The sequence below is a fragment of the Pseudoliparis swirei genome, chromosome 20 (genome assembly GCF_029220125.1).
Source record: "Pseudoliparis swirei isolate HS2019 ecotype Mariana Trench chromosome 20, NWPU_hadal_v1, whole genome shotgun sequence".
NCBI classification, from domain to species: domain Eukaryota; kingdom Metazoa; phylum Chordata; class Actinopteri; order Perciformes; family Liparidae; genus Pseudoliparis; species Pseudoliparis swirei.
This window is the reverse complement of record NC_079407.1, coordinates 20,484,764-20,607,719: the sequence shown is the minus strand read 5'-3', so window position 1 is coordinate 20,607,719 and position 122,956 is coordinate 20,484,764. Positions and strand designations below refer to the sequence as shown.

General features: G+C 41.9%; 8 protein-coding genes across 15 annotated transcripts; 4 read left to right on the top strand and 4 right to left on the bottom strand.

Moving 5' to 3' along the window:
* The first annotated feature begins 9,049 nt into the window (after positions 1-9,049).
* Positions 9,050-28,475, top strand: LOC130211104 (SH2B adapter protein 2). Of its 2 annotated transcripts, XM_056441728.1 has the most exons (10): positions 9,050-9,195; positions 17,139-18,117; positions 20,982-21,083; positions 21,273-21,364; positions 21,693-21,793; positions 21,886-22,047; positions 22,150-22,346; positions 23,079-23,253; positions 24,520-24,881; positions 25,000-28,475. In XM_056441728.1, the coding sequence occupies exons 2-9, from the start codon at positions 17,170-17,172 to the stop codon at positions 24,852-24,854; spliced, it is 2,112 nt and encodes a 703-aa protein (XP_056297703.1). In that variant the 5' UTR covers positions 9,050-9,195; positions 17,139-17,169; the 3' UTR covers positions 24,855-24,881; positions 25,000-28,475. The 2 variants fall into 2 exon arrangements, with proteins under 2 accessions (XP_056297703.1, XP_056297702.1); XM_056441727.1 differs by having other exon boundaries at positions 24,520-28,475.
* A 1,327-nt stretch (positions 28,476-29,802) lies between these two features.
* Positions 29,803-31,675, bottom strand: LOC130210323 (uncharacterized). The gene has a single exon (XM_056440440.1). The coding sequence runs from the start codon at positions 31,063-31,065 to the stop codon at positions 29,971-29,973; it is 1,095 nt and encodes a 364-aa protein (XP_056296415.1). The 5' UTR covers positions 31,066-31,675; the 3' UTR covers positions 29,803-29,970.
* Positions 31,676-31,815: 140 nt separating this feature from the next.
* Positions 31,816-36,293, top strand: bud23 (BUD23 rRNA methyltransferase and ribosome maturation factor). The gene is made up of 12 exons (XM_056440446.1): positions 31,816-31,956; positions 32,206-32,243; positions 32,539-32,634; positions 33,068-33,150; positions 33,678-33,774; positions 33,878-33,974; positions 34,057-34,107; positions 34,188-34,273; positions 34,639-34,684; positions 34,771-34,826; positions 35,606-35,695; positions 35,851-36,293. Exons 1-12 carry the CDS (start codon positions 31,909-31,911, stop codon positions 35,903-35,905), a joined length of 843 nt encoding a protein of 280 aa, XP_056296421.1. The 5' UTR covers positions 31,816-31,908; the 3' UTR covers positions 35,906-36,293.
* Positions 36,294-40,405: 4,112 nt separating this feature from the next.
* On the top strand, positions 40,406-95,886 carry stx1a (syntaxin 1A (brain)). Of its 6 annotated transcripts, none has more exons than XM_056440443.1 (10): positions 40,406-40,776; positions 52,910-52,987; positions 60,665-60,764; positions 76,411-76,485; positions 78,547-78,620; positions 78,951-79,059; positions 90,333-90,406; positions 90,489-90,623; positions 92,656-92,766; positions 94,617-95,886. In XM_056440443.1, the coding sequence occupies exons 1-10, from the start codon at positions 40,747-40,749 to the stop codon at positions 94,692-94,694; spliced, it is 864 nt and encodes a 287-aa protein (XP_056296418.1). In that variant the 5' UTR covers positions 40,406-40,746; the 3' UTR covers positions 94,695-95,886. The 6 variants fall into 6 exon arrangements, 5 of the variants coding, with proteins under 5 accessions (XP_056296418.1, XP_056296419.1, XP_056296417.1 ...); XM_056440444.1 differs by lacking the exon at positions 92,656-92,766 and adding an exon at positions 92,353-92,463; XM_056440442.1 differs by lacking the exon at positions 92,656-92,766 and adding an exon at positions 92,353-92,463 and having other exon boundaries at positions 93,816-95,886.
* Positions 73,231-74,011, bottom strand: LOC130210335 (gamma-crystallin M3-like). Its single transcript, XM_056440472.1, has 3 exons — positions 73,982-74,011; positions 73,618-73,857; positions 73,231-73,506 (listed from the first exon to the last, which is right to left on the bottom strand). Exons 1-3 carry the CDS (start codon positions 74,009-74,011, stop codon positions 73,231-73,233), a joined length of 546 nt encoding a protein of 181 aa, XP_056296447.1.
* Positions 95,887-98,627: 2,741 nt separating the features above from the next.
* LOC130210600 (caspase a-like) lies at positions 98,628-102,951 on the bottom strand. The gene is made up of 8 exons (XM_056441041.1): positions 102,769-102,951; positions 101,501-101,782; positions 101,287-101,375; positions 100,449-100,625; positions 100,107-100,350; positions 99,834-99,977; positions 99,570-99,679; positions 98,628-99,450 (listed from the first exon to the last, which is right to left on the bottom strand). The coding sequence occupies exons 1-8, from the start codon at positions 102,773-102,775 to the stop codon at positions 99,346-99,348; spliced, it is 1,158 nt and encodes a 385-aa protein (XP_056297016.1). The 5' UTR covers positions 102,776-102,951; the 3' UTR covers positions 98,628-99,345.
* Positions 102,952-104,762: 1,811 nt separating this feature from the next.
* Positions 104,763-109,124, bottom strand: LOC130210609 (caspase a-like). 2 transcript variants are annotated; one of them, XM_056441059.1, is made up of 8 exons: positions 108,921-109,124; positions 107,650-107,934; positions 107,436-107,524; positions 106,596-106,772; positions 106,254-106,497; positions 105,981-106,124; positions 105,717-105,826; positions 104,763-105,597 (listed from the first exon to the last, which is right to left on the bottom strand). In XM_056441059.1, exons 1-8 carry the CDS (start codon positions 108,925-108,927, stop codon positions 105,493-105,495), a joined length of 1,161 nt encoding a protein of 386 aa, XP_056297034.1. In that variant the 5' UTR covers positions 108,928-109,124; the 3' UTR covers positions 104,763-105,492. The 2 variants fall into 2 exon arrangements, with proteins under 2 accessions (XP_056297034.1, XP_056297035.1); XM_056441060.1 differs by lacking the exon at positions 108,921-109,124 and adding an exon at positions 108,521-108,609.
* Positions 109,125-116,446: 7,322 nt separating this feature from the next.
* On the top strand, positions 116,447-122,675 carry LOC130210594 (rab5 GDP/GTP exchange factor-like). Its single transcript, XM_056441030.1, has 9 exons — positions 116,447-116,536; positions 116,973-117,164; positions 117,753-117,920; positions 118,355-118,532; positions 119,154-119,235; positions 119,719-119,851; positions 119,996-120,087; positions 120,209-120,465; positions 121,786-122,675. Exons 2-9 carry the CDS (start codon positions 116,992-116,994, stop codon positions 122,215-122,217), a joined length of 1,515 nt encoding a protein of 504 aa, XP_056297005.1. The 5' UTR covers positions 116,447-116,536; positions 116,973-116,991; the 3' UTR covers positions 122,218-122,675.
* Positions 122,676-122,956: the final 281 nt, after the last annotated feature.

Here is a 122,956-nt window from a genome sequence, read left to right as displayed (position 1 = left end):
TTTTCTAAAAGCTTTCTGCAACAGCCGGCTGGAGGAATTCTGTTTTCGGGGTGTTGTCTTACACCGGCCGTACATCATGTCTCGTTTCACGTGAACATGATGACACAAATGTACATTCGATATCAGGGACTGATTTAGAATTTGGTGGTCAAAGGTCACTGACCTCCAAAATGAACTCATGACATCGTATGCTAATCATAACCAGTTCCCACACCTGTCCCATCAGATCAAATGCAGGGATCTATTGAACAGACATAAACTGCAACTTTCCCCGGTTGGCAGAGACATGCGGCCGCGAGGTGGGAAAGATCGTTCAGGAAACTGCTGGCCCCTTTTTATTAAAGTGTCGAGTTAAAAGCCATTTTCACAGGTGTCTTCAGTTGGAATGAATGAGCTGAGAGAGACGGACAGGCTGGGAGTCACACACACACACACACACACACACACATGAAGGTGCCATAGAAGAACCGTTTCTGGATCCACAAAGAACCTTTCAAACCAGGGTTCTTTAAAGAACCATTTCCTTCAAGATTTCTTCAAAGAACCTATAAAGGTGTCTGGAAGAACCTTCAGAAAATGGATATTTAAGGCATCATTTCTGGTTCCACAAAGAACCTTTCAAACCGGGGTTCTTTGAAGAACCTTTTCCTTAAATAGTTTTTTAAGGAACGGTATGGCAATGGTTCTTCACCTTTTAAAGAACCATTATTATTAACCATCTGTGTGCAGTTAAGGCACCATTAGTTTTAGTCTTTGCTTGGGATTTCTTTTACAATAAGACAGTTTTCACAGGAAAGGTGAACAGCTGGAACACGAGGAAGACGTCGGCTCTGAAACACTGAAGACGAGATGAGCGTTGACTGGAGGCTGCCTGCCTTAGAGCCTGAAGTAGACTCCATCTTTCATGAGAAGCCTCCTTTCAAAGATCACCTCAGCTCACAGCCATTAAAGAGTAACGCGACACACACACACACACCCTCCTTCACTTTGCCCTCTAGCTTAAGCCCCCTTTTGCTTATCAATCAGAGCAGGCTGAGCTATCTCGGCACAATTACAGCCTCATTCTTCCGCCTGGAGCCGCATTCACCTTCAACCCCAAACCTTGGATTCACACACCTATTTATTTTTCCTTTTTTATTTTTTTTACTTCATCTCTCCCTTCACCTTTCTCCATCTGTCTTTCCCTCACATCTGCTTGGCTTCCCCAGCTGTCTATCAACAGAGCCATAAATATGAACAACCTCCATCTGTGGAATAACAAAGGTCTTAAGTAAGCCTAATGGCATTGCGGTTATTTTTTACTGCAGTGCACGTTTCACTTCACGTGGACTGATCTTTGGATGGAGAGCTATCATTAACTTGATTAGTCAGCTTTTTTCTTTTTTTGCACGGTCATCTTTATTTTGAGAGCGACGTCATCCTACAAACGACCTGTTCTGTAGGAGCGTGAACAGAAGATAATGGATTATTCCAAAGTTTCTTTCACAGTTTTTTTAATTTCCATTACGGGCTCAGCAGAGGGCAGTAAAGTAAAGCTTTATTACAAATATCAATTATTTAGCTGACTGTATTCCTCTGTCTGCTTGCGACTTTTTTCTGCATCGCTTTATCTGTTTTACCTATTGTGTTTATTTCATGGCGTTTAGCATTTACACTACCGTTCAAAAGTTTGGGATCACCCAGACAATTTCGTGTCTTCCATGAAAAATCACACTTTTATTTATCAAATGAATATAAAATATAGTCAAGACATTGACAAGGTGATAAATAATGATTAATATTTGAAATATTAATTTTGTTCGACAAACTTCAAGCTCAAAGGAAGGCCAGTTGTATAGCTTATATCACCAGCATAACTGTTTTCAGCTGTGCTAACATAATTGCACGGGTTTTATAATCAGACATTAGTCTTCTAAGGCGATTAGCAAACACAATGTACCATTAGAACACTGGAGTGATAGTTGATGGAAATGTGCCTCTATACACCTCTGGAGATATTTCATTAGAAACCAGACGTTTCCACCTAGAATAGTCATTTACCACATTAACAATGTAGAGAGTGTATTTCTGATTAATTTAATGTTATCTTTATTGAAAAAAACTGCTTTTCTTTGAAAAATAAAGTCATTTCTAAGTGATCCCAAACTTTTGAACGGTAGTGTACATTCTTTAACATTTAGTGTTTGCTGTGGTCTCTCAGCATCAGCTGGGAAACCATCGACCCCAATGACGGCTTAAGGTGGAAGTAAGTCGTTTTTTCACAGGGGCAGTACAATATTCTTTGAAGGCTATAGATTTTCTTTATCAAAAAAAGACGTCCAACACAACCTAAAACTACAAAAATATATTTTGTTTTTTTTATTGGGTGCTGACGCTGCTTTCATCATTAATACGATCATTAAAACTATAATGTACGGAACAGTTGGCAAAGTGGTTTTATAAACTTAATGTTCTTTAAACACTTTAAAGGTCTAACAGTTTGGTTCATAAGGTCAAATAAAACTAATGATGGAGCCGCTTCATGTGACCACCAGAGAACAGCCGACCATCTTCTTTTACAATGATTACCCCGAGAGAAGCAGTGAATTCCACCGAAGAATATTTGGCATCCTTTGCTTCGTTTAACGATTATTGTGAGTGGATTTTTCAGTTTGCGCAGTTTTAAGGAGCTGCAGATAAATTATTGTGAGTGGAGTTTTGTAAACACTTCACATAAACCCAGAGTCATATTTATTCTCCCAGACATCTCTCCATTCAGAGGCGTCCTCTCCATTTATTTCTCTGAGGCTGTGAAAATCTCATTCATAGACACGTGTGTGTCTCTGTGTGTGTCTCTGTGTGTGTGTGTGTGTGTGTGTGTTTCATTCTATTTTGGATAAATCATTCTCATAATCCCCTCTGTTCCCTTTCTCCGTTTCATCCTTCCCACTGTCCGCATGCAGTCTCTTTACCTTCATCCCCCTCCCCCCATGGGCGTTGCTATGGAAACAGGCCTCCTCTGTCAGGCGGCTCCATGCTGAATGCTCCCCTGCGCTCTGATTCGCTCTGACATCGTCTGGCTGAATCACTCGGCCACGTGATCCCGCATCAGCGTCTGGATGCTGAATATGAATGATGACCCCCCCCCCCCCCTCCTGGATTCCCCGTGAACGTTCATCTATCAGCTTGATGCTTAATGACTAATTCATTTTAATAGAACGGCTTATAAACAACACATTATTTCAGTTTGGAGCCTCGGAGAAAATACAACATTTTCATAAGCGCTCTATCAGTCGACCCAACGTTTTAAGTACATGTTTCTATTCCTCGTGTTGTAGATTGTTCACAAGAGAACAAACGAACAAAAGGAATATATATATATACTTGTTCGTGCGTCGCTGCAGGACTTCTAGAAAATGCCATTTCATTATTTTGTGCACTTGCAATGGTTTATGGCCATCTTGTCCCTTTCATCATGTACACGCTCAGGGTGAATACTCAATGAACGTTGGGTTCCAATAAGGCCAGAGGAACACACCCAGTAAGTAAAAGTAGCAAAACCACAATGTAGAAATATGAATTATTATAATAATTTAAAATGATGCATTTACTTCAGTGAAAGTTCAGAAATATTAACATAAAATTGTACTTGAGCTATCAAAAGTACTCTTTCTGCAGTAAAATGTCCCCTGATATCTAATAATAAAGTGTCAATGTGTAACATACTTATAAATGTTGTCCCTTTTTACTTAATTCGCAGTTGGGGTATTAATCTAAAACACTATGATATTTGATAAAATCTCATTTAGTTTGTAAAATGTTAACCTGGTAACTGTCGCTGTGAGAGAAGAGTCCTTCCCTCTGTGGATGGAGTCGTGCAGTCTAGATCAGTGGTTCCCAAATGAGGGTCTGTGTCCCCCTGGGGGTACGTGAAGGCCCTCTGGGGAGGGTCTGTGTCCCCCTGGGGGTACGTGAAGGCCCTCTGGGGGGGTTCTTGAGATTTTTTTTTCGAAATATATTTTAAAAAGCCTTTAAAAAATAGTTATTTCATAAATATTCAAAACAATATAAGTGTAAGTTCATAAACTGAATTGTATATATTATATATTACATGCAAAATGCTGCATATTCTATCTTTTTTTCAACCCAAAATGCTTTGCACTGGTCAGGGGTTACTCGCTTGAAAAAAACCTTTGTGGGTGGGGTACATCTCTGAAGAAAGCCGGTCTAGAAAGTGTATTTCCGCGGCTACCTGAGTCGATGTATTGATCTTCGGCCTCTCGTGTTTCCTGATGCACAACAAAGTGCTCGTGTGGTTTCCCTCCAGCTCAGGAGCAGCTGACGTGCTCTCCTTCCTGCTCGTGGCGACGCTTCTTGCCTCATCGCCGACCAGCTCGGCGGGAGGAACACGAGCTCAGGTTCAGTGTGACGCAGATCACACACACACACACACACACACGCCCGGACACCGGGTCACCGTCGGGTCATCTGAGGATGCTCGGGGCCTCGTCGCCTCGGTCGCCAGTGGAGCGTTTGTGTGACTCAACTGGCCGACCGACACTTTGTGCGTGAAGACATTTAACTGGGACACACACACACACACACACACACACACACACACACACACACGTATGCAAACAGGAAAAACATGGCTGGTGTTTGTTAATCAGCGAGACTCCAGCCTGAGGACTCGCAGTTTGATGGACGAAAGCAGGAGTGCTACATCAAGTGCCCGAGTGCCCAAGTGCCCATGGGCCCCACACACCCTCAGGCCACAACAACCCCCGGTTCAGTGCCTCTTTCTCGTAATCGCATGAATCTGATTTCTTCTCTTACAGGGTTTCTGTGTCCAGATATAGTTTAAAGATTCAAGATATTTAGTTTTTCTCCCATTGGACGTGCTTGATATCTTATATTGTGTCAAAACATACTTATTAATGTTGTCTCTTTTTCTTCATTTGCGGTAGGGGTTGATCTATAACCGTATCATATTTGATCAAAGCTAATTATTTAGTAAAATCTTACCTTTTCAAGATTCAACATATGTTATTGTCTTATGTACAGTTACTCCCGAGGTCCTCCTTCCACACAGTATGACAATAACTCAAAATTGAAGGCAATAATATAATTTAAATTAAGAATACTAATAGAGGGTAAGAGAATAGCATAAGAAAATATAGAATTAAGAGCTCAATTACTTCAGTTTATAATGCGTTTATTCAAATATCGATTGCCGCAATGTCAATAGAATGATGGGCTGTTGGTGCACTTAACATCCAGCGGCTTGTAGGTGACATAAAGCGATGAGTTATAACAACACGCTCTCCTGGAACCTCACAGAGAGCTAAACTGCTTTGTTTAGGAAAAATATTTCCTCAGGGAACACCGTCGCATTTTAAAACCCATAATGAATGTGAATTGAAACTAAAATAGGCTTTTTGGTTAGGCTTATAGTAACCGATCAGTTTGCTTACACACAATTATATTGATTATGTAACGTATAAGTATAAGACATTCAACTTTAATAAGTCTCCTCCTGTGAGGGCTGTCTTTTGAGTTTGTTGAGAAACATATACATAAGACGGGAAACAACATGTTTTAGGAGACCACAAAAACAACGTTTATTATTTATTTTTTTAGATTACTTTGTAATGTAAATAAAGTATTTTTACTGTTGAAAGCAAAGATTTTAAAAAAGAAACAAGAAACACAGCCCAGCGTTAAAGAACTGAAGAGGATTTCTCCTTTCGGTCCGAGTCCACGCTCGGCCCCATTTCCAAAAGATAAATGTTTAATCAAGAAGGCGGTGAGGGAGCAGACATCCCTCATGCATCATGGACTCAGTACTTCCTGTCAGGACCACTTTGTTCTCTTCCTTTTTTCACATCGCTGAGCCTATAAATTCTTCCTTTTTTATGTCTCCTTCTCTGGCAGATCATTCAGCATGTTTTCCACGAAGCTTCAGGTTACAACATTTAAAAGCTTCCAATCATCAACTGACCATTCACATGTTTCTTTAAACACAAGAAGAAGTTTCTCCCATGTTGAGTAGAAAGGCAAGTTGAGCTGTCTGTCCCTCAGTCGTGTGTCTTCCTGTCCAGGAGACGGCGAGGGACAGTTTCTTATTAAAGCCCGCTGACACATTGATCCTCAAACTGCCTCCGGAGGCCGAGCTCCATCTCAACCACTTCAGATGCTTTCACAGGAAATCGGCTCAAAAGCGTCTCTTATTTTCCCCTCCTTCGTCTCTCCGGCTGCCTCACCCCTCTAAAGTCTATATGAGGTTTGTATTTGAACTCCTGATCGATGGCTCCCGCCGAGGAGGCCGTGCTCTTTCTGTGCAGTGTGACGTCATGGCTTCGAGCCGTGTGTCCGCACACGGGGGAATAGCAAGTTTCTCTGAAGGACTGACGACGGGGACCTTTAGGGGGGAGAAGGGACAATGTGACGAGTTGCATGGCTGAACAAAAAGGGATTTAGATGTGGAAATGAAGGGTCGAAAAAGCAGAGGTGATGTGTGAGGTTGTAGAGCCCCTCCCCCTCCCCCCCCCCCCCCCCAAGGCTCCCGTTAATTCCTCCTTCCGGCAGGAAGTGTGTGAGGATCAATAAGAATCGAGGGTCTCTGGAGACGGGCTCGGTGAGAGAGCCCTCGGACCGCCCGGGTCTCTTTTGGTTTCATGAAGCAGCTCCTCACACACACACACACACACACACACACACACACACACACACACACACACACACACACACACACACACACACACACACACACACACACACACACTGATGATAACAAACAATAGTGGCTGCTCCTCTTGACTTGTTGAAAAGGTTTAAATGGGCCACCGGGAAAATGTACGAGTATTTGACAGTTCTTGTAAATTATTTATCAATATTTCACTAAACTGGTATCTTCTTTTTTTTTTATCGTCAGAGCACATTCATCAGACGTTTATGGGACCTCTGGTTTGAAGATGATCCCTTTTTACATCTGAGAGTTTGGGAATCCCTGAACTGCTTCTTGGTCATAAAACTGGCAACATTTGAAGCTTTAGTTTCATAAGTTCTCCAAACTGCTCATCATTACATCCGTGAAACACTCCGATGAGATGCTCCTCCTCTCCCACACGGCACCCGTCTGTGGTTCTGGTTTTAGTCCTTGACCCCACCAGAGTCAGTCCTCTCAAAGTGGATTAGTGGTGAAGGTGTTCTAGAGTCAGGGGGGGAAGGGAGGGGAGGGGGGGGGGGGGGTCTCATTAGGCCAAACAACAAGTAGCCTATACGCTGATGCTTTCAGTAATGCAGAATGCTAGTGAGAAACAACATGGGCTTCATTCATCGTGTGTGTGTGTGTGTGTGTGTGTGATAATTTAGACTATAATGTACAGAGGTGGATAACAGTTTACAAAGTGGTTTTATAAACTTAATGTTCTTTAAACAATTTAAAGGTCTAACAGTTTGATTGTGTTTGATCGCTTCATGTGACCACCAGAGAACAGCCGACCATCTTCCTTTACCATGATTACCCCGAGAGAAGCAGTGAATCCCACCAAATAATATTTGGCATCTTTTGCTTCAAAAGTGACGATTATTATGATTATTGTGAGTGAATTTTTCAGTTTGTGCAGTTTTTAAGTGGAGCTGCAGATACATCCGTGTGAGAGTGGAGTTATGTAAACACTTCACATAAATCTTGCTCTCACTAGGCAAGAATCATAAGTTCTCCTCCCAGACATCTCTCCATTCAGAGGCGTCCTCTTCATTCATTTCTCTGTGGCTGTGAACATCTCCTTCTTTGTATTCATAGACACAACACACCATTCAGGGGGGTTCTTATTTTTGGCGCTATAGCTCAGACCTGTGTGTGCGTGCGCGTGCGCGTGTGCGTGTGTGAGGCGGTTACATGTTTTATGTCTTACATTCACTTATTAGATTACTAATGCAAAGTCTCTCTCTCTCTCTCTCTCTCTCTCTCTCTCTCATTGTGGCAGATATGGCAACAATAAAAGGGCGTGGCTCCCTTCAAGGGCAGTGATCAGCGCGGCTGATGAGTAGCGGAGATCTGTGAAGCACACACACGCCGAAGGAAGCTTCGGTCAACAGACACACAGAACATGACGAGTGTTTGAGTGAGCCTTCAAAATAAAAGCCCCGTTAAAAATAAATCAAGAATCTAAGAGTCATCGCCTACATTTCGAATTTGTTAAATTAATTCCTAATATATGATCTGCTTTAGTTGATATTAATGATAACCTAATAATAATAACTTGACTTTTGAAAACTGAATAATCTGACAGAAAAAGCAGCAAAAGCAAGAGAGCTCAATAGTGAGGCCCAACAGAGCAAGATCAACTACGGTAAGAGTTAAACCCTAGGAATAAAAAGTTATTATACAATAATATTGTACTTCAATAGTGTAAAAAACATTAACACATTTACAAGTAATATATCTTTATTATTAGTTAATAATAATATATCTAATAAAATATTATCTTATCTTTAAGGTAAACACTAAAAGACACCCTTTTTATTATGTGACATCCCTCAAATCTTATAATTATGGCAAAAAGGAAGGTAATGCGTTTGTTACAGGTCCCATAGTTCAGTATTTAAAGGAACCAATAAGAAAGAGTCATAAAATCTCAGGAATGTAATTTGGTACTAATCATGCAGAAACTATCTTTAATGAACAGCCAATAAGCTGAACATGCTCAAATATAAAAATAGAGATATCTCGAATTCAACAACTTTGGATCATAACACGTCCAATTCTAAATGACTAATGTCATGATATTTACTTTGGTTTAAAAGTTGAGTTGAGTTAAAACCATCAAGCTGCCTGAACAATATTGTGTAGTTATCTCTAGAAAATGATCAGGAAATTAAACTGTTGCGCAACAACGAGAGAGCCTCAGTAACCGAACTGCAATTAAATGACCTATCGCTTACTTTATTCTGAAAGTGTAAACCGGAAGTATCATGTACCTCTGATTGTCTCTAGCTTGTTGCTGGTCTGCGCACAAGCAGAGCAAAGGTAGGCTACAGCCGCACAGTGCGCGGAGCGGAGAGATGGAGGGAGAGCCGGCCGGCTGTCAGCGCGCATGAACCGGGGAGGAGAAGGTCCGCTGCAGAGGGGATAACCGCCTTGTTTCATGCCGAGTAGAACGCATCCTCACGGCGACACCGGCAGCGGCATGAACCCCGGCCGACATTGAGGTGAGAGCCGCGGCTGCTTGTTATTATTTCTTCTTTTAACGCGTCTGGATGAGCGTGACATTTTAGTATGATTAGACATTTCCTGCAGAGCCTTTTTCATGTGCAAGGTGGCCTCTAGAGAAAGAGGAAAGAGTAACAACAACACTGTACAGCTCCAAGGAGAGGAGGAGGAGAGGAGGAGGAGAGGAGGAGAGGAGGAGAGGAGGAGGCTGCTGTGTGTGTTGGTGCTAAACCCGGTTCATCCTCGCGCACAGCCGCCCCCCCCCCCCCCCCCCCGCGGTGAATCCTGCGTAGAGAATCGGCGTTTGTGATGGCAGCGAACAAGTGCATTGTGGGGGCGCGCTGTGCGTGAGCGCGCATCCTCCGTGGACGAGGCTGCTCGGGCTTGAAGAGGGTCGCGGTGTAAAAGGGGCTTTTCCGGTAATCCTTTGAATAGCCTTGAGGGAGTCACGGTAAGTCGCCGGGCGGCTCAGGGGCTGCTGTGAGCGGGTCTGATGGGACGTGTCGGCCCGCTTGAGACGATCCACTATCCGCGGTCCGTGACTCCGCGCGCAGACTCCCATTCAGCTCCTGCTCTCCGGACCCGGAGCTGTCAGCCATTCAGAGGCCCGATGCCCATTCATGAAGTCCATTACGCAGCAGCAGCACCCCCCCCCCCCCTTTTTTTTTTGATTTGTGACCTAATGGAAGGGAGTGGTTTGCAATACACCCAAGGGCCCGTGCTGAAACAATCAATTAATCACATTAATCAAACCATAGGGATGACAGTTGGACCTAAATAAACTGTTTGAAGATGTCAACTTGGGCTCTGAGAACTTGTGAGGGGCATTTTTCAATGATTTCTGCCATTTTGGAGACCAAACAACTAATCATAAAAATGATTAACAGATAAATGAATGCATTATTTTTCATTGCAGCCCTCCATATTTCAATTAATTTCAAATAGCAAGTAAACAAACAATGAATTCACATCTAAAACCGTCTTTATATTATATAAATTCCGAGAATGTAAGAAAAAAATAATTAACATGACAATCCAGAGCTGGTCAACAAAATCCAACACATACGATGCCACAAAGTGAAAAAGTCCTGTTACATATCGTCATAACATCCACCATCAATTTAGACTATCAGGCTGTTTTTTTGCGTCAGCATCACTGAATTAAGAAACATTCAAACCCATCTGTTCCAGTAACCGACACACGGGATGCTCACACAGGCCCGTGGTCATCTGTGAAATTAGTTAGACTCGGTGGGTGAGAGACAGGAAATGTCAGTCGGTGGCGGAATGCGCGTCTCCCACGCGCTCCGTCCTTTATCACCGGCTGCCATATGGATGCCTGAGCTCACTCAATATTTACGTTGTCGCTGCTTGCCAGAGAAACGAGGAGAGGGAGAGCGAGGAGAGACTGCCGTGACAGAGGACATGTTAATTCATCTGTTTATCTCTGCATGATGAGGCTCTGCTACTTATATTATGAAGTGGTGAAAAACCCACGAGAAAAGTGGTCAGTTTGTTTGTGTCTCCATGTTCTCATTACGTCTGGTTTATTATCACTGGCTGCATCTGTCTGCGTCTGCATACAGACACGCAGGCGCACACACAGCTTGATGCAGCCGGGTGTATCAGTGTCTTCTTTAGGAGTGTCCGCCTTTCATAATGAAGACACTCCTGTGTTGCTTCAGGACTGATTCAAACTCTCCAGGCAACATTCAGGTCCATGAGTTTATCAGGGTTCAGGTCAAAGGTCACTCAGGTCTGCTCTGAAGTGAGCAGATCTAAACTAAGTAAAAGAAAAGGGGTTTATCACTGCTGACCCCGACTTCTGCACTTCCTCCTCTACTGCCATGTCTGATCTCCTTCTTCACACCCTTACTCTGTCCGCCACTTCTATCTTGTGTCTCTTCCTCCTTACACTTTCACCATTTGTCCAGCGTTAAAGCTGGTTTACGGTTTCCTTCCACACACGCACACGCAGGCCCAGTACTCAGGAGCTCGAGTAACCTTTCATATCCATACTATGCTTTAGTTTTGGTGAATAACTCAACAGTAATACACTAATAACACTCACTCTGGGTTTTCTAAGTGGTGGATGAGTGCATTTATCAGAGGTTTTTCTTCACAGCTTCTCATTCACACACACTCATACAGCGATGACAGTGAGCTTCCCTGTAAGGTGCTTGGTAAAAAATAACCTATTAATGCGTCGGTGCTATATCTGCAGATATATTAATTAATAATGTATCTACTGATCATTTTCTTTTTGAATTAAAGATATTATTATATTATATTATAAGAGACACAGAAACAGCAGCAAATCCTCCCGACTGCTAGAAGCTGGAAGTGTTTGGTCCGTTTCGTTGTGATTCAGCAAAAAATGCCAAATATTTTCTGTTCTATGTTTTTTCAAATGTGAGCATTTGCGGTTTTTTCTGCTTAAAGCTGCTTTTGTCTCCTGGTAAAGAGAATATCTTTGGTTTTTGGACTGTTTTTTTGTATGTATCACCACACCCATCAGCCCTAATGACCAAAGTTGTTGCAAACAGTTCTGCAGTTAACAACGTTTTTTATTATCAATTAATCCAGTCGGCACAATTTCAAATTACTTGTTTTTTCTGATCAATATTAAAACATTTGGAAATATTCGATTGAGAATGATATAGAATAGAGGGGAAAAACTGAATCATTTATTTAAAATGGCTTAATTGATTATCAAAATGTGTTTTTTGACAAACTAACAATTGATTATTGGACTAATAACTCCATTCATTTATTTATTATAAATGCATGTAGAAAAGGGTTGTGTTGCTGTTCATATGATATATCTTATATCCCTGAATGTCGTCAATCTATAGCTGCTGCGATATTGACATCTTATGTAATAACACGACGGAGATGTTGTGCACGTACATAGCTGTACGAGACTGTGCTGCTGTGGAGCAGGCTAATCTGAGAAAACATGGCAGGACCCAAACCCCCCGGGGGCGGGAGCACAACACCACCAATCAGTGAGGGCGTGCTGCCGGCATGAAGCTGCTCTCAGCGCCGCGTGTGTTTGGATGTCGGAGTCTGTTCAACTCCATGTACCGTGTTTATGTGGCTGTGAGTGCACGGAGGTATGTGTACACACAGCTTTAAAAACACAACTCCGTGTTCATCCGTTATGCTTAGCGTCTTCATCGTTCCCTCAGTAGCTCGACACCCACAACACCACGGCGTTCATCAGGCATATGGCATATGGCTCCACGCAGTTCTGTCCTGTGAGGGCCCCGCAAAGTACATGAAGTGAGCGTGTCTTTAAGATGTGTTTCGCAGGCTGCAGTTGATGGCGTCTCCCTCTCCTCCACAGTCAGTTTACTGTTACAGACAGAACTCCCAGCCATCTGACAGAGATATCAGCCGTGCTCCCCTGGGTGCAGAAGTAGCAGGAGGAGGAAGAGGAGGAGGAGGGGGTACAGTGGTGGGAGATTTTTTAACAACGGATAAGGAAGAGATACAGGAGATAGGGGGGGGGGGGGGGGGGCTTGTGAACCCTGAAGGATGGAGGTGAACATTGTTAGACTCTCCTCAGTCCTGTTTTTTCTTCTACTTCAGATCCATCAATGGAGCTAAACAGAAGTCATGGGGATCTGAGAGTCCACTTGGTGCCTCCGCTTCCCCTCGTCCTATGTGTCTCCCCTTGTCTCCTCCACCTCCACACACTCACTGATTGTTTTAGCAGCTGGCCTGTGTAGAAAAACATGCCCGCCTCCAGTGTGTGTGTGTGTGTGGGGGGGGGGGGGGGGGGGGTGTTTAGATCCTTTACTAAAGGAAAAGTACAAAAACGACAATGTAAAAGTAAAAGGCCATCAACCAAAATCCTACTGAGATAAATGTAAAGTATCAAGAATGACCTGCGTGCACTTAAAGAAGCTATAGTGGATTTATTTTTATAATAATGATAATATGCTTAACACGATGCAACAGACAGACACAGTTATAGAGGAGCATTTTGCAGCCAAAGACAAGTATCCCTTGGACCAAAAACAGGGCGAAAAAGAGAGTAAATATAGAAACACAACTTAAAATGAATGGTAGTGTTGCTTTGGAACATCTGGGCGTGTAAATAAGCAGCTAAGTCAATAAGTTAAACCTGTAAACTTAAAGAATGACTTAACATCTGTATGAAAAGCAGCCGTCTGCTGCCCCCTCTGGCTGAACGTTTCCCCGCATCACTGGGAGACCGGTGTGGTAACCACACCCAACAGTGGAAGTGGCTGTTGAACAATTGTTATTTGAGTGAATATAAAGAGTAAAAGTATAATGTCCGCTGTGACTGATGGATAACTACGGATGACATTGTTAGATTGTAATATTGATGCATAAATGTGTGTGCAGCACTTTGCTGCAGTAACTGGTCCTAAAGAGTCACAATATGAATCTCTTCAGTTTCATCTTTGCATTTGTATAATACATTGAGTACTTTTACTTCATTTGAGAATCTAAAAGTCATTTAAATCAAACAAAAAGATAACATTGGAGAGGAGAAGTCACTTTGCTGAAACAACTCATATACATCACGCAACAAGTACTGTAAAACTGGACTCAAGTACAATACAGTGAGTTAATGTACTTTCCACCGCGGCCCCTTGCTGTGTTACTGCTGTGTGCTTTGCAGTGTGTCATGTTTGTCTGCTGAGCCTCAGAAAACCTGAGTGCTGTCCGCTTCCTCCAGCGTCTCGTGGCTTAAGTTTCATGCTGACTCGGTGTGCGTGTGTGCGTGTGTGTATGTGTGTGTGAGTGTGAGTGGGTCGGGATGAGTGAGGCCTACAGTCCTTAAGAGAGGCACATCCTCATCTTTGCAGAAGGACAGGAGTGTTGAGAAAGGAACCTCACTGTGTGTTGTTGTGCTTCTGCTGAAGGAGTGGAACGTTGGCCCAGTGAAGGTTCCTAAATAGTTGAATGGGTATCGACTTCCTCGCAGCAGCACATCATGTAGTGGATACCTTATTTACTCCCTTCCTAATTGATTCTTATTACAAACTTGCTGTATAAACTCAGCTGCTATCTCCGATCTGACTCGGTGTGAGTCACCACAGGAAGTCCCTCCTGGACTTCAGCAGCTGAAGAACACCAGAGAGGCTGAATCAGTGCTCAGTTCATTTTATTTTTAGAATACAAAGCAATGCAAATAAAAACGCTGATCTGGCTTCATCAAGACAGAAGGACCAAACACCAGCTGGCGCACGTATAAAACCAACGTATATATAATATGATTGATTGATTGATTGATTGATTGATTGATTGATATATTTATTTGTCGTTTGCCAGAGTACAGGTACAAAAGCATCGATATATATATATATTGTGTACATGTGATTCAGATGCGGGCCATGGTCCTCCCCTTAGCCCCCACTTTCCCTCTCATCACTCTCGTCCATCATGGAGACTCGGCCCAGCCGGGTCTTCTCAAGGTTATTTCACAACATACTTGTGTATAAAAGACTTGTGTCACTCTTTGTTTCATTGAAGCCATTTGACATAATCAAAAAAAGTAAATTTTATTTCTCATTAATGTTCACTCAGCTCCCCATCTTGACAAAAAAAACCAGAAATGTAGAAATTTTAGCAAATGTATTAAAAAATAAAAACTGAAATGTCACATGTATAACAATGCTCTCTATGGTTCACAGTCTAGTTTACAAATCTGGTGTAACTTGAATGGATGAATGTTTGATGGATGCTTTAAAATAAATGCCATGAATATAGTTACTATTACAGCTTAACTTTAGCGATGATCACATTTTTCCTTTGTTCTCTCTCTCTCTCTCTCTCTCTCTCTCTCATCATCACACGTTCAGACTTCTTGTCTCGTTCTATTTGCTTCACGCGTCTCTGAACCTGTCCAGATGGATTTCTGTCACCGGGCGACAGGTTATAAAAGTGCTGGCATCTCGGGACCTTTGGCTGGGATTCTGCCCTGGTGGCAGAACATGAGAGAAAACAACAACAACAACAACAACAACAACACAATACTGTTGTGCCTCCAATCAAAACAGCTTAGTTTTAGACCTACGACCACCCACTTCTGCACAGTAGATACAACACGCCTAATGCCCACAGTATTGGCCCTTCAGATTCCTCTGGGACCTCCACGCAGTTCTTTTGCTGTTCTTTTCATAATTATTCTCTCATCCCACCCTTTGCTTTCCTTTCTAGTGTCTGTATCCGTCTTTCAAAGAGTCGTGACTCCTGTGCACTTCCCCTCATCATGACCCTCTCTCTGAGCTGGCGTGTTGTTTCTTTCAGATCTGTGGGAGAATGAAAGAGCGAGATCGGCTTGTAGTTAAATGTGTGTGTCGAGGCTTCATTTTGTTTTTTGCGCTAATCCTTTATGAAAAGTCGACCCACAAGGATGAGTTTGGAAAAGGACAAATAAGCTGCATGCAGGAGAAAAAAAACAGGGATCCTTACCGTGCACATGTATGCATGTATGTGTGATTTGTTTTCTGCAGAAAGCAAACATGTGAGTGAACATGTGCGTGCAGTGAAGCATCAGCCCCTCTGAGAATAAGCTTTCACAGCTTGGGGAGTGTCTGCCAATACCGTGCACATGCCTCCCACTCAGACGATTTGCTTTGATCTGCGTCATTTCCAATGACAATAATAATCAAACCAACGTGTGTTTGATTGTACGATGCTGTGTTAGTCACTGACGTGTTGAGGTGGAGGGAGAGAAGGAAGAGCGGGGTGGAAACTGGCTTTGGATGTTGCTGCTGGCACATTGGGGGTAACACCAGATTGAAGAGCGTTATCAGTGATGTGATGTGGTTTGGCACCGTTCGGGCCACAGAGGGGAGGCAGCACCGAGGTCTGAGTCACACACACACACACACACACACACCACAAACACAAACACCACACACATACATGCATGCTGGGGAACAGAGGAATGTAAGGATGAGTGGACGAGATATCTTAAGAAATGTATTACTCATTATATAGAAAAACAGCAGTAAGTGAGATTGATGGGCCTTAACGAGGAGCTGCTCGCCGCATAACTCAGACGATCTGAGCGCTTGTCAAACATTCAACTGGTAACGGATTGAGACTCGAGCTTTCTGGAGGATTTCTCTTTGATCTCTTGTCACATTGCATCTGTTGATGATCTGTTTACAACCTTCAATGACATGTCCATCCTGTGTATAATCTTCATCTTCACAGATTCTGGACTCTTTGTGCTTGTTGTCACCAGGGCCTTAGTTACCACTGAGGTCAATGAGGTCATGCTTTAAAACATTTTAGGATCATTTGAGGGTTTTAGAGACCAGGAGGGAGTTTATAGTCTCTATAGGCTGATTTCAATGTTTTTTTGGCAGACCAATATGAGATTCATTATTTTTTAGTGTGCCGAGCAAATGTTCACATATCTTCAATTAAAAAATATATTTCTTCTGTTTCTTTATGGGTTGAGAAAATGATCCAAACCAAATGCAACTTAATTGTCACAAAGTTGAAAACAAGCTTGTTTTTCTACGCTCAGTAATTGGAGATTCATGTTTGTCACATGACCAAGACTGATCAATGAACTAAATTAATATGATGATCAAAAAATAGGTTCCATCCATTTTTCTTGGCATAAAGGACTTGACATCAGCGTTTTTAAAATCCTGGCTGCTATCACTTTAAAAGATGTTGAATTGCACAACATGTGGGAATATAGAAAATCAGAGACATTTTGTATTGATAAACAAATGTCACAGAAAATCTGCAAAGAAGAATCCATCTTTTATATCAAGATGTAGATATCATAAGGACAGACAGACACACGCTGGCTCAGCAGTCTGCTTCATTCACACATCTTCTAGCCAGGAGTCACACACACACACACACACACACACACACACACACGCTGCAGTCTTTTCCGCCACAATAACACCGTGTTCCTCTTCCTCCTCTCCAGCCTCTCCTCGTCGGGTTGCCATGGCCCAGTGATGAACGGAGCGGCGGTGCCCGGTAGCCCGGAGCTCTCCTCCTCGTGTCCGCTGCCAGACTGGCGAGAGTTCTGTGAGCTCCACGCTCGAGCCTCCGCTGCAGACTTTGCTGACAAGTTCCAGCGCTTCCTTTTGGAGAATCCGTGCTACGACTCGCCCGGCGCCGATGCCAGCTTCTCGCAGCACTTTGCCCAACACTTCCTTGAGTGCTTCTCGGCAGCGCTGACCCAGGCCCGGGAGAACCCGCCGTCCTCGCCGGGGGAGGACGGCTCCAACGCGGCTCCCAAGTACAGCATCGTTCCCTTCCTGGGAATCCAGGGCTGCACGCTGTCCTACGGTCACGACTTTTACCAGAGACGCAAGGACGCCGGGGCTTCAAGTGAATCCCTGGATAGCATGGACAGTGGAGGGGGAGGGATAGATGGGGGAGGCACTGCCTCCCGAGGCCCCCAGTCAACCCACAAGGTGTCTGCTTTGGGACAGTCGCGCAGCTCCGAGGACGTGTCAGTCAGCCACCCCAAGGCTCGCTTCAAGAAGGGCTTCTCCCTGAGGAACATGAGCCTCTGTGTGGTGGACGGGGTGAAGGAAATGTGGCACAGGCGGGCCTCCCCTGAACCCGACGGTCCCTCTGGAGCAAGAAGGGCGAACGGGGGAGGGGTGGGTGGAGGAGGAGGAGGAGTCGTCGTCGTCGTAGGAGGGGGAGGGGGAGGAGGGGAGGCTGCAGGGGGGGAGAAATGGTCCCAAAAGCTGCGGCTCCCCAGGGGTTCCCAGGGCCACAAGGCTGAGATGCTGGAGATCCAGAGGGAGGGAGCGCTGAGATACATGGTGGCCGACGACACCAACTGCATGGGCGCTGCACAGTGGCAGAAGTGCCGCCTGCTGCTGAGGAAGACGAAGAGGGAGGATGGCGGTGAGAGGTTCCTGCTGGAGTTCTACGTACCACCCAAGGTATACACACACACACACACACACACACACACAGGAGGAGAATCAGGATGAACAAAGAATTAATTATTCAACCCAACTCTTTTCTCACAGTTCTTATTGTGGTGGGTTGTAAAAGCATTTATTCAGACCACTGAAAAATGGTCTTAAAATCTTTTTTCTCATCTGAGCCACTATCACGATGCAGTGAGTAACTCGATTGGTCAAGCCACTGTTTATAGGCAGGGGGATAAGTGCATATTTAACTCTTCATGTCTAATTATGGATGGGACTTAAAGATTGTGTAAAACAAATTTGCAATATGTTAATAATTCATGAAAATTATGATTATTTGCAGCCCTGCGTCCATCACAGACATAAACGTAGCCTGATGATTTAACCCCTGTGACCCTAAGTGAAGCCCGAGCACTCACTTGAATGCACACTTCACATTTTTCTATATGGGATTTCCAGATCACTGCCCCTGACCTTAGGAAGGCCATCAGGCTGTGCAGCTGAGTGTGTGTAAATCGGCCGCTGTCCTTTGATCATGGCTGGTGGTGATGTGGCGATAAGCCTGTGGAGAGGGCGAGAGAGGGGAAGGACAGGTGGGAGGCAAGTGTGTGTGAGGGGGGGAGGCGAAGGAGAGAACCGGAGACTGTGAGAACGAGAGAGCGGGAGGAAGCTGGTACATTGATTTCTGTAAGAGGCAGCAGATTGCAAAGATTCCCTTTCATGTGCAAAAAAAATTAATATTGATTGGCTCCTTGTCGTTGGCAAACTGTCTGCAGTGACAAACTAAAAATAGAATCCCAAATAGTTCTTCGGAGTCACTCAAAAACTCACTGCCAAACTCAGAGCGAGCCACAGGGGGAAGATGTAGCTTCGTCGTGTTATGTTCTATTAACTTCTACACGTGGGGACATTATTATCGGCTGAGATTAGGAGGAACTTCCGAGCCGCGGTTGCAGCTGAAGTGACACATTAATTAAACGCACACATTTCGACAGGCTGGCTTGTTTTATCACTGCCGTCTTATTCGGGTCCTACAAATCCTAACGGTGCAGAGTCAACAGTGTCGGAAAGATAAACTGACTTTTTTTTTGTCACTTCAATTTTGTATTCATTTAGACATATTAATATAAAACAAATACAAAAATGTCAGACATGAACATACAAATATATATACACCTATATATACATACATACACACATACACACTCATGCACACACAAAACAGAACACAATGATATATATATATACATATACATACATTCATAAAAAACACACATACGTACGCCAAAAAACACAAAGTAAACAACAGAACAACAGATTTGTCCAGTTTTTGAGAAAGCTGCACTAATCAATATTTTTATATCAACAATAAATCAAATGATATGTGTAATGTCATAGCGCTGAAGAGACACATGAAGAGACCAAGAACACACCTTAAAGTGTGTGAATATTGGATTTACGTCAGATTAATTATAATATTACTGTGTCCACGCAACATTTACCAAATACCTAAACGACAACATAATCATAATCTGTTTGTTATTATTTAGAAAATATGGTGTTTAATTTGTTGTATTACATTTCCGTAGATCAACCCTCAAAAGAAAGCCTGACCACACTAACTACACACTTGTTTCCTGTGAGGCCGTGAGAGCGGTGGGGTGGAGCACATACAGTCATTTGCTCTGGTTAAACTGGTTTGCACCATCTTAACATTGCAACAGACAGTTCCCACTGAGACTGGACTTGTGCTAGAGAAGCACAGGAAATGGTCAAATGGTTTGATACAGGAAGTGGTTTCTGACATCTGATCCAGAGAAAGGAATTGTGGGTGTGGATGGCGGCCAACTGCACAAGCAGATAGAGATGAGAGCCGTGCTGCTCCAGACAGATCAGCTGATAAGCCTCTGCCTCTTCTGACTCTCACACACACACACACACACACACACACACACACACACACACACACACACACACACACACACACACACACACACACACACACACACACACACACACACACACACACACACACACACACACACACACACACACACACACACAGAGCTCACTATCTCAAACTCGCTGGATATGTCAAGATTACAGTCGGGATCCAGCCCTCTGCAGAGGGCACATTGAGGCCCGGATGTTTTCTTGTAATCTGTCTTATGTTTGTTGAAATCAGTCCGCGTGATTAATCGCTGAGCAGAGGAACAAAGTGAGAAATACGAGACGGCATAAAAACTGAGGGCGTGCAGTAATTTTTGCACATTGTGCAATCTTTTGGAAACTCTTCCCTTTTAATGTTCCTGTGCATTATTATATTTGAGTTATTGAAGGCAGGGGAAGCAGTTCATTGCTGTTATATGTTGTATAATAGATTCAGACGTTATTGTTTAAACAGCTTCTACTTTTACATGTGGTGCAGTTGCCTCCTGCAGGATGTAATAAAGGATTTAATTTAACTTTGGACCATTCATAATGACATTACATAGGATATTACACAGGAGGATAAAGACAGCACCACAGATGGAGTGATGCACATTCTGTTTAGTTTTTTTGAGCCGGCATTTAAAAAGATTGTTACATGTGCTTCTTGGTCCACTGAGATATGAAGGCAGACATTTAAACCAGTGGCCTCCAACACTGTTTGTTTGTGACCCTTTCAAACCCCTAAAATATATACAATCTTAACTATTTCCAGATAAAATTCCATGACTTACTAAGCGATCACGGATGTGGTTTCATCCGATTCAACCACGCAGATTCAAAATGAACATGCGGGAGCAGCAGAAGTGCTGCACTTGTTGTTGTTTATGGTTAAGCTTAAATGTGAGCTTTTTATTTTGTTTATGTTTGCACGTTTACTTTAGTCCTCAAAGCCCAAAGTGAGCATCCCTCTGTCCGCCACCGTGGAGGTGAGGACCACCATGCCGCTGGAGATGCCTGACAAGGATAACACGTTTGTTCTGAAGGTAACAACTGCAACCATTTTACCACCACATCAACACAAGTGCACCTGCCTCAGTTTCAGATATGACTCTCTACAAAAACAGGTTGTTTGCCCTCGCCGAGTTAGGACAGGGTGTTCCCTGTTCTGTGCTCTGATGGGGTCCTTTGCATGGAGCTCAGTGTGTGATCGCCGTGTTTGGCTGCTTCCACAGGTGGAAAATGGGGGAGAGTACATCCTGGAAACCATCGACTCGCTGCAGAAAAACTCCTGGGTTGCTGACATCCACGACTGCATAGAACCTGGGTAAACCGCCAGATAAATATTTGCTGTTGGCTGCAGATTGAGAGACGAGAGGGGAAGGGTGGATGGGGAAAGGGGAAACACACACAGTCATTAATCATCAAATTAGTGGACTTTCTGACAGGTTCCTTTCACACAAACATGGCGAGCTTGCACCGCTGACATTCCTCCTCAGTTTCCTGGGGCATTGGAGCTCAGGACGTAAACAGAAAGAGTATTTGTGTCCTTGTTTGTAAGATGTGGATGTGTGTTGGGTCTCCGTGAGGTTTGTTTGCACACGTGTGTGCGTGTACGCTCTTGCGGTTCTCCTGACCTGCCTGCATGTTTGCAGTGACAGCGGTGATGACATCGAGCTGGCGTCGTGTCCTCATGGTCAGGCCTCCAAAGACTGCTCCATGGTGGCCTCTTGTAGCTGTGAGCTGCTGTCTGAGGGTCAGCGAAGACTCTTTGCACTTGCTTTATACCATTTGAATATTTCGATCCACGTGAATTTGTTAAAAATCCGAAAAATAAAATGTGCGTAGGTGTGTATCGTGCTCCGGAGAGGTCGTGTCCGACAGCGGCGGAGCATTACAGCGCCCCCTCGGTCCGTTGCAGGGAACCCCCCTTCACCCAGCACCCGTCCCACCTGCCTTTAGAGCGCTTCCTGCAGTCCCCCGAGGCCCAGGGCTCCAACTCCTCTGCAGGTAACCACACAAACATTGACACTTTTCTCAAGTAATATTGAAGCGTATGCAAACACTAAAGAGAAGAAGGCGACAGAGAACATTGGTTTGTTTTTGACTCAGCTGAAGGAGCGAAAGAGTCCGATGGCGACGCCAGCCTGGCCGTGTACCCGTGGTTCCACGGTACGCTGTCCCGCGTGCGCGCGGCTCAGTTGGTGCTTGCAGGTGGAGCCAGGAGCCACGGGCTCTTTGTGATCCGGCAGAGCGAGACTCGGCTCGGCGAGTTCGTCCTCACCTTCAACTTTCAGGGCAAAGCTAAGGTGAGACAATTAAAGAGAGGAGAAATCCTATTATCACGTGATTGAGTTATTGGTTTTGTTCTTTGTAAATGCTTGGGCAGTTGTTTTCAGGTTATGTATTTCATTTAGTTTTTAAGATATAGGAGACAAGAGACATTTTCATTTTGCTTATTTTGTCTGAACCGCAGTCAAACAATTCAAACTAATGTTCGTATGTAAAATCGAGTAAATTTTGAGATTTGAGAAGCTGAAACCAGAATTTTTGTTTTTGCTATACAAACTTAAAACAATTGTCATTGGTGAATTTAGTGAATGAACTTAACTCAGAAGACATTTATCCCTCCTCCCATAGGCAGTGTAACGCCCTCACTCTTTGTTCTCATGACATTTTGGGTTGCAGCCACTCCAGCTCACCGGATCTCTTGTTATCACTGGCCCTGGAAAAGATGCAGTAATGTCAACATTGTGTGGTCTCTTATGTAACACGATCCCTGCACATCACATCCTGCTCGCCGGCAGTGTCGAGGAAGTGTCAGCTGCCTCCTCTTCCTCTGGTGTCAGCCTTGTCCTTCTGTCGCGAGACGCCTTTTAGATAATGTCCTCCTGACCTCTGTCCTGGTCCGTCTGTTCCAGGCGTTCACTTTGTCTTTTGTTTTTATCTTTCCCTACCCTCCCTCTCTCTCTCTCTCTTACCACCCTTCTCTCCCCCAACGCCAATGTCCTATCTGCCCCTCCTTCCTTTTCTTCTCACAGCATTTGCGTTTGTCAATGAACGAGAACGGGCAGTGCCACGTCCACCACTTGTGGTTCCACACCGTGTCGGACATGTTGAGACACTTCCACGCCCACCCCATCCCCCTCGAATCTGGAGGCTCTGCTGACATCACATTACGCTCCTATGTACAAGTGCAGCGAAGCTCCACGACAGGTACACAGCAACATATCGGGAAACCGCTCTGACACGCCACTGTACGCTTTAAACCTGTCACAACGACTGGAGAGTTGACCAGTTGATGTCAAGACACTGTAAGGGGGTTCTTTTTCACATGTAAAGGCCTAATATTTGTCAATAAAGGTGAATTACTGCACAGTTTCTTATATCCTGACTAGATGCTTAATTCGAATTAAAGTCAGGTGTGCTGGAAAGGTCAAACCATTGAGACTTAAGTTAGGGTCCCTGAAAACACACAATATAGGTGTTTTATTTTATTTCAATGCATTTTGTCTGATTAGACCTCTGTTCAGGTTGCCGGGTGGAGCTACGTGTGAAATGACCTGAGGAGTTTGCTGCAGCTGCATAATTGGAGAGATTAGGTTCCAGGGTAATTCATCTTTTTCATGGAAGACATTTTCACAGTTGGAGAACAACAGGTGTAAATAATACAATAAGAGATGAATTCAATGTAGCTGCTTGGTTTCAGGGATCTGGTATTGTGCACTGCTGGCTCACTGTCACTGCCTTCCAACTACTACACATAAATATGTGCACTAAAATATCCCATTCGACGACAAGGCAATTTAAGTATGCTCAGACAGATTCCTAATTTATATTGTTTTGTTTTATTTTCCAATGAGTTTCTGATTACTACAGAGAATTAGATAATATATCAATTAGAGAGAATTGAGCATTTTTAAAAGATTTTAAAAGACATGAGAATGATCCGATCTCATATTTTACATGTTTCAAAGAAAACGTAGGCTTGATCATTGTTCCTCAAACCCAAAGGGTAATGGAGGGAAGATGAGCTGTACTCACACTGCTCCTGCCCTCTGCGCTCCTGGCACGCCATGAATGCCCCCCTGTACAGGAGAGTGAGGGGGCCATTATACCGCAGGAGTTTTGCATGCAGGCCGAGACTCCGGCCCCAACCCGCCCTGGTGGTCACAAAGAGGTCCCCTGTTTCCTCCAACGCTGGACCGACACACACTCATGCACTCACCCCCATACACATAGTTACATAGAGCGAGGGTTTGATTCAGGGCGTGAAAAGCTTCACTGATACACTGGTCAGGCGAGTCTTTGCCACCAGTGTTGTCGGTGTTATTGCCCATTTAAGGAGGCCCGCGCTGTCTCTATTTACCTGTTGCTCTGTGAAGGAGTCTTTTGCTCTCAGGTGTAAACCAACCATTATTAGCAGCACAGATTCATCTATTCTGTCTTCTATTTCTTTCTCCATCCCACAATCTGCTACAGATGTGACTGTGCCTCCAGTCCTCACCCCACCCAGGGATGCAGGCTGCTGGACAGATTCAGCCCAGCCGGCACTCCACCCTCCTGGGATCACAGTGCCTGCAGGGCCCCCTCCTGATGCCCCGCTATCCTCCAGCACCTCCTCCTCACCCACCGCTCTTCCCTCCCTCTCCCGCAGTGACCCAGGTACTGGAGGAGGAGTAGGAGGAGGGTTACAGAGCCGGAGCAACAGCTCTGAGCGCCTGCTGGAGGCCTCTAGTGGCGGATCCGACGACTACCACGACGCTGACGGGACTCGCAGGGCTCGGGCAGTGGAGAACCAGTACTCTTTCTACTGAGCGGCCCGGGCCAGGGCAGCATCGGAGGTGACATGCGACGCTCTGCTGATGATTAAAAAAAAATGGTCCAAACCATTGGATCGTCCGTTGTTTTGTTTGTTGGTTTTTCTTTCATGGCAGTTTCCTGTTTCTCTGATTTGAGAAGGGAGGTGAGATCATGGCGAGCGGTGTGTCCACGCGGATGAATCCATCAGGCGCCGCAGCTTTGTTTTCAAACTCGGTTGTTAAGAATGTGAGCGAGCAGAGAAACCGAAGGCCACAGTCAGAAACGGACGTGTAGAAAATGCAGCGGGGAAGATGAGTAGGCGGAGAAAGCAAGAGGAAGTCGTCCAGTGGGGTCATATGGCTTTGATTCATCTCTTCTGACCACTTCCCTTACCCACAGTTCCCTGGGAGCAGAGTCACCACCCCGCTGAAGGATTGAGAGTTTGAAATGACCCTGAAGAAACAGTCCCTCCCCTCCGAGATCCTCTGAGCTCCAGAGAGCATCTCATTAATGTTTGTAGAGCTGCTTTGAGTCTGTCCCGGATATCCTCACTGTCCCTGCAGGGTTCCCCACAAAGCCCTGCTCTGGGTCTCTGCTCCAACATGGGTGTGTTAGCGTTAGTTTTTCTCAAACGGGGGACAGACGAAAGGGCCTCAGTGCCTGACAAGTACCGTGGACTCGAATGGACTGTTGCCCATAGCGACAAGGAGGATGGTGTTAACATCTTGCGTAATCACAAAGGCCCAAAAAGTGAATGCAAGTGATAACTTTGCCGTCATTTTCTGCTTGAAACACACTAAACATGGATATCTCTGCATCCTGACTTGTTTTTGTTCTCACAGTTATTGCCGGCTGCAACATACACAGGTGTTCATATGTTGTGTTAGAAATCAGTTCTAAAGTGTTGAAATGGAGGATGAACACACGTCAAAGTCAAAGTCAGTTTTATTTGTCAATTTTCCATATGTGCAAACATACAGAAGATCGAAATTGCGTTCAGTCTGCATGAATATGGCAGGGTGGCTCCCATTTCGCTGTCATAGCGGGTTATTTCTATGAGTGTGTGGTGGTGTAATAGAGTCCAAATATTTTTCGATGATCGGTGTGCTGCAGTAGTGTTTCTAAAACGTGGTTTTCGAGGTCCCTCCTTCTGGTGCTGGTTCTGTATTCAAGCTTATCATATCAATAACCTATAGATTACATATGCTGTAGTTCACTCTGAAGTAATGCCTTGAAGATATTAGTATACCAAATCCAGCATTAAGGCTGTCGGAGGGACGGAGGACTTGTGTTTTAGAAAGGTGGCAGTATTGTGTCCTGTTTGTGTGGACTGGAACGACAGGCAGTGAGCTAAAGTGAACTAGATGGCCATGCTTGAATGAGAAGATGTGAATTTGTTGCGTTTAAGCTTTGTAAGTTAATAATTACAAAACAAGAATCAATTTCATGAGATACTGTAAAAATGTACATCATGATCTTAGACATTCGTTATACCACAAAACAGCAGTCAAAATATCTTCTTAAAGTTACAGAGTAGTCTTTGTAGCTTCACTTTTACTGTCCAGGTAGCGTCCTTCTCATCAGTGGTCTTCCCAAAGTGTCAAACTTTTATTTTAATTAAAGCACATTTATTTTGTATAGCCCAAAATCACAAATCACATGTTTGCCCCAGAGGGCTTTACAAACTGTAAAAATACACAATCTGTTCACATACACAATCTGTACACATACACAAACTACACGTACACAATATGTACACATAAACCATCTGTACACATACACACACACACTCTGTACACATACACTCTGTACACATACACAATCTACACACACACACTCTGTACACATACACAATCAACACATACACAATCTGTACACATACACAATCTGTTCACATACACAATCTGTACACATACACAATCTGTACACATACACTCTGTACACATACACAATCTACACACACACACTCTGTACACATACACTCTGTACACATACACAATCTACACACACACACTCTGTACACATACACAATCAACACATACACAATCTGTACACATACACAATCTGTACACATACACAAACTACACGTACACAATATGTACACATAAACCATCTGTACACATACACACACACACTCTGTACACATACACTCTGTACACATACACAATCTGTACACATACACAATCTGTTCACATACACAATCTGTACACATACACAATCTGTACACATACACAAACTACACGTACACAATATGTACACATACACACTCTGTACACATACACAAACTACACGTACACAATATGTACACATACACACTCTGTACACATACACAATCTGTTCACATACACAATCTGTACACATACACAATCTGTTCACATACACAATCTGTACACATACACAATCTGTACACATACACAAACTACACGTACACAATATGTACACATACACAATATGTACACATACACAATCTGTACACATACACAATCTGTTCACATACACAATCTGTACACATACACAATCTGTACACATACACAATTTGTACACATACACAAACTACACGTACACACTCTGTACACATACACAATCTGTTCACATACACAATCTGTACACATACACAATCTTCACATACACAATCTGTACACATACACAATCTGTATACATACACAATATGTACACATACACAATCTGTACATACACAATATGTACACATACACAATCTGTACACATACACAATCTGTATACATACACAATCTGTACACATACACAATCTGTATACATACACAAACTGTACACATACACACTGTACAAATACACAAACTGGACACATACACAATCTGTACACATACACAATGTATACATACACAATCTGTACACGTACACAATCTGTACAAATACACAAACTGTACAAATACACAAACTGTACACATACACACTCTGTACAACTACACAAACTGTACACGTACACAATCTGTACACGTACACAATCTGTACACATACACACTCTGTACAAATACACAAACTGTACACATACACAATCTGTACACATACACAATCTGTCCCGGAGCCTCACGTCGGAACAGGGAAAACTCCCCCAAAAAACTTTTGCGGGGAGAAAAAGGGACGAAAGCTCAAAGCATGGCAGACGTTCCTGAATACATGAACAGAAGACACTTTTCAGCAACCGTATTTTAAACATATGCAACACTTTTGTTAGATTATAATAAACATATCAAGAGTCGAGGTCTGTCTTTTCAAGCGTGGCCATTTAGCTATAAATAAATAAAACATTTTAGTCAGTCGAGGAGCGGACGGAGCAGTTCATGTGCCAATTTGAATCCTATTTTTGAAACATATTTATTCCTTAACCATAAATAAACTGTAAATTACATTTTTTCCTATTGAGTCTTATTTATGTACTATTGATTGATTCTTCTTGATGAAACCGCCTCAGTGGAACGCGCCTGATGCAAGAGCCCATATCACAGATTGCTCATGCCTCCATTTTATTTTCTTAACACTTCTTAAAGCTACATTTTCTGTTGTCTGACTAAGTTTTGAAGAGTCTGTGCAATTGTGTACAAAGTGATGTACTTGACATACTACTTTATATTTCTGTGAATAAAATGTGAACAAACTATTGCACATTTTCTGCAATTATTCACAATCTGTGGGTTCAGCCTGACGTGTTGGTGATTAAAGGCTCAGAAAGGTCCAAGAGATAAAAATAATTCTAAATAAGTCGACCATTTAATTTGGGAAAACACACTGTCGAGATAATTCGTCTCAACTCTATTTATTCATCTGCATTAAGAACAGAAGTATGAAATCAGACGTCGTGTGTGGTTTTCTTTAGTTTCCGTTTATACTAGATACACATCTGTCTTTGTTCCCTTATGGAAACACACTTCAAGTTGTAATATGTTCAGTGTCAGTTCATAAATGTGAGACAGCTAGTGAACCAGATCAAAAGAGCAGTTTTACTTTTGATGTACTTCAGTCACTTTAAAGACTGAGAACTTCCCCTCAGACTTTTTGATGTTTGTAATAAGTAGCAGCTTGAGGGAAATAAACCGACATCCAGTCAACCGCAGCAGCTCTCTGCGGGCTGAGACTCCCAGAACATTCACGGAGCCCCTCAGGCCTCCAGCGGAAGCCCAGATTAATCTGATCTGTAGGTACAGATGCCCTCTAGGGGTCACATCTTATATCGTTGCAAAAAGAAAACATGCTGGGTCATTTCAACTGCTTATTTACTATGATTACTGACAAATTTATCACATATTTGTTTGATATTTGCTTCCAGTTTCCCTCACACCAAAGTCACCACAATGTGGCATTGTGTATGTGCACATATACACCTGGAATAAGGCGTATAAAAGTGTATTACTTAGTTTCCTAATAATCTTGTAATTGCACACTTTAAAGTGATTTTTGACATAACATCCAGAGTAATTGTGCGTTTATTCAACATATCACGTCTAATGTAGTGATCCTTGTGCAGTATTTGGATGGAGAATTGGGTTTGTTGTTTGGCTTCAGACACTGTATACTTACAGGGAGTAAATAAATAAACACATGACGTCACAACTGGTTGAACAATTGTTTATGATCGAAAAATAAAACTGAACCTGCAAATATGTTTCAGGTTTGTTCATCAGAATCAGAATCAGTTTTCGGAAGAACGCATGTCTCCAGGAGGTGTTGAAGATGTCGGTGAACACGGAGACAGCTGGTCAGCACAGTGCTTCAGGGTTCTGCTTATTAAAGTGCATACTTGACCAGATAAACATGATGTCACTCTGAAACGCATTTTATAATAAATTAAATGTCAAATGTCACCATTCATGGGGGTGGAGAGAGGATTCATGGAGGAGCTAAATGCTCAAACATCCAGCGATGAGGTTTTCAGATGAAAGTTTGATTGTAAGTACACACACACTTCATGAATGACACGCCTATCTGTGGCCTTTAAAAGATAACACAGTTATCCGGTGTTTGTTTATTCCTCCTGCAGCTCACCAAACACAATAATGTTCAACTGTCAGAAACTGTGCAACACTTGCAAACAAGTCTGAGGTAGCCCCCCTGCCGCTCACCCCGAGTCCTCACATGCAACCCCAGGTTGCTGCTTCAAGACTCGCAGACATTGACCAAAAGTAAGCCTGCCATCGTCATCAGCATCGCCACAGTCATCTTCATTATTTTCCCCTGCGTCCATTTGCTCATATGCTCCTGTTGCTCCTGCATGCGCTGCTTCCTGGCTTTCATGTCCCTCTCCCTCTGCAGCTGCTCCCCGTAGTGAGCCTGATAAAAGGCGTCAAAATCAAACATGATCTTCTCCCCAGCTTTGGAGGACCGCCTGGCTCGGTAGTGCTGCTGCTGCTGAGGGGAGCCTGTGGTCTCTTTGGAGGCCGGGCTTTGAACGTGTGACCGGCTCAGAACACCTTGGTCGTACTTCTTCCTCAGGATGTCGTTGCCCAGCACCGCGTAGGCCTCGCTGATCTCAAAGAAGTGCTGGGTGGCCGCATCGCCCCCAGGGTTCTTGTCAGGGTGGTAGACGAAGGACTGCTTGTAGTAGGCCGACTTGATCTGGGACTGTGTGGCATTGGGGGACACTTTGAGGGTGTCGTAATAGGACGTCCTACTTCTGTACAGCAGAGGAACATGTTTGGAGCTGCCGTTGCTGTAACCTCGACTGGAGGCGTGCAGGGTATCGGGATGCACCTCCGGACGCCTCCGTCTCCTTGACGCCTGCTTCGCCAGAATATAGACGACAGTGCAGAAAGCTCGCAAATTCGGAGGGGACCTGAAGGTGTCACGGTGGATGGAAACAGCTCCTCTGGTCCAGGGTGTCATCCGGCCAGGCAGCAGCTTCTCCTGGAGCAGAGGCTGCAGTCTTGCTGAGGCACTCAGGGCTGCTGTGTGAACTCGTCTGATAAAACGGGACGAGTCCAGCTCCCAAGAAGTGGCAGAGGGTAAAGTCGCATTCTCCCGTTTACATTCACTTCCTGTCAGGTTCACCGAGTAGCATTGAGTTGCTCTGCTTCTCCGGTGAACTTCACGTTGATCCCGGGTTGATTCGTTTTTTAACCGACTGTCACTGAGAGTGCAGGCAACCAGCAGAGAACCGGGACTTTCTCCGGTGCACACCGGTCGACTTCGGCTGTTTCTGAGAGTGGACAGCCGGTAAGCACCGGTGCCCAGCCTCTGACCTACCTCAGCCATTTTACCGACAACGGGTCGGCGAGGAGGCGGGACTAACGATGCAGCATCCGGTCAGGTCACGTCACTCAAGGATGAACCAATAGGAATCAATGTTTACAGGAAGTAAATATCACACCCGACCAATTGGACCAATCATCTTACAGAAAACTATAAACTGTTATGTAGCTATTGGATAAGGTACTATTATTCAATGACAACATTTTAAGATCTATTTTCTGGTTTAAAAAAAAAAAATCGTTATAGGCTTAGGTTTAAATTGGATTGAAAGGTATATCTAGTAATAATTGCCATGGACACTCTTTTAAACATCTTTTAATTTGATTATTCCAAGTCTTCTGGGAAATATTGTATGGATGATTTGGTTTCAAACAAAGAACTAATTATTTTCAATACGAATATACATATTTTTTAAGGCCATGCGGAACAAAGAGTTCAAGTGACATTAACCTAAATAATGTGTAATTTAATGTAGCTTTTTAAATAATTGAGTGTTTCAGGCATGTAATTCACTTATTTATTTATTTACATTTAAAATTCAAGAACACGTGATTTATATTAGAAGAATATGCGTTTATGCATTAAAATAATGTGTTAATCATATCTTACATTTATTGAATACGTATCTATATGGGTGGCCACGCGGTGGCGATATAAGTCTCTCTTTTAGCTGTGTTGCTTTTTTTAAACTCAACGAAGAAGTAATTCTTACGTCGCGTGTGTTTGACGTCATCAGTCTTCACGTGTGGACCGTGGGCTATCACAACATCTAGGTTAGCTGGTTTATGAACGGGTATTGCACATTTTCCTTCGTCTTCAGACAACGACCCACACAACAAGACAACCATGACCTCCAACTGTCGACGGCCTGAGCACGCAGGTCCTCCAGATGTGGTCAGTGACGCGGTTTATTGTATTATAGTCTTGTTGCTAAGCTAACGGGAGCAGCAACAGCAGCTTGCATCTGGGTCTTTAAATATGTAATAACACAAATAATTACGATCTTGTAATTATCTCTAGTTTTTTTTGTTCCTCATATATTGAATAACCTGTGCTAGTATTAATTAAGAGGGACCACAGTGGAGTCACAACTGTTTTATTGAAGTATTGGTTAACTAATCTGATGTGATTTCATCCCCGCAGTACTACAATGAAGTCGAGGCAAAGAAATACTCTCAGAAGTGAGTGTGTGTGTGTGTGTGTGTGTGTGTGTGTGTGAATAACTTCCTTCCTGTCACTGTGGTCTCTGTTTGTTGGTGAAAAGCTTCCCCTGTGTTTCAGTACGTTTTTTACCCCCAATAATGTCGAGCTGCTCAGTGTATTTTGAAATATCACACGAAATGTAGTGTGTCGGCTACAAATGGAGCCATACAGAATCCCCTGTCTGATTCTACAGACTTGCCTTAGAGCGTTGCTTCAGTTATGTGGCTTTCCTTTGCCAGAAGCCTCTGAAATCTCTTTTTTGTTGCTTCACAGCTCTCGAATGATTGAGATCCAGACCCAGATGTCAGAGAGAGCTTTAGAGCTTTTAAACCTGCCGGAGGGACGGCCATGTTTCCTGCTGGATGTGGGGTGAGGGAGTGACACTGACTGTTTACATGTAGCAACACATTTCACCTGATTGTAGCAATACTTTGAAAGAAATTATATAATATTTAAATGTTAAGCTTCCCATCAATACGGTCATAGAAAGACGAGGCATGGTCGTGAAAGGATATACATTGTGTATTATTAAGACATGTTTATGTATATTTACACATAACTCCGTCTTCTCGATATGTACTTCCACATTCTGAATGTACTCGAATTTGTAGATGAAAAAATTTACTTCTTTAAGTAGAGCACCTTTGCATAATCTGCAACTTTATAGAAACATGGAGTTTTAGATGAAGTCAGTTGGAGTGAGAGATGTAATAGCGATGTGTGATTTCTACATAACGCACTGTACGATCCAGAATAATACCGTAATCTAGTGTATTTTTGACATCTGTCTTCTGTTTCTCAGGTGCGGCTCTGGTCTCAGTGGAGACTACCTGTCTGAGGAGGGACACTTTTGGGTTGGGCTCGACATCAGCACCGCAATGCTGGGTTAGTTTGACACTGATGCATTTAAACAGGAAGCAAGAGCTGAATGAAGTTCCAATAAAATGTTGGTTGTGTTACTAATTTAATAACATTTAAACGGTGTGTTTTCGTGTTTTAAATTTAAATAACTTTCTGAAATGAGCAGTTACTACGTCTACCAGCTCCCAAAAAGCTTGAATCTATATTTTATATGTGAAGCAACATCAGGCTTGACTGAAACATTGTTTTCTTTCATTTGTAAAATAAAATATAACAAATAAATACATAGATATACATCTACTGAATTGTTATTGTTTATTAAAACAATTAATTGTACACCAGCTACTTGATAAAAAATAATCTTCAAAATTCAACAGGAATTACAATTCTGATATTCTCAGAGCATCCCGAACAAAAAGTGTGTTTTTAAGTTGGATGATTTTTCATATTAAATACAAATTAAAGAAAAGAGTTTTCAGTTGTATCCCTATAAATTACAAATGTGGATACATTTGTGAAACATTGCTCAAATCCCGTCTTCTCTGTGACAGATGTTGCACTGGACAGAGAAGTAGAGGGAGATCTTTTGTTGGGGGACATGGGCCAGGGGATGCCTTTTCGAGCCGGCACCTTCGACGGTTGCATCAGGTGAACAACAGAATGTGTTAAAGTTAAAGAAAAATAATGTTTATTTTATTTTGAATAATTTCCGACTGTTTTTCATTGACCTTTTTCATTATCCCCCTGTCAGTATCTCTGCTCTGCAGTGGCTCTGTAATGCCGACAAGAGGACACATAGTCCTCCGAAAAGACTCTACACCTTCTTTAGTACACTCTACTCTTCTCTGGTAAGATTCACTCCTGTTGAATTATTCAACTAAAACCTTACGATAAAGACCTTCTTACTTCTCCTCACTCTTTGTCTTCCAGTCAAGAGGCGCACGTGCAGTTTTCCAGCTTTATCCAGAGAACTCCGAACAGGTGAAATAACGTTGTGGTTTTCAAAACCTGATGTTTTCTGCAGATTACTTGAATTCAGTTTTCTTCTTCTCTCTCTACAGCTTGAGCTGATCACGATGCAGGCCATGAAGGCAGGCTTTGGTGGAGGCATGGTGGTGGATTACCCCAACAGCACCAAGGCTAAAAAGTCAGTCGCTTTGATAAAAGCTGTTCTTTTTATTTTGACATGTTCCGCTAAAGCCTTTTGTAATTGAAAAAAAAATGCAGATATAGCGGTTTGTTTTTCACGCGACATATTCAACGCTCTCTGCCGGCTAGTGGGAGTGTGCTCACCTGTGTGCGCGCATCGGAGCTCTGCGGTGCGCGAGACGGAGAGCCGAGAAGCGTTAACGCGACACGTAGAGACAGAAATGACATGCTGCTATGTGGAGACGATCAATAACAGACGGCGGTTAAATTTGTTTCATAAAAGAATGAATGATGAATTTCCACAGAGTAAAATGGTCAGCCTGATTTATTCAATCATTCACAACAGATCTTGTTTGTTTCCAGGTTCTTCCTGTGTCTGTTTGCTGGAGTAACAGGAGCCCTTCCCAAAGTAAGAATGGAAGGAGTTAGCGTGAATGGATATGGTGCTGTGTGCAATTTATTTCGCTACATGTGATCTCTGTTTGTTCTTTCCAGGCATTGGGTTTAGAAACCAGAGCTGTTTCAAACCAGGTCCAGTATTCAGGACAACGGTAAGTTATTCGCAGTAGGGAGACGCTGCTTATTGTGATGCCGTTTACGTGGTTGGAAGTAGCAGAGTTGGTTTGTCACCAGACTTCATCTGTATTTATTTGTTTTGTTTATGTATTTTATTCAGTAATGTGCACTATGGTGAGATGAGGCCATCTGGGGCATCAGATGAAGAATGCGAAAATACTTTTGTTTCTACTTTTTGTTTTTCATTTTGTAGATTGTGAGATTTTAACACCCTTACATTTCAATGTATTGTTTATTAATAATTATTTTATTCTCTTTTTTTTATTGGCAAACATTTGTTGGTTTTAATATGATAGCATCCTGAATATCTTCTGGATGTTGGCTGGACAGCACAAGTCATTTAAATAGTGCGCTCCTGGGAATTGTGACTACCCTAGACATGAAATAGACAAAATTATTAAGAAAAATGTTTGTCGCGGCCCTACTTCACTATTTCTATTTTGTGCGTGTTGATAAAACTGTCATTTAAAAACCGGTCTTGGCCTGAAGTGCAGGTTCAGTCATACCTGCTTTGATGAAGCCGAAAGACCGAGAGAAATCTAAAAAGGGTCGTCGTCCTGTCTCACTTAAAACCCCGTCGGGCAGCTTTTCCTCCCTTTTACAGAGTGATGTTTAGTTGCTCCTCCTGGTGGCACGAAGAGACTGGATGTGTGAAACCTTCAGCATCAGAGGCGAGGAGTTGTGGATGCGGTTTGTCACAAAGAACAAGGTGCATTATGATCGAGCTAATGAGCCACACTTTATTTTTGTGAAGATCCCGGTTCAAGAACATGAAGGGGAAATCGGTGAAGAAGGGACGAGATTGGATCTTTGCGAAGAAGGAGAGGAGGAGAAGACAGGGACGGTACGGACTAATAGCTACACTGTCTTTCAAACTCTTTCAGGACAAATAATTAAATGTATTGTGCTGAACTATTCCTTCTCTTATTAATGTAATCTATATGGTGTAACACCTGCTGACGCCTCCTCCCTCTCTGCTGTGTGTTTGTCCTCCTGCAGGGAGGTTCGAGCCGACACAAAATACACTGGACGTAAGAGAAGAACGACTTTCTAAGTGACTCATGCAGCTGTGCCTTCATTAGCTCTCGTCTGTCCTGCCGCACACAATCACCCTTCAAGCTGCGGCGCGTTTGGACTCAAAGTCTTTTAAACCAAGTGAAAGAGATGCAACAGTGGAACGCCGTGATGGCCAATCCTTTTCCATATTTGGTTGGGTGTTGGGCAGTTTGTTTCTCACTAATAGTTGGAAGATTTCCTTCTCCATGTTCATGTTGGCTGGAAGATACGAAGAACATGGACAGACATCTGTACTGCTTCCAGTGCCGGCATTGACGGCACCAATAATGTTGAAGAATTAAAATACAATTTTTTCATAAATTATCAAATGCCACATCTTCTTCATCTATATCTGATCGGTTGTTTATTAAAAATCTACAAACAGATTTGTGTTATATTTACAGTTTATTTTTCCAGAATTTAGAAGTAATTAAACTAATGCATGCATGCTAAAAATAAATCACAAATTATCAAATGCCACATCTTCATCTATATCTGATCAGCTGTTTATTAAAAATCTCCAAACGGAGATTTGTGTTATTTACTGTTTATTTTTCCAGAATTTAGAAGGAATTGAACTAACGACCTGCATGCATTTGTGAAGGCTGCACTGTTTCAAAAGCATACATATACAAAATGACACATGCTATGCCAACGCTAAAGTGTTTGTCTGCCCTCGACATGCTGAAAGTTCATCACATTTAATGAAGGTTTCTATAGTGTATATATAATTTTTGAAATGTCCCCACTGTGGGACGAATAAAGGTATAATAAAGGCGCATCTGTGCCCGGCTTCAGGACTTTTCGGGCGGACAGAGACGCTATACAGAGCGGTAAGAAGAGAGGGGGCGGGATCGCTGTTTATGTGAATGAACGGTGGTGTAATCCCGACCATGTGTGTGTGAAGGAGCGCTTCTGTAGCCCGAACATTGAACTGCTGCGCCCTTATTTGCCGAGGGAGTTCACGTCCGCCATTGCTTCGAGTCAACGGACTGGGATGTGCTGTGTGGACCGCATGGGGAGGACATCAACAGTATGACCGACTGCATCATGGAATACATCAAGTTCTGTGAACACACCACCATCCCATCACGGACTGTGCGCTGCTTCCCCAACAACAAGCCCTGGATCACCAGGGACCTGAAGGCACTTCTTAACATGAAGAAAGCTGCTTTCAGGTCTGGAGACAGGGATGAGCTGAGGAGAGTCCAGCGCAACCTTAAGGTGCAGCTCAGGGAGGCAAGGACTCCTACAGGAGGAAGCTGGAGGCCAAACTCCAGCTGAACAACTCAAGGGAGATGTGGACTGGGATGAAGCAGATAACTGGCTTCAAGGTGGGAGGGAGACAGCCAGGGGGCTCCCTGGAGAGGGCCAACGAGCTGAACTGTTTCTTCAACAGGTTTAGTTCACAGCCCTCCCCCGTCTCCTCCACACATCACACCTCCCAAACACCTCCCCCTCTGTCCCCCCTGCTGAGCTGCACATCCACCGAGCCCTCAATAACAATGGGCTCCTCCACCTCCCCTCCCTCTGTGACTACTGACCAGGTGAGAAGACAGCTGGAGAAACTACACCAGCGCAGAGCTGAAGGTCCTGATGGCATCAGCCCCAGGGTCCTAAAGACCTGCGCCACCCAGCTGTCTGGTGTCCTGCAGCGCCTTCAACCTCAGCCTGAGGCAGGGGAAGTCCCGGTGCTGTGGAAGACGTCGTGCCTGGTCCCTGTCCCAAAGAAGTCAACACCATCTGGCCTCAATGACTACCGACCGGTCGCCCTCACCTCCCATGTGATGAAGGTGCTGGAGAGGCTGGTCTTGGCCCACCTCCGGCCGCAGGTGAAGTCATCGCTGGACCCTCTGCAATTTTCTTACCAGCCTCATGTGGGAGTGGACGACGCCATCATCTACCTGCTGCAACGAGCTCAGTCGCACCTGGATGGAACCGATGTCTCTGAGAGTCACTTTCTTTGACTTCTCCAGTGCATTTAACACCATCCAGCCACTGCTGCTGAGTGAGAAGCTGCGGTGGCGGTGGACGCGTCCACCATCTCCTGGATCACTGACTACCTCACAGGCAGACCACAGTTTGTCAGAATGGGCCGTGTGCTGTCTGGAACGGTGGTCAGTGATGTTGAGCCCACAGGGAACTGTTCTGTCTCCCTTCCTCTTCACCCTGTACACCAGTGACTTCCAGTACAACACGGAGTCATGCCATCTGCAGAAGTACTCTGATGACTCTGCAGTGGTCGGGTGTATTAGGGATGGACGGGAGGAGGAGTACAGGGCAGTGGTGAGTGACTTTGTAAAGTGGGCCGATGAGAATCACCTGCGGCTGAACGTGGCCAAGACCAGAGAGATGGTGGTGGACTTCAGGAGGAAGGCGACAGCTCCTCCACCTCTGAGTGTCCTGGGAGTGGACGTGGACATGGTGGAGGAGTACAAGTACCTGGGCGTCTCCATCGACAGCCGACTGAACTGGAAGGCCAACATCAACGCTGTGTACAAGAAGGGAATGAGCCGACTCTTTTCCTGAGAAAGCTTCGATCCTTCAACGTGTGCAGCAAGATGCTGGAGTTGTTCTACCAGTCGGTTGTCGTCAGTGTGCTGCACTTCTCCATTGTCTGCTGGGGAGCAGCATCGAGCCGGTGACACCAGCCGTCTTAACAAACTGGTTAGGAAGGCTGGCTCCATCATCGGCTGCCAGCTGGAGCACCTGGAACAGGTGGTGGAGAGGAGGACGTTGAAGAAACTGTTGTCCATATTGGACAACCCGGACCACCCTCTCCACCACCTCCTACAGGGACAGAGGAGTACTTTCTCCAAACGTCTCCTCACGCTCCGCTGCCACAAGGACAGATACAGGAGAACATTCCTGCCGACGGCTATGAGGCTCTATAACAGATCACCTCTTGCCAGATCATAGTGCAATAACTGTAATAATAACTTCATATTTACACTATGTTGATCTGCACTTCACACATTTCATTTATTTACACTACACACATAAACACACTTTGCATTTTGCACACTCTGTCTTTATTTAATATTTTAATATTTAATTTAATTTTACACTGCAGTATATATATATACATATATATTTTATTTTGTATTTATATTTTACTTTATATACATATATAGTCATTGTATTATATTTGTTACTGTGTATATATCTATATATATATACAAAAAATTTCGTTTGTTTACATATATATACTTCATTTTGTAATAAACCTTTTACTTGATACATCTGATATCTTTCATCCCTGTTTTTTATATTTTATATTCTATTCTCGTGTGTTTAGTTTATTGGTGCTGCTACTGTGACGACAAATTTCCCCTTGGGGATTAATAAAGTATATATCTATCTATCTATATCATATCATATATCATATCATATCATATGGAGTATGTGTTGAGCAAACATCTGGCTAATAAGAGGAATGGGAACTAAATGAACTTTTAATCAAATCTCACATTACTGCTGGAAACGTCACAAAATCATTTTGGGAACAAATATTTGTTTACGCTTGATAGATTATGTAGATGTTATTATCAGTAGAGCGCATAAAATACCTACTGTATAACATAGAGAAATGTTGACTTGAAAAGGTAATTATATGTGTTCAGTCCATACTACTTTAATGGATACAATTTATTTATTATATATAATTTATTTGAACATAGTTCTCCCTTATTTTATTTGCTTCATCTGTTTTAAATGTGAGTCTTCTCGTTGCATGTTAAGGTTTGTACTTTACAATGTCTAAAAGTACTCACTACTAATTTGTGCACACATTGGAAAATGTAAATATTGTACAAACATTGTATGTGTAACCTTATTTATCGAGGTTTGTTTTTTGACATCTGCCTCTTGGGACCACAGATGAAAAATAGCCTTTTGGCTAACTGGCACATTTACAGAAACGATTTTATGAATGTGTATTGTCCTTTATCAAATAAACCACAACAAAAATAATAATAATTGAAAGTCCCACATGGACATATGAAGGCATCTCAAAAAGGACAACTAAAGGAACTCAACTATATTTTGTATGCAGTTATTAACACACGTATGACACATGTATAAAGCCCTCTCAGGCAAATTATTAATTTGTGATATTGGGCTATATAAAATAAACTGAATTAAATACTTTGAGAAAGAAATTATATAATATTTAAATGTTAAGCTTCCCATCAATACAGTCATAGTAAGACAAAGCATGATCGTAACAGGATGTACATTGTGTATTCTTTAAGACATGTTTTTGTATATTTACACATATAGATTTCTCGATGATAAGTACTTCCACATTCTGAGTGTACTCTAATTTGTAGATGGAAAAATGTGTAATATATTTAAATCCTACTTCCATAAGTGTGTCCCACATGCAGCCGACAGAGGTCGCTGTGCGCCGCGGCACGCGGGCAGCCGCCTGGGCGTTATCTCTGAACTTGCTCAATCCATAATCAAACCCACCCGAGTCTCTCAGCCGGACTGCCGCAGCTGGTCGCTTCTTGTCAGTCTAGCCGTGGCCGTTACAGACCGACTCTACCGGAACAAAAAGAAACTTCCAGAAAGGAGTTCCGTTTCAGCAGAAAGACCAATTAGTGCAGATTGAGGAGGAAGTTGAAGGTGTGTAATGGGTTAACGGCGGAAGGCCTCGCCTCACCTTTTCGCGCGTCACCCGGCACCATCCAAACCAACGTGGTGAAATCTCCTCTCGTCGCCGCCAGACGCGCACCCTCTCCTCGCCTCATCCGGTCGGTCACCGCCCCGCCGCTCCATCACCGCACGCACCCAGAAGACGTCGGGAACTGGAGGAATAAGTGATTTACCGGAGCCATGAAGGACCGCATGCAAGAACTTAAACATGTGAGTTACGGTTGCATCCCCGGTATTGCTGAGCGGGCGCCTGCTCTGTGAATAGGCGATCTTTGAAAACGTGAAAGATGTCTTCTTTGGAGCGCTGATTGAGCAACAGTTGTGACTCTCGGGGGCGTGATTGAGGCTCAAATGTTGTTCTGTTACAAGCAAGCATCATCATATTTCCGCTAAACATCCCTGCGTGACTGAAGCAGCTTAAAGCCCAGCCGGGCTGAGGATGCAGGCGTTAAATCAAAGTAAAAGTCATTATCTCTCCGAGCGACACATCACTTTGACCTGCTTATTACTCTGGGACTCAAGAGGGAGATACTGGGACCAGACGCTCTGTACTTAATGATATTTAATCTTGATAGGGTCATTAAATTAATATGCAACGTTCATATTTACAATTTGTTGTCTATTCGGGATGTAAAGTTTACCTGAAGTGAGATTGCAAATGATCTAACCTGTGGCAATAGTGTTTGTGTGTGTGTGTGTGTGTGTGTGTGTGTGTGTGTGTGTGTGTGTGTGTGTGTGTGTGTGTGTGTGTGTGTGTGTGTGTGTGTGTGTGTGTGTGTGTGTGTGTGTGTGTGTCTGTGTGTGTGTCTGTGGGTGGGGGGTTTGTGGTCTGATCGATCTGGCTGTGTGATTATAAAATGGTAAATTGGTCCCAGCTCGCCCCATCTCACCAGTTAGATTGCTCTCTGCCATCTCATGTGATCTGATCCTAAAATAACCTTTAACCACTAAAGGCACAATGTTTAGTTTAGTTTAATTTCAAACTGCAGTTTCTAAAGCTATGTTCATGTTCAGAGAGCCACGTTTCAGCCTTCAATTCTTCACCCTCTGGCCTAATCACAAAAATACAGCCTTGAAATATTAGGATTCTAAATTCTGACCGTGTGAAAACTACAGGTCATTACACGAGAATATTTATGAGACCAAGATGACGATGACTGATAAGGTTTTTGGCTTGACAGATACAATACATGTTGTCAGCCTTAGCAAGTGTGTGTGTGTGTGTTTGTGTAAGAGTGTGTGTGTGTGAGTGTGTAAGAAGAAAGTGTATACAGCCTGCCCCATTAAATCTTCCTCATCAACTTCAGCGAGAAACACATATCCAACCAAACCGTTTGGGAACGACAGAATGTTTGTTTTTATTTGATTTTTTTTAAACGTATCTTTTATGTCTGAGAGATGGAAGCAGGAGCGTTTTCAGCCACACCAGTTTCAGGCAATCCAGACCAAATAAAATAGTAGTAAATTGCACGTTGCAGACTGTTATTTCCCATCAGCGTTGGATTGATATTGTTTTGTTTTCCATTTGCAGCCTGGAGTTATTGTAGCTCCTTGAGTCTCATGCAGATGTCTTAGTGGTCTGGACATCAGCACAGTGTGGTTGTATAAAAGCTTGACACTAGGGTATAACATCTAGAAATTAATCTTACCAGAAAATAGGGAACACTGCTTGTAACAAGTCCTCATGCAGAAGATCACATCTTTGTTAATTGTAAAAATGCAAAGATTTTTTAATTCACCGTGACATTAAACAAGAAAAGTAGAAAATGCTCACGTTTCAGCTACTTCTTTTTATAATTGTACTGTTTCAGCTCTACAATTTTAAGACACTATTTATCGTGGCTGTTTCGTAGTGTTTTGATAGTTTTGCTCATCTTCATGTGAGGGTACAGCTACTTCATGAGCTAATTCACTTGCTGCCTGATAACTGTGTGTCTCACTGGGCTCACTAACATGCTCGTGCAGCCTCCCTCACCTCGTCCCATCACTCCCAGTCGGCTGAGCAGTGATTTGGTGACAGATGGCGCTGATGATATTGGTTTGTCAGCCGTCTTCAAGCCCTGAAACCTACGGGGGAAACATAATAATTAGGTTATTACAGATTTTCAACATTACAGAAACTGTTAGCAATCAAATGTGATTTATTTTTTAATAGTTATTATCCTGACATTTCATCAGCACCGTCTTCTTTCCCTTCTGTCTTGTCATTTAATTGACCATATCTGCCTCTTTTCCCATCTCCATCTCAATTTAATAATACGGCTCTCTTTCCTCTTATCCTCTCGGTGAGTCGAGTTCCTCCGTTATTGCTCTTTTCAGTGATTGATTTTTCAGATGACTTCCAGTCTCCCCCTTTACTTTCTCCCTTTCTCAGACTGACTGCTTTGACATCATTCATTAAACTATACTATTCATGAGACCAAGATTATAAATGACTGATAAGGTTTTTGGCGAAACAGATACCGTACAATAAATGTCCTCCGTGTGTGTGTGTGTGTGTGTGTGTGTGTGTGTGTGCATGCGTGCGTGAGAAGATACTCACTGCCTGTCTGGTATTGGAGTGACCCATTAACTAATAGGATGGATGTGAAGCACCGACTAAAAAAAGCTCTGTGCGTCTTTCACTCTTGTTTCTTTGGATTACTCTTTCTCTTTTTTCTCTGCTGAAATTCATCTCCCTTTTATTCCATCTCCTTGCTTGTTGTTCTTCTGTCCTGGACCCGATCTTGGCTGTTGAAACTTTGTCTGTGACACAAACAGCTGAAAAAAACCACCTATGTGTTGGTTGCTGTTGAATCGAACGCTGATCCTCGCGGGTCAGAGGTTTTATTTGCCCTCGTTCAAAGCTTCAAGCCTCTTGAAATGGCTCTGGAGCCGGCAGCTTTCTGCTTGTGCTCCACAGATGACACTTTATCTCTGAGATGAGAGGTGGAGAGAATGAAGCAGCATCAAAGTGCGCTGTCCTCACACTAAATCGTAAGAAAGGCACCGGCACACACACATTAGTCATCTACACAGAGGCTGCATAACTGCATTAATGAACCATGAAATGAGTGTGACATCTGGCATTTCACCAGGGAATAGTTATGTTTTACATGTGTGAACGGACGGACTGCTGTGCACGACACGATGGATGTACAGTAAAGCATGAGATAAGGGCTTTTATTTGTATTGTCTTCTACCTGTGAGATTCCCTTCAGTGTCTGCTGATGGGTTTGGTCCTGTTGCTTATTGTTGTGTTCCTCAAAAAGAACAGCAGCTCCTGATGCTGCGTTCACACCGGCATGCTTTAGGTGTGAACGCAGCATAAGGCCTCAGCGAACGCAAATCCTGATGATAAATAAAGATGATTCTGTAATCAAAGCTTCCCCAATCGGCTGTGGGAGAATACGCTTTGGGTCATTTGTCATGTGCAGTCCTCCCCTTTCACATCGCTTTCTAATCGATCATGGCCGAGTGGCTCTTGAGCAGCGCAGATCACGGCTTTTATCACAGATACTTGTTGGAGATTGAGGCCATGAGCTGTAACCGGCATCATCTGGCTCTACGCAGCTCTGTCCGTCTTTGTTGGGTGATCATCTTTCATAATTATAATATTCTTAATCTTGCCAATGTGAGGCTGAACATGCATTTTTAACTAAGACGTCCGTGTAAGCAACACAATACCTTATTTGCCATCAAGACGTGGAAGCCATGAACATTATACTGACATAATAAGTGAGTATATATTGAAGTTTGTAATATCAAGTTGAAAGGTGATAACATTTAAACTTGATATTACAAACCTCTAAGTACAATTTTTTAATTTACACATCCAACAGATATGGAGCAATCTTGGCATATATTTTGAGTTTTGCCACCAAGCAAATGTGGGGGAAATACTCACTCTCTTTTAGCTTTATTTTTGGCCTCCACCAATTACTCCGAAGTATCGGACTCTTATCTGCTAGAAGCTCCACGATGTTAACCAGCTAAGTTGTTAACTGTGTTGGTCTGCTGTAAGTTTGAGAACCTTTTCACAACATCTGGAACATAAATACAGTGGTTCCCTGATTTTTGTATTTTGATGTTATGCCGGCCATAATGTCTGCCCAGAGAATTGTTTTGTGGTTGCTGTTTACATTCGGCCTGGTGTAAAGAAGCACACACATCACTACAGCTGTTTCTCTTTGTGACTACCACACTGCATTGTGTTGTGCGATCCTGGGTTCAATGATGACAATGAATGATCAGTGAGTCCTTAATAGCAGTCAATTTAGACCGCGGTTCGATATTCCATTGACCCCTCCATGGACAACAACATCCTTCTTCTGCGGCCTTTGTGGCAAACCACTGATCTCACTATTCCCCCTCACTTCCTGATGCACAACAATTATAGTTTCAGCTGTTTGCTGAAATGACTGATATTATTTTTCCTTGGACAGTTTTTTTCTCAATGTCAAATATGTAGAGCTTAAATACTTTGACTTTGAGACTATTATTCAACAGCGACTTTGAGAATTTATTATTTTTAAGAGTTTTCAAACAGACAATTTCCCAGTTCCAGCTTCTGGAATGAGAGGATTTTTAAAAAAACGTAGAAAACTTAATATATTTGACATTTTAAAGACAAAATATTAATGAATTAATCAAGGAAGCAACTCGGCATCGAAAATAATGTTTAGTTCTTTTTAAATTGTGCACATCTGTCTCATTCCTACTTTTTTTCTGATATTGTCTCTGTACTTTAGGTCCTCCAGCTCGTTCATCTCCCGTCTTGCTGCCATCACATCCTGCCATTCCTTCACATCACTCTCACTCTCGCTCTGTTACATCCCCCCCATATCTACAATTTGACGGTAGTGCCACACTGGTGCTGTCATAATCGTTCATGGTCAACGAGGCACTCTAAATATACCCCCCAGGAAATATGGTATAATATGAGAAGGGAAAGGGAGCACTTCTCTTTTCCCTGCCTGTGATCTGTAATTAACGTTCAACCGAAGCTTTTACATTTTCTCTCACACTCCTGCAAGCCCGAACGCTGAACGACACCCTGCGCCGACACACATATTGTGTATGAACATCCTCAACAGCATGTCATGTGTGTATTAATATCCATACTCATCGGCAAATTACCAGCTAACAAGACAAAATGGAAGTAAGCGTCCATCCTCTAGTCTCAAAGGTCTGTCATTTAATCTGAGTCCCTGCAGCAGGAAGAGTTTTCTCTGGCAGCTGCAGGCATTTCAATTCTGATTGATCATCATTGATTTGTTGCAAGACGCACTAATATCGCATTCTAAATCATTATTTAATCTTTTATATTGAGTGGCAGTTTGTAAATTAGTTTCTAGGAATGTTTAAATGGCATCTCTTTGATGATTTCACTGTCAAAGGTTAAAAAAAAACCGATGTGAGGGACCCAGAGGGCAGACGAGGATGAAAGACAGAGGAAAGTGGGAGCAAGAGCCAAAGAGGGATACCATGTGTATTAAGATTAACAGATGAAGAAGAGATGAGATCGCACGATAACGTTTATTTGTCATCCCAACCATATCTGACCAAAATACGTAGCAGAATACAATGTTTCCCTCAGGATTAATGTGGGGTTTTCACCTTAAAGATAAAGCCCCGCTAGTTCCATTATCAGACCAACTCCAATGACCACAGATGACAGACTCGAGCGCATAGTTTTACTTGTCACAAGGAGAATGCCTGAGCTGTGCCTCTGCACGTCTCCAAAACACTGGCTCAATTCTCCCCCGACAGTCCTTTTATTGAGGCAAATGGTTATACAAACAGCTGAGGAAACTCCTTTTCTTATACGCTTGAGTTTTATGACCATGAGTGTGTGATGGAGGTGTGCGTGAGGTATGTGGGGAGACATGAAACAAACCCTTGTTCCTGTGTCTGCTCATTAACCAGATGTGACCCTGGAACCTTTTGCTCTCAGGGTGACCGGTATAGAATAAACAACACAGCAATAATATAATTGTAATTATTAATCTTCTTCTAATAATTATAACCATGTGGAGTAAACAATAATTCATAGGGCTTACATTCTTTAATACAAATTGAAAACACATGCTCTAAAACCTAACAACCAGGCAATAAGACACACACGGGTACATCCGCTTGGTTTGATGAACGACTGTTGACGTGCTCTTGAAGAGGGATAATGAGGTGTTTCAGAAGAAAAGGGAAGTGAAGTCGTGAGAAGGGAGAGCGAGACAAAGGTAGCTGAGTCCATGTTGTGTGGGCCAGCTGCTGTAATGATTATGTGGTGATGCTGAAGTCTGGAGGAAGGAGGGTGAGAGAGAAGGAGGCGAGAACATGACAGACAGGGAGAATGGGAAAGAAAGAGGAAGATGATTAAAGGGGGAGGATTTTGAGGAGGATTGTTACGAAAAAGAGGAATTGTTGCACATGCACACACTCAGTGCTGCTGCGATGGCAGCACTTCTTCTCTTCTCCCACCCACATTCTTCTTCTTCTTTGTTTTACTGCTGAATTCCACTCGCTGCAGCCTGTTGACTTCGGACAGAGCTGCTGTTCACTGGAATGCAAACAGAAGCTAGGTTTATGTTCATGAAACACAAGAAAATCCCATATAAGTCACAGGAAAATGATCTGCCAACATGTGGCCTGTTAAAGCGTGACAATTATAGGTCTGTGACGGTTGTCAATGGAGATATACAATAAAAAGACAACATAATCTGAAACTCTGATAACTATATTGACATTTCTGTCCGACTTAATTTGGCCTTTGTCTGGCATTGTGTTCATGTTATCTGTTTTCTGCGTTGGACTTTGTTTAGTTTGATTTTGCCATAACTAATCAGTAAATCAATAGTGGTTTAAAGTAGCCACCATGATGTCATTTTATATTCACGGAAGCTAAAAGATACCACTTTAAAACTTCCCCAGTTGATTACTTATACGAAGACAAACTCTGTAAAAAACGTTCAGAATATAGGTAAGAATGAAACTGGAAAGTTTGGTGTCTGTAAGTGTGACTGCAGTCAAGACTTCTGCCTCAGATTGTTTCACTCTCCCTGCCGCCAGGGTACAATCAAATCAAATCAAATGCGTAACTGATGACTAGAATGTGCTTCTCTGGACCCAATAATTGAGGTGAAATGCGCCCTCCAATTTGTTAGGATCAGGTGGTCAGATCTTACACATTGCACTTTCTAAACATTGAAGTGAAAATAATTTTTTTTCTGTGTGACTAAAATTACAAATAATAAATATATTTTGTATAGTGATTAGAGATATCTGACTTCTGACCGTAGAAGGAGTTTGAATGATATAACTTTCTCGCATACTTTTTTAATATCGTTTATACATAATACCTGCATTAATTCCAATACCTGCATGGCTAGATACTGACAGAGGTAAGTGAGAAATGAGAATTTTGTTTAAGGTTGCTATGTTCACGTTATATGAGGTGGGTGGGGGAGATGATCCTTGAGAGCATTCACATAATCAGAAAATTCAAGTTGTATGAATATTTCATGCATTGGCAATGTAGCTCTATATAAATGAAAATATCGGAGTAAATATTTTATATGACTTACTGTGGTTAGCGTGAGGCCCCTCATTTCTTTAACTCTTCAGGAACTCTTTACAAATCCAAAACTGGTCATTTCTGTATTTGAAATATGAACAAGACACAACATTTATGCGTATGTACAGTAGAAGAATAAATGTCTGCAATTCAGTTTTCATTGTTTCATTTATTTTTATTTCTCTACTGTAGGAAACATGAATAAAAGATCAAATGTTCAAGTGTGTGTGTGTGTGTGTGTATAAGTGAACACTTCTCCATAATTTATGTTACCTCGCGGTATTATGATAATAAACCTGGTTATGCTCTCAGTGTTCCTCTGTGTAAACTGACAGATTTGTATGAGTCATTTCCAATGGGAAGCTGCTTGATTTGGCTGTAATAGAAAGATACAGGGCACCTGTCTGCAATGAAGTACAATAAAGTACTGGCCAGCTCCACTTGAACCGTCTCTACTCCTCTAAAATGAAACTGTGAAACGGGTCTGAACACTTACTTACCCATCGACACACTCTGTCTCTATGTCGCCTGATATACAATTACACTTACACAGCTTTCAATAATTACTGTGGTCCCCTGTTTCTCCCCCTCTTGTATCTGTGCTGACTGCTGTGATTTTGCAGCCTGCACACTAGATGTCTTTTTTTATCTCTCGCTCCCTCACCCGTGAACTACATTTCCTGTTTCCACTGGATGTCCAGGCTCGGCCTTTTGTCTTTTATGGAGCGACTCCCTGCTGCCACGGTGCCTAAGACAACTCTCTAATCTAATAAACAGCATAATCAGGTCACTATTTCTACCGGGGTGTTTCTCCCGAGTGTGAGCCCCAGAGGCAGGATGACGTGAAGGATTATGGGCTAATGGGGACCGCCTTGTGTAGTCATGATCTCTCAGTGGGATAACCGTCTGTTGTACTTTATATTATCAGTGTGTCAGCTGTTGTGTGTGTCATGCATGTTTGCAAGTCTGGCTCGGAGCATCTGCTGCGTGCGGATGGCCGAGTTGAAGTCTGTAGTTCTGAGTCGAGAGTGGCAGCATTGAAGTCCTCTCCCAGCATCTATGTGTCTCAGCAGGAGCTTCAGATCTTGGTGGGAGGTGGAGTTTTCGGCTACATCAAAAGTCAGTCTTCTCCCCTCTCGACCACTCAAAGAAAAGAAACTGACCAAGGCTCTCCCTCTCTGCAGGAGAGAGAGAGCATCTCTCTGTGGAGGTGAAGTACATTACTCATGCTTTCAACGCTTATTCTGACTCCCTGCTCGCCGTCCTCCTCCTCTGCCTCCTGCTGCTGTCGCCTCTTTTCTCTCTGCTCCTGCAGCTCCTGGAATGCACCAACACCAAAGCTTTTTTTATTCTCACATGAGGAGTTTTACGCCAAGAATGACACCCACCATATTGACTGTTGTCATGACAGTTGAGCTCAATAATGATACATTATTTTATCTCCAAATTGTTAAGTTAGGAGTGAAACCATTAGAGCATCAGTTTTTGTTGGATGACATATAGTTTGAGTGGGCTTAGATAATATTATCGTGATCACAGTGGCGCTGCATTCTTCAGACTCATAGTTTTGTGCCATTTGCCTCGCTGTCCTCTCAGGGGGCCAGACTTCACTTTTTACAAAAACTGGTTCCTCTCCCACTGTTCTTCTCCCAATTTCCCTACATATCTTCCCTTCCCGGTCGGCACATCACACGTTTACTATCCACAGAATGGATTTGTGTTTGAGATGACAAGAAAAGGTGCTGAAGCACCAATCCATAATTGCAAAGTAAACACCAGATATATGCTAATCTTTCTTTGTGATGCCCAATTGAGGAAGAAACAAAAATATATTTATTTTGGGATTGTCGTGTGTTACATTTGTTTGGGTATGATCTGCTTCAAACTTTAGTTCCTCATAGAGATTTATTTATTTCTGGATGTTTAAATAAAATTAAAAAATCTATTTCCGCTCAAAAACAAATAGTCTTGATGATGTGAATGCTTAAATACTGATTATCAAAGCAACAGAAAAATTAATGTCCTTGACCAAAGAAATCCTAAGTCGAATAACGCGTACAATTTTGTCAACTATCAATTAGTTAAATTAATCGAGTGGTAAAACTTGAGTTTTCCACAAAGAATCACACAAAAGCACAACTTTAATCTTGTATTACCAGAGATGTGCTCATACACTTCTTGGAAATAAGTAATGCATCATGAAAAAAGATAACAAATTACAAATTGAAAAGATCTTCATTCTGGCTATGCTCTTTTAGCTTTTAGCTTTGTGATAATTTAGGTCTCAGTGGATTCTGTTTTTGTTGATTTTAAATCAACAAAAAGATCGTTGATCTCCAGCCTAAGGTGTTCTGGGAACAGATTACGAGCCACCTTATGCTCGAACACAGTGTTTGTTGTGGACAAACTGTGGCGAGCACAGAAGTTCAGCAGCGAGACACCTCTCGGGTTCAGAAGCCGTTCCTCCCGGTCACTGCCCGGCCCGCCGCCCGGTCTGCTTAGCAGCCGACTCCGATGCTTGTCCCTGCGGGTGGTGAGTCCACAGGGTGGCTGCTCCATGTTGGTTCTTCGGGCTGAGCCTGACCGGGCCCCATGGTCGAAGGCCACCAGACGCTCGGTGGCAAGCTCCCCTCCTGGGTCTGGCTCCAGGCGAAGTAGCTGAAGTCCGCGATTTGCGGAGGAGTCAATATTAAACAGTCAGGGAGAATTCATCTGTTAAATACCTGGCAGCCCATTCCTGTGACTGAAAAGCGCTCCCTCGATGTATTGGATAAAAAAGCTTCTCCAGCTTCCTGCACTCTGCTCTGCTAATGCGTGCACATTAGTGTCTTTGTCCGGACGAACTATAAGTGGACCGAATGTTTTCATTATTGTTCTACTACAGTTTTACAACGGCACCTTTTTAGAAAAAAGAAAAAGAAATGTCCACTTTTATTTAGATGTGGGGTGAGTTTTCTCTGCATTTGACCCGTCCTTAGTTATAAGTGGGCTGCAGTGAAGCGCCCGGAGAGTTGGGGGTTCAGTGTCTTGCGACATGCGATGGGGAGAGCGGGGATTGAACCGGGTACCTTACGGTTACAGGACCACCACTCTCCCTGCTACAGCCGACCCCTTTTATTAAAAGGCAATGCATGAGTCCCACAACATCATGCAACCTCCTACTTGTGAAGGTGGTTTCTTCTCCTCCTGCACTTTAAGGAATCCCCCCCCCCCCTTCTTTCAAACAAGCCATCAGGGATTTTTGCTTTTGGGTCAGAGAGAATCTTTTAAAGAACATTTAGAATTGGGAGGGTTGAGGTTCGCTGATGATTGATAGGATTTGATTCTTGTTGTGACGTGTTATATGAATTGTATGAGATTCTGTAGTTGCATGTATGTTCTTAAATTAGGAGATTTCAATGCATCTTTGTGCATTTAGAAAAGCGCTATAGAAGTTTGAATTATTATTTAATGATTATCTTTCATTATCCATTCATTTGAGATTATTTTCCCCATTAAGATTGTCTGGGGTATGAGAATAAGAAGCCATTTAAATCAGAAAAATATGAAAACTATATTCCTTCTCCACAGGGTTGATGTGGATCTCAGAGACCGCTAATGGGGAAGTGAATTAGTTTGACAGAGGCTAGATGAATGAGATGACGCCACATGAGATCCCTGCTGGTGTACTATTGTAATGGATGATATGTCATTAGAAATGAATATTTCAGAATGAATCATTGGCTCGAAAGTTCAAGCTCCTCTTTTATGGAACCAGCTTCCACCTTCAGTCCGGGAGGCAGACACAGTCACCTCATTTAAGAGTAGATTCAAGACTTTCCTCTTTGATGGTCTTATAGTTATAGGGCTGAATCAGGTTCACCTGTCCAGCCCCTTGATATGCTGCTATAGGCTTAGAGGCTGCTGGGGGATACACTGAGCTCCTCTCTCCTCTTCTCTCTCTCCTTATGGATGATTTTACTTCCCTCCATCCCACATGACTAACTCTGCTTCCTCTCCGGAGGATTTGTGACTTCACGTCTCACAGGGTCCATTGGACCTGGATGTGTCTGATGCCTCCTGCCATGGCCCTGCTGATGTGCCCCGCCCTCCCCCTGGACCCTCTCTCTCTACCTCCTTCTGTCTCATTGATTGTGGAGGTCTGGATCGTGGTCCATGCCTACTACGAACTATAGTCATTGAATGTGTTGTAACTCTGTAATGATTCCTTCTGGTCACATGACATCTATTGCATCTGTCCATCCTGGAGAGAGATCCTCCTCTGTTGCTCTCCTGAAGGTTTCTTCCCTTTTTTTCCCTGTGAATTTTTTTTCTTCTATTTCTTGGGGGTTGTCACTGATCCGATGTGAGGTCAAAGGTCAGGAATGTTGTATGTGTACAGATTGTAAAGCCCTCTGAGGCAAATTTGTAATTCATGACATTGGGCTATACAGAATTCAATGAATATGACAGAATGTATGAATAGTTGGTAGGAGGCATGGACCACGATCCAGACCTCCACAATCCATGAGACAGATGGAGGCAGAGATGTGTGTTCTCTGCCCCCAGGTTCTAATTCAATAATAACTTGCGAATCACTTCACCTGCTGTTCTGATTACAAGTGTCATTAAGTGCTCCTCGTCGGGCGAGTATTAATGCTGTTCTATTTAACCTTGAATTATTCATTACATGTTCCAGCCCAGTGTAACAGTCACACAAATATGTCTTACATTTTGCATTGAAGTTGTCCCGTTCATCCATTTATCTTCCAGCTGTTTGAAATAATTTGTATCGTCTGTGTGTTTGTCCAGGGGAAGGAGACGACAGAGGAGGAAGATGAAGTTGCTGTGGGGATTGACAAAGGCTTTATGGATGAATTCTTTGAGCAGGTTTGTTTCTCTCACAGTTTCTCTCTCTTATTTCTCTCTCTCTCTCTCTCTCTCTCTCAATATAAATATATCATACTGCAATCTGCTGAGGTATCATTTGTCTCCCGATACTGAATCTAATCGTGTGGGTTTATCAGAGCTCTGTAATCAATCTCTTCTCAGCAGAGCATTGATATGATCTATAGCTCTTTATGATGTTGTTGGTGTGTCACAGATCATCATGCATTTAATTTAATTTGACACAGCCTTTATTTATTCACAAATACAACTGTGCTCTTATTGTCCAGCTCTGAATAACAACATTGGTCAGTTCACTTATTTATTTCCAGCCCCTTCTCTTGTGCATGATACATATTGTATGCTCCTTGCCTGCATCTGTGCATCTGTGCATGCATTTGAGAGTGTATTTCCCTGAACACGCTGTGGAAGTATGCTGGGAGCAAACTGAACATCATCACGGCTCTCAGAGGGGGTGATCCGTTTATTAATGGGCTGATGCTGAACATCTCTCACAGTGAGTGGTTTAGAAAGCAGGATAATTCAGCTCTATATATACAGAGCTGAGGGAGACTTCCCTCAGCTTTGTATGTATATACTTTTTTATTTATTGTGATCATATATTATGTTGGCTTTCTTCCTCTCTCACTCACATCTTATCGGACGTCTTGTTGTTATTTTTGTGCGATTGAAGTATTTATATCACCATTGCAAAAAATGCTACAAAGGTATAGGTTTAGCATTTATGGATAATGAAAGAGGTCTGACAATCAACACATTGATATGTGAGTTTTAAAAGCAACTTGAGACAACAAACACATCACCAGGGGAATCACATGTGTCTGAGCTGCGGGTGCATCAATCAAAAACACGATGTCGATATTTAAAATATCACGGGCAACGATCACACAGAATGTGGGAAATACAGACAAACAAACTTCCTCCCCTGCACCGCCTCCTGCCGCATTAGCATTTAGATTTCTCCATTCAGCTTCGATGTTCATCTCAATTTTAGTGCTTGTACCTCACACTCTGCTCGGTGTTTGTGAGCTCGTCGAGGCGCGTCTGTATCACACTTGTGCAGATTTAGATTTGCACCAGCACAGCAGCAGAAACACAACGCCAAGGCAACATGTGCCCTGTTATTGTGACAAAGAGTTAACATTTAGAATGAGTAGAATGAGTATCCAAATATGACCTCATGGAAAAGTGTTATATGGCGTCCTATCCGTTACTTTTCCTCCTCACAGTTGTGGGGAAAGCAAGACAAACCGAGCAGCCAAAATGTCCTTATCCGAATATGTTTACTATTTAGGGATATCTCTTGGCATAAATGAAATATAATATTATGAAGTAAGTTTTCTTTTGTGTATGATGACCTGAAAATGAGAATTGTGGTTTTTGTTGCCTTTGAATGAGCCATTTAAATAAAGACTCCTCCTCAAGGAGTCTGCTATGTTGCACCACCATGTTTCTACAGTTAACCCTTGTGTTGCCTTAGGGTCATTTTGACCCGAATCAATATTACACCCTCCCCCCGCCTTTGGGTCATTTTGACCCGATTCAATGTTTCACCCTCCTGTTACCTTTATATTTACTAACATATTTTACCCTTTGGGTTCAATTTGACGCCAGCAATTAAAACCTCCAGAAAATTATTAGAATTAATATTGTTTTCCAAGTTTAAGTGTGAGGCACTTTATGTTTGTTTGTTGACTACCGAAAGAACACCGACATTAAACATTGAATGGGGTCAAATTAATCCTAAGGCGGGGGGAGGGTGTAATATTGATTCGGGTCAAAATGACCCTAAGGCAACACAAGGGTTAAAACCTGTTGACTGGCTTTAGATGGGGCAATTGACAGTTTAGCCTTGGTCACACCGTAGTTCTCCTGCATGCTTGGCACACATAAGAAGTTTGAGTTGGTTGCAATCTGCAACCTCACCACTATACTACAGGCTGCACCTAAGGGTTAGTCAATCCATCATTTATGGAGAGAGAAGCATGTGGTCAGACTTAAGTCTCAGTTAAACTCCCAAACAGATGCGGACACAGACAACTGGGCACATCGGAAGCCTTCTTGTTGTTTTCATTCTGTCCCTTTGGATGATCCACAAATGGGCAATAGATTGCACATTGTGCGATCCAGATAGCACGAACCTGTCTGGACTTGTCCGTGCAGTCACACCAAATTGACGGTTTGCAGTCGCGTTCCACCCTCTGATGACAAAATGTATGTGACATGGATCCTCGCTAGATCAGAAATCAAAGTCTAATAAAACCGAATGAACCTCATTATACAAATAAAGGAAATTATCCATGTTTTTCTATTAATATCAGAAAAATAGAGATGACGTAGTATATCCTTGAAACGTTGCACATGCCTGACAAAATGCAAACAATAAATTCCCTTTGAGTATATTATGATCAAATATCTTCCATGCAACATATTTTAGGAACAGACTAGTCCAGATTTAAAAACACGACTCTCTATTTCTTATCTTTTAATGTATAACAACAATACATTCTTACATCTGTATGCTGGACTAAATCTCCTGCGTTTCAGGTCTGACATGGTTTAACTAGAACATATCTCCTAATTACATCTTCCAGTAGTGTAGAGACCGCTGCTGCCTTCTGTCCTGTACTCACAATGTAAACATGACCGTGAGTGTGGAAATTTTATAATTTGTTTGTGCAAGCGTACATTTGGCTGTGTATTTAAGTAACATGTACACTGTGCTGTGTGTGTGTGTGCGTGTGTATGTGTGTATATGTGTGTGTGTGTGTGTACAGAAAGTATTCAAACCCCTTTAAATGTGTCACTCTTTGTTTCATTGCAGCCATTTGCTAAAATCAAAAAAGTTCATTTTATTTCTCAATAATATACACTCAAGCACCCCATCTTGACAGAAAAAAACAGAAATGTAGAAATTTTTGCAAATGTATTAAAAAAGAAAAACTGAAATATCACATGGTCATAAGTATTCAGACCCTTTTGCTCAGTATTGAGTAGAAGCCTTTTAAGCTCGCACAGCCATGAGTCTTCTTGGGAATGATGCAACAGGTTTTTCACACCTGGATTTGGGGATTCTCTGCCATTCTTCCTTGCAGATCCTCTCCAGTTCCATCAGGTTGGATGGTGAGTGTTGGTGGACAGCCATTTGACATTAATGAGAAATAAAATGAACTTTGTTTCATTGTAGCCATTTGCTAAAATAAAAAAAGAGTGAACATTTTAAAGGAGTCTGAATACCTTCCGTACCCACCTCTCAGATCCCGAGTGGCAAGGCAGTCGCGGATCAGAAAATTGTCAATGGCACAGGATTTGATGAAAAAAAGGGAGTGCTTGTTACATTTTGATTCGTACGTTAACTTCTAGGAAAAGAAAGAAAGAAAATTCGAGGAAATAAGTCCGAATGAATGATTTATTTACTTTGATCCCACTTGAGTGTCACAAATACATATGCTTCATTAGTCATTTCTAAATATTGTTGTACACAAAATCTGATAATGTCAGTTGTGTAAATTGTTTTTAGTTCAGCTTTGACTTCTCATAGTGTCTTATCAAAACTGTCTTCACATTTGTAACGTTGTTTTTTCAAACGATTAATACATGTGGAAGAGCTTTACTGCTGCACATGGATGATGTATTTCTTCATATTAAATGTGGCCAATTAAGTTTATTCCCCTCAGTAGTCGAGCAGTGTACAAACACCGCCTTCTTTATGATTGAGTGGTTGGATCACCACAGATGGTGGCCATAAGGAAGTCTGTACGTGTCGTTCAACAGCAGGTAGGACATCTGACACGGGCTGTTTACTGCCTTCAGTGTGTGAGATTGAATCTTTACTTTACACGAGTGTGTGCAAGCATGTGTCTGCAACAGTGATGCTAAGTTGAGGCTCCAATCTCTATGAGTTCAACAATGTACCTGCATCGCTGAGGATGTTAAAGTATTTATAGCGTGACAGAAACTATGTTAGGTAATAAAATAGATCTTATGTAGTTGAAAGCGACAATACAAGATTGAAACCTGGCATTACTCTGAAATTGACTGGGATATTTAGCTAAACTGTTTATACTTTAATGTTTATGGTAAAGAATATCCCAAATGTATCTTTTACCCATTGATGATAATAAGTATAGTATTTACAGCCGACGTCCACAAAAATATGCATGTGCATGTGGCAACGGAAGTGGCGTTTGGCCCCAGACATCCAGACGAGTGAGGACGCTTTAAACGTTGAATTAAAACTGTTAACAGTATATGTTGCATGTTCGGTTGTCACAATTGATACTCCAACAGGATTCAGACACGATTCCGACGGTTTCAGAGCAACATGGCCGTTGCTCCCTACGAGCAACCACAGACACATTTACTGACAGTCACTTACTCACAAGCTCACTTGTTGAACCGTCTGAGGCTGCTAGCTATTGAAGGGTTCACTGCGACTGGACCGATCAAAAACACTTTCGATGTCACATCAATATTTTAAAACTATGTATATGTGACAGATAACGTAGTTTTGGAAGCATCTGGTGATGACTTCTGCTCGCCATTTCTTCTTGGTACAACGTTACGCGTAAGGTTGCTCCACCAAATTCCATGTATGTTTATATATATCTCGATCTCTACCTGCTCAATAGTCGCACACAGATCTTTGGTTGTGGACATGGTGGGCGGCTGTAGCTCAGTGGGGTAAGGGGGTCGTCCTACAACCCCAAGGTCGTCGGTTCGATCCCCGCTCTCCCCATTAGTTGCAAGTCGAAGTGTCCATGAGCAAGTCACTGTACCTCCCGGGCGCATCACTGCAGCCCACTGCTCCTTAAAAACAAAGGATGGGTTAAATGCAGATACATTTCATTGCCTGTGTACCTGTACTCTGTGCAATGACAATAGACTGTATCCAATCCAATGGTTGCATAGCGTGAGAAGCACTTGCACTCCACTGTACTTCTGTTGCCAAACTGCCTGTGCACACGTACGTCACGATGGTTTACAAACTGCAAAAGGTTCTGTAGAGATTTAACAGTTACAAAGTCCTTAAGTCCTTTTGTGAGACAAAAAAGGCTTGTATGAGTTAATGAAAGCCATTATTGGTTTTCAGCCTTATCTTTATGTATTTGTCATAAGTTTGAGATGCATATAAACGCCACCATGTTTACTCTTTTTACATTGTGCTCATTTCATGCCTCCACAATCCTTCACCAGATAGAAAGACTCGCTGTGGCCTCAAGCCCTCTAATCATTCTCCTTTAGATGTTTACTTCAAAATCAGATGACAAAGTAAGAAAGCAGACATTATTCTCTCTGGGATTTAAGTTTCCAATAAATTACTTGGTGGATACGAGAGTGTCAAGTTCATAAAGAAAGGTTATAAAATAGGCGAGTGTTTGGGTCTCTTTATTTGTTTCTGCATTTCTGAAAAAGTTTTTTCCCCCACGCCAATAACATTAGCCTGATGTCTTATGTGACCTGAGAGATTCACCGTGAATCACTTCAACGCGTGGCCTCTAAAACAAGACGACTTGAAGTGGCTTCATCTTCATCTCACTTACCGTCTGTCACGTCCTCCTCCCTGTTCCCGTCTCAATCGTACTTTTTAATTGACATGACTCTCTTACAGGCATGTAACTCTGCACTTACCTCAGTGGTCTTCCAGAGCGAATTACGTTGGTTATTAAAAAAATAAATTTAAAAAAAGGTATCAATTCAGCAACTAATTAAAGAAATAATGAGGTAATAATAATCAAGAATATGTATGGAAAGACAGAGAGGCAGAGCTGTGAGGAGTGACGAGTCAAATAACCTCGGACATATGGTAGAGAGTGACGGGAGAACAGACTGGCCTGAAGTGCTGCAGGTGTAGAGGCGGAGAAGGAGATCGAGGATAGATGACGGACTGAGATGAAAGTAGATACTGATGAAGTCCCTGACAGATGTAACCTGCTGCTCATCCTGTTGTTACCTGCCTGTGGCAGCACAGCTGATGACAGCGGAGCAGGGAGGAATGTCAAGCCTTTCTCTGGGTGGCAGATGATGGTGGTAAGTGGAGAGGATAAACGGTACGCTGCACTTTACTTTAGTGCATTGATGGAATTTGCTTAAATGAATAGATCAACCTTTTGAAAATGTGTTTTTGTTTTCTTTATTTTTTCACGTCATAAGTTAATCGGTTCATATGTTGTTTTTCTTCAGAATATAGGAATAGGTAGGGACCAAGCCAAGAAACTATTTGGAGGGATTTTGATGGAGACTCATAAGTGTTTTTTCTGTTGTTAAATGTTTTTTTTATGGATGCTGAGGATCCTAAATGTGTTTTAGAAAAATTAGGACTTTTGCATTCTCCTAAGTTCCAATTGAGCTACCCAAAGCACACGATAACCCCGTTTCCGTTTTCATTTACTGTTTTGAAATTTTGCATTGCATTCGAAAAGTTGTATTAAATGTAAGTGTTTTTTTCTCTGGCGAAAATGAGTAAAAAGAACTCTATAATAATAATGATATAGTTTATGGAAAATAATTTGCTGAATCAACTGATATGCTGTTTATGCTGCCGTCAATTTCTTGGATATTCCCACAATGTGTGAACGCTCTTCTACGTCTTCTGACAATATGAAAGCAAGACCAATACCAGCTGACATGAAAGAACAATGACAACTATTCCTGAAGACTCTCTCCATTTTACTCTCATTATTTCCAAACCCTTCTTCTTCTACTGCTCCGTTTACTGGAGGATTACAGACAAAAGGGTAGCCTTTACCTCCAACTTTAAACGAAGTAGCAGAGTTTATTCACTCTAAACCAGTTGGTGGGAATGCGCCTCATTTGCATTTCAAAGGTTTGCTAAAGAAATGTATAGCTATAAAATAGATGAATGATATTTAGGACAATAGTGTACTTCCAGTGACATCGGGCTCTTTCCTGTTTTGACATGAAGATGTCCCTGTGCACGAAGTGAGGAACCAAAAAGAAATGGTTTGGTGGGAAAAACCCTGACTGACACAACCCCATCCAACCCCTAGGGTGAAGTTGAACACCCTCTGTGATCCAGATCTTATCTCTCAGCATCAGCGGTCGACCTTACTAATGCTCTTCTGGCCGAGTGGGAGACAATCTCCACAGCCAGCCTCCAACATCTTATGGAAAGCCTCCGAGTAAGTGTGGAAGCAGTTATAGCAGCAGATTAATTAATGTTGACAAAAATGACTTCAAAAGCATTTGTTCATTTAAATAATGTTGACGTGGCTTTATTTGTATTCACTATTAATTAGGCAGCTGTATTTTGATGACGATGATGTTCGTGTACGGTAATTTGATATATTTGAGTTTGAGTACAGCCCTGTTAAGTTAGTCCACACACACACACACACACACACGCACATGAAAATATTGTTCCAGTGTTTTAAACAGTCACAAAGTAATGTTGACTGAGCCCAGATAAACATAAAACACATGTTATATCTGTGTTTTCTTTCACGTGAACCTGCTTCACTCTGCTTTCGTTCTGCCTGTAATGTGATAATAACATCTTCATTTCGGTTTCTTTAAACATCCCTCAGGCCAATTACGGGAACTTCCTGCCTCAGCACTGTGGAGATCTAATGTTCTTTTTGGTCTCTCTCTCTCTCTCTCTCTCTCTCTCTCTCTCTCGCTATCTATCTCTCTTGACAGGTGGAGGAGATCCGGGGTTTCATCGAGTCTCTGGCAGAGAAGGTTGAGGAGGTGAAGAGGAAGCACAGCGCCATCCTCGCTTCACCCAACCCAGATGAGAGTAAGGCTGTTTGTCTTTTCTGGGTCCACTATTGTTTAATTAAAGAAAACAGTCCAGGAGTTTCTCAACTGCAAACATACTGTATTTTCTTCAGTGCCCCAAGAGTCGTTGTCATGTTTTTTTTCTAGTTGCATTCGTATCTAAAAGAATAATACACAGGTGGGTGACATTAAAGGTAAATTCTGAATAAATGAGGTAATTTCAACTGCCAACACTTTCCCAGGTGACTATGAGCCTTTTGAGGAATTCAGGCACTTAGCCTACGCTTGACTGAAACTATTGGAGCAATGTGTGATGGGCTCAATGTCACTTCATTCACAAAAAGAGAAGGTGCTCGTACCAATATTTAGACGAATGGATGAAAAGGGCTAAATTAATGGAGAAACATAATGAATGTAGATGCTTTCCTCCAAGGAACAAGAGGCTACTGAATGTTTGGATTTCATTTTCATTTATTTATTTATTAGAACAGGGACCGTACACATCAATCAACCCAGGGGTAAATGTGTCAGTCTTAGCTAAGGCTAAATTTCAACCGTGGTCCCTGTGGTTAGATATTACAAGCCTTCACTAATGGAGAAAAAGGTTATCACAGAAACATCATCAAAGCAATAAACATACAGGTTATGATCAAATACTGGCCTCATCATAAAATATATTTTTTTAAATCATAAAAAGCAATAAGTATATACACAATCACTGAGGAGGGTGTCACGCTTCATGCTCACACGGATGAGAATACAAATGTCTCCTTATGGCCTTTGCGATCACCAGAAATATTTTTAACTGGTCCGTAGCGTAAGGCCAGTCTGAGTTTTGCTCTTTGATTATTCTCATGCAGGTTGGGCAGTTTCAGACTGATTTATTTTAATCTCAAGAGCGAACTCTTGTTGTGAAGTGTGTAATGAGACGTGAAATAATCCAGCAGGTGAAAATGTTCTGCTGCATTGACACACTGCATTACCAAACATGTTCTGTAGTTTAAAAAAATAAGTTTTAATTCACACAGAATTCATAGCAAATTAGTTTTACTCAGATAGCGTTGTGCAACTGATTAATTTAGTGTATCTGAAGTCTGACTATGTTACACGTTCAAAGTCGGATCTCATCCCAGTTGAAAACCGATTAGAGATTTTAGAGCAACATGTTGGCCGGAGCTCTCCACCACCATCACTAATACACCAAATGAGTTCATTTCATACAGAATTTATTCATTTATTGTGTACGGCTACTCAATTAAATCAGGCTACATTGTTCAATCGTACGCTGACCTTTTTGCACACACTTATATTCTGCCTCTCTTTAATGAAAACACTTAAATAATGCAGTGACTCAGTAACACGTACGAGAAGCTCTTCATGAAAAGCAGAAAAGTAATAATTTCTATTATCGCCATTTCAACTGCTGCAGTAGATAACACCGAATAAAAGGAAACAAAATGTCCTCATTGTCCATTTATCTCCACTTCTGTGTTCCCTCTCTATTCTGTTTTAGTCTTCACCTCTTAGCCTGCTGTTAACACCATCTCAGCTTCTGTCTCCTCCGTGGCCCATTTCAACCACTCTCCTCTTTACATTTGTTCCCTCTGTGCTACACACCATCCTTTCTCTTCTCTTTCTACTCTGTCTTCTCACACCTCCTCAATTATGGCAGGGCATTGATTTGGAGCCCTGCTCCCAGGGGAGGGGAGGGATTAGGGGGTGTTACTCACACAAGAAACACCCCCTAATCCTTTCCCTCTCCCTTTTTCCAACCTTCCCGCCTCCCTAAAATAGCATCGATCTGCTTCCACCAGTGACTAAAATCAGTGTGTGTGTGGGAGGGCTGATAAATGCACATCAGTGAGCAGCTGATGTAAATGTGAGCATCATTCGTTACATAGTTGGGTCAGTGTGTTATTCACGGTTCGCTTGTTGCATTGTGGCCACTGACGAGGACTAGAAGGATCTGAACACCTTCATGAAGGACGCTCCGGTTCCTCCCGAGCAGCATTTCATATCGTGGCGTGTAACTCTTCTTCCTCTGATTCAAATTTGTATATCACAAATTTTCATCAATTACCACGTTTTGGTTGGAAATATAAAGATTGCGTTTTTTTATCAAGGATTTGGTACACTGGGAATTTGGCTTTTTAAAATTGTGGCAAAGAAACATTTAAAAAACACTTTTCAAATGTTTACTGTCAATGTTTCTCATTATTTTTCCTGACATTATCCATTACTGAGCATGGACAGATTTTTTAGGCAGTTCAAACGGGGAAAAGTCAGGAGATCAGGATTCATCATCTCGGCACCCCGAATATCTGCACCAAACTCCATGGCAGTCCATCGGAAAGTTGTCAGGAAATTCCAGCGGAAAATGACAAATTCCAGTAGTTGCTTTGATATTTTAGTCTGGGTCAAAGCGGTGGACCGACAGACTTCAATTGCCCCAGAAATTACAATAAGGCAACACTGACTTACACAAACTATTGTCTCTATTGTCAAAGTCATGTGCTTTGTGCGTCCAATCAAACATCTTTGATTTGGTGTCGTGTAAGAATGGCGACCAGTGAATTATATAAATTAATATCGTATCAAATAATGTTCCGGAGCGATCACTACACGTGTTCTTTGCCCATCTGTGTCTGCGGCTACTGGACAACAATCACATTTCCTAAAGTGTGTCATAATAATTAATTTCACAATGACATTTTAATGTGAAATCTAATGTGCTTTAAGATCTGCACTGACTCATTGTTGCTCATCCAAAAGTCTTGTGCGGTTCCCCATCAGTTTCATGATTATTCTGTTGGTTTCTGTTAGTTTTATGAGTCTTTGCTGGTATTTTTTTCATCCTCCCCTGTGGTGAGCAGAGCCTGTTCCGTTTCTGTTCCTCCTATCAAATCAAACTTGATCCTGGTGAGAATGACTCTCACCGTCTGTTCACAAGTATTTTTCTCACCGTAGTTTCTCCTCTCAGTGCTCCTCTCCTCACTCTCTCAGACGCTGAGATGTTGGGTGTGTGATACTGAGAGGGAGTCTTCTACAACTCAGCGTAACACTGTGCGGTGATAACCTTCTGTTTCTGTCACGGTTTATCAGTTTCATAATCACATCACATCTGCCCCCCTCCACCACCCACCTGGCCATCGACATGACACTGCCCCCCCCTCCTCCTCCTCCTCCTCCCTGGGGGAGTTCTGAGCTTTTGTGTTTGCTGTCTGAGACGTTTCCTGTGTTGATCTTCAGGAGGTTAACTCCAACACACACACACACACACACACATACATATACACACACACACACACACACACACACACACACATACATACACACACACACACACACAAATACTTACACAAATACATACCCCACTGTGTACTATTACCTTTGCATCTGTTTTACACATTATTCCATATTATGGTTTACTCAACTCCCTAAATGAAGCATAGCACATCTCCACAAGGGAATTGCAAAAGTGTGTGTTTATGTGTGTGTGTGTGTTTACTTGCTATTTGTTGGATTGTGTGGGCTGTCCTGAGCATCTTTGTACAGTAGTAGGTTCAATAATGATGATAGAGTAGGTAATAATCATCAGGTCATAATGGGTATTGAACCTGTTTTCCTTCATGAGCAAATTCCTCTAATGGAGGAAGGGAAGACGCAAATGCATGCATGATTGAATACCCATTACCCATTAAATAATTCCATGATTTGTTTTGTTTCTAGTATTGTTAATTGTTGTTGTGCAGCGCTGCTTCCTGCACTTGATAGATTTGACATTTAATGGCAAAAAGTCCTGCAGGAGCTTCCGTGGCCTTTAACACTCAAAGAGTGTGATGTTTATCTGAAAGAAAATGCGACTTTTGGAAGAGTGATATCTTTGAAACTGTCATTCCAGTTCTCTTTCGTTGCAGGTTAGGTTTCTATCATCATGGTCCTCACTGGAAGCTAGTGGAGTTGAATCTATTGTGTACTGCGAGAATGACATTAGTTCATCGTTGTGAGGTTATATTCTGTCTGCCATCCCAATGTATTAGACATGACTTGTGAATGTCAACCACACTAGTTACATACAAGGGGTTTGGCTGAGTGTGACGTGTTGGCTGGCTTTCCATCCGTCTTCTTTTGCTCCTCAAGACGGTTCTCCAGAGTGGTCCAGTGTTGGGTAGTCAAAGCCAGAAAAGTGATTTTGGTTTTATCTTTTTACAGTGTAGCTTATGATGCAATTTGACAAACTACAGGGTTGTTATTCACTTGAAGAAGCTGAAGAATTCACACTTACAATCCCACCTACAGCTAGTTTGGTATAATTAGCCTAACGTGTTTGTGTTTGGACTGTGGCAGGAAACCAAACCTGAGCAGCGATCATGAGAGATGTATCCCAGTGCAATAAATGTGGCTCCCTGGCCTCAAACTATTTGAGACAAGCAGTCTGGATTACTACCTTGCAGAGCAGTAAGACTTGTCTTTAGAGGAAGCAAAAATCAATGCACAGCCAACAGAAAACCAGCAGATGTGTGTTTTCTGACTGCAGAGTGTTAGTTCACAAATGAGTGTAAACCAAACAACTTTATTTGGACTCGTCACACACCAAGAAAATAAATAAATAGGTTAATTGGCTTTTGAAGAGCTTTTTAAAGCAAATAAGTGGAATGTTCTGCAATAGCCAAGTCAATCACCTGACCTGAATCCAATGGAGCTGCATTTCACTTGCTGAAGACCAAACTGAAGGGGAAATGCCCCAAGAAGCATCAGGAAGTGAAGACAGGTGCAGTAGAGGCCTGGAGAGCCTCACCAGGGATGAAACCCAGCGTCTGGTGATGTCTCTGGGTTCCAGACTTCAGCCTGTCATTGACTGCAAAGGATTTGCAACCAAGTATTAAAATTGACAATTATATTGATGATTATGTTAGTCTGTCCAATTACTTTTGATCCCTTTAAAAAGAGGTGCCACATATAAAATGTGTTGTAACTCCGACACCATTCACCTGACGTGGACCCTCACATTAAAGCTGAAAGTCTGCTCTTAAAGCACATCTTGATTGTTTCATTCAAAATCCATTGTGGTGGTGTACAGAGCCAAAATGATGAACATTGGGTCAATGTCCAAATATTTATGGTTCTGACTGTATATTCTGGACCGGAGGAATACAAATCTTTTGTGAACTGGTTATCATTCAAAAATAATAATAGGGGGACTGTTTATGTATTATGGGGTGGTGCAGTTCTAATTATACCCCTAGAGAATTACTCAAAATGAATGTTGTTGAACTCATGCCATTCCAATGGACACTTTACATAAAATAATAAAATGCAGAAAATGTTCGCTTTGACACTGACACTGATCAGTTTATTTAACAACATCTCTCGGTATGTTTTTCCAACCGCTTAGTGTTTGCTCCCTCTGACATCTCCGGCCTCCAGTTTCTAAAGAGCATCTTTCCTCTGACTCTTTAAAGTCCTCGTCTCGCAGCTTTGGAGATGCTGGTTTTAATTGCACCCTATGAGTGTTTCTATTTCTAGCATCAGTTTTTGGCTGAGTGCTCCCCCAACATCGGAAGGCTGTTTGCCAAAGCTCCTCCACCCTCGACCATTATTTGAATGTGTTGTACTAAACTGTAAGTCTCCACCAGCTCTCTGCGCTCCCTTTGTTCTCCCCTTTATCTCCCTCCATTACTTTTGCTCTTACATCTCCCTCATAATATCCGAGCTGATGTTACAGTCTTTGAAGACACACCGTTATCTCGTGGAATACTAATATATCCCTCTTGAAGTGAGGTTAATATGCAATGTGGATGTCCAAAGTCAAGGCTAAGGACACACATGCACATTAATGCACATAAAAGAGGTCAAAGCTAGTAAGAGAAATCAGTTTAACGTCCCTCTGTCCTCTTGACCCCTGAGCCAGCGAGAGGCGTGTGATGTTAATGCTCTGATCTGTTGGGGGGCAGGGTAAGGTTTCAGAGTTACAGTAACACTCACAGTAACCCGGTTATACTGCCCCGGAAGACGTTGCAGGAGACAGATGGTTGTTAGACAGAAGGGGTTGTTAGCAGAGACTTCAGCAGGTACATCCTCCACATCTGTGCTGGAGTGGTGCCCTTCCTGTAAAAAGGCCACTTTAGATATTAGTCTGAATGTACTGAGAACACTCCGGATGAATGTGGGTTGTAATCTTTACAAGGTAAAGATCCAACACCCTGTACTTTGTGTCAAGGTGTTATTACACATTCATTAGCCCTGGTTTCTGAAGTGAAAGGAACGATATTATTGGAAAATAAATGATATGTCTATACCAACCAAACCTTACACTCCAAGAGTGTTACGATATTAAGGGCTGCTCTGAAGTAACAGAGTGTACTTGTTTCATTATTTATACATTTATTTATGTATTATTCATCGGGAAAAATCCATAACAAAGGATTTTAAATATTAACGGCAGCCTTTAATCGTAGAAAAGCGGTGCAATAACTGGTCAGACTGGAAAGGTTGGGATGAGCAAGTGAGTTGTTTTCATCAATGGTTCAATGGTTGATCTGTGCTGTCAGTTTGTCATGAGACCTCCCTGAGTTCATTCTGTATTCCCCAAGTAAAGCAAAGAACTGTAATGTTTGAGGGATGAGCTCACAGTCGTTCTCTCCGAAACATCAGACAACTGGACTCTAGACGATCAATAAGCGGCGCAAACACACGAAGGATAGGTAAAATATTTACAGAGCAAGCCGAGGGAAGCAGAGCGATGGGGACACGGATAAATGGCTGCAAGTTAGCAGTTAGAGTTGACCCTGAGATAGAGCGGAGGAAACTGATGTGGCTTTGTGTCTCGTCAGTGTCATAGAACCCTGACATCACACTGACACACACACACACACACACACTGTGTTGATTTAACAGTAGGAAGGCTGACTGCTGATTGTGACAGTCAAGAGGGAACCGGCATGGAGTTCTTCGACGGGTGGAGACATGCTGCTGCTGTAAAGAGCCAAAGGTGGTGCAGCCGGAATGAAGCTGATACAATGAGATGAAAGATTTCAAGGATGTACATCTTTTACTAATCCTGGGTAATATGGAGAGAAAAAAGGTCCAGCACGCTCAATGTGGTATTGAAGTGCAGTAGGTTAGAGGAAAAGTTTGACATTTTGGAAAATATGCTTATTTGTTTTCCTATCAAAAGCTAGATGAAAGAAACAATGCAACTTTAATGTCTGTCTGTATGCTGAATATGAAGCCAGCAGCCTGGCTCAGTTCAGAAATCTGTAACTACATCCATATAAATGTCCGGCTTCTGAACTAATGTGTCTTTGACTAATATTGGGAAGTGTTGAACAGATCTGTATGGTTTCATGTCATTCTAGGTGGATTTTGAAATGGGCAAATGTAATTTGTGTCCATAAAAATGTGGGTTTGGTCATGTTATAAGTCGTCCCAGAGCTCTGGTGGTTGGAGATACATGCAGTGTCTGCATGGCGCTTCGTCTTAGATTTAAACCCATTCGAGGGCGTCAGTTTTAATTCAAAGAATAAGTCTGGTGTTTTCGTTGAAAAATAAAATTGAATCAGATATCCTGGAGCCATTTATGTTCTGCCCTGCTTCCACATTTCTTCCTGCTTCATAGCGTCTCTTTTCCTCTACCACTTGGAAACAATCTGATGCTGGCGAGAGGACCGACTGCACACATCGCCATAGCAACACAGTCTTTATGATGGCAACAAGCGTGACCTGAGGATTTCATTTGAGAGCGTCTGGGAGAGGGATGGAGTGTGAAGCCACAGCTCAATTGACTCCTCAGTTTTGCCCTTCAATTTGCTTCTCTCCCGCTCCTCATTCATCATGTTTACTTCCTCTTTCCCGACCGCCAATAACGAGGCTGAATAGACATTTGATCAAGCAGGTTGGCCTCCGTGAGGTAACCACAAGGAGAACACACACACCGAGCACACACGCTTTGTTTGAATGTCATTATCTCTGTTGTGCCGGTGCGGCTGACCTCATAGAGCAGGTTAACAGAGGTTGCTATGGTTACACAGAAATGAGAGACACCACTCCAAAACCCTCAAAACTCTATGTCTGTCTGAAGTTGCGCAAGCATGCACAAGTGGACACAAAGCTGAATTTTTCCCAAACAGTGGTTGGTAAAAATCCAGAAAATGACAAGCGTCTTCCTTGTTATTTACAGAGAAGTAGATCACCTTAGTTTGTACTAAGCAGATTACCGTGAACCTGCATTCCTCAACTGGTCATTGGTAATTTATAAATTATTACGCATATGAGGCAAGTCTTTCCCTGCATGCATACACAAACAAAAACACACACACACACATACTACAGAGCACTTCTTATTCATTTTGCCCTGAGGGCCTCAGCCCACCTGCTCTGCTGGGTCTCTAATTAAAAATCACTGTTTACTGCATACATTTTGCCAATTGGCAGACAAATTATTGAAAAAGTGCGCACAATAAAGATTAGAGAACCTCTCATAATAACAGGCTTTATACACTTTTGGTTAAAAAAAACTCGTTACTATCTTTAAGAAACATCAATACATGTGAAGGCGGCCTGGGCTTCCTTGTGCATGCGGAAAGCACAACTTGGCGAGCGATAACATGCAGAAGCACTTGGTGTGTCACTCGTACGTCATTTGGTGATACCAGGCTACCTGCTTCATTTAAGTGGATCCGTCATTTGAAGCCACATGGCGTTATGTTAACAGGCCCTCGTTTCGCACTCTGCATGTCCACCACGCTGCCACTAAGCTGCACGCACCACATGCCGTTCGCTGATAGGGAAACAAACAGACTGAGAGCTTCTATTGCCTTTTCTGATCCATATGTAATATGTTCACAATCTCCACTGAACTGTGAGAGTTTTATGTTGTCATACAAGCTTTTCGGAGATGTTATCCATGCAATGGGCTGCTGATTATGATTCATATTTAGTGTGAATAAAATGATGCCTGATCATAACACTTTATACTGTCGGTTTGCGTTTCAGCCATTTGGGCTGTTTTTAATCGGGATAGAGTAATATCTCAAACTGCCATGAAGAGCATTCATATAATGAAGGTTTTCAGCACAGCCGTTGACGAATTAACTATGACGAATTCATAATGTTGAAGCTTCTTTCTTATATTTGCACATGTTTTTTTTAAATTGAACATCTACCAATGATTGCATTCCTCCTCTAACTGTGTATATTATCCTTTGAGGCACTGTCTGTAATTGGATACAAATGTTTGCTATGGGTTTCAGTTCAGTAGGTCTTATTTATAATTGGGATGTATGCAGCTTTGAAGAAGCAGGTATCATGCAGAAACAAACTCATTATAGAGAATTTCTGCAGGCAGTTTGGTTTGATTGAGCGGTCGGACTCGAGTCATTGTTAAGGACCATCTTTTATGTCTGCTGGCTTTCAGGGCTTGGAACATATGGCATAAGATGATGGATGACTATCTCCCTGCTTTCAATGTGCTAAAAATAGCAATTAATGCTCTAGGGTAATCAAGAAAGAGAGAGAGAGATTCTGTTTTCCCTTTGTTCCTCCTTCATGTTCTTTTCTTTATCCAGATTTATTTTCGCTTGTCTAAAAACTAAATAGAAAATAGAAAACCACGCCCACTAGTTAACGTGTGTAAACTGTACATAAACATTTCAAAAGTGATTTTTCATGGATAAAGCTAAGGTAATGTGTAACCAGATGTGCACCAAAACTACTAATGTATACAGTATTTCCGAATTGTCTACAAAGTGTAATACAGATTATACAATATATAGTTTTGGCAGCTTCTTCTGTAAAAGTATCTTCTCGGCCTATCGAATGTGGATGTGGTTATAGGGCTCTGTAATTAAGTGAATGAGTAATTGTACTGTATTATTATATTGAAGTGACACCAGAATATAATTATTCACTAGATCCACACATGGTAGATCTGTTTGTCATTTGTAAAATAGATTAAATGCCAGTTTGTTCAAAAGTGACAACAGGTGAAGGAGCTTGTCGGATCAAACTGGACGCACCACTTATTTAGTTGGCCGATATTTTGAGTTGAGGAAACAATGAAAAGGTAATTATTTTCCATCTGTTCCATCTCATGCAACTACAACATGATGATTGAGATAAGACTTAATTAATCCAATGGGTTTATTGCTAATTAGCCTGACCTACAACTTTAGATAAAATGTGTTTTCAGTGCCATCTCCCATGTGTAAAATTCTGACGTGTGAAATATGATTATGAAACGGTTGGTTTGGCTGGAGTTGAAATGAGCGACAGAAGGGAGAAAAGATTTAAAGGAAACTTGAATTTGTCATAAGCAACATGTCACTGCAGCCCTCCTCTACTACTGCTGCCTTCTGACGCTCGCACTGATGAGAAGAGCTGTGGTCGTATGATACGAGAGTTTGTAAAAGAAAAGTCCCAAAATACACTCGGCAACACTGCTGCGACATGCCTCAGCAGTTACTTTCACGAGTAAAACAAACAAAAACAAGTTATTATGTAACAGCTTTTTCACATACTTTGACTAAACTGTGCTCAACAAGCTCAGCAAAGAAACTGTAAATAAATCGTGCAACACTCAAGCTAAATGAAGGCGTCAGACGACATCTTTTTAATCTTGGAATGGGATTTGCAATCCAACAAGTACACCTACTTCACACTGAGAATGAGCAGATGCACGGAGCTAGAGAAAGAGGCCGGGTTTGTCTCTGCTCAAGCTCTCTGCTTTCATTCTATTCAATTCAATTCAGTTTATTCAATATAGCCCAATATCACAAATTACGAATGTGCCTCAAAGTGCTTTACAATCTGTACACACACGACATCGGATCTGGAAAAACTCCCAAGGAATAAAATTAAACCTTTCACAGGGAAAAAAAGGAAGAAACCTTCAGGAGAGCAACAGAGGAGGATCTCTCTACAGGATGGACAGAAGCAAGAGATGTCATGTGACCAGAAGGAATCATTACAGAGTTAAAACACATTCAATGAGTATGATGGAATGTATGAATAGTTCGTAGTAGGCATGGACCACGATCCGGAGGGAGGGGGCATCAGCAGGACAATAACTTCTGTTTTCTGCAAATATGCAACTCAGTGAAGGCTTTAAAGGAGGAACTGTCCAAAAGTGCAACGAACGATTCATTGAAAATAACATTCTTTGATTCATGGTTCAATGTCAGAAACTAGCAAAACAAGCCAGTTCGGATTTCTCTCAGCCAAATGTTCTTTGTTGTTTATTGTTTTCATCATTCACCGACCAAAACCCAAAGATATTACATTTAGAAGTAATCAGCAAATGTTTTGCATTTCAGCTTGAAAAAGAACAACAATCTTCATCGATTTTCAAAATAGTTGCCAATTTATTTTTGGGGGATTGATTAATGGATAAATCATTTCAGTTATCAAGTCTCTCTCTCTCTCTCTCTCTAATGCCTCTCTATGACAGCAGGAGTTATTGTTAACGTGGTCGTTCTAAACAGCTATTAGCACTTTTTCCGTCAGACGTGTTTGGACCTTAATATTAAATTTAAAAAACGTCTGAAAAAACACCAGACAAATAAAAGCATTAGTCAAAAGTCTTTTTATGCTCTATACTCTATTTATTTATTTTAGCAAACTGTATTTTTGTTGTGCTCAGATACAACAACTGTTTCTATTTAGAAAACTGTCAGTAGGTCATGCTGGAGGAGTTTGAGGATTCGATTGGTCAACTCCGCCTCCTCCTGGTAACAAGACATTCATCTTTTCATTGCCTCAGATCAAGCAGCAATCCTTAATGATTACCTTCGCATTGAAAATGCGGAAGGATATGTTTTGATCGCTGTGTATTTATTTATTTATTTGTATGCGTGTTCCTCGCATAACAAAAAAAGTTTTAAACCGAATCGCATGAAATTTGGTGGGATGATTGGTTATTACCCGGGGACCATTTGATTATATTTTGGGATCAATCAGGTCAAAGGTCAAGGTCAAGGTCATGAAAAGGTCAACATCTTCTTTTTACCATAGCGCGGTCAATTTTTATCCAATTGGCATGCAACTAATGCCAAAATGTTCATAATTCAATGCCCAATTTTGTGATATGCGAAGGTATGCGCTCTACCGAGTGCCCATTCTAGTTTAACCAAGTGTTGATATTTTCAAACAAAAACTTAATTCCTTTAAATTTTACGGCCATTATTATATTTTATTTCATATTTATGTTTAGTTTCTTCATATGTGTGAAATTTGATATTGTCTTGTATCCATTTTACTACTATTTTACTAGACTTTTTGAAGAGTAAATATCTTTGTTAATAAAAACAATTTTAGGATTAGAAAAACCTAAAAAGCAACTATCAATTTTCAGTGTAGAAATATGATGATTGGATTCGATAAGGTATTTCAAGAGCGCAGGACAAACCAAATTTAGGAAGCTTGCTTGACAACAGAGTTACAGTATGAATTACACATTGTTTTTATTTACTGAAGTCGAAGACAGAAGTCTAGCACATGTCAGTGATGCGCCTCATGCTCATGAACCTCATGCCGCTCATGCCCATGTCCCTGAAGCTCCTGTACTCTCCGGGCCTCATGTACATCATCTTGCCTCTGTACTGGGGCTGCTCGTACATCAGCCAGTGGCCGTCCATCACGTTGCAGGACTGGCAGTCGTTCATGCGGTAACGGTCCATGATGTTGTCACAGTCGTCCATCATCTCGTGAATCTGACCGCCGAAGCTCTCCCTCTCGTAGATCTTTATCCTGAACTGTCCCCTGTGCTGTAATTTTGTTTTGGAGAGAATTCAAAAGTAAATATCTTAATATCATGTTTCCAGGGGGTTGTCACCAAAAGTAGAAACATAGTGTGATGGATGGTGTTTTAAACCTACCATGGGGATCATACGGCAAGACCTGACGCCGCTCATGCCCATCCAGTTCTGGTAGTCGGAGTAGTCGCCCCTCTTCATGTAGTACTGGTTCCCCATGTAGTTGGTGCGGTCGTACACCATGAAGAAGCCGCTCTCCACCCTGCAGGACTGGCACCTGCTCAGGTAGGAGGACATGTCAGAGCAGTCATTCATGCACTCATAAGAGCGGCCCTGGAAGTTCTTCTCCTCGTAGAAGGTGATCTGAAAACAAGGGATGCATTAGTACATACATTGGGTTGTCAGTAAAAACATGGACATGATTTGATTTGGCATCTGTAAAGTTTATTCGGTTTAAAGTGCAAATGGAAATGATCCGTGTGCTTACCTTGCCCATGTTCATGCTGGAGGTGGTCATACTTGTAGATGAATTGCTGCTGTTGCTACTGCTGTCCTGTTCGGTTCAACCCTCGTTTTTATAGCCGACCAAACCCTACAGAGTCAGTGCCCCCCATTGTTTAATCCCCTGACCCAGCAACATGCTAGAGCACTGAACATGGCTTTAGAAATGTCACCCCTTTGACCAGGTTACACAGAAATCACCGACGAGCACAACAATGGATCTTTGTAACCCCGTGAACAGTTACAGAACAGAGGTCGACAAGTTCCACAACAAATCAGAGGGCAGCGTCACTTTTAAACAGAACACTGCATCGTAATTGCTGAATCCATCGAAAACTATTAATCAAGACGTAGGTGGACTGATCTAAACTGTAGGTAACGGTAAAGTAGTCTTTAGCTTGCTGTTGACGGTGTACGAAACAGAATTCAAGCTGAGTGATTGGATGCGTTTTACCCAAGTGGTACTCGGGTAGGCGTAAAATGCCACAAGCATAGCATAGTTAAGTGTTATTTCAAGTCTTGAAATTGTTACGATGTGGTATTACCAACAAACATTAGTGAACCATGAGCTACCTCAGAGGTTAACCGCAATTGCAAATCTCGTCACTTTTATTGGATCAATATCACTTTTATTGGATCAATATAACTGTTCTTGGATGATGATCAATATCACTGTTATTGGATCAATATCACTGTTATTGGATCAATATCACTTGTATTGGATCAATATCACTGTTATTGGATGATGATCAATATCACTGTTATTGGATCAATATCACTGTTACTGGATCAATATCACTGTTACTGGATCAATATCACTGTTATTGGATCAACATCACTTTTATTGGATCAATATCACTGTTATTGGATCAATATCACTTTTATTGGATCAATATCACTGTTATTGGATGATGATCAATATCACTGTTATTGGATCAATATCACTGTTATTGGATGATGATCAATATCACTGTTATTGGATCAATATCACTGTTATTGAATGATGATCAATATCACTGTTATTGGATCAATATCACTTTTATTGGATCAATATCACTGTTATTGGATGATGATCAATATCACTGTTATTGGATCAATATCACTGTTACTGGATCAATATCACTGTTACTGGATCAATATCACTGTTATTGGATCAATATCACTGTTCTTGGATGATGATCAATATCACTGTTATTGGATCAATATCACTTTTATTGGATCAATATCACTGTTATTGGATGATGATCAATATCACTGTTATTGGATCAATATCACTGTTACTGGATCAATATCACTGTTATTGGATCAATATCACTGTTACTGGATCAATATCACTTTTATTGGATCAATTTCACTGTTATTGGATCAATATCACTGTTATTGGATGATGATCAATATCACTGTTATTGGATCAATATCACTGTTATTGGATCAATATCACTGTTACTGGATCAATATCACTGTTATTGGATCAATATCACTGTTATTGGATCAATATCACTGTTACTGGATCAATATCACTGTTATTGGATCAATATCACTGTTATTGATCAATATCACTGTCTCACACTGTTCAGTACTGTTCATTACATTAAAAAAGCAGACATAAAAGTAACTTAAAAGTTACTTTCCCTAGTAACTAATTACTTTTGATATACAGTAACTAGTAAAGTAATTAAATTACTTTTAAAAGAAGTAACTATAACTAATTACTAATTTTCAGTAACTTGCCCAACACAGGTTTTGATCACCGTGTATTTATTTATTTATTTGTATGCGTGTTCCTCGCATAACAAAAAAAGTTTTAAACCGAATCGCATGAAATTTGGTGGGATGATTGGTTTTTATCCGGGGACCATTTGATTATATTTTGGGATCAATCGGGTCAAAGGTCAAGGTCATGAAAAGGTCAACATCTTCTTTTTACCATAGCGCGGTCAATTTTTATCCAATTGGCATGCAACTAATGCCAAAATGTTCATAATTCAATGCCCAATTTTGTGATATTCGAAGGTATGCGCTCTACCGAGTGCCCATTCTAGTTTCATTTGTTTCTCTGGTCCCAAAAATAGACAATCTTACTTGTCATCAACGCACATGAGTTCCATCTTCATATCTCCACAGTACATGTGTATGTTTGAGGGTCTGGAAGGAAAAGAGAACAGTGGACTGTTGAGGAAAGGAAGGATGCTGTGTAAAAGAGAGGAAGGATAAGATGTGCTGCTGTGGATTGAATCTGATGAACTGTTGGTCCCTGTTGGGAATGACACTTAGAGTCATTTCTTGTGTGTCAGTATTGATTCCGTCTCTAGGAAAGTGGATTGTTTGTGTGAGCGAGTGAGTTACTTAAGTCCACTAATCTCTTTTCTCCTCTTTACTTTCCTTCTCTTCTCCCCTGTCCTCTTCTTTCCTCAGAAACTAAGGCTGAGCTGGAGGACCTTATGGCAGAGATCAAGAAGTTGGCCAACAAAATACGCTCCAAATTAAAGAGTGAGTATAAATCTTCTATTTTCTCCAGCTGGAGCTGCAACTAATGACTATTTGCTGTGTCAGTGAGACCTGTTTGAGTTTTTGATTTCAAATAATAGGAAACAACATTGCAAATGTTATTAAATTGCCGCAAGTTTCAAGATTGGATCAGCAGCCAAAAAATATGAAAGAAGGAAAACAAGCAAATCTCTCCGTTTGAAGTTGCAACGAGGTTTACTATTTTACATAATAATCCATCGTTGTGCAATAAGTAATGTTGGGCTCTTTCGGTTCCAGCTTTAACCTGTAACAAATACATCATCATTTATTTCTAGATTATATTTTGTTTTATTATCTGAAGGTATCAAATAGATTTAGTGGATTTACTGCAGGTCCTTCCTTCCTGCTGCTGTCAGGCTGCACAACCAGCTGAGCTCCCAGCAAACCACAAAACACTTTAAACACTCAATCACTCAAACACTCATATTAATACAAATACACGGTGGAAATAGCCATATTTATTCTGCTTGTGTGTACATACTATTGTATATTGTATTTAGTATTCCACCATAGACTGTTTACTGTTTTATCTACTGTTGTTATATTGATCCTACTATGTCTTGTGTGCACTTTACCCCTTTGCTGCTGTAATCCTGTAAATATGTCCTCACTGGGACTAATAAAGGTTTGTCTTATCTTATCTTAGTGAAGGAAGTAGTTTTTAAGTACAGTATTTGATGAATGTACTCAGTTACTTTTCACCTCTGTCAATACGTTAAGTAACAAAGACTCAATAAATCGTTTGGCAATTTAAGTTGAGAGACCAGCTTCCCAAATTTGTTTCTTTTTTTTGTCGTACACCATCATGAACTAAATATGTTTGGAGTTTTCTTCTGTTGGTGGAACACATGAGAATAATTTAAAGATGCCGAATTAGGGAAATAGATGTCAGATTCATTCATAATGAAACAATTTATAATTTGCAGCCCTGTAATTTGTATCACAGTATTACAACTATATCCATAACCAGTGCGCCATAAGCAGTTTGGATGTGATGTGACAGCGAGGAGACGAGAGATAGAAGTGAGACATGAAGAACCAGAGACCTGTAGAGAATTTGGCAGCTAACAGACAAACTCCAGTGGGCGGAGTCAGTCGTGTCGTTCACAACAGAGATTCATTTACAAGAAGTTTTATTCACACTTGTGCACACACACTGACTAATATTACAGAAACAGACTGTGTGCAGGCATAACTGATAGCCGCCGCACCCCCTGATATGTGCAATGGGAGTTCTTGTTTGTTTATATGTACTGTATGTGTGTGTCTCTCCCACCTTTTCTGTTTTGTGTGTGTATTTTTTAACACATCAATACTTTTCCATATTTCTTACACTTTCTTGTTTTCACCAATTTCATGGAGCGAATTTCCCCTGGTGGACACTTTTTCGTGTCTCGCTTTCTCCTTTTTCTTCTGGTATATTTGAATATTTTCTCATCTTCGTATTCCAAACTTCTGTGTCCACACACAACTCATTTTCTACTAAATAAAACACAAGACAATAAAATATCTGTATGGTATCTTTAGAGCACAACTTCAGTGCAGAGCTAGAAGATAATAGCCTCAATCTCTCGTTTCCTGTGTGCATACAGCCGAGACACACACATAAACAAAAAAGAAGAATTTGAGAAATTTGGTGAACATAAAAGTTCTCAAAAATACCGTAATAACGGATCTTCTCTCAGTGCGTCCAACACAGTGAGCGATACATCTCCACAACGGCTGCTGCTGAGTGGAGTAGCATGCAAACAGATGGGCTTTGAGGATCTGGATCTTTCTTCTCACCCTCAGGTCAAGTGTCTGTCTCTGTTTGGCAGACGGCCAGGAGGTTTTCTGAGCACATTTATGTTCTAGTGAATACAATCCTTTTTGATTTTATCACCTTCTAAAACTTTTCTTTTGTGTGGCGTAAGGAACTTCCGGAGGCAGGCAGCAATACTCTCGTCTTTATATGTTGCTTTTCTTGATGATGTTCAAGGGGAACACTCTGTAATTGGATGTACATTTTGTGTATCTTTCCAGGTATCCAGCAAATCATTGAGCAAGAAGAAAGCCAGAACAAGTCATCAGCTGACCTGAGGATACGCAAGACACAGGTACAGTTCAACTAAACTTCACTTGGATCAAATGTTTTCGAAACACGTCATTCCTGCATGTTGCTTGCCACTAAAACCTGCAGCTCCTCAATTTCCTCTGTTGTGGGCCATCAGCACATTCAGAAATTCAGTGTATTGTCGAATGATTTACTATTTTTATTTTTGACTTTTTCAGTGTGAGCATACTGGAAACACACTCAGTTAGTTTGTAGTATGGAATGTGGACACGGCTGCACCGACGGTGACGTCGATGGACGCTTGTACCTGCTTACAATTTGAATGACTGAATGAGTCTGTGTCTGCTGCTGTTGTTCCTCGCCGTGTCTCTAGCACTCCACGCTGTCTCGTAAGTTCGTCGAGGTGATGTCGGAATACAACACCACCCAGTCAGACTACAGGGAGCGCTGCAAGGGACGCATTCAGAGACAGCTGGAGATCAGTGAGTCCACCTGGGAGGCTGAACCTCCGCCCACATGTTCACTCTGTATGCATGGCAGGAACACATCTGCATCTCTTCCCAGCCTTGGTGTTTCGTAATTGTGTGCAGTTTTCTCGTATTTATTTTGCATTAGAGATTAATCCAAGAAAGCACGTTGTTATGTGAATTGTTCACATTTCTTTTTTACAAACAAGATAAATTCCATAAAAAGATAACTGGCAGATACATCCTTTTTTTTAAGGTGCTTGTCAAAATAGATTAAATAGAGTTGTTTTTCCCGGCATTTCTTTTATCCTCAGCCGAAGCACTATCCACTATCCATGAAGCACTTTATCCTCCGCCTATTAAAAGTTTGATATAAGTGTCATGTTAAGCTAAAAATAAAGTCTGCGCCCGCATTCTCCATCATTTTGTGAGAAAACCAATCCCCACCTGCGAACTGAAGAGAAGATTACTATGTCTACGTACTCGAACTACGATTTACTCTTTACTCTTCTTCGACATGTCCATTTCAGAATAGACATGCCAACTACTGCAGCGTTGCATTGATTCCTGTGATGGCTGAAGCGGGCTCATTGATATCTGTGCAGCCTTTGCTTTGTGAATTCTGGCAGGAGAAAAGTTTGTCAGCACAACATCCTGCTGGTCACAGCTTCCCATGCTTTCTTGATTCACATTAATGGGGCTTTTTGGCAAACAGTTAAAGTAACTAGAAATTAAATGACACTCATTAACATTCACTCTTCTGGGTTGACATGCAGTTGTATAAAAAAACATTTTATAATTATGCAAATATATTGAGTGCATTATGTTTCTTCTGCATTTATGTTAATCCCTGATAATTCTATAATAATAATAATAACCTTCAATTTTATATAGCGCTTCTCTAAATACCCGAAGTCGCTTACAGAGTCCAGAGTCCAGTAGTCATACACACACACAGTCATCCCGGTGGTGGTAAGCTACATCAGTAGCCACAGCTGCCCTGGGGCAGACTGACAGAAGCATGTTTCTATTTAGTATTGATGAAAAAAGAGGCTTCAACATGAGCAATACACATTATTTGCTCTGGCCCTAAACTGACTCGCTCTGTTTATGCACTTTGACTTCTTTGACTTTAATAGCGCCCAATTTTATCCACAAACTATTACAAAATTTACAATGGATGTTACACAGTAGCACAGGACGTTTAAAACCAATGCTAAAAAAAAACCACACAAACTTGCATAAAACAATGTACATCAGTGACAGCATAACATAAAACGAGGAGTACATCCAACCATTCATCCATCCCATCCATCCATTCTCATCCACTTATTCCGGGGTCGGGTCGCGGGGGCAGCAGACCCAGCAGGTTGACCCAGACTTCCCTCTCGCCCGCGACACTTTCCAGCTCATTCTGGGGGATCCCGAGGCGTTCCCAGGCCAGCCGGGAGATATAATCTCTCCAGCGTGTCCTGGGTCTTCCCCGGGGCCTCCTCCCAGTAGGACGTGCCTGGAAACCCTCTAACGGGAGGCATCCAGGAGGCATCCGAATCAGATGCCCGAACCACCTCAGCTGACTCCTTTCGATGCGAAGGAGTAGCGGCTCGACTCCAAGCTCCCTCCTGATGTCCGAGCTCCTTAACCTATCTCTAAGGCTGAGCCCGGCCACCCTACGGAGGAAACTCATTTCGGCCGCTTGTATTCGCGACCTCGTTCTTTCGGTCACTACCCAAAGTTCATGACCATAGGTGAGGATTGGAACGTAGACCGACCAGTAAATTGAGAGGTTCGCCTTTCGGCTCAGCTCTCTCTTCACCAAAACAGACCGGTACAGCGCCTGTTTTACTGCTGCAGCTGCACCGATCCGCCTGTCGATCTCCCGCTCCATCTTACCCTCACTCGTGAACAAGACCCCGAGATACTTGAACTCCTTCGCTTGGGGCAGGCACTCTGTCCCCACCTGGAGGGAGCAATCCACCGGTTTCCAGCAGAGCACCATGGCCTCAGATTTGGCGGTGCTGACTCTCATCCCTGCCGCTTCACACTCGGCAGCAAAACGCCCCAGTGAGTGCCGGAGGTCATGGTCTGAGGATGCTAACAGGACCACATCATCTGCAAACAGAAGAGAGGCCATCCCAAGACCCCCAAACCTGACCTGCTCCACCCCCAGGCTGCACCTAGATATCCTGTCCATGAAAATCACAAACAGGACCGGTGATAAAGGGCAGCCCTGGCGGAGGCCAACACCCACCGGGAACGTGTCTGACTTACTGCCGAGGATGCGAACACAGCTCCTACTGCAGGCGTACAGAGACCGGATAGCCCGTAGCAACAAGTACGGAACCCCATAGTCCCGCAGCATCTCCACAACAACCCCTGAGGGACCCGGTCGAAAGCCTTCTCCAAGTCCACAAAACACATGAAGACTGGTTGGGCAAACTCCCAGGACCCCTCGAGGACCCTTGCGAGGGTGAAGAGCTGGTCCACAGTTCCACGACCGGGACGGAATCCGCACTGCTGGTCTTGAATCCGAGGTTCGACCAGCGGTCGGAGCCTCCTTTCCAGTACCCTGGCATAAACTTTCCCAGGGAGGCTGAGAAGTGTGATTCCACGATAGTTCGAACACACTCTCCGGTCCCCCTTTTTGAAAATGGGAACCACCACCCCGGTCTGCCAGTCCAAGGGCACTGTTCCTGACCCCCATGCGACATTGAAGAGGCGTGTCAGCCAAGACAGCCCAACAATGTCCAGCGCCTTCAGCATCTCAGGGCGGATCTCATCCACCCCCGGCGCCTTGCCACCAAGGAGCTTTTTAACAACCTTAGCGGCCTCTGCCAGGGATATTGGTGCGACCCCCCCCAAGTCTACAGGCACTGCCCCCTCTAGAGGGGACATGTTGGCCGGATTTAGGAGTTCCTCAAAGTATTCTTTCCACCGTCCGACGATGTCCCCTGTCCGGGTCAGCAGCTCCCCCCCCACGCTGAGAACAGCCTGGGGTAGACCCTGCTTTCCCTTCCTGAGCCGTCGGACGGTTTGCCAGAACCTCTTTGAGGCCGACCGAAAGTCCTTCTCCATGGCCTCCCCAACCATTCATCTTCAGCAAAAACAAACTTTTAATCATTTTGTTTTCGAGAGAAAGGTCAGTTTATCCAATCCATACAGTATTGTATTTATGTTCTCACACTTTATCAAAACAGATACTTCACCAGCACCCATAAACATGCACATGCCAGGTTGCTTCAGCTCCCATGTGATCTCCTCACTTGGGTGTTGCCTTGTATGGTTTGACAGGTATTGGCTGCGTGCCCGGGCTCCTGGGCCAGACACCCTGGCAGGCTGCACCTTGCCAGCTGCCCCTAACGGCCATCAATGCACACAAATGCCCACACAAGCATGCAGAGAAGAACACCATGACTCACTTAGTGGTAATAGCAGAGGAGAGCAGGCGCAGTAATGCTGCAGGACACTTGGCACAGACGCGATTTCCTCTTCTGTCATCTGTCAGACACATGCAGCAGGTCTGTGTGTGTGAGCGCTGCCCAAGAGACACGGCATGTGGTCCAGTCAAATGAACAGCAGTGACCACACACAGTACTTTCTGGGGTTAATCAAAGGACAGACACATCCATCCTCGAGAGATAAAAACACACACACGCACGCGCACACACACACACACGTGACTCACTTGTTCATAGAGCTCCTCTAAACTCATTTATATTTGATTTGTCAGCTGGTGGAGGCCATAGCTGATATCACCGGTCGTCAAGGAAGGGATTAGACATGCAGAGCGAATACAAAGATGGAGTTAGAGCACACAGGAGGGGGTCAATTATAAGTATGAGACGTAAAAAGAAATGCAGTTTATGTTTTTCCGGAAACATAATTGAAAGTCTCCAGTAAAGCTTTTCCCTTCGGAATACATTTGTCCTTAATTTGATATGACGTCATTAAATTCCTTGAGGGTCATGTGAGAAGAGAGCTGTGTTTCTGTTGTGCCAACCCCTTTGACTTGTTTGCGTGTGAATCAATAAGAGTGTGTCACACACAGAGGGACATCGAGTCTGTTCTGTCAGACTGAATATCGACGTTTCCTCTGCGGCTTTCCAGTTTGCTTCTGGATACAGAGATAAGAAAAACACAAAAGCAACACAATGACATACTGTAAGCTTGTACTCGTCCAGCCAAGAGCATTTAATGCCCCTATTTACACGGCCAACATTTCCATAGTAACCCTAGGTATACTCATCTATTTCCATCAACCCCCATCAAACTGCCTTTCTATATATTGTGGGTTCCTTATGTTCTCTTTTCCCAGCAGCAAAATACACAATTATAATGAAGGGCGCTGATATTCTGTCACACCCTTGATTTGTTTTAGGAAAGCATTGTACTTCTACAGAATATAGACTGTATTATTGAATTGTTTGAATAGGTTTGACCCCATTCCCCAGCTCATTAATACACAGTGATTAATAATTAAATAATGTTTCCATAGTGATCTGCTGAGCTTACACATAGTTGCTTTGTTGCCATGACTTAGATGGGAAGCTCGATATAAAGCTTGTGTTTGTTCGGTAAATCTGAATCCAGCTTTAGCCTCATATTCAACAGAAAAATATAAGGGCGTTATCAATCTTACGTAACTCTCAGCAAAAAAATCAGATAAGCGTCCCAGTATTCACCAGTCAATTCATTTAAAGGCACTTATCTTTCTCATTGGAGATTAACACCATTGCCAATTAAAATGTAAACACTTCTGTAGCCTTTTGGTTTATTATTGATTGTGAATATCACACATTCATTTGCTTCTATAAGCAGACTGGCCCAGCTGGATGGAGGGGATGTTAAGACACAGTCCTCCTGTATAGCGAACAGATTGCCCTGGACACGTGCAGATAAGCTCTATGCGCTTTTCTCATTCTTTAGCAGGTGAAATTGCAGCAAACAGAAGCATAAAAATCACTTTCCTCTTTCGCTCTGTGTGTGTGAACATTCATATGGTTACATCTTTTTACTCTCTTCCTTGTTACATAACAATAGACATTAAATAATACTGTTACTCGCAGTAACATATGGTATGAATGATTTAATAACCCAAATATGCTACGGGTGAAACGAGACTCATTAGCTTCTTATTAGACTTCTCTGGGTTTGTGTCTCCATGGTAACAAATAAGAGCCTCCCTCGAAGCCTGTCAAGTGTGTGTGTGTGTGTTTGTGTGTTTGTGTGTGCGCGCGTGTGTGTGGGAAGTGAGATAAATAGAAAATGGTAGCACCAGAGTTTTTTCCCCTTCACAATTATTCATGACTCATTGTCACTCGTCTCCGTCCTTTAACTCTAACTGTGACCCTCTTTAATGTTGTAGTTTTGGTCTTAATGATAGAGATATTATTTATAATTCGAGAGGCCCGGAGAATAGGGAATATATCACGGTGATGGGGTGAATGTGGTTTCTCACTCCTCTTTGTGTCCTTTCATTTGTCGAACTGAGAAATGTCATTGCTGAACATGAGTAAATTCTCAAGCGCGGTCATGAAGCAGCAGGACCACTTGACCATTACTAAATTTAATGAATTGCTTTGATATGGTTATGACGTTTGGATTCGACACACTAGGCCCGGTTTATTAAAAAGTGCATTGTGAAACGCACAAAGACACACGTCCATGCACCAGTAAAGGTTAGAGAGCAGCTTCATCAGTATTCTGTTCATGAAGGGAATAATCGTCTCTGCCTCCCAGCGTCATCACTCAGCATCAACCTTTCCAGGAAAAGCAGAGTGGTTTCTGACAAAGGTAGCTGTGCCGGTTAATTAATTTACATTGTCGAAGATCCTAGACAGTATATAAGAGGTGGACGTCGTCATCATGACGTCACCCATTGGTTTGGGGACTGCCATTTAAAAGTTGCAGTTACCATATTTGGACAACGAAGGAGTGACGTCGCGAACACTCCGGTAGTGGTAGCAACTTAATAAATTACAGTAAGCATTATCTATTTTATCATCTATTTTGTGCTGTATTGAAGAAGACTTGAAACTCGTGATTGGGAACAAAAACTCATATTTATTTAATCAGGTTAGAAGTAGGGTCCTTTTCTCATAGACTTCCATGAACTCAGACTTCTTTTTACAATCCGACGAGTCGCCCCCTGATGGCCATTAGAAATAATAATGCAAGTTTGAGGCACTTCCACATTAGCTTCACTTTTCAGAACAGGCTGCCTAGTAAGAATTAATTGTCGAGCGTGTTTTCATTATTTCACATTTTAGGAAACACACTTGCTCTCTTTTTTTGCAAAGAGCTTGAGGTAAATGTGTCAGCAGGTCGATCTGAAGCTACAATCAGCAGCAGTTGGCTGAGCTGAGCTGGCTAGATGTTTGACCCTGTTTCTCTGTGCTCTGTAAATAAGCATATTTCTCAAAATAGACAAATATGTAGTGTCTCTTCCTGAGGGGTTGTAGATTGAGTCGTGTTTGGGATGTCCCCTATATTAGGCTGTTACGTCCCCTTCTTGGTCTGGGGGATAAGCGGGGGGAACGAACACGTGACAGTCAAAGAATACGTGAAAAGATCAAAAGTAGGAGTAACGGGTTCAAATCATATTTATTCTTAATCACAAAAAACAAAGGTTCCATGAAGTGGGAGAGATTGGGACAGTTGTGGTTGTGACAAACAAATGAAATCAAGATAACAAAACTTGGCCTGGCTAACTACCTCTATGAAAAGAAACAAACAAAATGGCTTCACCTGCTTCTCTGACAAGGTTCTTGTCAAAACAATACAGAGGGGGCACCAACCATTAGTCTAATGTTTCTAGACACAAAGTACCTACGTAAGTGCACAAATGTACAGGGTCCCCCAAATGTACCTACTGTCCTCAACCTGCACACCTAACAGTGTCAGTGTAAACATTACACAAGCCAAAACCACCCCTGAACTCTACAGGCTTCTTCCTTTTAACACAGGACCCACTCAGCTGATTGGCCAGCTCGCCTTATGGAACCCAGGTGCAGTCGGATTGATGGCACCTGAAGGGAAAACAACGAGGGAGGGGAGAACACACAACACTGACACGCAACATAGGCTAAATTGGTTCGTTCCCATATGTGACCTCCCTCGGCACGCTTTTGACTGCGACTCTCTCAGCGGACAGCACTCCTACAGCAGATCAGGTGCTGCTGACGTTCAGGATGAGGTCACCTGACATCGAAACAAATGCGTCAATTCCTGGAAAGTAAAGGTTGTGGAAATGTTTTGGTTTGCAATTATGGATTATAGAATAGAATAGAATCAGCTTTAATGGCCATGTAGGTTTGCACATACATGGAATTTGACTCCGGTTACACTTTGCTCTCTTTGCTCTTTACACACACACACACAATAATATACAAATAAATATAAAAAATAAAAAGACATTAAAGACAAAGTGCAAAAAGAGTGATGAGAAGGAGATCTCTGATTATGTTCATCATGGTGTGGCAGTGTGAAGTGAAAGATTTCTGTGTCTGGTGGTTTTGGCGTACAGTGCTCTGTAGCGCCTACCTGCACATTTGGCTACACTTGCAAAATAGAAATAGCTGCAACAAAAAATGGGAAGCAAATAAGACGTGGTACATTTGGCATTTCACCCGGACGGCTGTTGTTTTGCAGGACGTAGCAGTGCACGCTCTGAGAGTCTCATGGCCTTTTGAGACAGAATATGACAAATGATACCGCTGCACTTTAAAACCCATTGACTCGCTGTCGGCGCAGTGCGTTGCTCGTCGAGCTCTTTGTTCATTGTTCAACCTGATTGAACTTGGATTTGTTTCCACCTATACAACATCGTATCCATTGTGTACTCTATCGGCTTATTTTCAACCATTTCATTGTTTCTTTGTGTTATCAGACAGCCCTTTCTGACAGGGAAATCTACTGAAGACCTTTTCAAAGCCACCAGGCTCAGTTGAGAGAAGTTTCACGTTCACTTTCAGTTCAGTTCCCCATCAAAATATATTGTAAATATGATTATTGATATTCCGTGTATTGCCTCCTGCATAACAGATTGCTGTGTCACTTCTCGCTTTTTACTAACATCTTTCGAACAGTATTTTTTAGTTGCAACATATAAAATATCCTGTGTAACAGCTCTCTCTGTTATCCCGTGAGTATCGGACTGAATATGGAGGCAGCAACACGGATTATTATGTTGTATGTATTTTAACACAACCTTTTATTTCACATGTAACACTGAACACTGACACACGATCGGATGAGACCTCTCGCCCAAGCTCCTCCTCCTCCTGCTCTTTATAGGGAAGAGATACGCACACACACACACACACACACACAGACAGATTAATTACAGCTGGGGCTGATTGATCATCAACTGATGATCTATCACATTGTGATTGGTTGAACTTTATTTCCCTGCTGAGATATTAAAATAGAAGCTCTCTCTCTCTCTGTCATATCCAGCTCCTGCTCCTGTACATTCTGTGACTTGCAGAACACTTTTCTTTAAGACTTTGTTAACCGCTCGTATCGTACACCCTTTAATGGTTTGTGTCTTTGTGGGGAAGAGATCAGGATTTACTGTGAGTACTGTATACGTAGCCCCACAAAGGATTTGCCGTGCAAAGGAAAGATTGGAGATGCTGAGCGAGTCTGGCTGTGACTTACAGTGCCAGTGGGGCAGAAGTGAAGCCCATAAAGCGACACCGAATGCTCAAGAAGTCATACTCAAGAATATTTGTAGATGTAGCAAAGAGGTGAACTAGGTCACGTCTCTGGATGGATACGGAGTAAACACGACAGCAGAAACAATAAGATGTGCTGCTGTGGTACAAGCAGGGAGAGTAGAGAGAGACAGACGGGGAGTATTAAGGAAAACGTAATTAGGTATTGAATAAGTTTCTCATCGGCCTCTTTCAGAATCAGAATCAGAATCAGAAACAGGTTTATTGCCAAAGAATGTTTTCACAAACAAACGAGGAACTTTTTTGCAAGCGCACCAAGAAATCAAGACCGTCCGGCGCCATCTAGAAAAGGGTGGATGAAAGATGACAGCATAACATGAAGGAAGAGGCGAGAAAAGAAAAAGCACCCCCGACTATGCCCCTAGAGGGTACAGTGTGGGAGCAGGAGAAACAAAAACACCACATACAGCACATACATCTTAGACATGACTTGCAACAGTAGGAAGGGGAGGGAGGTAATCCAAAGACTGGCGATAGCCCGCCATTGGGGCAGAAGGTAACCAGCACCGACAAGCAGCCCGTCCAGCGCCGTCCACACGGCGCTGGACGCAGACCCGTCCTGTCACCCTGGGGGCAAAGCAAAGGGCGGCGTGGGAGGGTAGTGAGTGTGTGATGGTGTGTGTGTTGTGTGCCTGATGTATCGTCCCTCCCCAGTCCACAACAGACAAAGTTCTCAGTCCACAAGATGGTCGTGCCATGGAGATGGCCTTGAAGGTCCTGGGAGAAAACAACCACAGGTGTCTGTGGATAGGGGGAAGGGATGAGAGAGAGTCTTCAGTGATCTTCGGAGTTGTTGTTCCAGTCAGGCCTTGAGGCCCGTCCTGGTAGAGCCGAGCAGATAAGATTGGGATTGTTTGGTCTTCCAGAAGCTGCATGTCAATTTTCCACTATTCCTCCATTTTCCTCCCACTATTTGCCATTAGGATTTCAAATCGATCCAATTTCATTTGCAGAGCTTCGATCTCCATTTGTGTCATCAGCTTCTCCCCAAAGTTGTCATTCTGAGTTTAATGCCTGAGTGCCAACAACGTCCCAACGGCATGTCGTAGCCTTAGGGCTTTTAACAGCTGTCACGTTTCCGATAAGCCATAAATTTCCGGGCAGCAAATCCAAACAGCAGAAATCCTGTAATCAAAGTTCAATAGGTAGATGTCTTCTCGTCCTCCACGGAAAGGGCTGCTAGGGCACACCGCACTTCTGCGTCCCATCGTAACCAGCAACACTCGTCCCAGCAGGACAGGCAGGTTCCCCGAACCCGCTTCGTCGAGAAGATGGTGTCAGTGCGTTGCGGTTAGGGACCAGTTGATTACGTCCATGGTTTTTAGTGAAGAAGAGCGGAGAAGAGTCTCTCAAGTATAGAGACAGACAAGACATGACGAGAGAAGCCAAGCAGGGAGGGGAAGGTCATGGGGAGGAGAGGGAGAGAAAAATGCGACCGCCTTCGGAGAGAGCCAATCCACTCCTTTGCTTTCTAAACACTACATACAAAAGCAGACTATGTGCATTAACAGTTTCAAAACAGATCAAATAGATCAACAGAGGAGAAAATAGATAATAAATGAGAGACTCGGGGGAGGCTAGTCATTATAAAGCCTTCATTATACTCTTATTATTCATTTGAAAGCCTTTATTATACTCTTATTATTCATTTTAAAGCCTTTATCTTACTCTTATTATTCGTTTTATAGTCTTTATGAGACTCTTATTAGTTATTTTAAAGCTTTTATTACATTTGTATTGGTCATTTTAAAGCCCTGATGAGACTCATGTTAGTCTGAGCAGCATCTGGATGTGGAAGACCTCATTTGGACCAGAGAACATGTCCGACTAATGAAGTCACGGTTAGATGTCTGAACTGCTGAGCAGACCATTTCCAGCTGGGGTTCACCCAACAGTATATAACTGTAAACCTTTAAGTTTTGGGATGAGGGCTCCGATGTCTGAAGTGGTGTCTGATGTTAAAGTGTGCAAGTGGTCATGATATTCTGTCTGGGCATTGTGTTTGAGGTTGGATTCAACTAAACATTTGATATTCCTAGTTGAATACGAACAAACACAAAACACAAACTTAATCCTGCAGCCTTGAGATCAGCTGAAAGTAAAAGTTAAAGGAGCTGCTTCTTATCCAGATCCATGATGATCTAGAATACATGACGACACTTAGGATTGTGACCTCACCCCTACATCTGTTCAGAGAGATGTTAGAATAAAGAGTTTAAAATGCAGCATATTCATGAGTGACAGATGGATAGAGAGAACATCTGAATGCAGAAAAGAGTGGCATACAGCTCTTGTTTAAATCCTCAGATAGACATTAAGAAGATGGAGGCATTATGCTGGGGATGATATTACCAACCAGGGAGTTGCATTACTCTTTCCTAATGATGTCTTCATCCTCTCTAGTTGTGAGAACCTTTTATACCGATAGCATTGCACCTACACTTCCTGAATCCCAGGCTGTAATATCCACAAACAGTAAAACTCTTGAACACACACACATGTGATCTCTGTTATAACTATTTATGGTTGTGTGTTTGTTTACCCTTTAAGCTGGCAGAAACACAACCAATGAGGAGCTGGAGAGCATGTTGGAGAGCGACAACCCGGCCATCTTCACATCGGGGGTAAGCCATCGGACAAATGCAAGATGGACACACACACAACACGCACATTTCAAATCTAATTGTACCCCTCTCTCCACCTTAGATCATTATGGATAACATCACCGAGCAAGCTATGAATGAGATCGAGACGCGGCACACGGAGATCATCAAGCTGGAAAATAGTATCAGAGAGCTTCATGACATGTTCATGGACATGGCCATGCTGGTGGAGAGCCAGGTGAAAACATGGATCCTCTCTCAGTCCCTACAGCTCTGTGGTTTAGCCCTCGGCATTTGCATGTGAAATCAGAATTGCTGATGCAGTCATAAATTGGCAATCCACCCGATACAAAGAAGAGCTACGATTCCAGTTTGTAGGTTTCGAATTTCTTCCTGTTCATGATTTAGAAAATGAGCCCTGCGAATGCAAAAGGTTCCCGAGCACGCTGTGTGCTCAGCGATAAAGTCATCAACCAGCGACGCCGCTGCAGCAGCTGCTGCTGCAGCTGCGCTCCCTGTCAGGAAGACAACTCTGCTTCAGACAAATGGAAACTGGCAGTCTTTTAATTTGCTGACAAGTTGTTTAGTGTTTTAGTACAGAGTTGGAAGGAGGATGTGTTTTCAGCTCCATCTGGTTTTCTGTTTGCAAATATCTCAATATAATTAGACGGAATCTGGGGGCACGGATAATAATGAATTGGCTCAAGGATCAGTTTGTTGGAATCATAATCTGTATTTGGGATTGCTGCCATCAGACCATTTTTTAAAATACATAATTATCATGCTGCGTTCATGAGCTGGAAGGGAAATCTGATGTCTGGGACTTTTGAGAGGACAATCTGACGTCTGGGACTAAACAGCGTTGCTTTAAATTGCTGTTTTGTAAGAAGCCTTAAATTAAATAAACCTTATTTCTGACAGGGGCTTTGTGATTTGAGAATTGTTGAGAATTTGTAATTTCCCTGTGGTAGAAATAGTTAGAAAGTGAAGATGCTGTGTAGTGTCTGAGGTAGTGAGCAGTGAGCGACTGCACTGACTCCGTACTATACAGCGTCATCAGAGCCACAGACGTACATTATCCTGAAGAGTTGACTTCACTCTTCTCATTTAGATGTTGAGCTGCAGGTAATCTGTAGGTCTGGCCTGTAGGCTGAACCCCCACGGACATTAAATGATTCCCTCATCAGAAATATTTGTCTGAATTGTGCAAAAGTGAGCAGCTGTATAGTAAAATACGCTAATTGGCAAATATTAAAGTCAGTTTTTGCATGCAAGTGATTTGAATGCTAAATGCAGTCGCAGGCTAATTCTAGTGTGGGGGTGATAATTGCTTACATGTCTAATAAGTCATTAGTAGTGTGTGTTTCATTATCTTTTCAGCCATATGAATGCTCAATCTAAAAAAACTCAATTAACTAACCCTTCTTTTATTAACAGAATGCCACATCTTTTAAAATGATACTTGAGTCTGTTCATTTTGCTTTTCTCAGCTTTGCATTGTCTTTCCCCTCTTTTTCACAACACACTGTGACACCACACTGACCCCGCTCTAGAGAACCGAGAGCGGCGCTCTCGTAGAGAAAGGTAATTTACCTATGACTCATTCTTTCTTTTCTTTTCTTCATACTTGACATCTGGTTTACCTTAATTGTCAATTCTGGGATCAAGAATAAGTGTGCCATTTTTGTCTTTCTTTTTTATCGAATGCTGATAGAAACATAGTCAATGACATCTGCCGCTTTCATAAATGAAATGGTCTGTGTGGAACATGTAAACACAACATAAATAGAGGAAGAGGAAATAGCAATTAGTATCTTTTTCAAAACCTCATTATTTCTCATTCTCTAATTCTTGTATATAATAAGTATATAGGACGCAACATGTAATTATGACTTGAAATCTATCAAATCTCATCTTGATGTGGTTGAAGATGCTGAGTTCTCACAAGTCTCTTGTTCTCTGTTCAGGGTGAACTGGTGAACAACATTGAGCGCAGTGTGCTGGACGCCCGTGATTATGTGGAGCAGGCAAAGGAGATCATTCCCAAATGCAAAAAGTTAAAAAAGACCGGCAGGCGGGTGAGATTTGAGATGCACACATTCTACCAACTGACTAATGATTTCCTCTTTCCTTTGTCCTTCCTGCTTTCTCTTCTCTCTCCTTCTCATTCTCTCCCATCATTTCTCTCCTTTCCCTCACCTCCTCTCCATCTGTATCCATTCCTATTTCCTCGTCATGTCTCCCACACCTCTGTAACTAACCTCTCATAGGGGGAAATGATAGACCGCATAGAGTACAATGTGGAGCACTCAGTAGACTATGTGGAGAGGGCGGTATCAGACACTAAGAAGGCGGTTAAATACCAGAGTAAAGCCCGGAGGGTGAGTCGCATACACAGTCAAATAATGCATGGGCACAATCATGCTATGAAAACTTGAAAGACTTCAGAAGCATTGCATGTATATATTGTGATGTGTAACGGCCGTCAGTGTGTGCGTGTGGAGCATGTGTGTCTGTACTGTATTTGACATATTCTACAGCAGTGGTTTAACATCAGGGGTATGTGTACCGTAAGGGGTAGACCACGACCCACATGAACACCAACCGCTGCTGAGAGTTTATGAAATATGGTAAGTATTGTCAGCAGGCAGAGAAGCCAAAATAGATAGCTACAACTAACGGGGATACATTATTCAAATGTGGGACACGCCGAGTTGTAGTGGTAGAAATACAAATTCCAGCTCTTTCTATACGTCGATAAATCCACATAAAAACACAAAATGCTGTTTTTTTTTAATTTTTTAAATTTTTTTTTACAGTTGCAAAACAATATTTATTAATAAGCTTTAGAGGGAGTGAGAAACCAGGCTAGCTGTTTCCCCCAGTTCCCATGTCTTTATGCTAAGCTAAGCCAACCTGCTGCTGCTGCTCCAGCTTCTTAATAACCGTGTGTGAGAGTGATGCTGATCGTCTCATATAACTCATCTTAAAGCCAAGACGTGTATCTCCACAAACCTTTAACTGTATAAAAAAAACCAAGCCATGTTTTTACTTCCCCTTTTTTCCAAAAAATGGACAGTGTTAAATAACATCCGCACATTTGGTACATCAGTGGTGTCAATGACGGCGTACTTGAGCTCGTCTGACTGGGCTGTTAGGCCAGAAAGAGGGTCATTCACTGGTTTACCTTCATTCCTTCATTTAGCAATGTGTGCCACAACGGAACAGCTCTGCCACCTCTTGGTCAATCTCTATAACAGCACCCAAAGGTTGTCATGATTGTTTCCTCACTTCTAATTAAAGCACCGTGTTTCTTTCTCTTTTTTCCTTTTCTTCTGTCTCTGTTTCTCATTCGGTGTCTCGTTACATCCACTGAATCGTTGTCTGACACTTAGTCCGCCTTGTTTCTCCTCCCATTTACTCCATCCAGAAGGTGATGCTGATAGGAGGTTGTATTGCAGCATGTCTCGCGATCCTCATTATTTCCCTCGCAGTTGGACTCAGTTAGGACCCTCAGAGCTCACAGGGCAGGAGGGGGTCACTCTCGGGGTCATGTGTCAAACGTACTGTATAGTGCGGCTCTTTGTGTAACGGCTGTTCAGCAGGAAGCAGGTTGACAACACAGTCCTGAAGGCAGCAGTCTCAGTGCAATGTACTTTCTGTGCACTCAATTATTGTACATGAACTTTGACGTAATTGTTTTAATTTATACTTTTTTTCTAAACCAAATAGTTGAACTTTTTAAAGAGCTGACTTTCTTCTGTGTGTTTGTGTCATGATTCACATGCTGTACCTTCGTCACATGCATGTTTTGCAGTTTGGTGAATGGCTTTGCATGTTTTTGTGCAAAAAACAAAGCTGCAGATCTGTTATTTTGATCATTTAAATTTAAAAAAACGTCAAGTATATGTTCAATATGATTCACATTTGTAGCATGTGGGAAAATACTGGATGCTATTTAATTTATTAATGAATTAAGAAAATGCAGGAACAAAATATTTGTAGTTTTTGAAGAAGAGGGTGTGGAAATGCTTCTAAATCATCAGATACACTCAAAATTAATCCAAGCTGCAATTTTCTGCTTTTCTTGAAAATGTGTTCTGATTATTATAAATATTGTCAAATCTGTGTTACGTGACTTGTCCACTACAATTCTCTAACAGGTTTTTTTCTCTGCTCCCAATTTGCTGCCATGGATGACTGTTTATATGTTATTGTTAACACTTCACAGAAGAAAATTATGATTATTATATGCTGTGTGGTACTGGGAATTGTCATTGCTTCCATAGTTGGGGGAACGTTGGCCTAAGCCTCAACCGCAGTGTCACACAGCCACACACACACACACACAACAGAGCAAAAGCCGATTCCCATTTCCTGTTTTCATGAATGCAATCCATTACATTTTTGCGTTACATACTGTACGACAGTTTCCGCGCGGTGTAGATGGCCAGAGGTGTTTCCGCATGAGTTGCTATTCTGTAAACGTGTGGTGCTGCAAACTGTTTCTCGGAGTGTTGTCAACAATATGATGTTTCCAAAAGTTAATTCCTCAATGGAAAACAAGTTACTATATGAAATGTAAAACTATACTGATACATTCCAGCTTCCAAAAATGACACATATTCAAGTGTAATGTCTATTTTGTGTTGTACAGGCAAAGTGGTTTTTAAAAGCCAAGTTATCTATTTACCCATTATTTACGTCATCTTTTCTCTCTCATGTCCTCTCCCTCCCTTCAAATGCCCTGCATGGTTTACTTCACTGTAAATTGGTGTTTTGTTTTTAATTGCAAAGGGGAAAGAAGAAAAGTTGGGATATTTTGCTCATATTCAGCACACTGCCAAACTTTTCAAATGTCATCTAGTGGACTTGACTTCATCTGGCCTTACCAGTGGTGCAGCATTTCTAACCATCGCTCCGTGTTCAGTGGGAGCGTGTGAATGTGAAATAGGATATGCATGTGTTCATTCGTAGCTTCATATTTCAATGTGTCGTGGGATGAGAACACGAGTGCATGTTATTAGCCACTTGTGTCTTTGTTTTGTATAAAGTGTAAATGAATATAAAGCTCTCTAACACTGCCGGTATGTTCAAATAGAGTCTCGTCTGGTTTGGATTGATAATTCTAGTCTGTAAGTGACAAATCCTTGTTGTTTTTGTCTTTTCATAAACTGAACACATCCTTCTGTCTGGCTACTTCACTGTTTATTTGTATGAGTAAATATCATGAGCCAGTGAACGCATCAGCATGACCTCAACGTAGCCCGTAAAAGACTCTCATTCCAGACGTGCACAGACTGCAACCATGTTACCATGTTGCCTACTCAACTCGTTGCCTTTGTGTTGTATTGTGATGTCATGGTTTTGCTGTTGAATTAGAGTTTGTTTTAGTTTAGTTTTCTGAGTAAAGTTTGTCTGAAAAATCACATTGTTTTTTGCGTTGTTTTGTAGAAGTGCATTCAGAGACAGGATGTCCATTAAAGAGAAATTCAACCTGTTTTTTCCTCGTACCTGTGGCCGTTCTGACTATGAGTCATAATAACTTGCACGCTTCACCGCCGCTGTAGAGATTCAACATTGTTTATCGCGAGTGTGAAACAAGTAAACACAACGCCAAACACAAAGAGGAAACAAGGCAGCCTCTACCCTCCGATAACTTTCTATTTACTTTGTTTATCTTCAGGGTTCAGTGAAGACATTGCACCTGGGCATTATGTTGTGTTGGAGTTCAGCCAAAATGTGTCTTTTATTTTGAAGGCTGATTCTCTCCCTCAGAAAAAGATAAATTACATCAATGGGTGGGATTGCATCTTTCTGCTTTCACCGTTGGTTGGAGATCTATTCTCTAAATTTAAGGCAAATGCATTTTTTCATATATCGGTGCAGACATCCCACATTAGATCGACATTAGGAACATTTTTATGACGGAAAGAAATTCATTTCTCACAATTTCTAATGTTCCTTATCCCATGTTTTTGTGCAGCTCAGTTCGGTCCCAAGAGCAGTCAACGGTTTTGCTTTGATATCGGCAGTTTTTTATTTTACATGCCAGGAGATTCTCGGAAGTTTCCTGTAAAGAACAATTTAGGAGTAATTACATGGGGATTGAAGTTCTGAGACATTTATGTGAGTTAAGTGAATTGATCAGTCATCTTTGAAAATGGATCTATGTCGTCAAATCTTTTTTTCCACCCTGTAATTTAAGGATTTACTTTCCATTTTCAGTTGGGCAACTATGCTCATTTATCACTTTTCTTTTCTTTACTCTTGTCTGGACTCTGAAGTTTCCCTTTCCTCACTCAAAGTACTCAGAACATTTACGTCCTCTTCTATTCTCATACCTTCTGGGATTAAACATTACATTTTATTATCCGATAAAACTGGATAGTACTTGTACAATTGTACTTTCCCCAGAGTTCAGTTATTTCCACTGATAAGCAGCATAAGTGGGGATAATGTAACACTGTGCTTTGTGGTCTTGTTGCATCACTGCATTTAGTAATTAGATCATAATAAGTATTTAATTATTCGAAAGTGTCCTTTTGTCATATAGCATCACTCAACGTCTACTTCACCAGCACAGATGGACCATCACATCAGCACAAATATGTGGCATATATATATATTTTATACTATTCACGAGAACCTCACTCACTTCAAGCCGACAAACATGATGATGCAAACCTATTCAGGATTATGCAACAATATTTTCATGGTTGTTTATATCCAGGTACGTCTTGTCGGTCGTGACTATCTGGATTTAAAATGTGAATGTGTTGAAGTTTGGTGTATCTGTGAGAATAGATTGGGATCACATCCTCCACAGACCTTGATGATGATGATGATGATGATGATCTTGGGTTTGTTCAGCAGCTGTTTACAGCCGCCGGTTTCCCGTGACACAAAATAACAACAAATCCACTGTGTCTGGGGAAGATTGATGTTTATAGAGCTCCAGAGAGCATGACAGCACCAGTCAGACAGAAGTTACTGTAAGTCAACAAGACATTTTTTTTTCTTTTTTCGGCAATAACGTCATCACACAGCATCATAGACCAATTATATTCAATTTCATGTCAATTTGTTTTGTGTTGTTCAAAATCACAAATACCAAACTAGCCCCAGAGGGCTTTACAATCTGTCCACAGAGAACTTCTTCTGTCCACACGAACAATAACAGAGCCCCCTTTTGTATCACATATGGCAGATATGGAATATAAGTCGGGCTGCTCCCTGGGCGCTTCATAGCAGCCCACCATGCTTAGAATGGGTTCTATGCATCTGCATCTATATGAGGATTGAGAATATGAGAAGTGTAATTATATTTTAAGTTTAAGAAAATAAGTTTGTTGGGTAGTAAAAGGCTGATCACGTTTCTTTGTCTCCCCGAAGTTAGTTTGAAAAAGGATTTGAGTTCAAATGATTTTGGCTACATGTGCATTTAGCTATCCAAGGAATTCACTTCAGTTTATTAAGACAGTCCAGCATCACACATTTAGTAAAAAAACACAACAGGACAACAACAGTCAACATTTCTGACATTTCTGTGTTAATCGTCTTTAACCTTTGAGAAATTTAATACTGATAATATGCACATTTTCTGTGTTGCCTTGGCCATAGAGTAAAAAATGGATGTCATACTTTGTATAGTTATATGACGTCCATGAGTAAGCAACCTGTTGAATACAAGTTGATACACATGCTTCATTGATTCAAAGCTTACATACTTGTAATTGATCATATTAGTTGTATCATGTATGTATTATGAGACAAAGGGCACAAAGACGTATAAAAGCTTGCCTACGACAAAACACTGAGACAAAAAGAGACACAAATCCACTGTGAACCATGCGGATGTATCTTTATGTATCTTAAAGCAACACTATGTAACAATTGTACCTTCTTTTGGTTATGTTGTTTCATTCGCCCTTAGCAACTCAATCAAGGGGGAAAGGTACAATACGCTAAAAAAAAAAAAGGGAATGGGCGGATCTGCGAATTCTGGTGTTAACTCTCTCTGCTCAAATGGTCGTAAAAGAAAAACACACAGTCGATATGCGGAAACCCAAATTTTATTATATTAAATCAAATTCAATGCATCTGCAAGCCCCCAAAATGAACACATACACTAAACAATCAAACCCACTCAAAACGAAGTATCATCCCCGGATCCCGACAGTCCCCAAAGTCTTTGCAGTCCCCCAAAACAAAAGTAAATGACTGCACGCGCACACCCCCCCCCAAAAGCCGGCAAACAGCTGACCGACCAGGCGGAAACGTGGCGAGGCGCCGCGTTCAATCCCCGCGCTACTTCACCCTAGTCCGGTAGGTGCTGGGCCAGTTCAGTGTTCCTGCGCAGTCTTCTATTAGTGATCCCGCCCGTTGGTATAAATCCAAAATAGAAACAGTCGCCGGATTGCTGCCGTTCTGAGTCCGCCACCTGTCAGCGCGCTCCAAACAAAAACCCTTGCGTCACCTCCCCCTCGTCACCTTTTATAACCCGTGACAGGTACAAATAATAACAATAATAATTATAATAATTATAATACAGGACAACACATGATCCTAACTCAATACAAGTGTCTGCGAGGCTGCGTCTATCGTAACTGGGTATTTACGACACTGAAGTAAACGTTAAATACCTCAAAAACTGAAGGGGGCGCTAAAAGGGAAAAACTACATAGTGGGGCTTTAAAGGTTGTTTTGTGTCTTCGTTGTCAATGTGAGTCTTGTGGTCTCTTTGAAGTCGGTCTTATGTCTCTGTAAAGTTGTGTGTCTGTTGTTGATTTGAAACTTTGAAACTTTTTTACATCTACGTTTTTGGTCCCCAAGCGTGTGACCGAACGAACCCTTCAGTAAATCCTCAACCCGTGTCATCTATTCACAAAATTGCATCTCAATCACACACATTTGAAAATGTGGCTACAAGTCTGACTGAAACAGAAGTGAATCCTGCCTCAGAGGCCCGGGAAGAAGTAGAAGCGCTTTGTCAGCGTGCATCTGTCTTTGGACGGCATCTGTCTTCTGGTTTGACTGGAAAAATCTTCAAAGCGCTGCATGACCTGTGTGGTTGAAACAAACATTGTATAAATTAAGCCAAGATGAATGAAACAAGGGCATCATCACTGCTGCTCGCTATGTGGTGGCCTTTCCTCGTTAACCGATATTACGCTCCATTTACTTTTCTGAAAAGTTCCTCGATGTCATCGCTGTGTGCGGAGCTGTACAGCACCTCAGCAACGTACTGAATGAGAAAAGACCCGTGATCTTGGTGTCTATATGAGACCGTATCTGGAGGGAAACCATAGAGAAATAGGTGATACATTTTGTTTTTTATGACATAAAGTAACTTTTTCTGAGCAGAGTTCCATGCAGATTTTTATATTACTCTTCATTGTGTTATGAGCTATAGTGTAAGATCTAATAACGTTTAACTTTCACTCACCAGGGGTGCAGGAAAGAAGAGAAATGAAGTCTTTTTCTTTGTTTACAAATCTCAAATGATCATCCTCAATGTTATCTTCGCCAACATGATCACAGGACACATTTGGGTCTGCAGCATCTCTAACCAGCACCGATCCCCCCTCCTCTGAAACACATGGGGCATACTTTGAACACAGTGTGCGAGAGCCTCGCTCACTCAGACAACCAATGAGACACAAGCAGACTCCTGCATTAATGCATACGAGTGTGTCTTCTCTCTGTGAGGTTGAGTCACCTCCTCTGCAGGCCTGGATGATGATGATCTTGGGTTTGTTCAGCAGCGCAGGACATTTCTGTGGGCCCAAGTGTTTGTAAATGTTGTTGATGGGGAACTCGTCTGGTCGTTCACCACCATCCTTTTTCCAGTCGACACCGAGGATAGCTTCCAGTTTCCCGTGTGACATGATAACCAACAACACGCTGTCTGTCTCGTTGAGTTTCGGATGTTTAGAGAACTCAATGACGGCGTCATCGATTTCCTGTGACACAAAACACAAAAAGGCAAACATCAGTGACTGTATCACGAAGCCAATCCAACACAAAATCAGCTGTTTAATGTCCCTTTCTGTGATGGTACCTTTCCTGTGAGGTTTGTGTGTTTCACCACCTCGTATCCCAGCGCTGTGAGCAGTTTCTCTGTGTTCTCCTCGTCCTTCTCAGCTCCATTTCTGTTAAATTTCTCATCAGTAAACTTTATATTAGTGATCAGCAGGGCCACACGATTGCTCATGGATTTTTTGGCCGCAGGGTAAATCTGGAAAACAGATTTAAAGGGAAAGAAGTATTACAAGAAATGTGAATTTGTCTTGAAATATTGTACACTATAAAAAGAGAATAGTTGTAATATTGTACACTGTTAAAAGAGGTTTTTTTGACCAACTAACTGAATTCTTGAATTACTTTAATTGGTAAAAAAACAATTGAATTAAGTTTTCTCTAATTAAATTAACAAGTTAGATTAACCCAATTGGTCTTTGTCAGATGTATGTAATAATTTGATTGTTTTCATATTATTGGTTTGCATTACTCCAACTTAAAATGAAGGCAACTCAACTTAAGGTTTCCAGTTTTTCCAACTCAATCATTTGCTTTATCCAAAAGTAAAATACTGCTCCTTTACAACCCAATAATATAGTTTCAGGAAAGGTAATTTTTTTAGTAACCGTAGTGTGACATTTTTGTTTGTTCAATCTAATTAAAATACCTTTCCCCACATTACAATTTTAAGTTGCCTGAAAGAAACATTATAGACCCAAATCTGATGTCTTTTAAACTTTATTATATCCTGTAAATGTAAAAGTCTATAGTCTTTCTTTTAAATAAAAAATATTTGTGCCACTTGTGAAACAACACTTTTCTATCGAGATACAGGAACCTATTAAATAAACTTGACATGGTTTTAATGAAGGACTAACATTTTTATCGTTCTGTTTCTCCCTCCAGAAGGCCTCCTTGGTATGGATGAGCGTGGCGGAGCAATCCTGCTTCATCTGTTGCTCTGCAGCTGGGAACAGAAGAACATTTCTGTTCACAATGGTGTGCTTCTTTCTGTGTAATACAACTCTATTTATGACAGCGTCAAACAAGGATATTAGCTATACCAGCTATAGCTGAAATATGTCAGCTCACCCGGCGGAGCAGGTCGACCAGAGGACAGACCAAGGTCAGAGGAGAGCGAAGGATCTCTGCTTTGGAGGTGATCGATGAGGTTTCTGCTGGCTTCCTCTCCTTTCTTCTTCACAATGTCAATGAGACTGCGGGCTATGTCCGCTCCGCTGTTCTCTTTGATGATTGAGTTTTTCTGGCTATCGTTCAAGACACCATCTTCTAAAAGGTCGTCCAGGAGCTGGTTTATCAGTTCTTTGGAGGCCTTTTCCACAAACCTAGTCCTCAAAGCGGCAAGCTCCTGAGCTAGAAGAGGAGATGTGAAGCAAATGAAACCACACAAATCAAAAGGTTTGATTTAAACAGATGTACGAGCATGAGTGAGACATTAGGGATATGTGTTATTTAGGATATCCTCTTTGATAAAAAAAGGCCGAACACAATACAAAACTGGGAAAAAACCCTGTTAAAGTTATACAATTCAACACGACCACCAAATACATCCTCTCAAAACATTTGAATAAAGTTGGATCAACACTTCTACACAAAAACTGAGCATTATAACATTGACAACGTTGTAGCTAATATACTGGTTTTTGAGTGGATAATAATTTCTTTAAAATCAAAGTACAAATGAGGTGAATTATCTTTTTTGTGAGTAAGGATGACACATTAAGTTAAACTTGAGAAATTCACAACACTGTACATCCTGCATTCAATTATCACTTCAGCATGTGTTTATAACCTTGTTGTACACTCGAGACATTAATCTATGTTTTGAATATTTACATTTGTGTTCAAATAGTTATGCAACACTTTGCGATATAAACGGATGTGTATATGTTATGTTGCGGAAGATCGGTGCCCTGCTTCCTCCTCGCCGTGTGCTTACCCATTGTTTTCTTACTTCACTTGATATGTTGACAACTATAACAAGCCTGTGTCATTTCACTTCATAAACGAATCATTAGACCATCAGGGCTGACCTGTGTCATTTGGACACGTTCGCTCCATAAACTCGGGCTGTCTCGGTTGTATTATCCACATAATAGGGCGCACCAGCAAAGTGAAACTAAAACGTGGCACACAGAATGATGAAGAGGTTCCGTTGGCATACTTTGTTCATCAAAAGAAGTGTCAAATATCTTATTTCTAACCCTCACTGTGCAGACCACTCGCATAAAAACACGACTCGAGTGGATCTGCAACCAGACTGATCTCACGCGTAAAGACGTCAACATACTTCAAAGTGATGGTCTCTTTTAAAGTACATCTCGAGCGTGACACCTTACCTGCCATCTCCCAAATCTCCTATGACAGTATTGTTTTCAAATCATAAAGCTTCATGCCGCGTAAAGACCCTTTGGGCGGGCCACTGGGAGAGATGGTTTCCTGTTCGACGACGAGTAGCTATATGACCAGTACACGTATACACGTACAGCTGCAGACGCACAACCTGTGGGTTTGCATAAAGAGAGCAACTGGCGCAACTGGCTCAACGAGCTCTTTGTGATTATAAACCGCATAGTTGAGGCGCGAATGACCCGCATTCGGTGCGCCTCTTCCAGCAACTGTACGGTCATGTGAGCCGCCGCTTGAAATGTAATGCACCTCTATTCATGGTGTTACGGTACGAGGGCTTGTACGGCCCACAAAGCACGACGAGAGACCCATTTCTCAGCAATAATTTCTCCAATTTGATATAACAAATCAAAAACAACATTATTTTGGGCATTATATGAAAACATATTAAAACTAGAATGGGCACTCGGTAGAGCGCATACCTTCGCATATCACAAGATTGGGCATTGATTGGACAAAAATGTATCGTGCTATGGTAAAAAATAGAATTTGACCTTTCCATGACCTTGACCTTTGACCCGATTGATCCCAAAATCTAATCAAATGGTCCCCGGATAATAACCAATCATCCCACCAAATTTCATGCGATTCAAGAACATTTTGACCTGTTCATGACCTTTGACCTTGACCTTTGACCCGATCGATCCCAAAATCTAATCAACTGGTCCCCGGATAATAAACAATCATCCCACCAAATTTCATGCGATTCTTATTCGGCAATAACGTCATCACACAGCATCATAGGCCAATAATATTCAATTTCATGTCAATTTGTTTTGTGTGGTTCAAAATCACAAATACCAAACTAGCCTCAGAGGGCTTTACAATCTGTCCACAGATAACTTCTTCTGTCCACACGAACAATAACAGAGCCCCCTTTTGTATCATATATGGCAAATATGGAATATAAGTCGGGCTGCTCCCTGGGCGCTTCATAGCAGCCCACCATGCTTAGAATGGGTTCTATGCATCTGCATCTATATGAGGATTGAGAATATGAGAAGTGTAATTATATTTTAAGTTTAAGAAAATAAGTTTGTTGGGTAGTAAAAGGCTGATCACGTTTCTTTGTCTCCCCGAAGTTAGTTTGAAAAAGGATTTGAGTTCAAATGATTTTGGCTACATGTGCATTTAGCTATCCAAGGAATTCACTTCAGTTTATTAAGACAGTCCAGCATCACACATTTAGTAAAAAAACACAACAGGACAACAACAGTCAACATTTCTGACATTTCTGTGTTAATCGTCTTTAACCTTTGAGAAATGTAATACTGATAATATGCACATTTTCTGTGTTGCCTTGGCCATAGAGAGTAAAAAATGGATGTCATACTTTGTATAGTTATATGACGTCCATGAGTAAGCAACCTGTTGAATACAAGTTGATACACATGCTTCATTGATTCAAAGCTTACATACTTGTAATTGATCATATTAGTTGTATCATGTATGTATTATGAGACAAAGGGCACAAAGACGTATAAAAGCTTGCCTACGACAAAACACTGAGACAAAAAGAGACACAAATCCACTGTGAACCATGCGGATGTATCTTTATGTATCTTAAAGCAACACTATGTAACAATTGTACCTTCTTTTGGTTATGTTGTTTCATTCGCCCTTAGCAACTCAATCAAGGGGGAAAGGTACAATACGCTAAAAAAAAAAAAGGGAATGGGCGGATCTGCGAATTCTGGTGTTAACTCTCTCTGCTCAAATGGTCGTAAAAGAAAAACACACAGTCGATATGCGGAAACCCAAATTTTATTATATTAAATCAAATTCAATGCATCTGCAAGCCCCAAAATGAACACATACACTAAACAATCAAACCCACTCAAAACGAAGTATCATCCCCGGATCCCGACAGTCCCCAAAGTCTTTGCAGTCCCCCAAAACAAAAGTAAATGACTGTACCCGCACACACCCCTCCCCCCAAAAGCCGGCAAACAGCTGACCGACCAGGCGGAAACGTGGCGAGGCGCCGCGTTCAATCCCCGCGCTACTTCACCCTAGTCCGGTAGGTGCTGGGCCAGTTCACAGTGTTCCTGCGCAGTCTTCTATTAGTGATCCCGCCCGTTGGTATAAATCCAAAATAGAAACAGTCGCCGGATTGCTGCCGTTCTGAGTCCGCCACCTGTCAGCGCGCTCCAAACAAAAACCCTTGCGTCACCTCCCCCTCGTCACCTTTTATAACCCGTGACACGTACAAATAATAACAATAATAATAATAATAATTATAATACAGGACAACACATGATCCTAACTCAATACAAGTGTCTGCGAGGCTGCGTCTATCGTAACTGGGTATTTACGACACTGAAGTAAACGTTAAATACCTCAAAAACTGAAGGGGGCGCTAAAAGGGAAAAACTACATAGTGGGGCTTTAAAGGTTGTTTTGTGTCTTCGTTGTCAATGTGAGTCTTGTGGTCTCTTTGAAGTCGGTCTTATGTCTCTGTAAAGTTGTGTGTCTGTTGTTGATTTGAAACTTTGAAACTTTTTTACATCTACGTTTTTGGTCCCCAAGCGTGTGACCGAACGAACCCTTCAGTAAATCCTCAACCCGTGTCATCTATTCACAAAATTGCATCTCAATCACACACATTTGAAAATGTGGCTACAAGTCTGACTGAAACAGAAGTGAATCCTGCCTCAGAGGCCCGGGAAGAAGTAGAAGCGCTTTGTCAGCGTGCATCTGTCTTTGGACGGCATCTGTCTTCTGGTTTGACTGGAAAAATCTTCAAAGCGCTGCATGACCTGTGTGGTTGAAACAAACGTTGTATAAATTAAGCCAAGATGAATGAAACAAGGGCATCATCACTGCTGCTCGCTATGTGGTGGCCTTTCCTCGTTAACCGATATTACGCTCCATTTACTTTTCTGAAAAGTTCCTCGATGTCATCGCTGTGTGCGGAGCTGTACAGCACCTCAGCAACGTACTGAATGAGAAAAGACCCGTGATCTTGGTGTCTATATGAGACCGTATCTGGAGGGAAACCATAGAGAAATAGGTGATACATTTTGTTTTTTATGACATAAAGTAACTTTTTCTGAGCAGAGTTCCATGCAGATTTTTATATTACTCTTCATTGTGTTATGAGCTATAGTGTAAGATCTAATAACGTTTAACTTTCACTCACCAGGGGTGCAGGAAAGAAGAGAAATGAAGTCTTTTTCTTTGTTTACAAATCTCAAATGATCATCCTCAATGTTATCTTCGCCAACATGATCACAGGACACATTTGGGTCTGCAGCATCTCCAACCAGCACCGATCCCCCCTCCTCTGAAACACATGGGGCATACTTTGAACACAGTGTGCGAGAGCCTCGCTCACTCAGACAACCAATGAGACACAAGCCGACTCCTGCATTAATGCATACGAGTGTGTCTTCTCTCTGTGAGGTTGAGTCACCTCCTCTGCAGGCCTGGATGATGATGATCTTGGGTTTGTTCAGCAGCGCAGGACATTTCTGTGGGCCCAAGTGTTTGTAAATGTTGTTGATGGGGAACTCATCTTGTTGTTCACCACCATCCTTTTTACAGTCGACACCGAGGACAGCTCCCAGTTTCCCGTGTGACATGATAACCAACAACACGCTGTCTGTCTTGTTGAGTTTCCGATGTTTAGAGAACTCAATGACGGCGTCATCGATTTCCTGTGACACGAAACACAAAAAGGCAAACATCAGTGACTGTATCACGAAGCCAATCCAACACAAAATCAGCTGTTTAATGTCCCTTTCTGTGATGGTACCTTTCCTGTGAGGTTTGTGTGTTTCACCACCTCGTATCCCAGCGCTGTGAGCAGTTTCTCTGTGTTCTCCTCGTCCTTCTCAGCTCCATTTCTGTTAAATTTCTCATCAGTAAACTTTATGTTAGTGATCAGCAGGGCCACACGATTGCTCATGGAGTTTTTGGCCGCAGGGTAAATCTGGAAAACAGATTTAAAGGGAAAGAAGTATTACAAGAAATGTGAATTTGTCTTGAAATATTGTCACACTATAAAAAGAGAATAGTTGTAATATTGTACACTGTTAAAAGAGATTTTTTTTGACCAACTAACTGAATTCTTGAATTACTTTAATTGGTAAAAAAACAATTGAATTAAGTTTTCTCTAATTAAATTAACAAGTTAGATTAACCCAATTGGTCTAAATCAGATGACTGTAATAATTTGATTGTTTTCATATTATTGGTTTGCATTACTCCAATTTAAAATGAAGGCAACTCAACTTAAGGTTTCCAGTTTTTCCAACTCAATCATTTGCTTTATCCAAAAGTAAAATACTGCTCCTTTACAACCCAATAATATAGTTTCAGGAAAGGTAATTTTTTTAGTAACCGTAGTGTGACATTTTTGTTTGTTCAATCTAATTAAAATACCTTTCCCCACATTACAATTTTAAGTTGCCTGAAAGAAACATTATAGACCCAAATCTGATGTCTTTTAAACTTTATTATATCCTGTAAATGTAAAAGTCTATAGACTTTCTTTTAAATAAAAAATATTTGTGCCACTTGTGAAACAACACTTTTCTATCGAAATACAGGAACCTATTAAATAAACTTGACATGGTTTTAATGAAGGACTAACATTTCTATCGTTCTGTTTCTCCCTCCAGAAGGCCTCAGTGGTATGGATGAGCGTGGCGGAGCAATCCTGCTTCATCTGTTGCTCTGCAGCTGGGAACAGAAGAACATTTCTGTTCACAATGGTGTGCTTCTTTCTGTGTAATACAACTCTATTTATGACAGCGTCAAACAAGGATATTAGCTATACCAGCTATAGCTGAAATATGTCAGCTCACCCGGCGGAGCAGGTCGACCAGAGGACAGACCAAGGTCAGAGGAGAGCGAAGGATCTCTGCTTTGGAGGTGATCGATGAGGTTTCTGCTGGCTTCCTCTCCTTTCTTCTTCACAATGTCAATGAGACTGCGGGCTCTGTCGTCCGCTCTGCTGTTCTCTTTGATGATTGAGTTTTTCTGGCTATCGTTCAAGACACCATCTTCTAAAAGGTCGTCCAGGAGCTGGTTTATCAGTTCTTTGGAGGCCTTTTCCACAAACCTAGTCCTCAAAGCGGCAAGCTCCTGAGCTAGAAGAGGAGATGTGAAGCAAATGAAACCACACAAATCAAAAGGTTTGATTTAAACAGATGTACGAGCATGAGTGAGACATTAGGGATATGTGTTATTTAGGATATCCTCTTTGATAAAAAAAGGCCGAACACAATACAAAACTGGGAAAAAACCCTGTTAAAGTTATACAATTCAACACGACCACCAAATACATCCTCTCAAAACATTTGAATTAAGTTGGATCAACACTTCTACACAAAAACTGAGCATTATAACATTGACAACGTTGTAGCTAATATACTGGTTTTTGAGTGGATAATAATTTCTTTAAAATCAAAGTACAAATGAGGTGAATTATCTTTTTTGTGAGTAAGGATGATACATTAAGTTAAACTTGAGAAATTCACAACACTGTACATCCTGCATTCAATTATCACTTCAGCATGTGTTTATAACCTTGTTGTACACTCGAGACATTAATCTATGTTTTGAATATTTACATTTGTGTTCAAATAGTTATGCAACACTTTGCGATATAAACGGATGTGTATATGTTATGTTGCGGAAGATCGGTGCCCTGCTTCCTCCTCGCCGTGTGCTTACCCATTGTTTTCTTACTTCACTTGATATGTTGACAACTATAACAAGCTTGTGTCATTTCACTCCATAAACGAATCATTAGACCATCAGGGCTGACCTGTGTCATTTGGACACGTTAGCTCCATAAACTCGGGCTGTCTCGGTTGTATTATCCACATAATAGGGCGCACCAGCAAAGTGAAACTAAAACGTGGCACACAGAATGATGAAGAGGTTCCGTTGGCATACTTTGTTAATCAAAAGAAGTGTCAACTATCTTATTTCTAACCCTCACTGTGCAGACCACTCGCATAAAAACACGACTCGAGTGGATCTGCAACCAGACTGATCTCACGCGTAATTACGTCAACATACTTCAAAGTTATGGTCTCTTTTAAAGTACATCTCGAGCGTGACACCTTACCTGCCATCTCCAAAATCTCCTATGACAGTATTGTTTTCAAATCATAAAGCTTCATGCCGCGTAAAGACCCTTTGGGCGGGAGATGGTTTCCTGTTCGACGACGAGTAGCTATATGACCAGTACACGTACACGTACAGCTGCAGACGCACAACCTGTGGGTTTGCATAAAGAGAGCAACTGGCGCAACTGGCGCAACGAGCTCTTTGTGATTATAAACCGCATAGTTGAGGCGCGAATGACCCGCATTCGGTGCGCCTCTTCCAGCAACTGTACGGTCATGTGAGCCGCCGCACCTCTATTCATGGTGTTACGGTACGAGGGCTTGTACGACCCACAAAGCACGACGAGACACCCATTTCTCAGCAATAATTTCTCCAATTTGATATAACAAATCAAAAACAACATTATTTTGGACATTATATGAAAACATATTTAAATAACATATGCAGTAAAACGACTGTACTGCTTTTAATTTTCAAATCCAATGATTATATTTATAATTTCACAATATTATAACTTATTAAAGCAGATACTTAACTAGAATGGGCACTCGGTAGAGCGCATACCTTCGCATATCACAAGATTGGGCATTGAATTATGAACATTTTGGCATTAGTTGCATGCCAATTGGACAAAAATGTATCGTGCTATGGTAAAAAAAGAGTTTGACCTTTTGACCTTGACCTTTGACCCGATTGATCTCAAAATCTAATCAAATGGTCCCCGGATAATAACCAATCATCCCACCAAATTTCATGCGATTCAAGAACATTTTGACCTGTTCATGACCTTTGACCTTGACCTTTGACCCGATCGATCCCAAAATCTAGTCAACTGGTCTCCGGATAATAAACAACCATCCCACCAAATTTCATGCGATTCGGTTCAATACTTTTTGAGTTCTGCGAAAGATTTTGACCTGTTCATGACCTTTGACCCGATCGATCCCAAAATCTAATCAACTGGTCCCCGGATAATAAACAATCATCCCACCAAATTTCATGCGATTCGGTTCAATACTTTTTGAGTTCTGCGAAAGATTTTTGACCTGTTCATGACCTTTGACCTTTGACCCGATCGATCTGTTATTAAAGGATATCTTTAAAAGGTTATAAGCACTGGTTTGTTGTTCACGAGGACCTCTGCTTTTTCCATGGTTATTTTTATGAGATTTTACAGTCTTTAATTCATTAATTCCAAATGAATGTTGTTTTTGACTTGTTCTATCAAATTGGGCAAATCATTGCTTAAACTAGTGGGCGCATACCTCGCATATCACAAGATTGGGCATTGAATTATGAACATTTTGGCATTAGTTGCATGCCAATTGGACAAAAATGTATCGTGCTATGGTAAAAAAAAAAGATGTTGACCTTTCTATGACCTTGACCTTTGACCCGATTGATCCCAAAATCTAATCAAATGGTCCCCGGATAATAACCAATCATCCCACCAAATTCCATGTGATTCAAGAAGATCTGACCTGTTCATGACCTTTGACCTTGACCTTTGACCCGATCGATCCCAAAATCTAATCAACTGGTCCCCGGATAATAAACAATCATCCCACCAAATTTCATGCGATTCGGTTCAATGCTTTTTGAGTTATGCGAAAGATTCTGACCTGTTCATGACCTTTGACCCGATCGATCCCTAAATCTAATCAACTGGTCCCCGGATAATAAACAATCATCCCACCAAATTTCATGGGATTCGGTTCAATACTTTTTGAGTTTTGCGAAAGATTTTGACCTGTTCATGACCTTTGACCTTGACCTTTGACCCGATCGATCCCAAAATCTAGTCAACTGGTCTCCGGATAATAAACAATCATCCCACCAAATTTCATGCGATTCGGTTCAATACTTTTTGAGTTCTGCGAAAGATTTTGACCTGTTCATGACCTTTGACCTTTGACCCGATCGATCCCAAAATCTAATCAACTGGTCCCCGGATAATAAACAATCATCCCACCAAATTTCATGCGATTCGGTTCAATACTTTTTGAGTTCTGCGAAAGATTTTGACCTGTTCATGACCTTTGACCTTTGACCCGATCGATCTGTTATTAAAGGATATCTTTAAAAGGTTATAAGCACTGGTTTGTTGTTCACGAGGACCTCTGCTTTTTCCATGGTTATTTTTATGAGATTTTACAGTCTTTAATTCATTAATTCCAAATGAATGTTGTTTTTGACTTGTTCTATCAAATTGGGCAAATCATTGCTTAAACTAGAACGGGTACTCGGTAGAGCGCATACCTTCGCATATCACAAGATTGGGCATTGAATTATGAACATTTTGGCATTAGTTGCATGCCAATTGGACAAAAATGTATCGTGCTATGGTAAAAAATTTCAAGCGATTCGGTTCAATACTTTTTGAGTTTTGCGAATAACACGCATACAAATAAATAAATAAATAAATACACGGCGATCAAAACATAACCTTCCGGCATTTTCAATGCAAAGGTAATAATGGTCTCTCTCTCTGTGCTCTTTGGCAGTATAAACCTCTGTACCGTAACACCATGAATAGAGGTGCAGTACATTTCAAGCGGCGGCTCACTTGACCGTGGATTTCCAGCAGCATGTTTACCTTCGCATTGAAAATGCGGAAGGTTATGTTTTGATCGCGTGTATTTATTACCTTCGCATTGAAAATGCCGGAAGGTTATGTTTTGATTTGTATGCGTGTTATTCGCAAAACTCAAAAAGTATTGAACCGAATCGCATGAAATTTGGTGGGATGATTGTTTATTATCCGGGGACCAGTTGATTAGATTTTGGGATCGATCGGGTCAAAGGTCAAGGTCAAAGGTCATGAACAGGTCAAATCTTCTTGCATCACATGGAATTTGGTGGGATGATTGGTTATTATCCGGGGACCATTTGATTAGATTTTGGGATCAATCGGGTCAAAGGTCAAGGTCAAGGTCATGGAAAGGTCAAAATCTTTTTTTTACCATAGCACGATACATTTGTGTCCAATTGGCATGCAACTAATGCCAAAATGTTCATAATTCAATGCCCAATCTTGTGATATGAGGCTACGCTCTACAGTGCCCATTCTGGTTTATTTATTTATTTGTAAGCGTAACAAAAAGTTGTAAACCGAATCGCATGAAATTTGGTGGGATGATTGGTTATTATCCGGGGACCATTTGATTAGACCTTGGGATCGATCGGGTCCAAAGTCAAGGTCAAGGTCATGAAAAGGTCAACATCTTCTTTTTACCATAGCACGGTCAATTTTTATCCAATTGGCATGCAACTAATACCAAAATGTTCATAACTCAATGCCCAATCTTGTGATATGCGAAGGTATGCGCTCTACCGAGTGCCCGTTCTAGTTTAATTGTGCAAACAGATTGACAACAAAATGTAAATATTTTCCTGTCATTCCATTAAACGATGAGAAATTCGTCCCATTACAGGATACATTCATGTAAAGTAGAAACTGCAAGAAAGTTTTATTTGTGATTTCCTATCATTCACGATGGATTAGTCAATTAAAACAACACACAGTTTTTAAAAAAAATTATAGTTTTGTTGTCATGCACGATGCAACGGGATTTGAAAGGGGACCCAATATGCTCAATCTCAGGTTATAGTTGTATTTGGGGTTTCTGCTTCAACATTTTAAATGCCTTACTTTTTAAAACCTGTCTCTTTAAACCTCCCTATAGAAAAAGCCCAGTCTGCTCTGACTGGCTTGTGAGAAAAATATGTCATACCTTAACAAAGGTAGATCTAAATTATATAAGGAATCTGCAAAGGAAATCGAAAGTATGATATAATCTGAATGCCTTTATTAAATTAATCACATGTTTACAGACAGCACTCAAAACCTTGACAGGGTTGTCTAATGTCACAGTTTTGGGGTTAGTATTCTAGATACTTATAGTATATTCGTATGTACAGTGTTCTATGACGCAAACACATAACAGGGTAACGTTAGAAGAATATTAATAAATAAATATAAATAATAAAAAATAATCCTGGATATGTTAGCGACACTGGTGACTACAGGAATCTTAATATTCATATATATATGATATGTATTTATATCTATATTATATGTATATATATGATATGTGTGTGTGTGTGTGTGTGTGTGTACACAGCAATAATCAACTTGTCACGTTATCGTTGCATTGTTTAATGCGACACAGTTCATACTATAGATTAATCAAAGTAATGTGTCTGTGCAGAGTTGTTGCTGTTATCATATTTATATTTTCACCTCATTCTGCTGTTTCTTGGGCGAACACCGCAGAAGCTGCTGACCCACTCAGTGCGTTTACATGCATTCGAATAACTGACTTAGTCGGACTGAAATCGAATTATCCGTTTCATGTAAACACCTTAGTTCGACTATGTGCGGTCCGACTACGATCCGATTAACACCCCTGGATAACTCGATCCGATCCGGTTGATAATTCGATTATAGCGGCATGTAACGGTGAATTGGATTAGGAACTGGATTTTGCGTCTTTGCGCGTAGCGAGATCCCGCGCCCTCCCTCCCATGTCGTGACCCGATAAGTTGTCACTGCCAGAAAACAACCAACTGTCTCCCAGGTGGTTGCTTACTGCTGCCTTGTGATAATCCATAAATGTGTTACCTTCACATTTAGAATGCATGGTTTCTAGTTATCAGGGCACCTTAAATGTAATTATTTCCTTTTCATAATTTATCCTGCTCTTAGTCTGGTAGACGGTAAGCTGGTTGTTGTTTATCCAATATGAATGGTGATTTCCATTTGTGTCTTTTGGGAAACAACCCAGAATAATGATCAGGTGGTCCAATAAAACCTTTTTTCTCAAGTCACCTGCCTTTTTTAATTTCTCAACTTCCTGTTTATTGTCATATTCCTGGGCAACATACAAAGTTATTCACACATTCATCATGTTTTAAAGATCCGTCATTTTTTTTTCTAAGAGTGATGCTGCTTCGTCATAAAAGATATTTTTTCCTTTGATTCAACGAATATGGATAACTAGAATGGGCACTCGGTAGAGCGCATACCTTCGCATATCACAAGATTGGGCATTGCATTATGAACATGTTGGCATTAGTTGCATGCCAATTGGATAAAAATGGTAAAAGAAGATTTTGACCTTTCCATGACCTTTGACCCGATTGATCCCAAAATCTAATCAAATGCTCCCGTATAATAACCATACATCCCACCAAATTTCATGCGATTCAAGAAGATGTTGACCTTTTCATGACCTTGACCTTTGACCCGATCGATCCCAAAATCGGATAATAACATCATCCCACCAAATTTCATGCGATTCGGTTTAATACTTTTTGAGTTAGGCGAATAACACGCATACAAATAAATACGCGGCGATCAAAACATAACCTTCCGCATTTTCAAGGCGAAGGTAATAACCGTAGAAAGTGAACCCACATATCTCAGTACCTATAGAAATATAAATGGGGTTTGCGTTAATTGTAGGACTGGTGGTTCAATCATTCGAGCAAATGAAACGGATAATAAAACTCAGGTATTAGAAGATGTATTACATTTATTTTTTTACTTTTTCTGGAGGCACAATAACACCCAAATAAGGAAAATAAACACACAAAGCAGTTCATTTCTTGACCCTGTGCTGCCTGTTGCGATACCTGGAGCTTGCAGATTCATTTTCACATTTAGCACCCACTTCATTTTCCTACAGCAGTCAGTTTAACACAACAACCAACATCGTCTGAACAACAACAACAGACTCCACGGCATCTCAGAGGCTGTGCAGGAAGTGTCGTGACTCCCACCGTGACCAGGATATTCCTAATTATTAGTCATCACCGTCACATTGTTCAAATGTAATGCTTAGTTGGCTGTAGCATCCCTCTCACACACACTCACAGTCAGATTCATAAATGTATAGATGCTGCTGCTGCAGCGCTACCTCGTGGCTAAACAACATGGTTACTCAGACATCATATCTAATGTGGTCGCAAAAGCACAAAGTAAATATGCTGTAATCCTTGAGCCCAGCATTTGAGAAAAAAACTCAGAGGGACAGCTAAAGCAAAACTGAATGAAGCATCTCAAATAAAAAAGTCCAGGATGTTCTGGACCAAATGTGGGGATGATTGCTCCCACTCTGTAGGAAAAGCAGCAACAAAATAACACTAATGACAAACAATTAAAAATAGAATTAAAACGACCTATGGGTGTGGCTTATATGGGTCGATTCATCTGGTCCAAGAATGACATATTTATTGTTTCCAAGACTTCCGGTTCAAAAGTGAAAGCGGAAAAAAAGAGGAACAAAAGAAATGTAATTGTGTCAAAACGCTACATTTGCAATTTTTAAACAAACAAAGACTACACTATTGGGGATGATTACTGTAATACTTCTGCAAATACATTTTGTTATACATCCACGATTAAAAAGGAATAAAAATGCATTCAAAAAGACAACGCACTTGAACACGTTTTTAATTTCTTAAAATTCTTTATGAAAGAAATGAATTCCATTTGTGTTCCTCTTTTATCTTTTGGACCTTGGCGATTCGAGAATCGCCTTCCCACCCACCCTTTCTGTGAATCTCACACCCCATTACCTCTCTTACCACACGTCGTGGTGGGGGTTTCTGCCAATTAACAGAACAAATTCCTGCTGGAAGTCACTTCTATACATAAACTCTGTTTTGGTGGTCCGTGACGTCACTAGCGACGTCACAGAACCAGAGAACATACATGTCATGTGACAATGTTTCCATGGTGACCTCGTCTGTCCACGTAGGTTTTGTTCGTCTGTTTTTTCGTTTCATTCAAAATATGGAATACGGAAATAACGTGGTTTCTTCGTTTACCGTTTGAAACCAAAAACGGAAACACGGAAAAACACTTGTGTATTCCGTTTCTGTCTGAAACCAAAAACGATCGAACGGAAGTGCTTAAAATGAAAGTCAAAATAAAAGCCTGTGATATATATTCAGGGGTCCACATAACTGGTATGCAGGTACGCATGCGCGAAGATAATCAACAATGCGTAATGCCATTTGTGTTACTTCGCGCCTTTGCGTACTTGAGCAATCTGATATTGATCGTCTCTACAGCATGTCATTCTGTCTCTACGTGTCGCGTTAACACTTCTCGGCTTTCTGTCTCGCGCGCTGCAGAGCTCCGATGCCGGCGTGTGCGCGCACATCGGGACGGAGAAAAATAAAGGTCACTCTAATTTGCTCAAAACTGCAGTGCAGCAGACTTTTATTAAATGAGAATATACGTTTTAAACTAAAGTTGTCAAATAAATGTAGACCAGTGGATTACAAAGAGGTGTACAATATATATATATATATATATATATATATATATAACACATTTAAACTTGGGTCTTGTTGAAAGGGTTATGTAATTAACGGCATTTATTTCCAGTATAACTTGGGCTATTGCAATGTGGTAACATTACCGCTAGGGGGCGACAACTCATCGGTTAACCTGATTTGGAACAAAACACAAAGAAGAAACAGCTGACAGACAAAATGGCTGCGGGACAAAGCTAGAGGCTCGGCCCATGTAAACATTCCCCAACAGGAGACAGGAGCGAGGAAAACGTGACTCGACACCCTCTTGACGTTGCGAATGAGAGAGTATGTCGACACACTATTAATCCCATCGGCAGCATCTTCAATGACAGCGTGAATCCAGATAGATTAGATTACTAGATTAGCTCTGTGAACACTGACAGCTAGCTAGCTGTTAGCTGCACATTAGCTTGTTGATTTCGCGTTTTTGAGTAATCTTTGCGGTGTGAAGAAATTTTAGTAATTCAGAGAGAAGCTGTCTTTGAGAAGATATGTCAGTAATCACTGAAAGAGAGGGGGGGGGGCTTGATTAACTGTGATGTTTTGGACAATGCTATAATACACGGTGACGGGATTTAGACTCGAGAGCAGCGACGTGACGAGTCAACGCTGCTCTTTGATTAATGAGCCTCTCCGTTACCGTGTCGGTCAATTCGCTTGTGTTTCGCTCTCACTGTTACGATTGATGCAGTTTCCTGTTTTTCTTCGTTGCACGAAACAGTCTTCCTCACTGGTGAAGGATGATGAGCCAGCGGCGTGGGATCCATCTGGACCAATCAGAGCTGCTTTGCACAAAAGGATGTGGTTTTTATGGCAACACCGGCTGGCAGGGCCTGTGCTCCAAGTGCTGGCGAGAGGAAAATCAGCGAGAGAAGCAAACCCAGATTCAAGAGGACTGGGCACTTGCTGAGAGGTTTGTCTGTGTCTCTTTCGTCCTGGGTACAATCATGGACGGATTAAGAAACCACGGGCCCCTGGGCCTGGACGTGTCAAGGGCCCCCCCCCCACCCGCAAAAAAAAACAACTCACAGGCCCCCTGAGCTCACGGGCCCCCTGAACTCACGGGCCCCTGAGCTCACGGGCCCCTGAGCTCACGGGCCCCCTGAACTCACGGGCCCCTGAACTCACGGGCCCCTGAGCTCATGGGCCCCCTGAGCTCACGGGCCCCTGGTGCCGGTAGGCTCGTTCGGTAATCCATCCCTCAGTAGGACTATTGGGGCCCTGTTACTGACATGAATGACTTAAGCCCAGCATATACCGGCTACGGCGCATCGTGTCATATCATCATATTCATATCAATACAATGTTAATCACAGCGACGTCACGCGCGGAGGCTCAGGCCCAGGGGCCCCCTGAGCTCATGGGCCCCTGGGCCTGGGCCCGGTAGGCCCGTTGGTTAATCCATCTCTGGGTACAATGGGCATTACTAACAGGGAAGCACCGTGTCTTTTGTTCCTTTTACCGTCTGTCCATCTGACAGCTGTCTCTCCCTCCTCCGCAGGCTGCAGAGAGAGGAAGAGGAAGCCTATGCAAGCAGACATCCGAAGGCCGAGCCGCAGCCCGCCGTCACACCCTTCAGCAAGTTTGAGGAAAGAAAGACGAAGGAAAAGTCCAGCAAAGTAAACACCGTCACAAAGTTTTTTACTGCTTCCACAAAAACATCAAAAAAGGTACATGCTCAACTGAAAGCGATGCAAGCCATTTATCAATCACAAAATAATGGATTGATAAATAAATGGCTTACGTTTTCATTGCTGTTCTTGTGTTAAAGGATCTATTTTGTCGTTATCAAGTGGGAGAGATATTTATATCCATCCTGCTTATTTTCGGCCTGTTTTGCCCAAAGTGTTTTTCTGCCTTTTGAGGAGTACAAATAGTAAGAAACAAAACCAGACTGAGGTTGCCAAAATTGTAGCTGTTTGTGTTTTCAATGCAATCACGTACCTAGATGTGTAGTGTGATAACCAACACACCGTCACGGTTGAAATACGATGATTCGTGCGCAGCATGTGGGTATTTGGTGAAAATGCTTTCAGTGTTTGAAGCTTTGATGAAAGTAAAGTTAAATGTTGTGACATGTAATGTAATAAAATGTCTTCCCCCAGGCACTCCTTTTGAGTCTCAGTCCAGCCCGAGCTCCAGCTCCTCTGCCGGCCAGCGCTCCTCTGTGGACAGTGACCATGCAACACGAGAGTTCATTGACTTTCTCAAGCCCCTGAAGTCCGGCAGGGAGATCTTCAAGCAGTGCCGGGCCTTCACTGAGAGCATGGTCTATAAGCGGGTGAGCTAAAGGGGATCACGTTAGTTTCTGGGTGATTTGAACTTGAAGGAACCATTTCATTCTTATGTAATACATTATTTATTTCTGGCTTAGTTTAAGATGGTGTTTTTTAATTACATTCATACACTGGAACCAATACTGTTCATATCAGTGTACTTTCCACCGTTGTTTATTTGTGATGGTGTTCATTAACACCTGTCTTGATTTATTGCTTTTAACATCACAATCACTGAATAAAATGAGCTTTAATTATTGCTCCAACTCAAATGCTAATTTAATTGTTTGCACGACATTGTCACCGCAAACCATCGTTCAGCAGTTACGGAAATATGGTTTACTTCCAAGTGAGATGCTGACTGTCGCACATTTTTGTCTCAAGTGAACTATGTAATGGGGAAATATGCTCCCAGAGTCATTGCAACAGACTTACAGTTTGTCAGACATTTGAAATGGTCACGTAATTGCTACATTTAAACATAACATTAAAACAATTATTCTTAATAAATCACTCTCATAGTTGGGCTTGACTTTGATATTTGATACTCTGCGCTTGTTAGTGTATTTTTAAGCTGAAATTCAATTGAATCTGCTCTGAGTTGTTGATTTCCTGTTCTTGCTCAGGACATGGGCGCTGATGAGCTGTCTGAGTGTGTACAGGACTTCTACCAGAATCTATCAGACCGCCTCCACACCCAGTTCAAAGGTACTGCTTAACTCTTATGAAGAATATGATCAGTTAATGTCCATACCTGCAAACTTGTCACCTTTCGGCGAAATTCTGCGTTATTAAATCAAAATAGGTCATCCACGTGAATCGTGTAGATCCGAAGAATTTTTGTTTTGATGTGGTGTATATATACAGCCTATTTTTGACTTTTAAATATGATTTATTATTTTATTATTATTATTTAATAATTATAAATAAATAATAATTAGAAATTAAATAAAAACACAAACATGCAAAATAGGCTGTGTATATATATACACGTGTTTTCATTTATTTATATATGTATGTGTATATATATACTTCCTGTGTGTATTAGGGCTGCAACAACGAATCGCTAAAAATCGATTATTAAAATAGTTTGCAACGAATTTCATTATCGTTTCGTTGTGTCGTGCGATTATTCACAAACATACATGCTCAATTTGTGTACCTTTTTAATCTTTGTGCTTCTGTTGCTAGGTTCGTCAGAACATGTGGAGAGCGTAATGGATGAAGTAGAAAAGTACATGATGACTCGTCTCTACAAGGAGGTCTTCTGTCCCGAGTCCACAGACGATGAGAAGAAAGACTTGGCCATTCAGAAGAGAATCAGGTTAGCAAACAAAATGACGCTATGCTTAAATTTGGTGATCATGGATATCTCTGCATTCGGTCTTGGCACAAGAAAATACAGTTGCAGCTCGAAGAACTTCAGCCGATTGACTTCCATTGTGATGGTTATGATGTTCCATTACAGAGCCTTGCATTGGGTCACCATTGAGATGCTGTGTGTTCCGGTCGACGAGGAGATCGCTGAGTCGTCAGACAGTGTAGTCAAAGCCATAACAGGTAAGTCTCATTGTTTTTCAGACGGCTATGGTCGGATATTTGGACAGAAGAGATCCAGTAAGATTTTGCAGATAAAACCATTTATTTCTTCTTCTTTTTAAATCTCTCTGCATCATTTCAGACGTGATTGAAATGGATTCAAAGTGCGTGCCCAAGGAGAAGCTGGCGTGCATCACTCGTTGCAGCAAGCACATCTTCAACGCCATCAATATCAGCAAAAAAGAGGCTGCATCTGCAGATGACTTCCTCCCGACGCTCATCTACATTGTGCTGAAAGCAAACCCGCCGCGCCTGCAGTCCAACATCCAGTACATCACCCGCTTCAGCAACCCGAGCCGACTGATGACCGGAGAGGATGGCTACTACTTCACGAATCTGGTGAGGACATGAGTTCATGCTTGCATTTATGTGGTTTAGCATATATCGAAGTCTCGATGTTTCCACATTTCTTCGGAAGTTGTGTTGCGATACTGACGGGTGTTTCTATTATTTTGGCAATCCCAATTATTTCAATCAGAGTACCTTTTTTTTAATTGGCCACTGAGTGTAAATAACATGATCCACATGTCAGATGTTTGCATCATTCCAGGTCAAATAGCAATTCATGTGAGAAGCATCTGAGTTCCAAGTCCAACAGCCGTCTCAATAAGCAATGATACAATGTAGCTGCAAGACATGTTGACATTTTGTGTAGCATAACATAGATTGTGGCTTTATTTTGAAAAGCTCTTGCTTCACTGTGCTGTTGTTCACTCTGGTAGCAAAGTCGAAAAGAAGAGCTGCAAAACGTCACAAATTAACTCCTGGAATTTAGTAAATGTTCAGCTTGTTGGTCGAGCATAGACGGCCTCCATTAGCTAGTTATCCTAAATGCTCCCACACAGCCGATTTAAGGCTTTCTTTTTGGCAGACATAAGCCGTTTCCCTCTGACATGTTTCAGTGCTTTAGGTGGTCGACACGACTCCTTCACACACAAAACAAGCTGGCTCACACGTATTCATTGACTTGCATGAGAGGAGTATTCCTGCCCACACAAATGTCTCGCAAGATAGTTGTTCACAGGGCAACTATGCAGGAACCAGGACACCATAGACATCATACCCTCTATAGTACTCGCGATTATGCAAATGTTATTTTATGAAACCGCAACGTAATGTAACTGTGATATATTTTCACCGTCATTAAGCTAAAATCGGTTAATTCTCACATTCCTACCCTCACTTCATCTTAAATGGTTGCGCATGAAGTTTACTAGTGGCCACAACTGAGACTAATGTACATTTCATTATCCTCATATAAATATTAGTAATTGATGGCCTGTAACTGCGGTAGTTTTTATTATTATACTATTCTCTGATAAATGTCATAATTTCTAAGCGTATACGAGAGGATTCAATGGAAGTTAACGTCCTCGACTGCACGTCTTTTAAATCAGACCAAAGATGGGAACATATTAGTGTATCAAGCTACAATTATCTCTAGAAAAGAGCGGGAACCCTGGTTGCAGCTTCAGCGGCTGTTCTTATGGTGTCATATTTATGTAAGTGTTCTCCAATCAATTTCACATTAAACGTCTCAAGGTCAACGTTTTAAAACTGATTGGTTGAGACATTTCAACTCTCCAACAATGTAATCTGAGTGAACCTGATGCCACAGACTGATGATCTATGAATAACCCTCCACCTCCCTTTCCCCAGTGCTGTGCGGTGGCCTTCATCGAGAAGCTGGACGGTCAGTCTCTGAACCTGAGCTCGGAGGAGTTTGAGCGCTACATGTCGGGCCAGGCATCCCCCCAATGGCCACAGTCCACCGGGGCTACTTCCTGCCCCCCAGGCAGCACGACTCAGGTCCACCAACGGCTGGACCTGCTGGACGGGCTCGGGGAAAGACAGGAGCAGGTCATGGTGAAGGCTCGCCAGCTGGAGGGCGACCTCATCGACTGGACGGACGACGTGGAGCAGAAGGTGCAGAGCGTTCTGGAGAGCTTCCCACCGGGGACGCAAAACCCGACTGCGACCGAGGCCAGCGGGTCGACGACTTCGGCGGCGTCGGCGTCGGCGTTCGACTCCGATAACGTGGAGAACGAGCACCTGCCCCCACCTCTGCTCCCGCAAGTGTTTGCTGGTTGACGTACAGAGGTCTGCTCGACAATAAACGTTCCTCTGGAGGCTTCACTCCCCCTTTCCCCCACGGTTAAACGTTACTGTCCCGTATGCACACAGCATCCGTCTGTTCCACTCCGGCCATTTCTATTCCCTCCTTCCGTAGTCCGAGAGGCCCTGATATTATTACCCTGAACGGTCACCAAACTATAGATTTAAAGGCATAGTTTGGCATTTTGGAAAGCCCACTTATTTGCTTTCTGAACGAGTTAGATGCAAAGAACCATAACCACTCATGTCTGTACGGTAAATATGGAGATTAATGCAAAGGAGCAGACTGACTCCAAGGTCATATCGACCACAGCTGTGGCCCTCAAGCAGTACTTCAGTTCTTAGTTATCCGTGTTATTGTAGTTACATTTAGTGTGTGTGTGTGTGTGTGTGTGTGTGTGTGTGTGTGTGTGTGTGTGTGTGTGTGTGTGTGTGTGTGTGTGTGTGTGTGTGTGTGTGTGTGTGTGTGTGTGTGTGTGTGTGTGTGTGTGTGTGTGTGTGTGTGTGTGTGTGTGTGTGTGTGTGTGTGTGTGTCATTAGCTCCTCCCAGATATGGATACCTTGGTCTTGTTTTCATGCCAGACCTCTCACTCCAGTCATAATCTGGATCTACAAAAGTGATTTTATTTTTCTATCGAGTGGCAGTTATCAATTATTTTGGATAGGGAGCATGAATCCTGTAATATTTACAGTAGTGCTCTTGTTAAAAACAACA

What these genes read in the sequence shown, in the direction of transcription:
- LOC130211104 (XM_056441728.1), top strand. Translation starts at nt 17,170, where the DNA reads ATGAACGGAGCGGCGGTGCCCGGTAGCCCGGAGCTCTCCTCCTCGTGT. An exon ending in CACGACTGCATAGAACCTGG is followed by an intron (nt 21,365 to 21,692) that starts GTAAACCGCCAG and finishes GCATGTTTGCAG; the next exon opens with TGACAGCGGTGATGACATCG. An exon ending in ACTTTCAGGGCAAAGCTAAG is followed by an intron (nt 22,347 to 23,078) that starts GTGAGACAATTA and finishes TTCTTCTCACAG; the next exon opens with CATTTGCGTTTGTCAATGAA.
- LOC130210323 (XM_056440440.1), bottom strand. Translation starts at nt 31,065, where the DNA reads ATGGCTGAGGTAGGTCAGAGGCTGGGCACCGGTGCTTACCGGCTGTCC.
- bud23 (XM_056440446.1), top strand. Translation starts at nt 31,909, where the DNA reads ATGACCTCCAACTGTCGACGGCCTGAGCACGCAGGTCCTCCAGATGTG. An exon ending in TGTTTCCTGCTGGATGTGGG is followed by an intron (nt 32,635 to 33,067) that starts GTGAGGGAGTGA and finishes TCTGTTTCTCAG; the next exon opens with GTGCGGCTCTGGTCTCAGTG. An exon ending in CATCAGCACCGCAATGCTGG is followed by an intron (nt 33,151 to 33,677) that starts GTTAGTTTGACA and finishes TCTCTGTGACAG; the next exon opens with ATGTTGCACTGGACAGAGAA.
- stx1a (XM_056440441.1), top strand. Translation starts at nt 40,747, where the DNA reads ATGAAGGACCGCATGCAAGAACTTAAACAT. An exon ending in CGGCCATCTTCACATCGGGG is followed by an intron (nt 90,407 to 90,488) that starts GTAAGCCATCGG and finishes TCTCCACCTTAG; the next exon opens with ATCATTATGGATAACATCAC. An exon ending in CCATGCTGGTGGAGAGCCAG is followed by an intron (nt 90,624 to 92,352) that starts GTGAAAACATGG and finishes TTCTCTGTTCAG; the next exon opens with GGTGAACTGGTGAACAACAT.
- LOC130210335 (XM_056440472.1), bottom strand. Translation starts at nt 74,011, where the DNA reads ATGACCACCTCCAGCATGAACATGGGCAAG. An exon ending in CCAGCATGAACATGGGCAAG is followed by an intron (nt 73,858 to 73,981) that starts GTAAGCACACGG and finishes CCTTGTTTTCAG; the next exon opens with ATCACCTTCTACGAGGAGAA. An exon ending in CTTGCCGTATGATCCCCATG is followed by an intron (nt 73,507 to 73,617) that starts GTAGGTTTAAAA and finishes ACAAAATTACAG; the next exon opens with CACAGGGGACAGTTCAGGAT.
- LOC130210600 (XM_056441041.1), bottom strand. An exon ending in TGGTCGACCTGCTCCGCCGG is followed by an intron (nt 101,376 to 101,500) that starts GTGAGCTGACAT and finishes TTCTGTTCCCAG; the next exon opens with CTGCAGAGCAACAGATGAAG. An exon ending in TCGAGGAACTTTTCAGAAAA is followed by an intron (nt 99,451 to 99,569) that starts GTAAATGGAGCG and finishes TCAACCACACAG; the next exon opens with GTCATGCAGCGCTTTGAAGA.
- LOC130210609 (XM_056441059.1), bottom strand. An exon ending in ACACAAACCTCACAGGAAAG is followed by an intron (nt 106,498 to 106,595) that starts GTACCATCACAG and finishes TTCGTGTCACAG; the next exon opens with GAAATCGATGACGCCGTCAT. An exon ending in TCTTCTTTCCTGCACCCCTG is followed by an intron (nt 105,827 to 105,980) that starts GTGAGTGAAAGT and finishes GTTTCCCTCCAG; the next exon opens with ATACGGTCTCATATAGACAC.
- LOC130210594 (XM_056441030.1), top strand. Translation starts at nt 116,992, where the DNA reads ATGATGAGCCAGCGGCGTGGGATCCATCTGGACCAATCAGAGCTGCTT. An exon ending in TCCACAAAAACATCAAAAAA is followed by an intron (nt 117,921 to 118,354) that starts GGTACATGCTCA and finishes ATGTCTTCCCCC; the next exon opens with AGGCACTCCTTTTGAGTCTC. An exon ending in TGTAGTCAAAGCCATAACAG is followed by an intron (nt 120,088 to 120,208) that starts GTAAGTCTCATT and finishes GCATCATTTCAG; the next exon opens with ACGTGATTGAAATGGATTCA.